This window comes from Haliotis cracherodii, unplaced genomic scaffold (assembly GCF_022045235.1).
Source record: "Haliotis cracherodii isolate W230 unplaced genomic scaffold, xgHalCrac1.p SCAF_6, whole genome shotgun sequence".
Taxonomy (NCBI): domain Eukaryota; kingdom Metazoa; phylum Mollusca; class Gastropoda; order Lepetellida; family Haliotidae; genus Haliotis; species Haliotis cracherodii.
Window position 1 is genome coordinate 3,723,166 of NW_027266319.1, and position 144,179 is coordinate 3,867,344.

Consider the following 144,179-nt stretch of genomic DNA (forward strand, 5'->3'; position numbering starts at 1 on the left):
TCTTCATGCGTCTACGTCCTTCCGTTCTGAAGTTGTTTCGGTGGACAGTGGTCACTTCTCTTGTTCGTTGAATCTGTGAAAATTGGTCTGACATTAGCTGACAATATTTATTATTTCGAATTTCAGTTTTAAGAATTACAGTTTTGAGTGACTGATTGAGCTGGTTAAACTCAGCTTTTGAACTGTAGTCTTGCTTAGCTGTATAACAGCATATTTACAGATTGATATCGGAGCACACCCTGAACTGATGCAGCTCTTCGAGTTTTATCATTTGGGTGAAACCCAAGAGCACGGGTGGTGCTGACAAACCAGAAAACATAGTCAGGGCCAGTCTGGGATTCGACTTCACGATAATCGATTTCTGGTATCCCTGAAGGATGCAACACTGTACAGGGAATTGCGAAGCCTGTTTTGACTCATTACATTCCAAAACCTGAACCAAAATAATGCGTATTTCCTGCATCCTAATGAATGAATTCTCCAATTTTTACAGTTTTGGCACGCTCTAAGCTAGCTGTGTGTGCATGTTGGAGTATCCCAGCTATGATTAAGTTTACACGAAATACTAAAATCTTTTTCATATGCTTAAAGATCTTTTGTCATATACGTTTTTTTCAAAAGAAAATTGATAGTGTGTCATACCTTTTATTTTCCTCCGTATTTATTTCACCAAGAACTTCATTGGCAGTAGGTTTTTGTTTTATCATTTTGCAAAACCTACCATTTACAATTCTGTCAATTCTATTTCAAAGTTACATACGTGACACAATTACGACACAAGCAGTTCGTCGCCTTCACAGCTATGAAGGACATATTATTCGACGCTCAGGTGAGCATCATGTACACGAGTGATTGCTTTGAAAAACAAAGTTTTCAAAGTCCAAATCATCTAAAAAAATATGGTTGACAACAAGTTAAATGATATCAATTTACAATGCTGGAAAGCCACACAAGACAAATCGTCCAAAGGAGCTATGTATAAAAAGTTAAAAATGAATCCCTGAATTTCGAAAACTATTCATATAGGAAAGTAAGTATTTGGCGAGACTTATGAAAATTGAGAACCTCAAATCACAACCTCCCAACTGAAACTGTAAGATGGAAAGAATACCTTTAACTGAAAGAAAATGTCAGTTTTGAATATCATTTGATTGAGGTGACGAGTTCCACTATCTTTTTATCTGACCACTATTCCAAAATGAGCGAACACATCTTCTTCGAAAATATATTTACATTTCACCAAATATGGACAAATTGAATTTGCTTTTGAATAGTAAAAGATAAGGAACACTTAGGAAAATTATCAAACTTTTCTAAAATTATAATGCGGCATGTTTAAACCTATCAATATGTTTCGTAACTGAACCCTTTCCTGTATCTGAAGCCACTGCTCGGTAAATCTGTTGCTATATATTGTATGTTTGTATATAGTGATGTATATGTTGATGTATCAATTCTGTACCTCTAATGCCGCTGATAGCGGCCTGAGTGTATTCAAGTTCAGTTCAGTTCGGAAGAAGAGCGCTGTTGTTTTGGTAGCGTTATGGTAATTGTTGTGTCCTTTCTTCTGTGGCTTCGAATACAGTACAGTTTTCATGCCTTTAGATACGCCAGTGCATTGCATTGAGTCAAAAATTACTTCACGGAAACATTCTTTTGAGTGTATATTAACCATCATTCCACAAACGTAAACAGATTCAAGTTTCAAAAAAAGGAAACTGCACGGTAGCTGAATATGAGGATTTTCGGGGAAGCGACTTCAGTCTACCTACATCTTCCCGAGGTAAGGGAGTTAATTGACTATAAAAGTCCAGTTTCCACCCTTGCCGAAAAAGGCTGGTATTATGGAGTTATATTTTTGCCTGGACTAACGAGTCTATGCATAGTCCAATTAAAATCGCACAATTAAATTCGGTTCTTAAAATGTCATGCAGATTGCGGTCGATTGCAGGATTTGCAAAGCATGTACACCGCCAACTTGTTGTCAACAGATATTTTCCAAATCTTTTCATGTTTTTAATCAAGGTGCTCACGTGATTTGATGCACTTCCCGATGAAAGACCCGTATTATTACAATATAGATCTTGATTATCGATGAAATTGTCTTATTATTATTATTTACAGATTAAAATAAAAATGCAGCAAAACGTTTTTTGGTGATCCGGGATGTAGAGGCTGTTTAGGCTCATCATCAGCTCAGGGCCCTTGCCCCCTCTACATGCAGCCCAGACAGCAAATGGGACTTCTCCATTTCACTTCTTAACGGTTTGTTGAAAGGGACTCCAAAAGCAACACTTCCGGAATGTGATGATGATTTCTCATTGGCAAATGAATTTGCATCATTTTTCAATGACAAGATACAGAAAATCAGGAAGATTTTGGACGAGAAACGTCAGGAATCTTCTGAATCTAGACCATGCCCTGACGACAACTCTTTTTCTGGAAATGAAATAACCTCCTTAAGTCACGTTTCTTTGATAGTCGTATCGGACACTATCAAGCATGCTCCATCCAAGACGTCTTCACTTGACCCAGTTCCTACCTGGCTATTCAAGACCATAATGGATCACGTGACACCTTCTATGTGGGACATAATCAACACGTCTCTGTCTTATGGCAAGTTCCCAAGTGAACTGAAACATGCTCATTTCACTCCCATCATCCAAAAACCTGTTTTGGATCCCGACAATTTCAAAAACTTTAGACCTGTGTCCAATTACTCTTTTGTGTCTAAATGCCTGGAAAAGATTGTCGCTGTGCAGCTACAACATCATCTGAAACAAAACAATCTCGGTGAAAAATTCCAGTCTGCAAACAAGTCAAGTCACAGTACTGAGACAGCACTCGTTCGGGTCCACAACGACATCCTGACATCTTTTGGGCAGCGGAAAACCATTCTTCTTGTTCTCCTTGACTTCTCATCTGCTTTCGATACTATTGATCACGCAATTTTATTACACAGACTCAACACACGACTTGGCATTCGGGGAACAGCTCTCCAGGTGGATGCAGTCCTACCTGTCTGACCGGACCATGTCTGTTAAGATCCATGATCGTCATTCTACAACATGCAAAAGTCACTATGGTGTACCACAGTGTTCAGTCCTTGGACCTCTGCTATTCACAATTTACATCCTGCCAGTTGGAATTATCATCCAGAAACATGCTCTTAACTTCCACCTCTATGCGGACGATAACCAGATCTACATTTCCTTTAAAACTTCTGAACTGTCTCTGAACCTCGCCGCCCTTGAGCGCTGTATTGATGACATACGATCATGGATGAGCTTCAATTATCTCAAACTCAATGAAGAGAAGACTGAGTTTTTAATCCTTGGTTCGTGACAGCAAGTCAGAAAGCTTCACCCTGACTCTGCTTACCTTCATATTGGTGATAACACTTTGTACCCAACTGCCAGTGCCCGTAATCTGGGAATCACCTTTAATTCAAGAATGGCCATGGACACTCATATTTCACTATCCAGCAGAGCATGCTACCATAGCATCTATAACATCAGCAAAGTCCGCCATCTACTTGATACTCCAACAGTTAAATTGTTGATGCAATGTCTTGTGACCTCCTAACTGGATTACTGCTATGCATTGTATGCTAATCTTCCCAGGAAAGCCATATCAAAGCTACAACGCATTCAGAACTCTGCAGCAAGATGCATCTCTAAAGTTCCAAGATCCAATCACATCAGTCCTGTCCTCAAAGCACTACATTGGCTTCCAGCCTCCTTTCGTATAAACTATAAGATATGTATCATCACTCACGACTGCCTAAACAATAGCGACTATCCAGACTATCTCAAAGATGTTATATCCCTGTACTCTCCAGAGCGTGCTCTCCGATCCTCTGGTGGAACTCTACTGTATCAGTCTCTATCTACTTCTGCTATGTCTGACCGTGCCTTCTCCTTTTGCAGTCAACAGTTATGGAACTCTTTGCCTTTGAATCTGAGAAACACTGCTTCTAAGGAAACGTTTAAGTCTCTCCTCAAAACTTCTTCACTTCAGCTTTTCAATAGATCTCCTAATTGTTGGCATATGTACATAGACATTACTTTTTAACTTTGTCACAGCACCAGTGAGCAACTGTCGATGGATATTAGGCGCTTTACAAATCAATTATTAATATTATTATTATACGGAAGCGCTGCCTAGTCAAACCAAATCCAGAACTTTTCCAAGATTGTGAAGACTCCCCAATGCTTCAGCCTTCTGCATTACCCAGATTGTAAGAAGGGCTGTATTCCTGGTAGCAAATCCGGTTATCTCCCAATGTCAGTCAACAGATTGGGAGGTACCAAACCTAAGGCACCGAGAACAAAGGAGAGTCGGACAACTTGGTTCTTGGGATGCAAGCGTGACATTTCGAAAGCGAGGTCCGCATATTGCCATGTTTTTCCTCAGTCCTGTCAATCACATTACTGTCAAAAGGGACAGATATAAATGATTTCATTGGATTTATCAAAAAGAACAAGATCAGGTTTGTTGGTCTGGATACGTCTGAGGCTGTATACGGGCTTATTCTAAAGGATTTTGTATTTATCATTTTCCATGATGCCCTTTACATATTCCGGGTCGTACCATGAATTGACCTCTGTGTCACACATTGACGGTTTCGAGTTGGAAGTGACTGGCCCTGAGCAGCAAACAAAAAGCCTTTTGTATCACTTTTCAGGGAAAGCGATTTCATCCAAGGACTCTGCGGGATTGCTGATCTTCTCAACACACTGCACATCAACTTCTTGCAGTGGTCGTTCTGAAAGCCTCTCCTTGAAAAATTGAGTCTGGGCCGACTTGATATGGCACTTCGCTTAGCTGACATTAATTTCTGTACTGTCCAGCAGTACAGAACCATCAACAAAATCAACACCGACATTGAGATTATGTCCCACATCCTTGGCTCGTTTGTGAAAATTGTGGAATGCCTTGTTTTCATCATGTGTCTTGACATGCTTTACAAGAAGATCGTCAGACAAATAAATGTGTGCAAACGTGCATAAAACAGTTCTATCATGAAGAGTCCCAACTTTAATCAAACCATGTCCTCCCATAATGATTGTTAAATATAAGCGATTGAGGGAAGAGCGAAGGTGGTAGGATCTATTGTCTGACATGATTCTTCTTGTGAGGTTGTCAATACCCTGAATTTCTTATTCCATCCAATCAACAACACCAAAAGAATACGAAAGGACGGGTACAGCATACGTATTTGTGGCTTTGACTTTATTGCGAGCGTTCAGCTCTGAACTCCAGATTTTCTAAAGTCTACATTTGTACTCTGCCCGAAGTTTTTCTTTGATATGGGCATTCTGTAGTTTGTCACTAATCTGCATCCCCATGTACGTATAGGCTTAACCTTCCACGAGATGGTCAATAGCTCCTCCTCCAAGTAAACTGACTGATCCTCCCTCTTCTACCTTGCCACGTTTCAGATGAAGAATGTTGCATTTGTCGAGTCCAAAGGACATACTGATATCATTAGAAAAGGACTCGACAAGGAGAATCTGTTTTTGAGTGTGAATCCTCCATTGGCAATAAGTTCAAGGTCATCCATGTAAAGGAGGTGAGTAAGGGGTGTTGGGGATCTGTGCTGAGGAGGTCCAGGATGATAACCTTCCTCTTTGCTGAGCAAAAAGTTTAAAGAATTAAAGGACAAACAGAAAAGCTAAGGACTGAAAGAATCGCCCTGAAATATTCGTCTTCTAATAGAAATTGGTTCTGAAGTCACCACCTGCCCCTCGAGTTGAGTTGATCAGCAATTCATTAAAGACTTGAGTAAAACAAGGAGTCGCTCGGGGAGGTCAATACATTCCAGTGACATAAAAATCCATTCGTGAGGTACAGAATCATAAGCTTTTCAGTAGTCTATCCAACACATTGAGTGGTTACTGTGGTAAGTTTTAGTCTCTTCAAGGATCATTTTCTGAACCAGCAATTGATCCTTACAACCCCAACATCCCTTTCTGGCTCCTTTCTGCTCCATGTAGATACTGTCATTCGAAGCGCAGCATGATGACACGAGATCTGAAAGACACCCTTGTAAATAGTTTGTACTGTGTGTTCAAACAAGTAATTGGGTGAAAGTTTTAGGGTCGTTCAGATCACCTTTCTTTGGGAGAAGTATTTTTCGCCCTTTGCAGTACCAAGGCGGAACATCCCCTGCAACCACAAGAGAATTAAAACGGTGAAGTAATGGCGTTTGGACACAAGGGAACCGTTTCCAACCGTTTCGAATACCATCAGGCCCTGGCGCCGTATCAGAATTGGACTTTTTAATGACATTTTGTAGGCAATCGGGTGTAATGAAACACACCAATGGTGACTTAATTTTTCATGTACACTATTACTGTAATCCTCTACCCGTGGTTCCTCGAGGTTACTGTTGCCGGGTATAGACCACAACTGTTTCCAAAACCTTTCACTCGAATCCATGGTGGGTCTTTTGTCATCACTCTCTTTCAATGCATTTAATTGCCTGTAAAATTGTTTTTCATTTGATTTAAACAATTTATTTTGTTTTATGAAATTATTTTTCTTATCACAGTTTCTTTTTCTTTCTGTTCAACCCTTAAATTTGCCTTTAGAGAATCAAGAATTTGATTCAGAATTTTCTCCTTTGCTGTCTTGTGTTTTGTTTTAATTTTTTGCCAAATTGATCTCTGGCGTTTTGACATAGATTGTCCCGAAGAAACATATTTTCAAACAAAGTTCTATCCAGGACACATCTTTCCTTGTTTCATTCAATTTAATTTGAAACCGTTTTTTCTTTTGATTTTTTTTGTTTATTTCCGTTTTGTGGTTCATTTCTTTGGAAACCGTATGACGTTCCTCCAGTGTTCGAGCAGCAGCATACACATATTGTTATTATTATTAGTAGTAGTGGTTGTAGTCGTAGTCGTTGTCGTTGTCGTAGTAGTAGTTGAGAATTCAATTTATTAAAGAGAAAAATAATAATATAAACTTAATCTCACAGTTTCCATAACAAACTTACCAGCATTCTGTTCAGCTCGTACGATGAGTTGGCGGCGGCCACCACCACAGCTCTTGCCTTTTGAAACACTTTACATGATAACTCTGTTGCTGAGAATGAACATAGAAGTTCGCTTGATCCTTCACACAGCAGTGCACACATTTTCGGACCGTATGGTTGTTTGTATTTCAGCAAAGCAAGCTCCAGACTCGCCACAGCTGGGACCAGCCACCAGACGCCAACGACAAGTCTCATGTCTCCTTAACAATCATCAAGCATGAAAACAGTTTGTGGCTTTTCACCACGTGACATTACTCAAAACAAAATAGACACATACTTTGTTGCCTTGTGTGGCTTCTCATCACTGTAGTAGAGAAATACCGTAATAATTTCAGTGGATATTTTGCATTTATGATATGACAGACTAAAATCATTATTAACAGGGTCACCGTTCCATTCATACAGAAATCATACAAAAAGTCCACCAGACGCATTCTTCTAAAATATATTCATGGGGAAAACCTTCCCGCCAAGGACCTTAACATGTCCATAATCTAAACTTAAACGTGTCCACTGAAAAGTGGGGAAAACACCCAAATTGGAATTTTAATAGAAACTATGTTTTCAGCCCTACTGTAGCAATAGATTTATTATTATTTATTATTTATTATTAAAAATAAGGGAACTAATGATTTGAAGTGTACATTTATATCCCACATGAACAGCACGTGATGCACGTGCACACAAGCTGAAGTGTGTGTGCCTATATGGTGACTGGCAATAACTAATACATTTGAGATAAGGACACGATTAAAAAAGCCCTCGATACTGTGTCTCAGTGAAGTGACAAAATGACGAATTGTGGGTCCGATATTGGTTTGGTTTGGTTTGTTGTTTAACACTGCACTCAGCAATATTCCAGCTATATGACGGCGGTCTGTAAAATAATCGAGTCTGGACCAGACAATCCAGTGATTGATATCATAAGCATCGATCCACGCAATTGGGATAGGATGACATGCATCATCCAAGTCAGCGAGCTTAACCACCCGGTCTCGTTAATCGCCTTTTACGACAAGCATAGTCGCCTTTTACGGCAAGCATGGGTTGCTGAAGACCTAGTGTACCACGGATCTTCACGAGTCTTATGTCCGATATTGACATCTTGAGATATTGACGTGCCCCCCTAGATTTTTAATAGAAAGCAGTTTTATTTGAATCAGGTTGGGGACAAGTGATACTTGAACAAATATTTGCCCCCTTCCCCCTGTCCACTACGGCCTTGGTTTAGTCTCGGAATCATAGATGACAGAAAATGCTGTTGGCAGCATAACAGTATTAGCCTGATCAGTGTTTTTCGTTATTCAAAAAACGAATACGAATAACGAACCCGCTGCTAAATTCAGCCCCCTGGGTAGCTCTTCGGATGGAATTGCGGGTAATACCAAGGTCAACCACACTCAAGTTAATCAACAGTATGCTTCCAAGATGATTTGTATATATCGCCCAACATAGTGGACACACCAGATTTTGTTCAACACCAAAAAGTAATTTGTCAGAGGTGTATATCAATAACAGGTTTTAGTGGGTTAGAGGGTAGAAGAGTCCAAAGCCAATAATTTGATATACCGTATTGTTGATGATTACTGGGTAGAATAAGACTTCAGTATCCTATGTTTATTTCTAGTATTCTAACTTACGCTTGATGATTAGTGGGTAGAATAAGACTTCAGTGTTCCATGTTAATTTCTAGCATTCTAACTTACACTTGATGACTACTGGGTAGAGTAAAACTTCAGTATTTTATGTTTATTTCTAGTATTCTAACTTTCGCTTGATGATTAGTGGGTAGAATAAGACTTCAGTATTCCATGTTTATTTCTAGCAATCTAACTTACTCTTGATGATTACTGGGTAGAATAAGACTTCAGTATTCCATGTTTATTTCTAGTATTCAAACTTCTTACTCTCGGTGATTACTGGGTAGAATAAGACTTCAGTATTCCATGTTTATTTCTAGCATTCTAACTTACTCTCGATGATTAGTGGGTAGAATAAGACTTCAGTATTCCATGTTTATTTCTAGTAATCAAACTTACTCTTGATGATTACTGGGTAGAATAAGACTTCAGTATTCCATGTTTATTTCTAGTATTCTAACTTACTCTCGGTGATTACTGGGTAGAATAAGACTTCAGTATTCCAAGTTTATTTCTAGTATTCTAACTTACTCTTGATGATTACTGGGTAGAATAAGACTTCAGTATTCCATGTTTATTTCTAGTATTCGAACTTCTTACTCTTGGTGATTAGTGTGTAGAATAAGACTTCAGTATTCCATGTTTATTTCTAGCATTCTAACTTACTCTCGATGATTACTGGGTAGAATAAGACTTCAGTATTCCATGTTTATTTCTAGTATTCTAACTTACTCTCGATGATTACTGGGTAGAATAAGACTTCAGTATTCCATGTTTATTTCTAGTATTCTAACGTACTATCGGTGATTAGTGCGTAGAATAAGACTTCAGTATTCCATGTTTATTTCTAGCATTCTAACTTACTATTGGTGATTAGTGTGTAGAATAAGACTTCAGTATTCCATGTTTATTTCTAGCATTCTAACTTACTCTCGATGATTATTGGGTAGAATAAGACTTTAGTATTCCATGTTTATTTCTAGTATTCTAACTTACTCTCGATGATTAGTGGGTAGAATAAGACTTCAGTATTCCATGTTTATTTCTAGTATTCTAACGTACTATCGGTGATTAGTGCGTAGAATAAGACTTCAGTATTCCATGTTTATTTCTAGCATTCTAACTTACTCTTGGTGATCAGTGGGTAGAATAAGGGTTCAGTATTCCATGTTTATTTCTAGTATTCTAACTTACTCTTTATGATTACTGGGTAGATTGAGACTTCAGTATTCCATGGTTTTTTTTAGTATTCAAACTTACTCTTGGTGATTAGTGCGTAGAATAAGACTTCAGTATTCCATGTTTATTTCTAGCATTCTAACTTACTCTTGGTGATTAGTGAGTAGAATAAGGCTTCAGTATTCCATGTTTATTTCTAGCATTCTAACTTACTCTTGGTGATTAGTGAGTAGAATAAGGCTTCAGTATTCCATGTTTTTTTTTAGTATTCTAACTTACTCTCGATGATTACTGGGTAGAATAAGACTTCAGTATTCCATGTTTATTTCTAGTATTCTAACTTACGCTCGATGATTACTGGATAGAATAAGACTTTAGTATTCCATCTTTATTTCTAGTATTCTAACTTACTCTCGATGATTACTGGGTAGAATAAGACTTCAGTATTCCATGTTTATTTCTAGCATTCTAACTTACTCTTCTTGATTACTGTGAAGAATAAGACTTCAGTATCCCATGTTTATTTCTAGTATTCTAACTTACGCTCGATGATTATTGGGTAGAATAAGACTTCAGTATTCCATGTTTATTTCTAGCATTCTAACTTACTCTCGATGATTACGGGGTAGAATAAGACTTCAGTATTCCATGTTTATTTCTAGTATTCTAACTTACTCTTGATGATTACTGGCTAGAATGAGACTTCAGTATTCCATGTTTATTTCCAACAATCTAACTTGCTCTCGATGATTAGTGCGTAGAATAAGACTTCAGTATTCCATGTTTATTTCTAGTATTCTAACTTACTCTCGATGATTACTGGGTAGAATAAGACTTCAGTATTCCATGTTTATTTCTAGCATTCTAACTTACTCTTGGTGATTAGTGAGTAGAAAAAGGCTTCAGTATTCCATGTTTATTTCTAGTATTCTAACTTACTCTTGATGATTACTGGCTAGAATGAGACTTCAGTATTCCATGTTTATTTCCAACAATCTAACTTGCTCTCGATGATTAGTGCGTAGAATAAGACTTCAGTATTCCATGTTTATTTCTAGTATTCTAACTTACTCTAGATGATTTCTTGGTAGAATAAGACTTCAGTATTCCATGTTTAGTTCTAGTATTCTAACTTACTCTCGGTGATTACTGGGTAGAATACGACTTCAGTATTCCATATTTATTTCTAGTATTCTAACTTACTCCTGGTGATTTCTTGGTAGAATAATACTTTAGTATTCCAAGTTTATTTCTAGTATTCTAACTTACTCCTGGTGATTTCTTGGTAGAATAAGACTTCAGTATTCCAAGTTTATTTCTAGTATTCTAACTTAATCCTGGTGATTACTGGGTAGAATTCGACTTCAGTATTCCATGTTTAGTTCTAGTATTCTAACTTACTCCTGGTGATTACTGGGTAGAATACGACTTCAGTATTCCATATTTATTTCTAGTATTCTAACTTACTCCTGGTGATTTCTTGGTAGAATAATACTTTAGTATTCCAAGTTTATTTCTAGTATTCTAACTTACTCCTGGTGATTTCTTGGTAGAATAAGACTTCAGTATTCCAAGTTTATTTCTAGTATTCTAACTTAATCCTGGTGATTACTGGGTAGAATTCGACTTCAGTATCCCATGTTTATTTCTAGTATTCTAACTTACTCTTGATGATTTCTTGGTAGAATAAGACTTCAGTATTCCATGTTTATTTCTAGTATTCTAACTTACTCCTGGTGATTACTGGGTAGAATACGACTTCAGTATTCCAAGTTTATTTCTAGTATTCTAACTTAATCCTGGTGATTACTGGGTAGAATACGACTTCAGTATTCCATGTTTATTTCTAGTATTCTAACTTACTCTTGATGATTTCTTGGTAGAATAAGACTTCAGTATTCCAAGTTGATTTCTAGTATTCTAACTTACTCTAGATGATTACTGGTTAGAATAGGAGTTACACTACTCCAGATAGACACTGCTATTTTTGTCACTACGCACACCACTCATAACTGTATTGTTGACATGATTACCGGAGTCGCAGGTGCCTGTGATCTGTCACATAACTCGCTAACAAGTACGTTTGCAATATATCATGCGGACACACTCGTATGGTTGGAGTGCAAGTATTGTAATATTATAACCATTATGATTATATGGCTAATAAACTATTAGATCTATGTTGTAAGATCCTCATGACATTCATCGCCGCATCCCAAATGTGTTGGACGAAATTTTATTTTTAAATATTACTTTGCATAAATGACTTACTTGTGAATACATCAACTTGGTCTCGTCGCTATATGGCTGAAATAATGCTGATGCGACGTTAAATTGTAACTCACTCGCTCACTAATCGCCGCGTCTCTTACGACCTTCAACTTAGTAGTAAATGAGAGAAGCGTCAAATGGACAGTAAAAAAATTGTCGTCAAAATGCAATCTCTTGTGGTGAATTATTCAGGCTCCGAAATTGAACAACGGTTATTACAAACAATTTCATAACATGTACATGGGCGGATACGGGGGGTGCGGGGTGGGGGTGCGGGGGTGCGCGTTTTTATTTCGAAAAAAATCTTTATTTCTGTATAAATTACCACCAAAGACAATAAATAGATTTTAATTGTGCACCCCCCTTTTCATAAAAGCTGTATCCGCCCATGATGTCAACCATCTGCTGACGCGTACGGAATCACACAGCTAACATGACATGGCCGGATACCAGGAGGTCCCGTTTCACTCAGTCGCTTCACTGCAAACATTGAACACAGTTTTTAAGCTATTCAACATGATACAGTCATCTTAAAGTTACTTACAATCGTCTCGGAGAAATGAGCTGGGGGAAGAAACAGTCTATGGTAGAATCATCACCTGCTAATGGCGTATTCATTTGCCACCCTTCCAGCTGCTTAAACCAACAAAGTCTTTTTTTCAACGTGGGTTGTAGATAATGTGTAAAGTTAAAGTGAGTAATAAATAAATTACTACACTCGTCTCCGTCTCGAGTTTTTAAAACGTATGTAACGAGGGAAAACTCTCTCGCTTTCACTGGTCGATACGTTTTGAAGAAAACTCGTTGTAATTAAGAAAACGCATCTGACAGGGACGAGCATAGTGAGTTTAAATGAGAATAAATAAATTACTACACTCGTCTCCGTGAGATAGCGTTTCTTTTAATTGCTACTCGTGTTTTTTCAAAACGTATCTAACGAGAGAAAACTCTCTCGTTTTCCCCGAAAAAACGTTTTTAAGTACACTCGTTGCAATTAAGAAAACATATCTGACAGGGACGAGTATAGTATATCAATTACAATGTGTAGACTTTAAAACGTATTTACGAGCGAAAAACACGCACGCACACACACACACCCGTGGTCTAGTGGTAGAGCGTCCGCCCGGAGAGCGGAAGGCCCTGGGTTGGATCCCCGGCCACGTCAAACCAAAAGACGTTAAAAGCTGGTACTTGTTGTTACGCTGTCTGGCGCTCTGCATTAAGGGGCCAAATCAAGGACTGGTCGGCGTGGAGTCAGTATGATGTGTCTCAGTGGGGTATTCATGTTAACCTGCAGCATGGTATCTCAGTAGGCTAGCACTATAAATGGGCATCACTCCGGTACATACAACTACACACACCCATGCACAACGCGATAAAAGTGCAATATTCTTTGACAAGACGTTAAACTCCATTTCATCTCACCTCATCTGGCAGGAAAACCTAAGTAGGTATGTACTGTTTTTGTTTCAATTCATGAAGCCAGCTTACACCTGCTTGGAAGGCCCCTAATAAAGAAATTTAGAAACTGGTTTACAATCGCAGTATTGTTAACCTTAAGGTGAGAATGGTCTGTTTAACACTGATTTCCCTGCCGCACCGGCATCGGCTAACAAATTGTATTGACCAGTTTCCAGGGTTTATATAAGTCGAAAAACGGAAAATAACCATGCGGATCAATTCTAGATATCTTGCTTAGAACCTCTAATAAAGAAAAAAGGAAGATAAAGTGTTATAATATATTGTTTCTGGATACAGCACTGGCATCAACCGTTGAAATGGAACTATTATCCGTTTACAGTTTCGAATATTTTTACAGTTGCACCCACCATCTCGCAACACTCTAGGACCCATCATCATCAATTAGGGGGCGGTCGGATAGCCTGGTGGGTAAACCGTTCACTCGTCACGCCGAAGACCCGGTTTGAGTGATGCCAATTTCTTGTGTCCCCCCCTTGATATTGCTGGAGTTTGGCTAAAAACGGCATAAAACCATACTCACCTACACTTATCAATTAGATCTATTAATTTTATATTTAGTTACCTCATAAGACGGCTCTGCAGGATACGTCTGGGTAATGATTTGTGACAATAGCATCAGCTGATCCCCTCTCCTCTTTCAAGTACTTTGCCGCCACACACATCTTCATGGCCATCAATTATTCATTCAAAACATTATTGGGTAATTCAGAGGGAATTTCACTTGTGGTTGATGTATAATGTTTAACAGCCAAAAAGTGGTGACAATTATATGAGTGGAGTGAAGTCCCGATATTACAACATAAGATCATTTGAAACGTTAATTTCCAAACCTTATTTTTAAAAAAGCCTGCCTTTTTACATGGCCTTATATACAGCTGGATGCCTTTTTTATAATGTAATATTTGTCTACGTCCACAATTGCATGCATCCGTTCTTATGAGGTGTTCGTTATAAATGTAGTTTACTCTATGTTCAATGGTTGTCTGAAGAGTGAGTGAGTGAGTGAGTAAGTTGGGTTTAACGCTGCTTTTAACAGTATTCCAGTTATATCACTGTGTGTCAGCTTATTGTGGGAGGAAAGCCCGAAGTGATGCAGGTCTCTGACGTTTACCACTTTGGTGAAACCCACGAGCATGGGTATGGTGCAGACAAACCTAGAAACATTATCGGGGCGAACCGGGATTCGAACCCACAATCATAGGTTTAGGGCGTATGCAAGGGACGCAAATCTGCACAGCGAATCGAGGCGCCTTAGACGACTGGGCCACCCGTGCCCCCGGTTGTCTGAAGAAGAGAGATGGCAACGGGAAGGTTGTATTCTTAATTAGAAGTGACCCGACCTGTGAAGATCCAGGGTGGAATGGGTCTTCAGCAACCCATGCTTGCCGTGCAAGGCAAGGCAACTAATCGGGTGGTCAAGGTCGCTGACTTGGTTGATGCATGCCATTGTATCCCATTTTCTTGGATCAATGCTCATGACGTCAATCACTGGAATGTCTGGTCCAGACTCAAATTTTTGACAGACCGCCATAATATAGCTGAAATATTGCCGAGTGCCGCGTTAAACAAGAAACAAACAAACAATCCCAATGACAATTTGCGAGATTCTTGTCCACTCCTGCAGTGCCTGGCCCAGTTGGTCTAAGGTAATGGGTGGCCATTGCCTTCAGTTTACAAGTCTTCCCATCATGACCCAGGTGTAGTCTGTGGTGGACAGGTCAGGACCTATGGCTGGACATTGCATTCTGGTGATGTTTTGCTGCTGATATAGTCAGTTACCCAAAGTGCATCAGATGGGTGTCATCGCTATGTGTGAGTTTCCTCCAGCTTTAGAAATGTTCCATATATATCATGTCCGCAGACAACAGAAAGTGTTTCACATGTTCTGCCTGTTGGTAATTGATCTGGGTCTGACAAGCAAACGCTTTAGCCAGGAAGCAACCACAACCTCTACACAAGAAAGGTGTGGTCACTACGAAGTGGTCTGTCATAGAAAAATATGTTCATATGTGTGAAGCTACTGAACTTAAATTTCCACATACACATTTAGTGTAGTTATATTGTAAAAATGAAACAAAAGACACAATAGGGCGTTCAAAACATTTATTTTCAAGGTGTTTCTTGCAAAGGCTCAAACACCTTGAAAACATGAAAGCACATTGACATACTGTTCAAATGCAAATTCAATTCTACATTCAATATGCATAAATAACTGCATGGAAATGACTTATGTGAATATGTGAGTTTGTTGATCTTAGAGATTATGAATCAAGAAAACTGCGATGAATTCATGACATGATAAGTCCATGACTATACAATAGATTTGACAAAACACATGATTCCTTGCTTCCACACTGGTACAAAACTGACATCTCTTTATGAATCTGAAACGCACAAAAACTGTTCATGCACCGGTACAGGAAGGATCCTAGTTCAGCACTCTCTGTGTCAAAGACAAATGTGTCGGTGAGAAGCACTGTGTACTAACAACTTTGTCATAGACAGAATAACGCTCTGATGTGTCATCACTGCTTGAATATGTCCGCCAACTGGGAACTGGTCATCCAGTGTAGATCACAGCATGAAAGAAGATACAGGTACCTGACCAACGGCATCATCATCAGCTGCATCGCCTCCATCATCACATGGCTGCTGATGAACCTAAATCTCCATCACGAATTCAACAAGAATTCCAGCCTCTTTTCAAACAGGTGACTCTCCTGTCTGAAAGCATCCACCTTGTCCTGCAGGCTGCTCATTCTCCCACCGATGGTCATGTCCACATCCTCCTCACATTGTTCCACTTCCGTATCTGAGTTCTGTTCTGGCCCCTTCACACCATTCCTCCCCAGAGCCTGATGAGCTTTCCTCCCAGCAGCAGGGTACCAGTCACAGGTCCCGCCTGATGCAGCAGCCAGGAAGTTCCCTGCAGCCATCCCTGCAGCCATCCCGGCATCCATCCCGGCATCCATCCCGGCATCCATCCCTACATTTCCCTCCTGCAACACAGACTCCAGGTACTTCTCAAACTTGCGATCCTTCTCCTTCTCTGCTGCTATGGAGGTCATCAGAGAGGAACACTTTGACATTAGAGACCGGTGCATGTCTGTCTCGTAGGAGCCCTCCGTCATGGACATGAGGACTGGGGTCTCTTCCTCCTTTGACATGGCTGCACACTTCTCGTGCTTCTTCTCCACAGCTTTCCCTACAGTCTCCAACACTGTCAGACCTTCACAAGAGAGGAATCATGTCAATCAATCAGTGTGTTATCAGCCTTAGTTACCTCCGAACATTTTTATCTTAGGGAATAATTTGGTAACATTAAGAATGGCAGTTAACCAAAGCGTGAAGTATCAAAAGGGCCCTGTTTAGCTCACTGAAAAAAGTAAAATTTATGGAAAATTTTGAAATATTGTTATGAAAATTATGAGACATGTTCATATGACTGATAAAAAGTCTTATTTTCTTTCTTATGCTTGCAAGTTTTGGACCTACAACATGACTGAGTGCATTAATTGCACAAGTCTGAGAGTAGCTGATTGTGGATTGCTCAGGGTCAGCCAACACCATCGCAATTCACTTACAATGAATATTGCTGTCAAACATGGCTTCCTTCCAGGACTCGGGGGCGGCAAAGTCATTGAACTCTTCCTCAGAGTAATACACCACCAGCTCCCGGGGAGGGTGCTGAAACATGGAAAGCATTACATGTGATATAACAGTTGGAGAGGGTGCTGAAACATGTGATATAACAGTTGGAGAGGGTGCTGAAACATGGGAGATACGACAGTTGGAGAGGGTGCTGAAACATGGGTGATATGACAGTTGAAGAGGGTGCTGAAACATTGGAGATACGACAGTTGGAGAGGGTGCTGAAACATGGAAGATATGACAGTTGGAGAGGGTGCTGAAACATGGAAGATATGACAGTTGGAGAGGGTGCTGAAACATGAGAGATACGACCGTTGGAGAGGGTGCTGAAACATGGAAGATATGACAGTTGGAGAGGGTGCTGAAACATGGGAGATACGACCGTTGGAGAGGGTGCTGAAACATGGGAGATACGACCGTTGGAGAGGGTGCTGAAACATGGGAGATACAACAGTTGGAGAGGGTGCTGAAACATGGGAGATACGACAGTTGGAGAGGGTGCTGAAACATGGGAGATACGACAGTTGGAGAGGGTGCTCCAACATGGGAAATACGACCGTTGGAGAGGGTGCTGACACACGGGAGATACCACAGTTGGAGAGGGTGCTGAAACATGGGAGATACGACAGTCGGAGAGGTTGCTGCAACATGGGAAATACGACAGTTGGAGAGGGTGCTGAAACATGGGAGATACAATAGTTGGAGAGGGTGCTGAAACATGGTAGATACGACAGTTGGAGAGGGTGCTGAAACATGGGAGATACAACAGTTGGAGAGGATGCTGAAACACGGGAGATACGACAGTTGGAGAGGGTGCTGAAACATGGGAGATACGACAGTTGGAGAGGGTGCTGAAACATGGGAGATACGACAGTTGGAGAGGGTGCTGAAACATGGGAGATACGAGAGTTGGAGAGGTTGCTGCAACAGGGGAGATACGACAGTTGGATGGGGTGCAGAAAAATATGGCAGATATGACAGTTGGAGAGGGTGCTGAAACATGGGAAATACGACCGTTGGAGAGGTTGCTGCAACAGGGGGGATACAACAGTTGGAGAGGGTGCTGAAACATGGGAGATACGACAGTTGGAGAGGGTGCTGCAACATGGGAGATACGACAGTTGGAGAGGTTGCTGCAACAGGGGAGATACGACAGTTGGAGAGGGTGCTGAAACATGGGAGATACGACAGTTGGAGAGGTTGCTGCAACAGGGGAGATACGACAGTTGGAGAGGGTGCTGAAACACGGGAGATACGACAGTTGGAGAGGGTGCTGAAACATGGGAGATACGACAGTTGGAGAGGGTGCTGAAACATGGGAGATACGACAGTTGGAGAGGGTGCTGAAACATGGGAGATATGACAGTTGGAGAGGTTGCTGCAACAGGGGAGATATGACGTGTTAAACAACAGTTGGAGAGAGTGCTCAAATATTGGTACTTCAATGTACTACAATTGAGCTTTGGACTTGGCAATGCATGGAAAGTTTGACCATGACGCCTCGTGCTCACCTCCAGTGAATGTTTGTCCATGATGGGGAGACAGGTAAGTCTGTAGGTGATGCAGGCGTCGATGACATCCGTCCAGGGCATGTTGACGTAGGTGGGTTCACACCTGTCCTCCCCCTCCACCAGGTAACACACATCGTTAAATTCCTCCTGTACCTTCTGCAGCAAACTCTTGATCCTGAAGACACACAACATCCTACAGGTGAGTCTCAGCAGGTCAAGGTTGAAGGAAACATATGAACCTCGAACCAGTGCTCTATGATTTAATGGTACATTTTCACCAACATTTAAAAAAAATGTTTAAAAAACGCAATATTCTTTTCTGACCAAAAGTGACTTCAGTCTATTATGGCAGTCCTCATACAGCTCAACTTTCGAAAGCGATATGGATTTTCCATCCTATTTGCTTACATATTATCAGCAATCATTGTGAAAAAATAATTAGTATCCTGATAAAAACGTGAGTAGAGTACAAAGAAAGCACAACTACATTTCTGTCACTTATGGCCAGTAGTAGTGTAGTTCTAACATTCCCTGCTTTTCTCTGCCAAATTCCCCATCCATTAAAACAAAATGAAATGGTCATTCTAGTGGATCTACGCAATTGGGATCAATGCCATGCATCAACCAAGTCAGAGAGCCTGACCCCCCGATCCCGTTAGTTGCCTCTTAAGACAAGCATAGTCGCCTTTTACAGCAAGCATGGGTTGCTGAAGACCTATTCTACCCCGGATCTTCACGAGTCATACAGAAAGTACATTATGGACATGAAGACCCCCACCTTGTGGCCAGATGTATGGTGTTCTTTCCCTTGTTCTGCTTGACCACGTCCTGGACGAAGGCCCACACGTCGGAGCACACCTGCTCCCAGGAGTTGCAGTCGTAGTCGTAGTATCGGAAGCGAGGGAGCTGCAGCAGGGAGATCTCCTCGTACAGGTGACTCAGGTGCTCCGACGTGTTCCAGTGGGATGCTGGCAACTCTGCAACACACACATGACTTAGAGGTTCCACATCAACTTGTACTGGTCACATGACTTGGTCAACACAACTCATGGACATAAAAACAAAACACAAAACTTTTTTTTTGAGAAATCTGTTTCTCAGTTTGGAATGAATGAATGAGTATGGTCTTTTGGCGATTTTAGCAAAATTCCAGCAATGTCACGGCAGGGAACATCAGAAATGGGATTCACACATTGTACCCATGTGGGGAATAAAACCCAGGCCTTTGGCATAACGAGCTAACGCTTTAACCACAAGGCAGTTTGGAATTGTCTAATGTCCCCCTTTCACTAAGACCACGAATATTCTAAATCACCCCAAATCGGAAACTTTCAAAAATTCGTGACGATTCGGCCAATAATGCAAACTTTTGTGGCTTATCGGATTGAAAAATTTAGTAAAATCTAAATATTTTTTACATTTGTATACTTATCCTGCATTACTCCTTAATGCATTCACTGCTTACCTTGCGACAAAAAAAAACTGGGACAGCTAACCGGCGATGGTCCTTGGGTGAATGGCTCTGTTCGTAATCCCACTTTTACATCCCCCGTCGCTGTCCCTGTGACCTCACGTGACCAAAGGTCAACTCTTCACATCACTGCCTGTCGCCCGAGCTTAAAAAAACATACTTTTGAGGTTTCTGAAGCCAAAGTGGGGAGGCAAGTCTGCGACGGGTGGGCCTTAAACGTAGTAATGCAGGATAAGTATACAAATGTAAAAAATATTTAGATTTTACTAAATTTTTTACTTATCCTGCATTACTCCTTAATGCATCTGTATCGGACGGTATGGAGGTGGGAAATCCTCAATACAGAAACCTCGATAATTCACACCCTGACAACATGACACAGATTGGTCAGTAAACCGTTAAGCGGAAAAGTTGAGAGAAAACGCTAATACGGTAGGGTATTACAATGTGGCAAACAATTGCACATGGGAATTAAAGAATAGTTCCCTATACATTTTAGTAATAAAGACAATGAGCTGCTCAGCCAAATCTTTACTTACTATATAATTATAGCCCTGCTGACAAAAACTTGTCTTCCCCTGGCGAAATCTGATCGATTACACCAAACATGAAAAGGCTCTGTATAGGGTGCGTACATTATTTGCGTCGAGGGTTGGTAACTTGCTGAGCTACAACCAACGGCCCAAAACTCCGTACACCTTCAATGTCCTCGAGAGTCACATCTCGAAGATAATGACTAGCGAAAACTGTGTCAGACCTCCAAAAACATCCTTCCATGATTGTCTTAATAGTACAATTGCTGTGTAAGGCCATGGTAGAGGCTAATGCCCTGATCTCATGAGGATTATTCGTTCTTGGTGGATCCAAATTGGCGATCGAATAGGCCTGAAGGATGACTGCGCGTAACCATAAGGATATGGTGTTGCGACTGACCTCGGTCGTGGATGTAGTAGATACGGGTATAAATAACCGCTTCCTCGAACCACGCCTAGTCTTGGAACGGCGGATGAAAATTCGCAGTGCCCGTACTGGACATAATAGAAGTTCACCCTCATCCTCACTGCCCACAATCGTCGAGATTGGTGGAATGGTGAAGGAACGATCAGGTTGGCCTGGTAATTGATTTTTGGCAATAAAATCCCAGCACAACCCTAGATGTACCGTTCCGTGCGTCCCATGCTCAAAACGAACCCGGGTAATGTCGATTGCATGTAATTCGCTCACCCGTGCCGCTGTGGCTAATGCCAAGAGAAACATTGTTTTCTTGGTGAGGTCATAAAAGGAGGATGCATTGAGGGGCTCAAATGGGGGTCCTCGCAAACCTCGAAGTACCACGTTCAGATCCCATGCAGGTGGGCGGAACTTGGTCTTCTGATCCTCAAGCCTAAATGAGCGTAATAAGGCCTGTAGTTCCGGGATCTTAGTAATCTTACGATTATCCGGAACGGCCAACACTGAGTTAAGTGCAACCAAGTACGTGGTAATGGTGCTACCTTTCAAGTGTCTCTGGGTACGCAGATGTAGGAGGTATTCAGCTAAAAACTGAGGTGACGCTGTGGTAGGATCTTGACCTTTTGCCTTGCAAAAAGTTTCAAACGATACCCACTTATCATCGTAAAGGCTTCTAGTAGAGGGACGATGAGCTAAGGTTATAGCTTTTGCTGCCCGAGCCGAATAGCCTTTTGCACTTAATGCCTTTTTAAGACGAACCAACCGTGCAGACGAAATCTGTCTGGTGTTGGATGAGGCAATTTGCTGTGAGGGTGGATAAGTAGGTTGGACCACTGTGGAAGGGGTAGTGGGTCGTTTCCTGCTAGCTTCCTGAGCTCGACGAACCACCCTCTCGCTGGCCACCAGGGCGCGACCAAAGTCAGAGCAAGTGTTCTTGTCTCTTGGATCTTTTGTATTACCCTGGGAAGTAGAACTGGTGGCGGAAATGCATACGCCTTTAGTCCTTCCCAAGGAATGCTGAATGCGTCCACCGCCCAAGCCCTCGGATCTGGTAACGGGGAGACATATGTCAAAAGTTGATGGTTTTGGCAAGTTGCAAACAGGTCGATGTTTGGTTGCCCGAACTTCCGAACCAATATTTGGAATGCTTCTGTGTGAAGTTTCCACTCGGTGGGTGCTACCCTGTCTGGTCGTGATAGAGCATCGGCCAGAATGTTTCGACATCCGGGGATGTGCTGAACTATGAACTGTAGTTGCAGCCGATCCACTAAATGGAAAAACCTGAATGTCTGTTGCAGTAGCGAGTTGGAGTGTGTTGTTCCCTGATTGCGCAGGCACCACACCACAGTGCTGTTGTCTGTGGATATGGAGAGTTGGGTTGATTGTAGTTGATTCTGCCAATGGGATATGGCTAGGATTACGGCTTCCAACTCCAGATTGTTTATGTGCCATTTCCGATGAGCGCTTGACCATAGCCCTGAGACTGTCTGGTCTTGTAGATGAGCACCCCACCCCTGAAGGGAGGCGTCTGCGAATAGGTGTAGATTCGGGGACAACCCTGATAAAGAGATTCCTCCTAAGACATTCGACTCTATCGTCCACCAACGGAGATAAGGTCTCAAGTGCGTTGGTAGCATGATGGCCCTGAGTGGATCCTGACTCCTGATGTAGGGATTCAGGAATTGTTGTATTGGGCGTAACTGTAATCGGCCTCTGTTGGTTAGGTCCTGGGCTGAGGTGAGTAACCCTAGCAACACTTGCCATTGGTGAAGTGTGCGTGGTTGACAAAGAGCAGGTGACAGGAGGCGTAAAATCTTGTGCCATCTGTCCCTGGGGACCGACAGGAGGTTCTGATCTGTTTGAAATAGTCCTCCTATGAACTGGAGTCGAAAAGATGGAGTTAACTCCGATTTCGCCTCGTTGACTATCCAACCCAGTTGATATAGTAGTCTTCTGGTGAATTCCCGGTGGCATACTAACATCAGTGTGTGTTGATGACACAGGAGACAGTCGTCTATGTACGACTGGAACCAAATGTTCCTCAGCTGTAGAAACACAGTTATGGGCTTCATTATTCGCGTAAATAGCCACGGGGCCACTGAAATGCCAAATGGGAGTACTGCCCACTGGTAGTGGACCCCATTGAACTGGAACCTGAGGAATCTGCGATCTTTGGGATGAATCGGTATGTGCAGATATGCATCCTGTAGATCGATACTGATCAAGGAATCGAACGCTTTTATGCTGGTTCTGAGTATTCTCAATGTAATGAGGCGGAAATAGGGTGGACGCTTCAGATAGAGCTCGTTGAAAACAGAGAGATTGTGTATCATTCTCATCTTGTCTGAGCCCTTCTTGGGTACCAGGAAGATGTGAGAATAAAATCCCGGAGTTAACGCTGGGCTGTGTATAATCTCTACGGCTCTTTTCTCCAATAGTAAGTCTATGTTGGCCTTTAAAAGGACATGTTGCTTCCTTGGATAATTCCCCGGAATGGGTGCCGTGGTCAACGGAGGAAAAACCTCTATGTCTAGTTGGTAACCGTGGCGTAGAATGTTGAGAACATAATCGTCCCTGAGGATGCTCCAGTTCTTCCAAAACAAATTTAGTCTCCCGCCTACGGGGGTATTGACAATTGGGACGACTGGGGGTAGGAGATCCCAGTCGTGACTGTCTAACATTTCAATGTTTGCCCCTCCTTTCACCTCCCTTACTGTGGTATTTACCACGTCGGGATTGATAAGAACCCTGGGGTTTTCCTCTGCCACGCCCTTTGCCACGAAAAGAATCTTGCACCTGTCCTTCCTTAAGCGACTCACGTCTAGGCCTGTAGTTGCCTGACTTGCCTGATCGCTGGGAGAAATTTTGAGAAACATGCTCCAAAGCCTTGAGTGCTGTTTCATCCCTAGCGTAACTGGAAACCTTGGCGTGTGTGTCTGAAATCTGTTCGTTGAACAGAGATGATGAAGACCAGGGTTGACGTAGCAATCTGCGTTTAAACTCTGAGTCCCAAGTAGATAAGGCTAAATAACCCAATCTCCGAGTGACAGTTATTTCTGCCAACGCAGCTTTAAGATGATTCCTTATATGGTCAATCTGACGCTGTTGAAAATCAACTATAGTTTGGAGGTGATCTAGTCGGTTAGGATTATCCTCTGACAGATCCTGCTCTACCGCCCGAGTAGACGATGCTAATGCTGCTAAAGGTTTTAATACCCTTCGGATTTCTGTTTCAATAAACGCAACTCTGGTATCCTGAACCTTAAGAGTGGTAGGCCTTGACGAGCCTGTCATTCTCTGTATATCCTCATCCAAACTATGTGCCTGGTTTGCTGCCTCAAAGCCATGTATAGGAAATTCATCTTTCCTAAATCTGGGAGGTCTGAATGACGGCGTAAGTGTCAGCCTGGAGAAGTCCTCATCCAAAGATCTAATCATATCTGACATCATAGGGTCAATCGGAATCGACGTGGGATGTGTCCAAATAGTATCTTTTTTATCCACCCCACTACCCGGGGAAGGTACTGAAATGAGGCGGTCAGCTACCCAATCAGGTACTTGAGCCAGGCTAAGGTGAGTATTCCATTCGTTCGCGGAATCTCCCTCCTCATCATTAGAACCATCTGATGAATCAGAACGACGTTGATGTGTACGTCTTGATGGTGAACGACTTCTACTCCGATGTGCAATATTACCTCTGACCGAGGGCTTAGATGAACTGCCTGGTGACAAGGAATCATGAGTTGATGTCCAAGTACGGGCAGGTGTACTGGTACTACTCAACGAAGAATGTACTGTATTATGACTCATAATAGGAGTGTTATACACATTAGTCACTGGAGTAGGCGGTAAAATATGTGCTGTAGATGTATTTGATGCAGGTGTCTGATACATAGGCATAGGCGTAGGCATAGACGTAGACATAGGCGTAGGCGCAGGATACAGTTGTGTCATAGACTGCTGCCACATTGACTGTAGAAAATTTTGCATCCAATTAGTGTTTGGAATTGGCATAGGCGCCTGCGCTGGGAACGTTGGTACAGCGCTAAGCTGATCGTGCGCTGCTTGCGTAATATCATACGCTGATAGCCCTGGGGCTGATGTCCCTGTAGAAGCGCTTGTGTAGTAGGGCTTGGCTGCGCTTGGCGCAGGCATATGAGGCGCAATGCTCAATGGAGACCTGAGTCTAGCTTGGCTTGGCGCTACCCCCGACAACGCATCTTGAGACGCTGGCGCACTGTCTGCAGCCGTAACAGATGTAGAATTCTCCAAAGACTGCAAATTAGGTGCAATTATAATACGCCCAACATTCTCCGGGAGAGAAGATTCCGGTGGCATGTGCACCTCCGCGGTGACAGTTACGGCCGACCTATTATCCCTCATAGATAAAGGTTGCGTCGTAATGATCGAATCCTGTCCATCGCTCATTCGCGATAGCGATAAAGACATTTTCCTTTTCTCACGACGTGATTGCTGTAAAATACGTTTGTGAGTAACTTGCCTATACCTCGCGAAACTCGTTGGAGAGAGGTTTATACAAAAAACACATTTAGAATTTGGTGCACAAATTTGTGTACACGACAAACAACGTGGGTGAGGATCTTGAATAGATTTTTTTCCACGACAATTAGTACAACGCGCAAGCATAAGTTACGCAATAATATACTAGAAGAAAACGGGACTGGAATTTACTGCCGTAGATAATTTCTCGGCAAATTTTGAACGAGTTGAAAGTGTATAAATGCTTGAATATACGCAACTCAATGAACCGCCAAGGCTAGTAGTATTTAAAACAACATATGAAATATGTTATACATACCTAGCCGATAATTGTAAACAATTGACTACCTTCCAAGCAAACAATTGTAACACAATTCAAAATGGCGGGGAACAGATAGCACGTGGCGGGAAAAGCAAAAAAGACACGTCTTTTTTTCCCGCCTCAAAACATCAAATACAACTTCACAACATGTTGAAAGTAATATGAAATGTATACATCACCCATCGCAGAAGAATTTTAGAATGGTAGAAGAATTAGAAGGTCTAAATAAATCCAAAAAACGAGAGCTCCGCTGGAAACGTCCTAGCTATGTCGCGACAGGCAGTGATGTGAAGAGTTGACCTTTGGTCACGTGAGGTCACAGGGACAGCGACGGGGGATGTAAAAGTGGGATTACGAACAGAGCCATTCACCCAAGGACCATCGCCGGTTAGCTGTCCCAGTTTTTTTTTGTCGCAAGGTAAGCAGTGAATGCATTAAGGAGTAATGCAGGATAAGTAAAAAATATGAAGAATGCAAAAGAATTGATTAAGAAGCTGTTACGGAACATAAGAATAAATTATGAATGGATTACGATACAGCCATGAAATTGCAATTCGGGGACCCTTCCACGAAGGTTTTTGACAAACAAAACCTTTCTCGCTGATTTGACGAACTCCTGCGAACTGTACAATCTTTGGGAATCAAATAAGATTCATTTAAGAACTTTAAGAAATGATTGAGATTTATCTAAGGACATGAAAAAATTGATTTGGGATATTCGTGGTCATAGTGAAATGGGGGCATTAGGAACATGTAGGTGGTATTTTATTGCCTTTTGGAAGAAGAAACCTCCTGCATCAACAAACAGGCTTCGGGAAATAAATTAGTGTCGGCTGTCAAAACATAATTGGCATACCAGTTGATGCTTTTAGTGGATGTACTGGTACACAAAGATGAAGGAATCAGATTAAACCAATGTCAAATACTGATGACTAAAACATAACAGAATGTTCTGCCATTCTTTAAACTAATTAAGCTAAGTTGGAAGTGGAACTTTGATTCAAACTCAAGATATAGGATGTATGGGATGAACCCTGCACAGCAACTTGCAGCAAGTTAGAGGACAGAGATACCTGTAACTCATGAACATACAGCAGAGAGTAAATGTTAGATATAGCTTCATACAATCTCGATACTAACAGAAGTCAAAAAGTGTTAAGGACTAAACACAGCGAGCAATGACAACACTGGCCTACCTTTTTTCTTGTAGCACCAAACAAACTCGGGTATCGGACAGGAGAGTGTAGCAAGGGAGGCTGCTGATGCCACCTCGGCCAGATGCTCCACCACACAGTTGTACAGAGTTATCAGGGTGTTGGGAGCCTGTAACATACAGTCAGTCAAACATGGCAGAAGTGTTGGGAGCCTGTAACATACAGTCAGTCAAACAGAACACACGTGTTGGGATCCTGTAACATACAGTCAAACAGGACACACGTGTTGGGAGCCTGTAACATACAGTCAAACAGGACACACGTGTTGGGATCCTGTAACATACAGTCAAACAGGACACACGTGTTGGGAGCCTGTAACATACAGTCAAACAGGACACACGTGTTGGGAGCCTGTAACATACAGTCAAACAGGACACACGTGTTGGGATCCTGTAACACACAGTCAAACATTACACAAGTGTTGGGAGCCTGTAACATACAGTCAAACAGAACACACGTGTTGGGATCCTGTAACATACAGTCAAACAGGACACACGTGTTGGGAGCCTGTAACATACAGTCAAACAGGACACACGCGTTGGGAGTTTGTAACATACAGTCAAACAGGACACAAATGTTGGGAACCTGTAACATACAGTCAAACAGGACACAAGTGTTGGGAGCCTGTAACATACAGTCATTTAGTCAAACATGACACAAGATACAAGTGTCCCCCTCTACACCTGCCGCAGTAACACCCTGCCTGTGTCGAGTCAGTCCTCACCTGGTGCAGTGTGTGTCTCTCCTTGTTGCAACGGAGGTTGTGTAGGACGGGGGTGAAGTACTCCTGCAGTAGTAGTTCCTCCACGTAGTCATCCACCCGTGCCGTCAGCAGCGTTGGCAACTCCGCCATGTGTTCCACCAGCCACACGACACTCTCCGACAACTGCCAACCAAACACAAAATCATACCACATGTAGACAATTCATCCTTAATTTTTCTGAATAGAAGAATATCAACAGAGTTTTATCGAATTGGTATTTGCCAAGAAAACCACATATGAATATTATTTAGCATTTTGAAGTTAACTTTCCCATTATAGAAACAGAAATATCAAAATTGTTGCAATGTTACTGCTCATTCTCAGTGCTGACACATCTACTCCTCTGTGATGTGAATTAAAAACAACCGGTTAACGTCATATGGGGAAATTCATTCCCTGAGGGTTGTAGAATACTTAAAACAATAATCCTCAAAAGGAGTTCATGACCCCCCGACTTGTTCACGTTACCACAATGAATGTGTCACAATGAGACAGAACAACAGTTACACCATCAACAACAATTCATTCTGTGACACTGGACCATATTTCATGGAAAGTTACTTCATGTAAATAATATGAAAAACAGATGAACTGTGATCAAACATAAGACCCTTTTGTTGACATCAAGTACAGAAATACTGAGAAACAATAAGAACTCTATTGCAAGTATATATATACAGGAAACCTTATTGGCTATTCTCACTACAAAAGAATGCGATGTGAAAGGCTTAATTGTACATGTTTGCCACAATATTTAAACAGGTAATATTAATCACAATGTGCACAATTTGAAAAATATCTACAGATACAGTCCTAGTACATGTGTGTGTGTTTGTTGTTTAACGCTGCCCTCTGCAATATTCTAGCTCTATGATGGAGGCCTGTATGTAATTGAGTCTGGACCAGACAAACCCGTGGTATCTTCTGGGTACAATGCCAGCAGGCGACCAAGTCATTGAGCCTTACCATTCGATCGATACATCGCCTCTCACAACAAGCATAGGTTAGGGGACCAGCTCTAACTAGGGATCACCGGAGGGTTTAACAATGTGAATAGTAAGGCCATCAGGAGCTGCTGGTGACCCGTGAAGATCCGGGGTAGAATAGGTGTGTGTTGCAGTGTAGCCGGCATCCCACTGGAACACGTGTACGAGGAGATCTCCCTGCTTCAGCTCTGTCGCTTCCACTACTACGACTACGACTACAGCTGCAACTCCTGGGAGGAGGTGTGCTCCGACGTGTGGGCCTTCGTCCAGTACGTGGTCAAGCAGAACAAGGGAAAGACACCATCCATCTGGCTACAAGGTGGGGGTCTTCCTGTCCATAATGTACTTTCTGTACGACCCATGAAGATCCGGGGTAGAATAGGTCTTTAGCAACCCATGCTTGCTGAACAGGTGACTATGCTTGTCGTAAGAGGCGACTAACGGGATCAGGTGGTCAGACTCGCTGACTTGGTTGATGCATGTCATCGTATCCCAATTGCGTAGATAAATGCTCATGATGTCAATCACAAGATTTGTCTGGTCCAGACTTTTTATTTACAGACCACTATCATATAGATGGAATATTGCTGAGTGTGGTGTTAAACAACAATTAAACAAACTCACACACTCACAAACTCACGCACTCACAAACGGCACTCACCCTGTCAGCAGCTTGAGGAAGGTCGGCCTCCAGCTCCACTACACCTGCAGGGAGAGAGAGTTTGTCCACGACCGACACCAGTCCATCATCCTGGAAACTGTTTAACTCTAGCCTCTGTATCAGCTCACTCACAGAGAAGCTCCCATTGGTTGATTCTGGTAAAACAATGACCAATGGTAGTGCAGGAGACTTGGGCTTGGCGTGTAGAACTCCTGCAAGACGAGCTGTGGCTTGCTTCCAGTAAGCTTGGTTGTCGTCAACCGGAGGAAGGACGAAGAGGATTCCAGCACTGCCAAGCAGGAGGCGCTTGTCTTCCACCTTCTGTACCTCCTTCTTGTTGAGAGTTCCCACCACCGTCCTCACACACACTCCAACCTGCAGGGGTTGTTTCCCTTGTCTCTTTACCATGGAATGGTACAAACTCAAAACCTCGCCCTAAGAGAACAAAATTAAAAATAGTGGACAAAAGAAATCAAAAGACACAAATCAGAGGTTAAGTGAGTGAGATGGGGTTTAATGTCGTTTTTAACAGTATTCTAGTCATATCACGGTGTGTCAGCTTAATGTAGGAGGAAAGCTTGAAGTGATGCAGGTCTCAGATGTTTACCACTTCGGTGAAACCCACAAGCACGGGTATGGTGCTGACAAACCTAGAAACATAATTGGGGCGAACCGGGATTCGAACCCACAATCATAGGTTTCTGGCTTGCCCAAGGGACATAACCCTGCACAGCAAATCGTGGCACCTTAGATGACTGGGCCACCTGTGCCCCCAATCAGAGGTTAAGAATTACTGGGTAAGGTACACCGAGTTGTACTCTCAGGCTGATGAACAGCTCTCAACTTAATAGTTAAAGGAACAAACCTTGTGTTTTGGCACCTAATGATTCGTGAAATAGACAAACAATAATAATTATTTCTTTATGCACGTTTTGTTTGCTTGTTTGTTGATAAATCCACACTCAGCAATATTCCAGCTATATTATGACAGCCTGTACATGCCAAAGTTTGGACCAGATAAACCAGTGATTGATATTATGACAAACTATCAAGCTGAATCCCCACTAGGACTCCTTATGTATGAAATGAATCTTGAATTACCGTATTCGATGTAATGAGTGCCCCGCTCTTATAAGCGCCCACTGCGATATATTTGCTAATATATTGGCTTGTGAACAATCCCAGTTAGCACTCCTTCTGATTGATCAGTGTACACAAGACTTTTTTATTCGTGCATAATACGCACTCGTATTATGAGCAATTAAATTCTGGAAAATATATGTCGTGTATAATATGCACAGACATTTCTTTTGTATCATATGAGACTGTCAGCATAAACCACAATATTCATGATCTTTCCGCTCTGTTTTTTTTCTTACCAATACTATATTATAATAAGAGTCCCCTTTTTCTATTTTTTAGAGAGCCCTTGGTGCTTATTACGTCTAATTCGGTACCCGTACTGTCAGATAGATTTAGAAGTCATAAAGAATGACACCTATCTGTGAGCCAGCAAGTGAGCGAGTGAATGGTGTTTTACGTCCTACTCAGTGCTAATACAGTGCCTATCTATACTGACCCTGTACTTGAGATGCGGGTTGTCAGGTACATCTCGTCTCTGCAACTTTGCACACAGCCACTTGTTGACCAGCTCGCCAACATCCGAGTCCACTGTGGTCACCGCCGCTGTGTCCGGCAGCGACACGGTCAGCTTCCATGTTATCTCTGGGGCTGTCTCTGCAGATCAAGCAGTGAGTGAGTGAGGGAGTGAGGGAGAGAGGGAGGGAGAAAGTAGGCAATATAAAATAAATACCGGAAACTCGTAAATAACTGACAAATCAGCATGAGCACTGGAAAAGTAGAAAAACTTCAAGAAACTATTGAAATCCAAAGAAAGACGCCAGATATTAACAAAGGCCAAGGCATCATCCTACCCAGCATATTTGTTTGTTTGTTTGTTTGTTGTTTAACGCTCCACTCAGCAATATTCCAGCTATATGACGGCGGTCTGTAAATAATCCAGTCTGGACCAGACAATCCACTGATTGACATCATGAGCATCAGTCCACAGAATTGGGATACGATGTCACATATCATTCAAGTCGGCGAGCCTGACCACCCCATCCCCTTAGTCGCCTCTTACAGCACGCATGGGTTGCTGAAGACCTTTTCTTCCCCAGATCTTCAAGGGAAAACCCAGAATGTACTCTACTGTGCTTTCATCACATCATCAACTGAAAATGGACATCTTGATTTCCTTATTGACAGTGTTACCATAGTAAGGTCCTTGTTATAATACCCAGCCCAATCACTATACCTTCATTGTACTTAATTGGCTTCTCCTGTTAATCTCATTTGTGTTGTCATTATATTGTTATCTTTGCACATTAATCCCACCTTGTGTAAACATATCGTCATGTATACATGCATCAATTCTATACGCTTACTCATAGATCCCCTGGTCAAACCCTGGGAAGAGCTCCCCCTGGTCATACCCTGGGAAAGTCTTGTACAAGGTGGCCACAATGAAACTCCCCACAAACCTGCAATACATGTCTCTGGATCCCTCTGTTTGAGGAAGATTTTTTCAAACTCCTTTCCAGCAACAGCAGGAATGTCTAACGGCTGCCAGGCCTTCTCCTTCAATAGCCGATGGGTCAGCATGATCAGCGAGTGTCTCGCAATGAAGAGTTTGTCTCGCTTCTCAATGTCCATAGGCGTCTCTATAGTAACCATTGCCTGTTGGTTGACATACATCCTCCCATTGACCACTCCATCACTGCAACGATCTGGCAACAGCGTCTGCAGCTGTGAGTGAACATCCTGCGTGCTCGGCGCACACGGGAAGGCCAACATCGCCCGCTTCAGTTTGACCCGTTTAGCATGTTCCCTCTTCCAGATCTGCAGGAAGCGACATGAACGCAGGGTTTTCACTTGTCTCTCAATGGCTTCCAGTTTAGCAAGTCTCTGGACAACATCAATGCGATGGACCTCTCCACTGATCTCGTGGATGAGCTCGGCTAGGGTGTCCTCCACAACCTCGTCCGTCACCACCGTCGTACATCGCTCCGCGCGTTCCTTCTTCAGCTGGGCTTGAACCTCCCTGAAGTCAGATGTAAGCATCATGCACACTATAAGCCTCTGTGTCTCACCTGATTTTTATGGGATATTTGCAACATCAGATTAAACAATGTTAAACAGGCATTTTAAAAGTGAGTAAGTGAGGATGTTTTAATGCCATTTTTAGCAATATTCAAGCAGTTTCATGGTAGGGGACACCAAAAATGGGCTTCACACATTGTACCGATGTGAGGATTTGAACCCAAGCCTTTGGTGTTATGAGCAAATGCCTTAACCACTGCCCCATTTAAATATATTTACAAGAATTACAGGAACCATCTTAAAACCAAATACTGCAATCACTGTAACTTTTAAGTTATCATCTCTTATCCTATTTCATCATGGCATAAGAGACTGACCATTTCATATTCTGGGGGGGGTGGGGGCGCCTTGGACTTTACCCCCCGAACTAAGTTGCCCATGAAAATTCTTGGTAACAAGAAAAAAAGATCCTTCAGACCATTGACAAAAAAAGAAATTGCCTGCCGCAAAAATTGCATTGTTGCAAGGCGTATTTCTTAAAAAAATCTAAAAAAGTCTGAAACCAAAGCTGACAAAGTATCTGTTCTTGATAATATAAAAAAGTTCAAAGCCCCCCTCCCCTTCAGCAAATGGTCGGTCCCTTAGCATGACTTGGGAGCAATTAGTAACTGGGTGACAGTAACAGTTGTAGTAACCATCTTGTTGATGTAAAATGAAAGGCCTCTCACCGGACTTGAGCGACTGCGAGGCTGTGAGCTTCCTGCTGTGTGACGTCTTCCACCAAGTCCCGGCAGATGTCCTCTGACACCCGACATCGACGATCCTCCAGCTCCGCAGCCAACACCTGCTGCTGCCGCTCTGTCTCCTCTGTGAACACTTCGTCACACACCTGTCTGTAACATCACAAACACCTGACACACCTGTCTGTAACATCACAAACACCTGACACACCTGTCTGTAACATCACAAACACCTGACTCACCTGTCTGTGACATCACAAACACCTGACACACCTGTCAGTAACATCACAGACACCTGACACACCTGTCAGTAACATAATAAACACCTCTTACACATCTGTCTGTAACATCACAAACACCTGACACACCTGTCTGTGACATCACAAACACCTGGCACACCTGTCAGTAACATCACAGACACCTGACACACCTGTCAGTAACATCATAAACACCTCTTACACATCTGTCTGTAACATCACAAACACCTGACACACCTGTCTGTAACATCACAAACACCTGACTCACCTGTCTGTAACATCACAAACACCTGACACACATGTCTGCAACATCACAAACACCTGCCACACCTGTCTGTAACATCACAAACACCTGCCACACCTGTCTGTAACATCACAAACACCTGACACACCTGTCAGTGACATCACAAACACCTGGCACACCTGTCTGTAACATCATAAACATCTCGATTTCAAGCGCTGACAAAGCAGGCTGTGCGATGTTTCATATTCTTACTCATTTTTCCCAAAACATTAACGCGAAATCCACACAATGTTGGTTGTGAGTGACCTATTTCTTTGGGTGGGGACCATGGTGATGCTGGGATGTGTTCAGGTGATATGTTTTCAGAAGCTGGAAACTTTGATCAAGCACTTTTCCACATAGAATCAAAAGAATAAATGCACAGTGTGAGAGATAATAAGTTTACAAATTGGCCGTGTCAAGCCCTTGGAGTGTATGGACTAGGCACTGATGAAGATGGACTAGACATTGATGAAGATGGACTAGACATTGATGAAGATGGACTAGACACTGATGAAGATGGACTAGACACTGATGAAGATGGACTAGACATTGATGAAGATGGCCTAGACATTGACAAAGATGGACTAGACACTGATGAAGATGGACTAGACACTGATGAAGATGGACTAGACACTGATGAAGATGGACTAGACACTGATGAAGATGGACTAGACACTGATGAAGATGGACTAGACATTGATGAAGATGGACTTGACATTGATGAAGAAGGACTAGGCACTGATGAAGATGGACTAGACACTGACGAAGATGGACTAGACATTGATGAAGATGGACTAGACATTGATGAAGATGGACTAGACACTGATGAAGATGGACTAGACACTGATGAAGATGGACTAGACACTGATGAAGATGGACTAGACATTGATGAAGAAGGACTAGACACTGATGAAGATGGACTAGACATTGATGAAGATGGACTAGACACTGATGAAGATGGACTAGACATAGATGAAGATGGACTAGACATTGATGAAGAAGGACTAGGCACTGATGAAGATGGACTAGGCACTGATGAAGATGGACTAGACACTGATGAAGATGGACTAGACATTGATGAAGATGGACTAGACACTGATGAAGATGGACTAGACACTGATGAAGATGGACTAGACACTGACGAAGATGGACTAGACATTGATGAAGATGGACTAGACACTGATGAAGATGGACTAGACATTGATGAAGATGGACTAGACACTAATGAAGATGGACTAGACATTGATGAAGATGGACTAAACATTGATGAAGATGCTACTGGTACAGTGCAGATTCTCACCTGATGAGCGTGGCCGTCCCGATGACAACAATCTCCTCCACCGTCTTCTTCCCAGCATCCAGGTACAGCTGCACCGCCCGCACGTAGCCTGTAGAGATCTCCTTGACAAACTCATCAATCACCTCCCAGAACAGCTCCCGTGCAATCATCTTCACAGCCTGAAACACCACACATATAGTGTCACACAAGGCCAGTGCAACATTCATCTTCTTATATGCACAGGCAACACAGCAATTACACAATCATCAGGGACAACTTGTACAAAGGTGGGGGAGAGACTGAGGTAGTTTGCGTGAGTGAGTTAGTTTGTGTCTGAATTTGTGATTGTGAGTGTGAGTGTGTGAGTTTGTGAGTGAATGGGTCTGTGTGAGTGAGTGAGTGAGTGAATTTGTGAGTATGTGAGTTAGTTTGTGTGAGTGAGTGAGTGAGTGACAGTTTGTGAGTGAGTCTGTGTGAGTGAGTCTGTGTGAGTGTGTGAGTGTGTTTGTGAGTGTGTTTGTGAGTATGTGAGTAAGTGACAGAGTTTGTGAGTGAGTCTGTGTGAGTGAGTCTGTGTGAGTGTGTTTGTGAGTGTGTTAGTGAGTGTGTTTGTGAGTGTGTTTGTGAGTGAGTGACAGAGTTTGTGAGTGAGTCTGTGAGTGTGTTTGTGAGTGTGTGTGAGTGAGTAAGTGAGTGAGTAAGTGAGTGAGTGAGTAAGTGAGTGTGTGAGTGAGTAAGTGAGTGAGTGAGTAAGTGAGTGTGTGTGAGTGAGTAAGTGAGTGAGTGAGTGAGTGAGTGAGTGAGTGAGTGAGTGAGTGAGTGACAGAGTTTGTGAGTGAGTCTGTGTGAGTGTGTTTGTGAGTATGTGTGTGAGTGAGTGAGTGAGCGTTATTGCTCACTCACTTACCAAGGAAGAAATATTATCAGGGTGATTCTTGATATCAACCCATTATCATAGGTACCTGCAAATCCTGGCCACCCTTGCCCTAGTGCTACCCAGCAATCTCCCCAGAACACTACAGCTAGAAAATCATTGAGATGGATAACACTGTGATCCATGGACTCCATAACTGCCCACCTCATTAGAAAACTGTGCAGTCTCTGATGCTGATGCTGCCGCCGCCGACTCCTCCTGGGTTGTGGTCTCGGCTAGCGGAGACAGCACCGGTGTAGATGGAGAGGCTGGTGTCTGCAACACCACTGCTGACACTGGTGTGGGTTTCTTATCAGGAACAGACTTCTCCACCTGTTTCTTGCCCTTGCCTCCATCTGACACACAAGCAGCAGAATGGACATAAACAGTCAAGAACTGACTTCAATAGTTTTTGCGTTTATTGAGGTATGAACGTAGAAGCTGGTGTACACACTGTGTATCAGTGTTGTGGATGTTTGCAAAGTGTGCACACCGATATTTACTAGTATAACTCCATAATAACAAAAACATTTTGAAATCAATTTTTATGAATAAAGACCTCAATAACTTCACGGACCACTTATCTAATCCTTAACACTAAAGACTGTAGACAACAATATGAAGTCAGTGACATTGTTCAGTGCAGTAAGGAGCGCCCAGCCCATTATATAATCAGCCAATCAGGAAACAGGCAGGGTAACAACAAGTAGCATCTGTTTAACTTCTTTTGGTATAACAAAGCCAGGGATTGAACCACCAACATTCCACTCTCCTGGCAGGCACTCTATCCACTACACCATGGAAGCGGTCATTCCAGGAAAGAGAAAACTCTTGGCCTTATCTACCAGCCCACTTGAAGCATAAAATACATCTCACTACTTCATCCAAAAGGGAGCCCTAACTACAACATTCCACTCTCCGGGCAGTCACTCTATCCACTACACCACGGAGGCGGTCATTCCAGGAAAGAGAAAACTCTTGGCCTTATCTACCAGCCCACTTGAAGCATAAAGTACATCTCACTACTTCATCCAAAAGGGAGCCATAACTACAATACAGAGTATACCAATTATAGTTGAATTCCTGTGTCAACTTACCTCTATTGATTACATTGAGAAAATGACATTAACCTTTCTGCAGAAAATGTCATCAAGCATTTGTTACAATTATAGTCCAGTCAAATATGCAAATAAAATGGAAGACATCAAAATGAATTAATCTGAGTCTTGTCCACCTAATGAGGTGACCCTAAGTCTTCCCCTACAGCACTACACCAGCCATAGAATGGCGACGAGAATCATGGAAAACAAGCATGAAATACTGCTACTCTCTGTCAATATGACATGTCCGGTTGTGTGCAAGGCATTAGTCCTCTGGAAACAAGCAATACCGTCATTTTCAATTCTTAGTCAAAGTTTTTGCCACACAAAAAATAAATTTTCAAAAAATCCCAAACTAACAAAAACCAGTTTACCATTAGATCTATCTATGTGCCAAGTTTGGTTTGGTATTGTACAGTTTTCAAGATCTGCTTTGGAAAGGAGCACAACCGCCATTTTCAGTCTTAATAAAAATTGTTGCTATGGAAACTCGAAAAATAATTTTCCAAAAATTCCAAACTATAAAAAGGCACCAGTTAACCACTCGACCTGTCTATGTGCCAAGTTTGGTTAAGATATCTCTCATGTTTATTTAGTTCTGCTCCGGAAACGATATGTGACAGACGGACAGCGCCAATTCTTACATAATTAGAGGAACAAGCAAGCTGACAATATCACGGCAGTGAGAGAACACAAAGGAACGTACCATACTTGAGGATATCCTGACCAAGTCTGAACCGGCCGTTGTCATCAAAGCTGCAGTGAGGTTCTGGCAGATGGAGAGGAGGTAGGGCCGACCCACTGATCACCTGGACAACCGCACAATGACAGCATGGAGGATGAGTGAGTGAGTGAGTTGGGTTTAACACATCATTTCAGTTATATCATATTGTTGGTTTTTGTTTGCTTTTTTGGCATGTTTGTTGTTATATGTTTTGTGTCTGCATTTATTTCTAACTGATGAAAGACATGTACATGAAAAGTGATTTTGTTTATTGTTGTTTACAGCGGTCTGTAAATAATTGAATCACGTTCAGACAAACCAGTGATAGATATTAATGCATCAATCCATGCAATTGGGATACCATGACATGCATCAACTAAGTCAGTGAGCATGACCACACAATCCTGTCAGTCACCTCTTATGACAAGCATGGGCTTCTGAAGACCTATTCTTACCTGGATCTTCAAGGGTCTGGCAAATGGGTTTCCACATTGCACAGATTGATGCTCATGTTATCAACCACTGGAGCTTGAGTACTTTACAGGTTGTCGTGGTATACCTACAGTATTGCTGGCATGGAATAAACCCACCCACACTTCCACTCACCTCTCCGACAGGAACCGTTCTCTTCGACTCGATCAGTGTTATAGCTCTGCGTGGAGAATAGGCACTTTCTGGAACCATTAAAGAGTTCTTGTCCAATACGACAGCGCCATCGGCAACTCTCAGGCCATAAAACCTACAGAATGCTGCTGCTTCATTGACGTCATCGAAGGAAAGGATCCTCACAAGTTCGGTCAGTGGGAACTGAAAATAAATGCACCACCATCACATGAGATCTGAGCACTGCAGCTATAGGGTAAGATATACACACGGTCAATGTTAGCACTCACAGGCTGAATTATTCCTGACCTCTTATGCATGTTTAAACTTCAAGGCCACTTTTCTTGGCTCGATACTGGCACACGTAGGTCACGAGTTGTGTCCCTTGTAATGAAAACGTGATATCCAATTAAATCGCTGTTCTTATCTCGTATATTGGCTTCACAAAGATGGCAAATACCATAGGCAACAACCAAGTCGATCAGATAACTAAAACAATGGCGATTTCATTCCTGACAGACAGACACAGGCATTCATTGAGGGGTTTAAAAGATAAAAATATTTGCGTCAACAAAGTCAGGCAGCGGTAAATCACTTCATATGAATATGAACCAGTCTTGGATTTTTGTGAAATGTTCTCCGATTGGACTATCGATATGTGCGATAGTCCAATAATTTTTAGCAGGAAAGTGGGCTTGATGTGGCAAAGATGGAAACAAGACTTGGACAAAAACGTTAGTGGATGGTCTTGCCACGGGAAGATGACAATAATGCTGAAACCAACAGCACGAACCGCCAGCCATTAGACCAAGGAACAAACTCAAACATCAGAGTGAGTGAGTGAGTGAGTTAGGTTTAACGCCGCTTTTAACAGTATTCCAGTTATATCGTGGCGTGTCAGCTAAATGTGGGAAGAAAGCCCGAAGTGATGCATGGCTCAGATGTTTACCACTTTGGTGAAACCCACGAGCACGGGTATGGTGCTGACAAACCTAGAAACATAATCAGGGCGAACCGGGATTCGAACCCACAATCATAGGTTTCTGGCATGCCCAAGGGACGCAACTCTGCACAGCGAATCGCGGCGCCTTAGACGACTGGGCTACCCGTGCCACGTGTCACGTTAAAGATTATTGCACTTCTAGCAATGTGCCTCACTTATGCTGATTTTATTGTGAGTGTAGGCTAACTGAGATATCATGCCGCAGCTTAAAATGGCTACTCAACTGAGGAACATTATACTACTCAGAGCTGACCAATTCTTGTTTTACCCCCTTAATGCCGATCACCAGGCAGGGTAACAAGTACCATCTTTTAACATCTTATGGTATGACGCACCCAGGGCAGATGCTCTATCCACTACACCACAGAGGTGTTCACTGTGAGAACCAGCAGCTAGAACACCCCTGATGCGTTACTGTACACACCTGGGATTTCTTCCCTCCAAAAGCTTTGATCATCGTCTGCAGCGCACGACTTCTGACTTGCGTGAAGTACCGATGGATGATGCAAGCATTCAGGAAAGATGACTCCTTCACAAGACGGAAGAACCGCACGTAATTGTTGCTGTTGAGTGCTGTGTACACCTTGATGACAAACTTGATCTCCCTGCTGTTGCGGACCTCTGACCTGAGCGTCTGAACTTCTCTGTGAACAACACAAACAGCTAAAAACATAACATGGAACCAGGGTCCTCTTGGCAAAGTGCAACTAGAAATTATTTAGAAATGATCAAGTTCATAGAATTATAGAAGTTCTTGATTTTCTTACTGTCTTTTTTTTCACTTATAACAATACCAAATGCAGACACAAGGCTAACATGTCTCTAAAAAACATCTACACAAATTTTGTGACATCTTATCATAGCAACAATACAATATGAAATTGCTTTTCAATTCTAACATCTTGACTGTGAGTCTTAACAAGTGGAAATGTTGATCAATATACATGTGTCTGAGAGAAGGAAAGTTTGTGAGACATTTATGTTCTGACCGTTTATGAGCCAGGATGGTTTAAAGCCGCTTTTAGCAATATTCCAGCAACATCATGGAGGGGCACACCAGAAATGGGCTTCACCCATTGTACTCATGTGAGGAATCGACACAGGGCTTTGGTGTGATGAACCAACGCCTTCACCACTAGCTTTAGTCCACAAGTCTTAATAAAGATAACATATAGCAAAACCCTTAAAAAAGGCAAATTTCTACTAGTCCTTTTGATACCTTAACTATTGGGCAGTGACGACTACAGGACAAGTGCCAATTTCTAACGCTGACTAGTCTACAACAGTGCCCCTTTGACTGTTTATGACAACACACAAAAGCAACATTTAGGTGGTGTTTACAAAGATGTTGTACATGTATATTATATGTTTTAGGCTCAAACATTTCAGACGAATGCTCAAGAAAAGCAAACGTGATATTCCCCATCAGTGACCCAACAGTGTTCGGGTGGTCTCAAACATCAATTTGATTTTCACATTAAGAACCTTTGAATGCTTCAGCATAACAAACAAAATTTTGTGAGAATATATGAACATTGGTTAAAATCAACAATTTGTTTCATTTCTTGGTGAGATTCTCAAAATATTCTTAACTTTTTGTCATTATCTAAATTTCATTGTAATGTGTGTCAATGGCCATGAGTGCCATCAAAAACAAACATCAAAACAGCATCCATTCTTATTCCTACTTTGTTGAAACTATTCAGTTTAAGTCTTCATTCAGACTTCAACAGCTGCCATTTTGTTTTTGTCACATGACCATGATGATCCCTACAGCTCCTGAACTCCCAACACCACCACAGTTCCAACAGAGCCCTACCTGAGTGTGTCCCCCTCATTGAGATTCATGAGGACAATGAAAGCGCGGAACTCAGCCTCATTGGGACAGAAGACTTGATGCTTGATATCCAGGTCATGGTACATCTCCTTCAGTGTCTGCAGACACTTGGTCAGGTTCTCGTTGTTGATCTTCTCGTCGAACACGTGCATGTCCTCCTCACACAGGCGCTCGGAGCAGAAGATGTGGAACCGGGCACATTTCTCCAGCAGCTCCACCGCCTCCCGGTTGATGAGCTGCTGCTGGGTGATGTCCTGGAACAGAAGCAGGGGATAGTTGGGTTCGGGGTCCAACGACGCTCTCAGCTATGTGCCAGCTCTTGCCAACAGCCAGTAAATAATGGTGTCAGGACCAGTTGTTGATTAGGAGCAATGATCCATGCTATCGGTATGATGACACACGTCATGGTCTGAAAACTTGGTCAATTAAGTTGACTCTTACGACATTGTTTGCTTTGGGGTAGGATTGAGGGTCATGGAAGTTAGGGAGAAAGGGAAGAAGAGGAAGGGGAAAGGGAGGAGAAGGGAGGGTTATGGAAATAGGGGGAGAAGAGGAAGGGGGAGAAGAAGAAGAAGGGGAAAGGGAGGAGGGTTATTAAATTAGGGGAGAAGAGGAAGGGGGGGGGGGGGGGGGAGGAAGGGAGAAGGGAGGGTTATGGAAATTAGGGGGAGAAGAGGAAGGGGGGGGGAAGAAGAAGGGGAAAGGGAGGAGGGTTATTAAATTAGGGGAGAAGAGGAAGGGGGGGGAAGAAGAAGGGGAAAGGGAGGAGGGTTATTAAATTAGGGGAGAAGAGGAAGGGGGGGGGGGGAGGAAGGGAGAAGGGAGGGTTATGGAAATTAGGGGGAGAAGAGGAAGGGGGAGAAGAAGAAGGGGAAAGGGAGGAGGGTTATTAAATTAGGGGGAGAAGAGGAAGGGGGGGGAAGAAGAAGGGGAAAGGGAGGAGGGTTATTAAATTAGGGGAGAAGAGGATGGGGGGGGGGAAGAGGAAGGGGAAAGGGAGAAGGGAGGGTTATGGAAATTAGGGGGAGAAGAGGAAGGGGGGGAAGAAGTAGGGGAAAGGGAGGAGGGTTATTAAATTAGGGGGAGAAGAGGAAGGGGGGGGAAGAAGAAGGGGAAAGGGAGGAGGGTTATTAAATTAGGGGAGAAGAGGAAGGGGGGGGAAGAAGAAGGGGAAAGGGAGGAGGGTTATTAAATTAGGGGAGAAGAGGAAGGGGGGGGGGGGGGGGAGGAAGGGAGAAGGGAGGGTTATGGAAATTAGGGGGAGAAGAGGAAGGGGGAGAAGAAGAAGGGGAAAGGGAGGAGGGTTATTAAATTAGGGGGAGAAGAGGAAGGGGGGGGAAGAAGAAGGGGAAAGGGAGGAGGGTTATTAAATTAGGGGAGAAGAGGATGGGGGGGGGGAAGAGGAAGGGGAAAGGGAGAAGGGAGGGTTATGGAAATTAGGGGGAGAAGAGGAAGGGGGGGAAGAAGTAGGGGAAAGGGAGGAGGGTTATTAAATTAGGGGGAGAAGAGGAAGGGGGGAAGAAGAAGGGGAAAGGGAGGAGGGTTATTAAATTAGGGGAAAAGAGGAAGGGGAAAGGGAGGAGGGAGGGTTATGGAAATTAGGGGGAGAAGAGGTAAGGGGAGAAGGGAGGGTAATGGAGATTAGAGAGAAGAGGAAATTAAATTAGGGGAGAAGAGGAAGGGGGAGAAGAAGAAGGGGAAAGGGAGGAAGGAGGGTTATGGAAATTAGGGGGAGAAGAGGTAAGGGGAGAAGGGAGGGTAATGGAGATTAGAGAGAAGAGGAAATTAAATTAGGGGAGAAGAGGAAGGGGGGAGAAGAAGAAGGGGAAAGGGAGGAGGGAGGGTTATGGAAATTAGGGGGAGAAGAGGTAAGGGGAGAAGGGAGGGTAATGGAGATTAGAGAGAAGAGGAAATTAAATTAGGGGAGAAGAGGAAGGGGGAGAAGAAGAAGGGGAAAGGGAGGAAGGAGGGTTATGGAAATTAGGGGGAGAAGAGGAAGGGGGAGAAGAGGAAAGGGGAGAAGGGAGGGTAATGGAGATTAGAGAGAAGAGGAATGGGAAAGGGAGAAGGGGAAAGGGCAGGGAGTGGAGGGAGTGGTAAGGCAATGGAAGATTGGGGATGGGGGAACAGAAGGGAGGGAGGGAGGGAGGGGAATGGGAAGAGGAGAACGGAGGAATGGGAGGACGCCACCCTTGGCTGCCCTCTAAGACAGATAAACTAGTGACGTGAGGGCAGGTCGCAGCCTTTAGTTGTACATGAACTATGGATATCATTGTGTTCACATACTGGAAGGAACACAGGCCAGGCAAGGAACAATTACAAAAGACACTGAAGATGACATAGCCAAGAATTAAGATCATGTATGTTGTTACAGTTAACAAATGCATTAACCATGATTACAAAGAAACAAGCAATCGCCACACAACCGTTTGTCTGAAGAACAAATGACTTTCAGTGACTGGTAACCTTCGCCACAAACCTTCCTGATTCCTCGTGTTCTGTCCCACAGGAAGCCATACCAGTCCATCCAGCGTCCGTCCGTCCCCTTGTCCGCGATCTCCGTCAGCAGGTAGTCCATGGTGCGCACCAACACGGGGATCGGGCGCAGCTCGTGGGGCAGGGGCTCGTCCTGAAACACACACAGTCAACACAGGCTCATCCTCCCTTACCCATAATGCTATTTTACAGGACATAATCACGGTTTTCCATGACACACAAATGTGCATCCAGTTAGCACAAATGTAGAAAATAGGAGCTGAAAAATAATATACTGTGTCTTTATGGACGCACAATAATATTCAGAATGCACCTACAGCGTATCAAGAGCAGTTATAGGTGTCTGTCATTTCATCCATCAATCATGACCACTGTCCACTTGATCATTGATTCATTCCAGGTTATAGTATTTATCAAAATGTACATAACACTACACAATTCCACTACTTTACTTGACCCTCACATTGCCTACCAGGGACTCTTAAAGCTATTTAATAGGGGTCACCTGGACCCCCAATTTTGTAAGGCAGGTAAAACCCTGCATTGTCATTTGCAGAAAAACCAAGGTCTGTCACAGCGATTTATCCTGGATTACAAATTAAGTGCCCTTGGGATATGATGACATGCATCAGCCAAGTCAGTGAGCCTGACCACCCCACCCCTTAATCACCTCTTTACAGGCATGGGTCGCTAACCCAGATCTTCACAGGGGTGTAGATATGTAGTGAGTGAGTGCAGTTTTAAGCCGGTTTTAGCAATATTCCAGCAATTTCAAGGCGTGGGACACCAGAAATTGGCTTCGAACCAGGGTGTTAGGGCTGATGAATGAACACTTTAACCACTAGGCTACCCCAACGCCCTGTAAATGAGTAGAGTTCCCTACCTGATCTGCCGACGATCTGCTATACTCTTTCACAACACGGGAGTGATCTGCGCGGGGATTCTGACCGGGCTGTCGGGAAATAGCCAAAAAACACAGCTGTATTCACAAGTGAAAGATCAACCCTAAAACAACATTCTATTATAACAAAACATAGACTTTTATATCATAAAAAAATCATGTTTTGAAATATATATTGCCCCAATGTTGATTAAACATGTGATTTGAAAAGATAATGAAAATCTAAACACTCACGATGTTCTCAGATCCAGGAACATACTCAAACATGGCGAGTCGGCGCTTCTCCTCCCTGTCATACCTCTCCTTCTCCGGACACATGTCCATACACGTCCCCACGAACGCCCGCGCTGTGGCCAGGTTGGACTGCTTCGTGCGTCCTGGAGTGATGGATCAACACACACATTGTAGGTACCAGGGATAGAAAGTTTGCAAGCCTGAGTCAGTTTGTCTAATGTTTAAGGTACCCTGATGGCACAATTTCAGGCTATTAATAGGTTGCCTTTACCTTGATTATCACTATTAGGGCTTTAAAATGTCACAGCTTAATTTCTTCCCAGAGAATTCCCATTATTTTTTTGGCCCATTCATGCTTTCAGCCAGTGATTATTGGATTTTCAAAACACCCCACCTCACTACCATACACCCACCTCACTACCAAACACCCCACCTCACTACCAAACACCCCACCTCACTACCAAACATTCCACTTCACTACCAAACATCCCACCTCACTACCAAACATTCCACCTCACTACCAAACACCCCACCTCACTACCAAACATTCCACCTCACTACCAAACACCCCACCTCACTACCAAACACCCCATCTCATTACCAAACATTCCACCTCACTACCAAACACACCACCTCACTACCAAACATCCCACCTCACTACCAAACACACCACCTCACTACCAAACACCCAACCTCACTACCAAACACACCACCTCACTACCAAACACCCAACCTCACTACCAAACATTCCACCTCACTACCAAACACCCCATCTCATTACCAAACATTCCACCTCACTACCAAACACACCACCTCACTACCAAACATCCCACCTCACTACCAAACACACCACCTCACTACCAAACATCCCACCTCACTACCAAACACACCACCTCACTACCAAACACCCAACCTCACTACCAAACACGCCACCTCATCAGTTGATGGTCCCCAAGTACCTACAGACAAGTACCTTCAGTGTGACGACAGTTAACACACAAAAACAGTAAAATGAGAGACAGTTGGTAACAATGAAATCTGAGTTCCATGCAGGTCGGACCAGAGCTATTAACTACTTATAATATTCTGTTTTCCAACTATTCCATCACAGTTCCTCTCAGTATGAGGGGGCACTGGTGGCCCAGTAGTCTAAGGCGCCACGATTCGCTGTGCAGAGTTGCATCCCTTGGGCACGCCAGAAACCTATGATTGTGGGTTCGAATCTGGGTTCGCCCCGATTATGTTTCTAGGTTTGTCAGCACCATACCCGTGCTCATGGGTTTCACCGAAGTGGTAAACGTCTGCATCACTTCAGGCTTTCCTCCCACATTAAGCTGACATGCCGCGATATAACTGGAATACTGTTAAAAGCGGCGTTAAACCCAACTCACTCACTCACTCACTCACTCACTCACTCTCAGCATGGCGACCCACCTTCCCGGATGAACTTGTCCCGCTGGTCCAGAATCTTGATCATGTCATGGACATTCTTGGCCACAGCGGTGCGGAGGCTGCTCAGCGACACTGCGGACACACAGAGAGAGTGACTCTTCAGCTCTTCATGGGTGCTATCTCGCTGACTTGACCACTGACCTCATAGTATTGGACAAATGAATTCCCCAGGTCACAAGGAATAAGTCCATTGTATTTAATGTCATTAATATTTGCACCAAATTCAAGAGAACGTGTTAGAAAAGTACTTTCCACAATTTACCTCTTAGGTGACCTTGACATTTGTGTGTGTGTGTGTTGTTGTTGTTGTTTTTGTTGTTGTGTGTGTGTTGATTTGGGGTGTTTGTCTGTCTGTGTCTCTGTCTGTCTGTCTGTGTCTTTGTCTGTCCGTCTGTGTCTACGTAGATAATCAACTGGGCAACTACAGGGATTGATAGTGTGAACCACATCCAAGCATTTGCCACCTTCTTATCCATCAGACAGCACAATTGCAATCAAAATACATGTCAACTATTTTCATACTATTTTTGGCTTTTAATGGGTTGCCATAATTTCCTTTGTGTGTGAGACTTTGGTTGAGACGTCAAGCTACAATCACCTGTGTCAGAAATGGTCTTGGTGGGGCTGGGTTTGGGGGAGGTCCGACTTGGGCTGTGGCTTGACGTGGCTCCATGTCTCTCATAGCTTGCTGGTGACGGGTCTCGTGGGAGGGCGACCTTCTTGCTGACCGCTCTCTGTATGTCCCTCGTCCCAGCCATACTGCTCAGTTCATCATCCACCTCATCCTCATCCCACTTGGACTTCTTGACACTCTTACCTTCAACTGCAGAGAGAGCACAGATGTCAATTCCATACTTAATACAAACACCACACACATAGTGTCACACAAGGCTAGAGCAACATTCATGCTCTGTTTGGTTATTGTTTAACGCCGCACTCAGCAATATTCCAGCTCAATGATGGCAGACTGTAAATATTCAAGTCTGGAATAGACAATCCAGTGATTGACATCATGAGCATCAATCATGGCAATAGGGATATGATGTCATGCATCAACCAAGTCAGTGAGCCTGACCACCCGATCCTGTTCGCCTCTTACGACAAATGTGAGTCATTGAGTTTGTGCGTCAATCAGCGTTTGTCCAGCTGTATCACATCAGTCTCTAACATCAAACAATAGTTATCATTGTTAATAATTCAAGGAATACTACCTCTATTACATCATTGCCAAATTCCTGAATTGTGGCTGTCAATCACACGATGAAGATTTTTCAACAGACTGACACACAGCCATGGAGCCATCAACACAGTGAAAATAAAGTGACACCCTCATCTGTGATGTCTCTGATCATAACAGTGAAACCCTCATCTGTGTAATCTCTGATCATAATAGTGAAACCCTCACCAGTGTTGCTGATCATAATAGTGAAACCCTCACCTGTCATGTCTCTGATCATAATAGTGAAACCCTCACCTGTGTTGTCTTTGATCATAATAGTGAAACCCCCACCTGTGATGTCTCTGATCATAATAGTGAAACCCTCACCTGTGTTGTCTCTGATCATAATAGTGAAACCCCCACCTGTGATATCACTGATCGTAATTGTGAAACCCTCACCTGTGTTGCCTCTGATCATAATAGTGAAACCCTCAACTGTGTTGTCTCTGATCATAATAGTGAAACCCTCACCTGTGTTGTCACTGATCGTAATAGTGAAACCCTCACCTGTGTTGTCTCTGATCGTAATAGTGAAACTCTCACCAGTTTCGCTGATGACAGTGAAACCCTCACCAGTGTCGCTGATCATAACAGTGAAACCCTCACCAGTTTCGCTGATCATAATAGTGAAACCCTCACCAGTTTTGCTGATCATAATAGTGAAACCCTAACAAGTGTCACTGATTGTAATAGTGAAACCCTCACCTTTGTCACTGTTTATAACAGTGAAACCCTCACCAGTTTCGCTGATCATAATAGTGAAACCCTCACCAGTTTTGCTGATCATAATAGTGAAACCCTAACAAGTGTCACTGATTGCAATGGTGAAACCCTCACCTTTGTCACTGTTTATAACAGTGAAACCCTCACCAGTTTCGCTGATCATAATAATGAAACCCTCACCAGTGTTGCTGATTGTAATAGTGAAACCCTCACCTTTGTTGTTGCTGATCATAATGAAACCCTCACTTGTGTTGCTGATTGCAACAGTGTAATCCTAACCAGTGGTGTTGATCAAAATAGTGAAACCCTCACCTGTGTTGTCGCTGATCATAACAGGTGATGTCTCAGACCCCTCTGGTGAAGTTGCAGATGTGATTGACGTTGACCTCGCAACACCAGGAGAGTGGGAACTCCAGAAGATCTGCATCGGTGGGATGCCCTTTGCCAGAACTCTTCCACGAGACTTGGCCTCGGCAGCAGTTTTCTGAAATTAAAGAGAAACTTCAGTGTATATTTCAAGGTGACTGAGAAGGGTGTTACGTCACTTCTAGCATTATTCCAAATAGATCGGATCATGAGACACCAGCAACACCACCACACACTTCTAGGTCCCAGAACCTATTACATACCACCACACACTTCTAGGTCCCAGAACTTATTCCATACCATAACAACCCTTCTAGGTCCCAGAACTTATTCCATACCACCACACACTTCTAGGTCCCAGAACCTATTCCATACCACCACACACTTCTAGGTCCCAGAACTTATTCCATACCACCACACACTTTTAGGTCCCGTGAAGATTCCAGGGTAGAATAGGTCTCCAGCAACCCATGCTTGCCGTAACAGGCCACCAACGGGGTTGGGTGGTCAGGCTTGCTGACTTGGTCGATGCATGTCATCGATCCCAATTGCGTGGATCGATGCTCATGATATTAATCACTGAATTGTCTGGTCCAGACCGCCGTCAAATAGCTGGAATATTGCTGAGTGTGGCATTAAACAACCAACCAATCTAGGTCCCAGAACTTAATGAACATGAGCATCGATCCACGCAATTGGGATGCTATGACATGCATCAACCAAGTCAGTGCGCCTGACCACCCAATCCCGTTAGTCGCCTCTTACAACAAGCATAGTCACCTTTTACGGCAAACATTGGTTGCTGAAGACCTATTCTACCACGGATCTTCACGAGTCTAATGTCCGATATTGACATCTTGGGATATTGACGTGCCCCCCTAGATTTTTATTGGAAAACAGTTTTATTTGAATCAGGTTGGGGACAAGTGATACTTGAACACTCTCTCCGGGGCAGGAGAGTTAACTGACAAAAGTCCAGTTTCCAAATCTTCATCTAAATGGGGATGCTTAAAGGTTTTGCTTGAATTTCATCGCTGATGTGTGTTTTACACGGAGCTGTCTAACAGTACAGTGTTTCCCTAGTCAGCACAGTAATACAGTAAACTATGTTTATAACAAACACACTTATAACGAACTGACGGATATGACGGACTTATTGTTTTGTTCCGGCCATTTGCTGTATATATGTTTTATAACAAACTACAGTGTTCCCTCATTATTGCGCCCTTCAATATAGCGTTAAATCGGTTAGAGCGCGACGTAAAGCATGGCTCCCAAAATTTACAAACATTTTCAATGAACTCAAGTTTTCCAACTAACTCACCTTTATAATTAACAGCAACCACGGTCAGATTACCGCTATTGACGCCTTGAAACGAACTTTAGTTGCAAGAGAATGGATACACATATCATAAATGCCGTACCATGACTCACTAAAACTTCTATTTGAGGCAGTTTGACAATTAAATGTCAACATAAGTTTGTTATACCTGTTTATTCATCTGAAGGGATACGATGTGTTGGGGTTTTTTAAAGCGCATATAAATACTTGATAAATCATTTTTCACACTATGAATCATAAACAACTTCTATTCTAATCTTTTTTAAAAAAGAAAACGTGCAACGAAGATCGTGTTAGGTAGGCAGACCATGTATACCAGCCTGTATACTGTTTTGTTGGTCATAAACCACCTACGACTCGACCTTCATTAAACCGCTGATCATCTATAACGCTCATCAATTATTTGGACCCCGAAGGTAGTGTTGTAGCGAGGAATCACTGTACCACTAGGGGTCCCTTTGAGTTTGGTATAACCATAGTTTACTGTACTAGACAACAAATAATCCAAACTACTGAGGTTGATATCCACTTATGGACACACAAACAATCCAAACACCCTGGCAAATTTCCTCAGTCCTCATTATACCTTAACTATTGGGCTGTTTGGCAAGGACTACAGGACTGGTGCCAATTTCTAACTCTGATATGGTTCGCATTTTGTGTGTTCATGTGCTTCGTTCAGTTTCTACATGGAGAGGTTTAGTTTAATTGAAATAGAAAACTTATTTCTGTGTGAACATAATTTGACTGTGTTATTATTAGGGTTGGGAAATGGACCAAAAAGTGTATTGCGATATATTGCAATATTTCAAAAACATATTGCAATATTATTGCAATAATATATTGGGAAACAATTTCTACCAAGGGAAAAGCTTTTTTCATATCCCTTTGACAAATATTAATATGAAAGCTGCAATGTTAACAATTTGGTCAAAATTATGAACCAATTTTAATAAATTGTACTATTATTTTTATCTACAATTAAATAAAGAGTATGAAGCATTTGTTTTGTCTTTGTTTTGATTTAATAAGGTAAGACTATACATCATGGCATATACATGTCAGTCAAAGTCTCCAACCTTTTTCAATCACATTTGAATAATGTTAACTCTCTGAAACAGTTTGAAAAACAATGAAACATTAACATTAACATTAACATTAATTTGATAAGAATTATACATCATGACAAATTCCATGTCAGTCATTGTCTCTCATCAAACATTGTGAAAAAAAATTACACTCAATGTCAAAAGATTTTCCCTTTTTGTTCGGCACGATGTCAAAGGCGTCCGCCATGTTGGATAAACAATCAAGGGAAGTAACTCTAGTTCCAAGTTGTCAGCAACGTTCGTTCCCGATGATTTCCGATTGTAAAATACATATTTTTATCAGGTGGTGTTTGAATATTTAAGGAAAATCTGATACGCCACAAATGTATCGCGATACGTATCGTGATGAATTTGTATTGCAATATACCGGTATACCGATAAAACCGCACATCCCTAGTTATTATGATTTTAACCTTGCCATTGACACTCATATGTCAGAAATCTCAAGCCTGGGAACGTCTGTAAAACTTCAAAACAGAATTCTGAAAGGCAATGACAGACTCTGAACTTACATGGTCATGGAAGTGAATGGTGGCAGATTTCTTGTTGACATTTGGGAACACCTTGGACACGGAGCCGTACTTGGAGAAATGTTTACGCAGAATGGAGCCCTTGTTGAACTTGGTGGGGACGTTCTTACAGATGATGGCAATCTTGGACATCACATCCTCCGCTACTGATGGCAGTCTACGCAGCCTCATTGTGGTGCTGGATCTTGACTCACGACTTCCTTCTACAGCAAGAACTTCCAGTAAATATATGCACTACATGAACAAGGCAATCATTTGCTTATAGCAGAGTAAGTGAGTGAGTATGGTTTTACGCCGCTTTTAGCAATATTCAAGCAACATCACGGTGGGGGACGCCAGAAATGGGCTTCACACATTGTACCCATGTCGGGAATCAAACCTGGGTCTTCAGCGTGACGAACGAACGCTATTCCAGAGTGAGCAGGGAGCGAGTTTCATGTTAGTGGCATTCAGTGATACAATATTCATCCATTGATGTTGTAAGAAAATTAGATCAATACCAATCAAACAATTCTTTTCCAGTTTTATTAAGTCAGGAGAATTTTTTCATAAAAATCAGTGCTATATAGCAGTTGAATGAGTGAGTGAATATTTATTTACAATAATTACAAGAAGACAAAGTCATCAAAATCCCCCGCCCATTGTCCAATCTTAAAGACAATGATATATGCAATCAAATGTGACAAATTCTCAGTTTGTCCACCTGCTTGTGGCAGACATCTTCCCGAGGCAAGGGAGTTAACTGACTATAAAAGTCCAGTTTCCACCCTTGCCGAACAAGGGTAGTATTATGGAGTTACATTTTGGCTGGACTAACGAGTCTATGCATAGTCCAATCAAAATCGCGCACCAAAATCGAAATCCGGTTCGTACACTGTCGTACAGATTTCGGTCAATTGCAGGATTTGCATAGCATGTTCACCGCCAACTTGTTGTCAGCAGATATTTTCCCAATGATTTCATGTTTCTAATCAAGGTGCTCACGTGATTTAATGCATTTAGCGATGTAAGACCCGTTTTATCAGAATATAGATGTTGATTGTCGATCAGATCTAACTGACCGGGCACCATCAATTTTGTTTTTAAGCAAACGCAAGTGATACAAACACGAGGTCAACTACATCACAGTTCAAGTATTATACCGCTCAAACAAAGTTGGCAGGTGATACAGAACTGAAACGGGCTCCGTTCATCATCCATCATGTTTTGTTTCCAGATCAGAACTTAGAAACCATAAGAAATAACTTTACAAAACTTGGTACACACACTCACCATATGGTGTAGATGTGCCTTTTGCAACTTAGTATTCACTTAATTATTATCCCCCGCCCAGTTATCATGGTTATATTACGGCGTGTCAGCTTGATGTCAGCCTGAAGTGATGCAGGTCTCAGATGTTTACCACTTCGTTGAAACCCACAAGCACGGGTATGGTGCTGACAAATCTAGAAACATAATCGGGGCAAACCGGGATTCGAACTCACCATCATAGGTTTCTGGCATGCCCAAGGGACAAAACTCTGCACAGCGAATTGCAGCGCCGCAGACGACTGGGCCACCCGTGCCCCCCAGTCCGATAGTGGGCAACACCTAATTATCTTTTGTTCATAGAAACAAACGAAAATAAATTGCTTGGATAGCCAATGAAATTGCATGAAATTAGTTGCCTAATTAACCTTGAAAAGTACTGGAATATCTCTTATCTTATCAGTGTGGACTGTCAGCGATTGATTCACATACCCTGTCCTGGCTCCACGTCCTGGCCCCTCGATCTGGAAGTGGATGGATGGGGTTCTGTCCTGTCACTCACAGAGGGGCGGGGCTCTGTCCTGTCACTCCTCATGCCCCGCCCGCCCAGACCACCCAAAGCACTGGAAAACAGGCTCCGGCCTCTCTTTGAGGTACCTGAACAAAAAATCAAGTGTTGTTTCTTATCAAGGATGCAATATTGGCAATCAAAAGCACAGATCTGTATCCAAATCAGACTGCAGCCTTGAAACATGACCATAAATCTGACACATCATTCAAGCTGGGACCAGCTGATATTATTTTCTGGTACATTCTGGTACATTCCAGTACATACAGGTACATACAGGTCTGATCAGGTGTTCTGTAATCACAATCACAATTGATGATTCTTGTCCAAGTTTTACAATTTGTGTCATTGATATTACTGACACTGCTTATGGCTAAGTTTTGTGATGGCAACAATGTAAGTTTTTTAATACCAATCCAAATTTGTTACCTTTTTGGATTTGGGTCGACAAAACACAACATCCTATCAAATAACATGCTTCAATGTCTTCACTAGGTTCGTTTGTTTGTTGTTTAACGCCTCACTCACCAATATTCAAGCTATATACATGATATGACAACAGCCGGTGAATAATCGTCTTGACCAGACAATCAAGTGATTGATGTTGTGAGCATCGATCAACGCCTACATATTATCAAGACAATCAAGTCACGGAGTCTGACTACCCTATCTATTTGGTGGCCTGGTGAGACCTGCACAAGTTGCTGGGGACCAAATCTGACCCAGAATCCCTACAGGAGGTCTTCACTTAGGAATAAACATACTTTACTGGACATGCTGGAGCATTCTTATTGCTAAAAGTGACAATTCATCTTGAAATTGGTTGCTTCATTTTATAATTGCGTTTGCTCCTAACCATGCTAACAGGAAAACAACATCAAGAATGAGGTGCCTTTGGAACACAATTCCTACTCCCTGTATCTTTAGCTACGAAATCCTACTTATGTACTGCTTTGATTTTACCATGCTTACTGATATCCAGTGGTCACTGGTATATAATGTAAATCTTGATATTAATGCGAGCGTGAATTAAATGTGGAAAATGCGAGTGGTCTTTGCTCGCATTATTAAACATAACATTCATATCAACAATAAGACATTTTTGATAGCAGAAATACCAACTTAGACATACGCTGAAAACAAACAACTATGTATTCCACATCAATGTTTACTGAGCAGCGCTTGTAACATGTATATAAATAATGTCATTCAAACGCTAATTACATCCTGTGAATTGTCACTGCTGGGGTCAAGACAAGCGTTCTACTCACTTATGTCATCACTGATCATACCCGCAAGTCCAGACAGACACCACCCACGCAACATGGTGTCTTTGTTCTTTGCGACTGCATCAAAGGCCGACACGAGCCAACACGCATGTATTGTTTTAGCGGAAGTACACTACTCAGTGCTAATAAGCGGTGCTATTTGCTGTGTGATTGGATTAATGTAATGTTGGATTAAGGTGAGGATTCAAACCTTCCCTTACAAAATGTCTTAAAAACAGGAAAGGGACACGGCTCCAACTCTGCACAGCGAATTGCGGTATGTTTGACAACAAGGCATGGTGATACTTAGACACACTGTACATTCTTTCATTTTCATGACATCTGTGGCTGTGACATAGTAAACTCTGCCCCAGACAGAAACTATGTCACAGATGTGAGAATCGTTCCTGGTTGTACCAAATACACATATACTTACTCTCGTCATCTCTTCGAATGCTCCTCTTCCTGTTCCTATCTTCCTCCATCACAGTCTCTCGTTCCTCCCCTCCAAACAGACGACTGCTGCCTGTAAACAAGTCCATGTTACCATGGTTACTGCAGACTAGACTGGAGTCTACAAGCCTGGGATTGTCATTTGACAGGATTTGGACTAGACCAGGCAGATCTTAGTGTTATTGTGTGGACTGTTATAAACAACTTGAACCAGGCCAAAGTACATCTTACTAGACTCGGTCTTCGGACTAGTGGCTAAATCCACAGACTGCATCTTCCCGAGGCAAGGGAGTTAACTGACTATGTAGTCCAGTTTCCACATTTGCTGAGCTGGGCTTGAATAATGAAGTAATATTGTTTGGCTGGACTAACGAGTCTAATAAGTCTATCCATAGTCCAATAGAAATCATGTAACGAAATCGACATCTGGTTCGTAAATTGCCAACTGGGTGTTGACAGATATTTTCCAAATCTTTTCATGTTTTTGATCAAGATGCTCACGTGATTTTTCAGGTACTTCGTGAAGTAAGACCCGTTTTGTTACAACATAGATGTTAATTATCGATGAGATCGTCTTGACTGGGTGACAGCATTTTATTGGAAGCGCATGCAAGTGATATGAGAGGTGGAATCTGATTGGTCAATAGGAGGGACATAGAAGGGGCATTACTCGTAATAGCCACCATAGGCGCTACAATCGAGCACCGAAATTTCAGCCTAGTTCAGCAATGGCAGAAACTGGACTTCAATAGTCAGTTTACCCTGCCTCGGGAAGATGACAGATTGTTACTGGCCATGCTCACAGCACCCACAGAGAGAAGCTGAACAAATACGGTACGTCTGTTTGTCAGACATTGTTGCAGCTTTCCAGTGATGGCTAAGTTAGTAAGTTCCAACACAGTACAAGAAAACAGAATTAATCAGGCTGATGAAGAGACAGAAGAGAAACACATACTGATTCTCTAAAATTCACACATTCATCTTCATTATCAATTACCTAAAGCAACCATTCACATCTATCTACATGATGTAAGATATTCTGTATCAATTTAAAGTCAATTGTGTCCAATATACCTACCAACTCATAACCATGACAGTCAGATGAAAACAAAATTATGTTGAAATAATATATCACATGTATAATATGTGATGGATCAAGAATATTTTGGGGGAATATTTCTTTGTTGTGAAGACTTCAAGACTGAGCACATAATATTATAAAAAGCAAAATATTCATCACTGTTCATGATTCCTTAATTCTTTTGTTCGGCAAGCAATAAAGTGATGCTAAAATTTCCAATCAATGACAACCCTACCTGATTCCTTCCTTATCGGAGCACCAAACAGTCCTCCTTCTGATCTCGGTTTCTCAGATTCACGGAACACTGATGCTGTGGACTTGAACGTCGTCTTCCCAAACAATGTCTTGGCTCCAGGCTTTGTTTCCCCTGTTTCATCATCTGGACCGGACTGACCCCCGGACCTTCCCCCCGTGACGGGAGACCCCCCTGTGCTTCCTGCCCCACCCATGAACACCTTACTGCTGCCAAACACACTTGAGATCGGCTTGCTTGAAGTAGCCTGACTTGCACTCGAGGTGTGCGACAGAGGAGCTTGCTCCATTACGAGGTCAGTGGAAGGAAGGTCCGATTTCTTCCCAAACAGTCGACCACTGCTGCTTGAACCTGCAGATTTGAACAGATTCTCAGAGGTCCCTTTAGCACTTGTTTTGGCTCCAAATAAAGTGCCACTCCCTTTCCCGGCGCCACCAAATGTTGGGGATGCCCTGGTGGAGCTTGGAGCTCTGAATACTGAGGAAGAATCTTTCTTCGCACCTCCGAATACACTTCCTGAATCAGAATGGCCGAAGACTGCAGTTGACTCTTTCTTGGCACCAAAGACAGAGGACTGGGTGGCTGCTGAGAAGATGGAAGAGGTGACAGGTGGTCCTCCAAACACAGGCGAAAGAGATTTACCAGTTGTCGTGGCAACACCAAAACCTGATCTGTCGGATGCATTAGTGGTTGCACCAAATACTGCTTTTGAAGAACTTCCACCAAATACAGAACTCTTTCCACCAAAGGCAGATGACGTAGGGGTTGTCGATGTTCCAAATGCTGATGTCTGGAAGGTTGAGGCTGCTGTCACCTTCGAGTCCTTGGCACCAAACATGCCCCCGCTGCTCCCAAACCCTGACCCAGCCACCGCCCCTTGAGCATGCTGTGAAGAAAATCCACCTGATGTGGTTTGAGATGACCCCTGATTCCCACTTTGTCCAAAGACTGATGATGTTGCGAACGGGTTGGACTGGGATGCGGCAGATGCAGCTCCTGAAGTGGCCATGAAAATATTTGACTGAGCTGTGGTGCTTGCTGAGGTCTGCCCAAAGCCAGTTGGTTGGCTTTGACCAAAAACATTTGACTGAGTTTGGCCAAAACCACTTGATTGGCTCTGGCCAAAACCAGAAGCTGGTGGTTGTCCAAAAACTGATGGCGTCTGTGTTTGACTCGGAGTCTGACCGAAACCTGAAGAAGAGCTCTGTCCAAAAACAGATGTCTGAGTAAGTCCTGGATTTTGACCAAAGCCTGTTGATAAGCTCTGTCCGAACACCGCTGTCGTTTGTGTAGGTGCTGGATTTTGACCAAAGCCTGTTGATGAGCTCTGTCCAAACACAGATGTTGTTTGTGTGGGTGCTGGATTTTGGCCAAAACCTGTTGATGCTCTCTGTCCAAACACAGATGTTGTTTGTGTGGGTGCTGGATTTTGACCAAAGCCTGTCGATGAGCTTTCTCCGAAAACGGACGATTGTGTGGAGTTGGATGCCTGAGTCTGTCCAAACATGGAAGACTGTGTCTGGCCAAAGCCTGTCTGCTTCATCTGTCCAAAGGGATTTGTCTGACCAAAGCCAGAACCAGATTGGCCAAATCCACTCATCTTGGAATGGTCTTGACTTACAAGCACTTCCTCTGCAAACACAGATTTATTAACCGTTATAAATCATAGCATTCACATGAACATTCATTATTACATTACATATCATATGGTCATGCTGGTAGGACTGCACCGTATTACCACTATAGCGGTATACAGCAGTACATTTTTAAAACAGTACGTACTCCAATATTTTTTCTGTGTTCCAGTATATGACATTTATCTTTTACAAATTTCATTATTTCTATCGTTTAATCTAAAATCTACCCTGAAATTTATTCACAAATGATGTTTCCCTCCAAACTTGATTGACAAAACAGAGAAAACATTGATGTGATTTTTCCCTCAGATTGTTATCTCCCCTGTATCCATGACAACACAATGACATCTGACCATGCTAACTTTGACATCGTCGTAAACAACACGGGGGAAAACGTGTTCCAGTGTTTATTTATTAAATTGCTAGTAATATTTACTTTGGTACACAAAGAAATTAGAATTTACATGTACAATCAGTGTGAATCACTGTCAAACACTTCAGCTCCAAAAAATATTGCAATACGTATCGCAAAGAAGATACTTGCATTCCATTGCAGTACACACAGACCTATCATCTAGACTGGTCTCCAAACATGTCTCATATATTTGCTATAAAACATCAAAATACCATATCTTAATAGTTCCTCCGGAAAAGACCTGTCTGAAAGAGTGATTAACATAAACTCAGGGCTCGATTTAAGGAACTTGACTTGTACCAAGTACATGTTGACATAAAAGACAAGTTGCACCAGACAAAACCAGGTTGTATCCTGGTCAAATAAGAGGGATAGTATCTAATATAATTTATCACCACCAAATGAACAATACTTTGTGTTTTGGGTTGTTGTCTATAATCTAATGTCCTGTCTATAATCTAATGAAACCTAGTTGAAGTCCACATGGGAGTAATGCACTTTTTCTGACTTCAATTACCGCTGAGTGAAAGATCAATCTCATGTTGCATTCTTGTGAAGCTAAGCTAGGCTGATGAAATAATCTAAATAGCCAACATTTTACCACAGGACGACGGGAACTATCCTAAATTATAAGTGCTTCTTTACCAAGCAATCAGCACCGAAGTGTTTACCAACATGCCATTTTTCTCCTTGACACATGACAAAATTTAGATTTTCCTCAAATTACATTGGATTCAGATTATTTGTCAAAAGACATAGCAAACCCACACCCAAACTAAAAACTAACTCAAAGGATCGAAAAGGTATGCCTAACCTGAAGGATGACAAATTGATGATTGATTGGTTAAGTAGTACGTACCCAACCCTAAGAGACCAGATCAAAAGGTTGATATGGGATGCCTTTTTCAGAACGTTTAACTACAGAAGTTTATTTGCTTGCTGTTGAAAATGATTTGTAGGGGTTTTATAGATAAAAATCTGGGGAGTAGTGCACTTTACCGGGCGCACTTTTTCAGATCCAATTAGCGCTGTGGGGGCTCGAACGCGCTTCGCCGGCTCACCGGCTCTGCTAATTAATGCGTTAATTAGCCGACGCTCTACCACTGGACCACAAGCGCTATCACATGTAATCAGTGCTCGTTTAACAGGTCATTAGAATCCCCATTGACATGCATGTGTAATTCAGTAAACAATGAATTGCGCATGCGTGTGACGTCACTGCCCGCTCTCCCATTCATCTTTTCTTGAAACCACACCCGCAATTGTTTATGTCAACATGACCGACCAATGGGATTAACTGGATTAACGCTTGAAAAGGTAAGAATTTATGGCTAACCCTTGCCCAAAGCCAGCTGACCCTAATGACCGAAAAGGGGTTTTGGATCGTAAAGACGTGTAAGTTTCCCTAAGACCGAAAAACGGGTGTTGGATCGTAAAGTTGTGTAAGTTTCCCTAAGACCGAAAACGGGTGTTGGATTGTGAAGCGAGAGTCACCAGAGCGTGAGGCACGGTAACAGTATAACAAGACAGCTGTGGCACTATAGCGCGGTAATTGAGCGGATGGTAGAGCTCGGGCTGCGCCCGGTAAACTGCATTGTTGCCAAAATCTGTCTTTCAATTTACACACTGCACTAGAACAGGAAGACTATTGCGGGCATTGACAAAACCCTACCTTGCTAAAGGACTGGATATATTTAATGACAACACCTAACAGCATGAAAATAGGATCAGTTAAGTTTAGTTACTAATAATAACTATTTTAAACAAATCAGGAAAGTTGATTTTGTCGGATAGAAAGGTGCAGGGCCATTAACACCCCCACCCCTAAACTTGAATTTTATCCTAAATCGAACTTTTGAACCGGTCCCTAGGGAATGGTGTTTGATCGGAAAGGGGGTTAGGGTGGTAAACTTTCCGGTACGCCCGGTAAACCACACTGTTGTGTAGCTGAAATATTGCCAAAGTAAAGTTCTATTTCCATTTACAATGCCAAGCCGACCTAGAGTCCCATACGACAAATGTTGAATCAGTCACAGAGCAAGATGTTCCCGCTTCTGCGTTAAGCATGGAAGCTGTTATACACAGTTACTGACCAGGGACATCAGGCTTCGAGCGAATTACATCTACTCCGCATATCTTTTCTAGATTTTTCTCTGCGATACCCTACACATGCACATGTAACCAGTTAGAGAGTGAGTTTTCCCAGTGTGATTTTAAATAGACACCTTACGACTCAAAACTTCCGGTCTAAAATAACAGGCTCGCAGAAATGAGTAACATTTCGACTCAACTTGACCAGAATCAACACCTGCATACAGATTTGTACCCGCAATTTTACCAGAGTAATGCGACAACACATGGGCAAACCAAGAACTATTATTGCATGACCCAGAGATATCCCTTCAATATCCTACAAACGCAACTAAACCAGTCTAGCATATTTTAGGAACCAAAGCGGAGCTGTGTACCAAAACGGCTCCGAACAGATAAGGAACAAAGCAAGGTGCGAAAGATCGAATGGCAAAAAGTGTCCAACTAGGTCGAATACATATACATTCCTTGTTGTCTATATTGCTAAAATTAAGCGAGTTAATATAAACCCACATTCACACAATTCATGGTGACGTAACTCAAAGACCATTATTGGCGTAGCTCAGACGTCATTGTTGACACGTGTAACGGACTGCCGGATATGTGTATGCAGATTATAAGTTATCTGTAAGATATTTTATATAGTTTTGACTTTAATTGTACCTCATATGCTGCAGCTAGCCATTCTCTGTATTATGGAGTGTATCATATATCTGCCTATAAAGCGACGAGCATGCATGTGTGTGTGGCTGCGTGTACTAGTCCGGACTAATGCCGATTTCATAGTGCTAGCCCAACGAGATACCATGCCGCAGTTTTACATGAATACCTCTAAGACACAGTATACTGACTCCGAGCCGACTTGTCCTTGTTTTAGCCCCTTAAGAAGGGTCACAGCGAGAACCATCTTTTACCTTTATGGTATTACGCGGCCGGGGATCGAACCCCCGACCTTCCGCTCTCTGGGCGGACGTTCCACCACTAGGCCACGGAGGCGGTCTCAAATATAAAGTGACCATGCAGGTATCCGTCATAAGTGAGTGAGTTAAAACGGCATCGGCACCATTTCAGCCCTATAGCGACGAGACCAAGTTGGTATTTTCACAAGTGAGTCACGAATGCAAAGTTATACATAAAACCAAATTTTATGAAACATATTTGGGCAAAACAAAGCCGATTATACAGTTTAAAACACGGACTATAGGCCACCTCGCTGGGGATCATGGGGACTTACAGTACCTCTGCTTCCTGCACAACACCCTAGCAGGATTTACGTCATCACTTTAGCTACTGGTGGTTGTGCTCAATACTAGCCAATATTAAAAAAGTACTCAGCAGTGAGTTGGCTTAAAACACTGGTTGATGATAGTTACATCGATTATGATGGGGATTACGTGTCACACAGTAGGACAATTATTTTACGGCACTCTTACTTCCTTTTTGATAAAATCGTCACACCAAATGTAAAAACAAGCAATAAATTATTCACATACATATTTATAATTTATTACACAAACCAGTTTCTTTCAAGTAGCTGAGAATGAGATGCGCGCTTCCACAGGAAAAAAGAGATCTTTCAGTTTTACTCTTTGATAATGTGAATCCCTTGCGATTGCAAAGTCCACACACTCAAGCAATAAATGATTGACGGTGAACATTTCATCACAAGTGGTACACTAATGAGGTTCGTCCTCATCTGTTTTAAACAGCTATTCGTGGGTAAACCGACTGTGGCCAATACTACATCGTCGTTCAACGACCTCATCATGTCTAGACTGACAACCCAAATAGGTATGACCGATTGTTGGTTTAAATTAATGAAGCAGTTTTATTCCTACCTGGGTGTCCCACCCCTTTTGTATGAGATCCCGAGCATAACTCTTGATGGTTGGTTTGAAATCACTGTACTGTAACCGGGTTCTTTATCTTGATCTTCACATCCAGGAGACACCACGGCAGTAACGAGACAACTTGATTTCGATGACTAGATAAATTTATTCAAACGGTTTACAGTAAACAGATACCCGCAAACGTACTGGAAGCAATCTGTATTACTTAGGAGCGCAGTAACCTCTGACCTATCTACTGTCGTCCCGTAAACCGTTCCTCGATTGTAGGTTTTCCATCTCTTTTTATCCTTCAAACTTCTCCACTTCAGTCTAATGATAAATTGATATGACGTCACTAGGTTGACTAGCACGTGAGCCCGTTCTGGTTCTCATACTCTAAAACTATTTATTAGTCTGAAGATTGAGTAGTAAATCAGCTTCTTGGTGACTTATACTGGATTCTAACCTCGTACTCCTAGGCTAACCCTATCTATTAATTCCTGGATGTATCTTCTAACTTATATTTATGTGCTTCGGATCGGTTTCCCCCTTGTTCGTTTCATATATTTAATCTAAACTAATAGTTTCTCTTAAATCATCTTGGCTGTTCTGTGACAACCTTAGCTCTCTATACACCTCCGCGAGATTTCGTATTCCTCCCCGTACTCTGCACCATGCCAGTTAATTCAGAAAACCGATTACTTAAATATAATTGGTCGCCACGTGCGCCCCCGTATGATATATACTTTGGGTACATTTAATGGTTGTACACATCAATACATTTACATACATTCAATTTAACACTTTCCACACACACAGATAATTCATGGACAATAAATCACTTTTAAATTATCTTAATTTTATATATTTATAACCGGGAGCACAATCCAGGTTACAGTACGGGATCAGGGGTGAAGATAACGGTTTGTCAAGAGCTGCTTTAGCTGCAGCATCGGCCTTTGAGTTACCTGTTATGCCTACATGACTTGGTAACCAGCAAAAGACGATGTCACATTGACCAGTAGAAAGATCATTGAAAAGTTCTAAAATGTCAAGGATTATGGGATGAGTTGAGGAGACACTTTAAGTGCCTAAAGGCAAGACTGAATCTGAGAAGATCATGAAATCTTTGGTTTGGTTTAAACGGCGTAAACCCATACCCACTCACTCACTCTTTGTCACGAGCTAAAATTATTAAAAAAACGTGGCCAATAGTCAGATCGGGGGGTATTTTCGTCAGATGAATAATTGTCACACTCTATATATCTTCGTTTTGAACCAGGGTGTTGGGAAGCCATGTCAGAAGGAAAATGATTCAGCACCCCTGTTCCTCAATCACCATGGAGTGCAAACAAGCACAATCTTATCCTGCACAGCGGCTCTCCATGCAGCAAAGACCGGGGATAAAGGGGTGGAATATGCTCCAGCAAATTTGACACGAAAAGCTACTATGGCTATCTACCAAATCAAAAGTCGGGCTGGTTCGGCCCATGACAAATCAATTGGAGACGAACAGAATTCAGAGGTCAGCATCACCAGATTGGCCTATGAGCCACCACCTTCTGGACATAGGGTTCTATGTATAGATTGATACATATAAGAGACATTTAGAATAAACATAGTCATAAGTACCAAAAGTGTGTGCGAAATAGTGTATGCACAGGGCATGACATGACTAGCCGATTGATAGAATAGGGCCGGTTCTACCGTCCGTCTGGGGGCACGGGTGGCCCAGTCGTCTCAGGCGCCGCGATTCGCTGTGCAGAGTTGGGTCCCTTGGGCACGCCAGAAACCTATGATTGTGGGTTCGAATCCCGGTTCTCCCCAGTTATGTTTCTAGGTTTGTCAGCACCATACCCGTGCTCGTGGGTTTCACCGAAGTGGTAAACGTCTCTGAGACCTGCATCACTTCGGGCTTTACTCCCACATTAAGCTGACACGCCGTGATATAACTGGAATAGTGTTAAAAGCAGCGTTAAACCCAACTCACTCACTCACTACCGCCCGTCTAGGCAAGTTAGGGTTGAAGTGGTGTGTTGGACTAAGGAACACTATTGCCGGCTCCGTCGCCCTCAACCACCAGACTTCCTTCCTCTGCTAACACAGGGACGCAGCCAACAGCAAACAGGCTGCCCAATCAGGTCGCCTTTTACGGCCAGCAGTGGAGTGGTGGGGACCCGTCAGTAAAGTTATATATATGTGTAGTTTACTCACATATATCAGCACTAATCATTATAATGTGGCAGTTAACAGTTAATCTAATAACACCAGGGGTCTATGAAAAGTTGTCTTATACACAGGATGGCGACCTTTGTGCCTCCCGTGTGCGACCATGAAATTTGCCAGGTCGTCGTTGGAGGCTCAACGTAGGCAGAATGGTTGCCTAGGTCATTCCAAGGTGGTACACGGGAGGTTCAGACATCGCGATGGACGCCATGGTCGCCGTGAATTATTGAACATGATCAAAACAGTCGCACAAAGGTCGCCGAGGAGATTGGTTGCTCAAAGGTCGCTCAAAGGAGTCACAAGCATTGCCGTTGTTGCAGAATGAAGGCACAGTGGTCGCCCAATGGTCGCCAGGTAGAAGATGCGTTCTGCTGCAAATGTATTCCGTCAATCTGGGCGATGCTTCTACCTCCCTTGTGCCTCCTTTGGGCGACCAACAGCTTGCATTGAACGATGACTGTGGCGACCGCCGTGACTCCATTCGGCGACCACGGCAACCCCTTAGACACCATGGCAAGGCTTCTGCCTCTTTTCTGCCTCCTTTGATCTACCTGTAGTGCCTCCTCAGCCTGCCTATAACTAGAGGGCTTGTACCTGCAGTGTTTCATTGTGGTTGCAGACGCTGAACAACTCGAGCAGTTGCTGCTGAACAACTGCTGGAGCAGTTACACAGAAACATGATTTTCTGGGTTTAGGCGACCATTGAGCGTCCTGGCCAGTTTTTGATCGCTCAAAGGTGGCACAAAGGTCGCAGTCCTGTGTAAAAGGGATTTATACACCGACTCTTTGATAACATTATATCTCAGTTTAACACGGGTGCAGGCTAAAATGTCACCTCAGCAAAACGTCACCGATTTCATTTGTCGAAAACAGTCACTGAAGGTCAAGCGAAAACCACACCTTATATTTATAATAACGATGAGAAAAAGTATTTATGTATCAGTATTTGTGCTTTATTTATTGGAAACAATGATTTTGTTAAGATATTTTTATTTACACTCAGCACTCATATCATTATCAATTGTTTATTATCAATTATCAGTCTATTTTTTCACTATATTTCCTCCATATTTCAGCACAACATACAGCATTCTTCAAACGATACAGCATGTTGATTTTTTTTCTCGCATCCGACGCATCGCTATGACAGCACCCTGCCATGCGGGATACAGTTTCAAACATCACGGCGTCAGCCGGTTTGATAAAGTATGTTGTGTCGTTTTGCTGAGAGCCGTTTTGGCTTGAACTTTACAAAGATATGTCTCCTACTGACGAGTAGCTTATTGATATGTTTGTTTAACAAATTAGCAATCGGCGATGCTGACAAGAAAGAAAGATATTACACTCACGACTGCATTTTTAATTCTGCATAAAATATTTATAGTTATTATATTTATGGGAATTCGTTTTAGGGCGAGTTGATTCAAATAAAGAGTCGTTTGAAAATCAGTTGTAAAATGTAAACAGATACGATATAGTATAGCAGACATATCATATTCTTAAATTATACGATCTATGCATTCATTGCGATTTTTTGGATTTATTTAAAACTAAAATGTCATTTGCTCCGATCCGGTCATACGAAACATGGCGGGCTTCCTGTCAAGATTCTTTGACAAGTTTAAGTCTTGGATTGCGTGGTCCTGGACCTATTTGTGGGCAGTGTGGTTCGTTCTTGTTGTGTTTGTCATCTATATTTTGCGTGGACCTCTCAAACTAAACGAGAATTTGTCATATGGTAAGTTATTTAATTACTTTTTAAAAATATTTCCTCGTGTGAACGCAACTGTTGAACTCTGAAATGAAAACTTTGTTCAACCAAGAGAATATTTCTTTCTTTTTTGCAAAATAAAAACCGACACGTTTTTTGTCAGTGATCACTTTGTAAAGATGGGTAATGCCCATTATCCATTTCATTATGTGGTGTGAAGGTGATCTTTACTCTCTTTTATTTACTTCAAGTTCTGAAATATGTTTTGTTAACAAATGTTGCCAGACATACTTTCACGAATATTTAGATACAAAGTATGCCAAATGTCATTTCTGACATTGTGGTGTCATTGTCCTTTAGCATGGTTTGTATATATAATAAGTGAAATGCATATTTTTATATAATACTAAACAGGTCTTAATTTCCTAGGAAGACATCCATCCAGTAGACTTCCACTAAAGCATATATCGACAGATCATAGGTTTTCGGATGGCATACGTTTTCGGACCGCCATGTTTATTGCAATTATTCGTGCTATAACAGGGGGTGGGTGGGGGTGGCATCACACAGAAATTGTAAATAGTCAAATGATGGCTTGTTTTTAAAAGAAAGTTGTCTTTCATGAGTGAATGAGGTGTTACAGTTGTTCATGTGATTAAAGAGAAAACTATGAATGTTTCTTAAGCGTTTCAAAAACCCATAAGGCAACTATGCAGTTTACCGGGCACAGCCCGAGCTCTACCATCCGCTCAATTACCGCGCTATAGTGCCACCGCTGTCTCGTTATACCGTTACCGTGCCTCACACTCTGGTGACTCTCGCTTCACGATCCAACACCCGTTCTCGGTCTTAGGGAAACTTACACATCTTTACGATCCAGCATCCGTTCTTGGTCTTAGGGAAACTTACACATCTTTACGATCCAACACCCGTGATAGCGCCTGTAGTCCAGTGGTAGAGCGTCGGCTAATTAACGCCCCCACAGCGCTAACTGGATCTGAAAAAGTGCGCCCAGTAAAGTGCACTACTCCCACCCATAATATGGAAATGTTATTAAAAGGATTGAGTGGCAATGCATACTACGTAAACTACAGAAGGGATAAAGGCGGAGTCTTTCCGATTTCCTAACATTATTCTTACAGATGCAAGGGTTAAAGGGACAGAACATCTATAGAGACAGTTCTGGTGTTTGTAAATCATGCATGAAATAATTTCAGAGCTTGATGTCGCATCTTAAGTTCGTGTGCAATTCAATTCTCAAACCAAAACAATAGATCTTACAGCAAAGCCGACAGTCCAAGGGCTCAGAGTAATAATTTGCTTTGGTCATGTTTGTTAGAGGCAATTTGAAGAGAAGACTTGTGTGTTTTTCTTATGGATAAGTTACAATATACTAATTGCCAGCTTGATTGATTAAGAAGCCAGTGGGTATCAGAGCCAAGATTACAATATAACTGCCTCAGTTGTATGAAGCTTTCCACAGTGAAGAACACTCTCCTACCAGGCGTTCCTTGCAGCCATCCTAGTACCACAGTCCTTTCAAGATATTGTGTGTGTTTTTCATCTGTTTAATTTTCATTGATTAAATAGCCTAAAATGTGAAAACTCTTTCCATTTGCATATTTATCCTTTGTTTACATTCCCGTTATGGCTCCACATGCTGTCATCTAAGCCCAACAGGGATCAAGCGATACGGTGTCTTTGATGTGTGAGAGCATATCTGGCATATCTATATGATTATGCAAAGCAATATGTAAAGTGCACCGAAAGGCTTACATTAGGTCCAGCATAGCTGCTGACATCTCAAGGCCTTCTTGACTGCGAAATTCAAAATGTTGATTAAGTTCAACAAACATGTCCTCTCATTAATATTTTGCTATATATATCATGATAAATGCTATAACCTTTTTGGTTTCTTAGCATTTTCACTATCCATCCTGTAATCAACCTAAAGATTTCTGATGTGGAAAGATATTTTCCCAGGTGTCACATACCTTCTCCCCTCTCTTAAGTCAGTGGTTGGGTGAATAGTTTCTCAAAATCATATAATTATATTTATCAGTAACTGAAGACCCGGGTTAGCTTCCCGACATGGGTACAATGTGTGAAGCCCATTTCTGGTGTCCCCTGCTGTGATATTGCTAGGATATTTCTAAAACCAAACTCACTCACTCACTTTAGTATGTAGAACATGCGCAATCAGTGTCAGTCACTGTCAGGCGCTTTAGCTTCCTATATTACAATACATTTGGGTTTTTTGCCAACACACAGTCCTAGTTTTAACCCACAAGACTAGTTTCCATCATGGCTTCTTCATAGCTGAAGGGGGGGCATGGGTGGCCGCGATTCACTGTGCAGAGTTGCGTCCCTTGGGCACGTCAGAAACCTATGATTGTGGGTTCGAATCCCGGTTCGGCCCGATTATGTTTCTAGGTTTGTCAGCACCATACCTGTGCTCGTGGGTTTCACTGAAGGGGTAAATGTCTGACACCTGCATCACTTCGGGCTTTCCTCCCACATTAAGCTGACACGCCGCGATGTAACTGTAATACTGTTAAAAGCGGTGTTAAACCCAACTCACTCACTCACTCATAGCCATTCATGGTTACCTCCCTTACATGAACGTGCACAGCTTGTTCCCAATTTGTGCAGTTACCTACCTCTAGCTTTTGATCTTTTTCCCCAATCACAGAACGGATATCATTTGGCGTGTGTTCAATGTCATACCAGCATTATTATATTCCTTAAGCATTTGGGATTCTAAAGATATGAGTGTTTCAAGATAATTCAACACGAGTCTGCAGTTAGTAGATGAAACTGATTTACTTTATTTAAGACTTTGAAAACATTTTCCCTTTCTCGTGAAGATTCAGTGATTTTGACACAAATAGCTGTTGATAGCTCAATGACTTGGACCCAAGGAATGTAATAAGTCAACGGCAAAAGGCAATTAGTCAAATCAACAAAATGGTGGATAAACAATAACATTAATCAATGCAGTATGGTTCGTTGTTTGATGAATATATACCATCTGGCCCTAAGACATCGCAATAAGAAAAGCGCTTGACTAAGTCACTATAGCTGCTGACAGTTTCCCTATGCTACAGAAAGTGATGCAAAGATATGCGCTGCTCCGAATTTCAATTACAAATTTTGACGACTGTGCATTGGTTTATTAAATTGATAATGTAAGTAGGACTCACCCTCACTGTTTAATTATAAAGCGTGATGACTTTTTTAGAATTTCTATCAGTCAAAAGTCCGACTACTTAAACAAACCATCTGTCATATTGGATTTTATGTCTATGGCCGGTGACCTATGGCCATCTGAAACTCTGAGATTACGGTTATTTTTCTTTGAAAATGAAATCAGTGCTGTTACCATGAATATATGTAACTATTTACGCCTTTTTATGGTGAGTCAACACTTCTTTGATAACAAAAAGGGTATAAAATGTTTAACAATAGGTCTGAAATGATCTGATGAAAATGATCTTTTTGTCTCAGTTTGTGGTATTGCATTTGTTCCTGGAATGTTTCACAGTTGCCTCCCTTTGACCACTAGGTCAGCCTGATGGGTACAGTAGCTCATCTAGACCCTGACAGTTGAAAATCTATAACTGACATTAAAATGTGTAACCGTTCACTGAGTCAAAATGCTTGTGGGAGAGAAATGGCTGTTAATATGGTTACATCAATAGTTTTAGTTTGACAGAGTGGGGATATAAGGATTGTCCATTCTGTTTCAGAAACTGTGCTTGTGGGTTTACGGATGAGGTACATGTCTAAGACCTGCATCACTTCGGGCTTTAATCAGACATGAACATGATGAAGATGACAGGCCCTAATATAACTGAAATACTGTGCAAAACAGCATTAATCAAAATCCACTTACTGTTATTTATTACTGTTAGTAAGAATATTTCCAGCCCAGTTTTTTTCAGTAAATTTTAATACAAATGGAATTATGTTCGGTACCAATCTTATTAAAATTATATCTTTTACCATCTTCCTGAGGCAAGAGAGTTAACTGACTTTCAAAGTCCAGTTTCCACCCTTGCCGAACTAGGCTGGAATTCCTGGGCTCGATCGTAGTGCCACCAGTGGCTATTACGAGTTATGTCCTTTCTATGCCTCTCCGATTGACCAATCTCGTATCATTTGCATTTGCTTCAAACAAAACGGTGGCGCCCAGTCAAGACAATCTGATCGATAATCAAGATCTATATTGTGATTTCGATCACCACATTTCGATTTCGGTGCGCGATTTTGATTGGACTATGCATAGACTCGTTAGTCCAGCCAAACTCCATAATACCAACCTAGTTCGGCAAGGGTGGAAACTGGGCTATTATCATGTTTATAGTCAGTTAACTCACTTGCCTCGGGAAGATGATCTTTTACACAAATGTGATACCTCTCTGCATGAACATCTTAACACACTGGGGGACATGAATGCCAGTAGTCTGAGGCACCACAATTCGCTGTGCAGAGTTGCATCCCTTGGGTAAGCCAGAAACCTTGATTATTGGTTCGAATCCCGGTTTGCCCCAGTTATGTTTGTAGTTTTGTCAGCACCATACCCTCGCTTGTGGGTTTCACCAAAGTGCTGAATGTCTGAGACCTGCATCACTTCGAAGCGGGCTTTCCTTCCACATTTGGCGGACCTGCCATGACATAACTGGAATACTGTTCAAAGGTCCGTTACACACTCACACTGAGAACACCTCCATTGAAGGTCACATCAAATGAACTATTTAATTAGCCAATCTGCATCGTGGCTTCTGAATTCTGTGTACGAGTCTGTGAAGCTTTCAAACCAATATTTGTGATTTCTGTATCTCAAAAACGAACTAAAACGACAACTTCCAAATATAGAAATATATGGTGGAGCCATGATTTTATTGTGAATATTTTATAGACTCTGTCGTTTCTGAGCGCCATAGCAGAATTTTCTGTGTGAGTTTCCACTTGTACAATTAAAATTCCCAAAATTTCAAAGTTGTGAAAAAGAGATGCCAAAACATCTACGTCGAGAACCCTTGCATCCTCCATTTGGATTGGTCGATCAAAGTTATCTCTGGGTTCAGATGATGTGACCTTCCATAGAGGTTTCCTCAGATCTTAATTCAGATTTATCATTTCAGGTTAAAGATCTGATTTTTATAAGACTGATTTGGTACCGGAAATCTTGACAGCATGATATAATGATGTAAGACTGCTGGGGAATTTAAATATAGAACTTAATGAGATCATAACTCATGACAATGTGTGGCATTAATTCATTTATTCCGCAGACATTATATATTCATTTTGTTCATTGGTTGATATGATGGTCTAGTTCAGTAAAGTGACAAAGTGTTGAAGTGATTAGTTTAAAAAATATTAAAAACAAAGTTACATGAACTTTAATGATAGTTGGATAGACGCAATCATTTTGTTATCACTCCAATAGTTTGAATATGGGTACTAAATCGTCCCACAGTTCCCCTCCCATAGTTAAACAACAGCGGTCACCCTCCCATAGTATAGCACAGTATAGTGAATATCACTTGAAGATTAGTTGGGGACATTAACTTGATCGAACTTTGTTTTAAGTAGGAGAAAGTCCTCAATCTCGCGATTATTTTTGCATGTGAAACTTGTTCTCGGCCTAACGAAAGCCTCACGAAAATGACCCAGAGAGCAAAATGTCTGGAGTTCGATCTTTTCTTGTACTTCTTTCTCGTACAGAAATGGACAAATTTCATGTAAATAAGCTTAACATTGTTTCACAGGCATTACTTAGAAGTTGACGGATGACAAAGTAGACACAATTTATGGATAACAACTTCTTTAATACTGTTAGGGCGACATTTCGGTTATACCGTTGTCAAGTCTCTATACCGAAACGTCGCCTTTACAGTATTACAGATGTTATTATCCATAAATTGTGTCTACTTTGTAAGTTTAACATCATGCCCTGGGAACTGATTAAACTTTTGAAATTTTCATGTAATGGAAAAACTGATGTACCTTTATTCATTGCAAATGTACTCAAAACACATCAAGTCCCAAAATTATTTTAATATTATTTTCACCTAACAGAGCTAATTTGTCAGCAATAATTATATAAACCATAAAATACAATGTGCCCTGATATGCTTGAGAGTTACATTATTATCATGATTATCATGGTTCTGAAATTCTGCTTCGTTCTTTGAGTAGAAGTTGTTTGTTTCATGTTGTTTCACGCCGCACTCAGCAATATTCCAGCTATATAATGGCGTTCTGTAAATAATTGAGTCTGGACCAGACAACCCAGTGATTGACACCATGAGCATCAATCCACGCAATTGGGATACGATGACATGCATCCACCAAGTCAGCGAGCCTGACCACTCGATCCCGTTAGTCACCCCCCACGACAAGCATAGTCGCCTTTTACGGCAAGCATGGGTTGCTGAAGACCTTTTCTACCCCGGATCTTCACGGGTCCCTTGAGTAGATGTACTAGATTTCTTTTGCAGGGACTTGATGAGACATGTTGTACACAATGGCTGACTACTGGTATCAAAATGAGACATTAGCAAGCGGTATGTCACAGCAGCCCTCATGACTGCTATGTCCTTGCTGGAATACTGAAGCTCTCTGTTCATAGCATGCTTAATAAAGATGCTTGATAACAAATTGATGTCTCTGCAATGATAGCCAGTGCATGTGATCCAATGGTGGGTCGATACACCAATGCATCGGTGGATTGTGTTATTTTTTTTCACGATACAAGTATCGATCACAGTCGCACACTAAGTAAAAAATATTGATTCATTCCTTAAATGTTTACTTTAGCAAACACTAATTAGTAGTGAAAATTAGTGTAGATAAAGTAAATATATTTTATCCATGGCGCCATACTTGAAACTGCCAACTGTAAATCGTCAGTTTGCCAGGTTTATGATACTATCCTGTCTATGAAAAATGGCTTACGCCACAGATAAGAGCACATACAAGTATTGTGATACGTATCGGATCGTGAACAAAGTATCATGATACATATGGGATCGCACAGTTGGTGTATCATGTGAACTCACCTGCCTCTATCGAATGTGTTGCGAAGGCAGGACCTGAGTTATATGACTGCTTAATGACCAGTTTTGTACAGGTTATGGTGAAAGGGATTTGGTTACATTAATGTATTATATTTATGTAAACAGCTTAGCATTGTTGTACTGATTTATTAACCACACTGTCACATAAAATTGCGTCTTGTTGACAATGCTAACATTAGTCTGCAGATTTGCATACGATCAAAGTAGTACTTTATTATGTGGAGGACTAAGAGTGGGCCACTTGTGACCTTTCTGCACTGGCCCCATGAGTGGATTGTTTTGGAGTTGTCTACCCTTTTGATATTTTCTACCTTACTGCTCTTTACAATATAAAGCCTTGGAATATGTTTTCATGAGGTGACATTTAGAATGACATTAAAACAGAGACTGACCAGGCATCTCAGGGGCGATGTTACAGAATCATCAATTCTGTTGTTTCAGCATGTTTAGTAGTCTGAGTAGCTGGTAACGGCATCTTTGCTTACCGTGCAGTCGAGGCTCATGGTTGCTCATTGATTTGATTTCCAGATTTGGGCACAATTATTTTCATTATGATCCTTGGTCTGTCAGCACTACACGGTAATCATAATAATAATCATCATCATCATCATCATCATCATCACCATCGTCATAGTTCCAACCAGTTCCAACTAGGTGTACATGTCTACAGCCTCAGTCACTGTTTCCCTTGTACACCTTGGGTTAGCCTTGCTCCAAGGCTGTACTGAAAGAAAAGTCCATGGATGTGTAGCAATTCTATCCTCCTAATACTAGTAATAGGCAAGTCTTGATATTTTTCTAAGGACTCCAGTCTCTTATAGGGACAACTTGTTCTTATTATTTATATAATCTTGAATTTATGATTTAGACTAATAATTGCTGCCTAAGAGACTTATGCAAGTCTAACCTTTGGTGTATATTACTGATCTACTGTTACAAGCAATTTTAAGACAGAGTTCCAGATAAGCTGCATATTTGTGTAAATCACCAATGAGTTACTGGCATGCAAATACACATGAATATTTACAGATTTCTGTGATTGAATGCAGGCACCACACATATATGAACTTTACTGCAGTGTATAATGCATAAACGTCGCTACATCTTGCTAGTTGTTGACTGGCCATGTATCTCACTGTAATACGACAACTGTGTTAATGTTAAACATTTGGGGCAGCACAGAAGCAAATTAGAAGTCACCCGAAATAGCATTTTAAGCAGAATCATTTTAAAGATTAAATTATTTTACTCATAGGTGAAAAACTACCCAATAACAGGGTTTTCTGCAATGCACAAATACAGAAAAAGAATAAACTGATTCCCGAGGGATGCACAATAATATTTATTGTACCTACAGCGCATCAAGAGCAGTTATGGGTGTCTGTCATTTCATCCATGCATCATGACCACTGTCCACATTACTGATTCAGTCCAGGCTAAAGTAATTATCAAAACATACAGTACACTTCACCATTTCATTACCTCACAGGACCTCATATTGCCTGTAAGGACCCTTGATAATAATTATTGGGGGCCTCTGGACCGGACTTTTGTAAGTCAACGTAATACCCTGCAATAGACTGAACCCAAGGGAGTAAAAGTATATTGAATACCAAACAAAATCTGTCGATACCCAGTGTATACTGTCAATACTCAATATGAATATGTGAGATCAATGGCTCAAAATATTATCTGCAGCCAAGGTTATGAACCAGCTTAGTCGACTCCATGGAGATCCATTGGTCCCTAGCACAGTTGTCTAAGGCGCTGCGATTCACTGCTCTGAGTTGCGTCCCTTGCGCAGGCCAGGAACCTGTGATTGTGGGTTCGAATCCCTGCTCCGATTATGTTTCTAGGTTTGTCAGCACCATACCCATGCTCGTTGGTTTCACCAAGTGGTAAACGTCTGAGACCTGCATCACTTCGGGCTTTCCTCCCACATTAAGCTGACGCGCTGCGATATAACTGGAATACTGTTAAAGGTGGCGTTAAACCCAACTCACTCACTCACCGAGCACTCCACTGGGTTTTGTATTTAGGAGGTGACCAAAGTGGATTGGGTGCTCGGGCTGCTGTGATAAAGGAAGCTGTGTATTGGTTCACACGTAAATCAGATAGTTCAGTGATTTGATAGGTCACAAATTAGAAAAATTTGTTTGTGATAATGCTGAATGTTCACATGTTTTTTTCTGGGGCTGGCAAATAGATTGATAATCAGAATTATCATCAAAAGCAGAAAAATATTAATGATTATCGATATAAAGATTGTATCATCAATAATATCTCACATAAACAATTTTGATGAAAGAAAGTTTAAATTTTCCCAACCACACTTGTGATTGTCAATAATGTCAATTGCTGAAGATGGAAATTAACTTTTTTTGTAATATCTTGAATGTCCACAAAGTAATCCCTGCATTAATGTCACCACTCACCAGTGGAGTGAAATTTGTTGATTTCTTTGGGACTTTTTTTGCGAATTTGCTCAAAGTTACTTCTCCGATATCTATCGATAATTGATTGATATTTACTTAACGATTTCCAATACCTACTCTCTATGATCTGTATCGATAGCCAGTCCTTGTTTTTTCAGTGAAAGTGTTTTGCAGTGTAAAGTTTACACTACCTATTTACTTGTCCAAATTACACTGAGATCAGATCTGAAAGCTATTACTTATGTTAATGGATATGACCTTTGAACTGTCCTGTTTGGCAACGTCAACCGAGACAAAGAAATATTCCTTAATATCGTTGATTCTGTGCCTCATTTCTTCACTTTGAGCAAATATTTATATAACAATAACATATTACATATATCTCACCAAAAACTGTTTACCTTTTTCCATGTTTATCTAGAAAGAACAATTGTCATCAACTTTTGGGAAGATCTGAAATTATTCTAAAGTGATGTACAAGGACATATTGTTAAATTTACAAAGCAATTCTTCTGGGAGGGCTAAATAACAACTTCCTAAATCATATTGTAATACTCAGCAAAACAACAGATGCCTGTTTGTCCATCCTCTTTCACTGTACCAAGGGGAAATGAATATTGTTTAAAAAGAAATATATAGGTAATGAGAATGCTCACTCATTAATTGCAGCATTAAACAAGATACGTGAGCCACCAGGAGACAAGGGACATAACGGGTGCAAGGATACAGTTGTGCTGCCACATCATAAAAGCCTTTCACATCAACTTACTTCAGTAAAAATCGCCCTGTGTGCGCACTGTACAAACATATCTTATTTCTCACTCATTAGGTTAGTTCGTGATGTAATAAAAACATTATTTCAAAACCTTTCAGCATACATGTCTACTTTCAAATCATCAGACATTATGTCTAAAAACTACAATTATTACATAAACAGTTGTACGTCAGAGAATGAGTCCAAATGTTTGATGTCAAGAATCTCTGTAATACTTATGAGTTGAAGCTTGTGAATTGTATTTTTATGTTCCCGAGTTGCTGTAGATTAAGAATATATTGAGAAGTCAAAATGTGATTTTTCACCCATAATGTAACATGTAGCAAGATCACAAGGGATACATTGTATTTTATGCATCCCACGTTTGGTTTTATACCACTTGCCCCCGGCTCGTATAAAGTCTTACAAGGGACGCATGAAACCCCATGTACTCCTCGTGATCCTGCTACAACAAATTTGTCTTGTCGACATATTTTAATTTGTCAGTGTAAAATAATTACCGTATTCGACGTAATAAGAACCCCGCTTCAATAAGTGCCCACGGCGCGTGAACAATCCCAATTAGCTCCCTTTCCGATTGATCAAGGTACACAATACTTATTTGTTCGCGTATAATACGCACTCATGTGTTATATGCACCCTTAATTATGGGCAATAAAATTCTGGAAAAATATATCTCTCGTATATAAACATTTCAGGCTGTCAGCATAAACGACGAACTTTATCTTTCAACTCTTTTTTTTCGACAAAATAATATTCCAATAAGAGCCCCCTATTTCTAATTTTGAGAGCGCCCTGGGCGCTTATTACGTCGAATACGGTAACACAAATTCAAAATTGATAGAAAACAGGTGTTCGGGACTAACTTGTGCTGTTACGTGACTTCCATTGACTTGGAAAAAGCGTGCGATATTTTGCTTTGAAGCGGGGTATAAGGGATTTATTCCTTCTCTCAGACATGCACGTGCAGCCTGTAGTGCTTGTGGCAGGGTGTAAAAGATTTATTCCCCCGCTGAGAAAAATATTACTCTCCAAGGTGGGTTACACAGTATTTTATCAAGATCACATGGACCAATCAGATCTCATCATTCTGGCCTGGAAGTATGATAAGGTTCCTTGTTTAATGGTGGGTCGCATTCGCCAACTCAGTTCATTCACGATTAACGTAAACATTTCCCTAACTGACATGAAATCTTCCAACAATATGGATGCACTTTAAGCGTAATGAATGTAACTGAAACAAGAACGGCCATCTTCCTGAACAAGTGGACGGTGTTACGATATGTAATATTCATCTTGTGCATCCCGTCCCCAAATATGTCAATGGGACATCACGTCACTTCATGTACTGACTTCCGTAGTAAACCAACTTCAAGCAGACGCCTCCTGTGATCTTTGAGTTGTACATCATCTCGAATACAACAAAACACATAACGAAACAGACGGTGTGTCTGCCCAGAAGGTCTGTGGTTTGATACTGTGTCCGCATTGCATCACACCAAAAGACTTTAAAAGATGGTACTTGTTGTTACCCTGCCTGGTGCTTGGCATTAAGGGGCTAAAACAAGGACTGGTTAGCTCGGAGTCAGTATACTGTGGAGGTGGGGTATCCATGTTAAACTGTGTCATGGTGTCTTAGTGGGCTAGCACTGTTAAACAAGCATTATTCTGGGCTGGTACAAGCAGCCACACTCACACCCATGCATGCACATACTGTATGGGTAAAATAATCTTTGAATGCAATGTGAAGCCCCATTTCAACTCACCAAGAATATAATCAGCGTTAGAAATTGGCACTAGTCCTGTAGTCCTTACCAAACTGTCCAATAGTAAAGGTATCCTAAGGACTAGTAGAAATTGGCCCATTTTAAGGGTTTTGCTATATGTTATCATTATAAGGACTAGTGGACAAAAACTGTTAGTTTCTAACCCTGTTAATACAGTAGCAATCAGTTGCAACTTGACAGAATCAGGGTAAACTTATAAAAATAATATGGAAAATTGTTCGTGAGTCCCAAGCGAGACATGGCATGGCCTGTTACAAGAAACACAAGTCTTGGGAATCGTAATTGGGAATGTTACAACATTGCCATATTTCCATTCTAGTATTTCTCAAAGCTGATTGGCCAGTTGAAGAAGCATGATGACATATTACTGTCAACGATATAGAATCTAATCAATCAACATGTCACGTTCAAAACCAAATTATTTTCAATTAACTTGCGTCCAGAAACGCATGCATTAAGTGAAAAACTAAAAATGTATAAAAACAGCTCGCGTAAATACTCAATGAAGCTTTTTTAGCATGCATACAAAGGAGCTAATTTCCGAAACAATTAGGAGATAATTTACTTTCTGATTCAAGCCTATATATTTAAAGCAGTTATAATCATTTAAAACATTATTTCATTTTTTTTTAACTAAAATGTTCACTAATTTCGGGAAAAACCCAATAGAGTGATGAATAGATGAGTGAAAAAATATTGGTTACCCAATGAAAAATGTAAAAACCCAATTAAAATAGAAACCCAAGAGTAAAAACTCAATTGCTCAAAAAGTAATCTGGAGCTCAGGTTTTAGAAAACTCTTGAATTACAGTTAAATTATAGGACTGAGCAAATCATTAGTCGGAAATTGAAACTAAAAGCTAGGCCTTGATTAAACGCCGGAGGACAAGAGTGCCTGAGAGAAATATACACACGGGCATGCAATCAAGGAAATACGGTAAATGGTCATTAAATGACAAGCACTAGCAAGCTAGCATGATCACTGTTACCCAGTACAAAAGATATTAAAGGTATTTTTAGCTGTTCTTATATCATTAGATCATGTATTTGTTATTCTAGTTGTGGTGTTAGAGGCTGAAGGTGGAGTCTGTCACTGGTAATCTGAACAACACAAAGGGATGAGTGATATCACATTGAAATAACTGCAATTCCATTTCTGAACATCAAAGCATTACGAACATCAAGCAGGTGATAATGACGAGGGCAACAGGCCTCAGGTGCAGCTCCGCGAGGGATAATTAAATCCCCTTCAGAAATGCTGCTAAACAATAGCCAAACCTGATACTCCACTATTGATTTTAATGAACAAAGACTACAGTAATATGCATTGTGTGGCATATTCTGGTCATGTCTTTCCAGTAACAATGGAGGCCAGTTCGTGTCCAGTGTCTTGTGTGACAAGGTCTGCAGCAGACTAATCACCCTTCCTGGTGCTGTCCAGCTGCTAATTGCTGACCTCCCACTGTCCACCACTGCAACAATAGGTATCCATCCTAACAATCAACATGCCTGACCTGCCAATCAGTAGCCACGTATGAGGCTGGTGTGAACTCACACTAACAGCTTGTCCAGCTCAGGTATCAAATCAGACTGTGCAAGCTGGCTTACTATAGTTTCATCCTTGTAAATTATGTATGACAGGACTTGGGTGTTACTTCACTTGTTTGTCTGGATTCTGTGTGGAGGGAGAGTCAGTAGTCTGTGGGTAGTATATCCGTTGTCATATTCCCCTGGCCTTATCACCTAGAGAGTGGAATGAGTGTGATATTGTCCTAAACACTACCTGTGGTTGAATGTTGTGTTTTCCTAAACACTACCTTCAGCTGGTTATATTGTCTGAACCACTCAGCACTGGATATTGGTGTGTGATGTTTTCCTAAACACTATCTACAGCTGGTTATATTGTCTGAACCACTCAGCACTGGACGTTGGGACACTACCTACTGTTTTAAGCGAGTACTGAAGCAAGCGCTGTGTGTACTTGTGAATATAACAATCAAATATTTGGTGGCAGTCGTGGATACCTGGCAGTGCAGCCTTCACCTTTGACTCCTGACCTTGGCATGTTCAACCTCCTCATGTGTAAGATATGACAACAGATGTTGCTGTGACATTATTAACTTAAGTTAAAAAGAAACTAACGTATATATTTTTGTCTTTTGTCAGAATGAGATTCCGAAAAAGAGAGGCAGTGTCCAAAGGCAGTACAATTAACTCAGCAATAGAAACTAACATTTTTAGTCCACTAGTCCTAATAATGATAACATATAGCAAAACCCTTAAAAAAGGCAAATTTCTACTCATCCTTATGATACTATAACGTTTGGGCAATTTGGCAAGGACTACAGGACTGGTGCCAATTTCCATCGCTGTTAACTGTGCACTGTTTTGTCCCTTAGCACACCAGGATCCGCTGATCATGTCCTTTTACCTGATTGTGACCCTTGGTCTGTCAGCACTATACCAGTGCTCATGCAAATTCTACCAACTGAATTTTGGATACTCATTCCTTAAAGTTTCAGAAGCATTGCGTCCCCCATGGACTCTGAAATAGTCAATGCCATGAGCAAAATCAACAATTCCGTTTAGTTTGTTTGTTGTTTTCACGATGCTCTCATTTTAGTTCATACACTCAAAGCCCCGAGTGTCACAGCTGCATCATCTATTAGTAATGCAGGAATGATTCATTTACTGGTAGGCATGGTCGTTGCTTATTAAGATTAATTATTATCCCCTTTTTTGAGAAATGAAGGAATGTAGCGATCAGCATCTCTGTTCATGCTTAGTCCGTTTTCCGTTTATGGAGCAAAATACCTAAACCGTTAAATATTTCTTGCTGAAACTTGCTATACAGATAGGTCGAGTGGTGAACTGGTGCCTTTTGATGATTTGGTTACTTTTACTTTTTTATTTTATTTTATGTTTTTATGACAAGTTGGATTTTAACTGAAAATGTGGGTAGTGATCATTTCCGGAGCAGAACTAAAAAACTGTTGAATATTTGTGGATGTAACTTGGTATACAGATAAGTCCAGTGGTGTACTGGTGCTTTTTGATGATTTGGGATATTGAAAACTACTGAACAGTATTAGTATTTTCTTCATGAACTGAAGGCACCAATTTATGGCAATGAACCAAGAGTATTAAAGGGTATAATTAGCCAAATTCCCCTTCTGAATTGCACCATGACGGGGGGATAATGTCATCTCCAGAAGACTCTTGTTTAAACATGACACAAGAGAGTAAAAGTACTATCTAGATATATTGTTCTATTTATCATGTTTATTGAAATCTTGCAAACAAGCCTAATGCAGAGCATGCACAGTCCTATCCTGACTGTTGTATGTGCTGTGATGGGAACATGTGTGCAGGCATGTAGAGTGCCATGGTATTCATTCATGTCCATCGCTGACAGATGCAGCTGTTGCCCTATCTGTGTATCATCTGCTAGCTGATCATCTACGTGTATGGGCCTGCATTATTGGTACATGATCGAAAAATATAGGTTATTTAATATCACATATGTCACTTTTATTTAATTACTTTGAAGTTTAGTACAGATGCAATTATTGTAAAACATAAATTGGTTCATGTTTTGCGACATTATTGCAATATTAATGCTGGATTATCAGAACGTTTCTGCAAATTGAAGTACATTTAATCATTGACAATGACGATGACATACATGTAGTACCAACAAGGGTATTCTTTGTACACAGGACAGTGCTAACAGATGTATCCATGTTTGTTTGTTGTTTAACGCCACACTCGGCAATATTCCTGCTATATGACAGTGGTCTGTAAATAATCAAGTCAGGACCAGACAATCCAATTGTAGACATCTTGAGAATCGATTACGCAATTGGGATATGACGACATGAATCAACCAAGTCAGCGAGCCTGACCACTCTACACTGCTCATTCTGTTAGTCACCTCTCATGACAAGCATAATCACCTTTTATAGAAGGCATGGTTTGCTGAAGACCTGTTCTACCCCGAATCTTCACTGTTCCAGTTTTATATGAAGGTGGGCTGTGAATAATCGAGGCTGGATTAAGAAAGCCAATGGTTGATATCATGAGCAACCTTCAAAGCCATTTGTGTACAGTTATACGCCATCAACCAATGCATTTAATCGTCTATTAAACCAGCTTAGGATGCTTGAGATATATTCTTGCAAAGAATCTCCACGATAAGGGGAGGAGCTGTGGGGTAGCCTAGTGGTTGATGATTTGCTTGTCACGCCGAAGTTCCGGTTTTGATTCCCCACATCGGTACAATGTGTGAAGCCCATTTCTTGTGTCCCCAGCCGTGATATTGCTGGAGACCCGTGAAGTTCCAGGATAAAATAGGTCTTGCCGTAATAGGCCACCATGCTTGTCGTAAGAGGCGACTAACGGGATCGGGTGGTCAGGCTTGCTGACTTCGTTGATGCATATCATCATATCCCAATTGCGTAGATCAATTCTCATGATGTCAATCACTGGATTGTCTGGCACAGACTGGATTATTTACAGACCGCCGTCATATAGCTGGAATATGACTGAGTGCGGCGTTAAACTACAAACAAACAAACAAACAGCTATTGCTGGAATTTTGCTAAAAGCAGCGTTAAGCCATACTCACTCACTCACTCACTCACTCACTCACAGTGAGGGGAGTGTTGGCAAAGAAGGTGTGTACTTATAGTTATGACCGTGATAATATTCTTGTGTTAAGAATATCCCCTCAACACAGTCAGTTATGATGTTCTTATTATTGCAAGGAGTCCTTGATATTCATCCCTTAATTCCAACACAGCCATATGTATATATTGATTTCACTGTAACATTTGATACTGGTTTATGGCCATTAATCATTAAACATTTTTAGCCATGGAAATGTTAATGCCGTATTCGACATAATAAGGGCCTAGGGCTCTCTCAAAATTGTAAATAGGGGCTCTTATTAGAATATCATTTTGGTGAAAAAACAGAGTTGAACAAGATAGTAAATTTCGTGGTTTATGCCAACAGCCTGAAATGTTTATATACAACAGATATATTTTTCCAGAATTTAATTGCCCATAATTAAGGGTGCATATAACAAACGTATTATACACGATTAAATAAGTCTTGTGTACATTTATCAGTCAAAAGGGGTGCTAATTGGGATTGTTCACTAGCCAATATATAAGCAAATATTGCCGTTGGCGCTTATTAGAGCGGGGCGCTTATTACGTCACATACGGTAGATGGTATTGCCAGTAGCTTTATACAGTGTATCACAGTAACACAATGTAGTACAATACAATACTCTACTTTGATAGATTATGAGATGCTTATATGAAAAACATCCATGTATTTGTAAAAGTAACTGTATGGACCAATAATTGCATCCCAAGGATGCGGTAGCAGTCTCAACATTATAAAATAAATGTTGTTAGAACTGGTAACCGTTTCAAACATGTTTGATCATTAAATGTTGCTCTATCTGAAACACATTTAGAATATAACATACATAGAGAAACAGGAAATTAAATTTTGCTCTTTCACAATTTTTCACAATATTGATTGTGGACTACTCATCAACTCATTGGTAATGGGAAAGTTGTAGGAATTATGAAGACATGATGTGAACCTGAAAGTGACAGATTGGACTGTGATTTGTTGACTTCAGTGTGCACAGAACAATGAACTGCGCCAGTGATGATGCCGAGAGATTGTATCTGTCTGGCTCTTGTAATTTGAATCTTGAGGAAAGAGACCATTTTGTGTCATGTCTGATGCAGTCTTTAGTATAACTTGAGGTTCCATTCGGTTCAACTTATTTAGGATTTTGGCATAGTTACATAAACATGAACAATGTACTGTTAGGTTAATCATTTGAAGAATTCCCAGTAGATAAAATATATTAATTGATTTTCATCAATTTCTAAAATATAATAACATTAAACTTGTTAAATGATAAAAACATAATAAATAAGATACTTGAATGATAGACAAAAAATATATATGTTACTGTTTTCTGAATTACATGGGACGTAATTTTGAGCTATTAACATTAAGTATAAATGATATAAATTATATGATAAGGCATGAAAAAGTGCAGCGCCCGTGTGCTATGGGAAAAATGACCGTGGTCCCCTGTCCCCAGTGGGTCGAACTGGCAGATCCGATGGCCGAGTTTGCCACTTCCAAGCTGGTACTATATCTCTATCGGTGAAGTTCTCCCAATTGGATTTACATTGATTTTTCTCCCAGTGATGAATACTGACTGTTTCACTATAGCCGAATGCTGCCGAAATTGCTCACACCCAAGTTGCCTGGCTTGCCTTCTGTAAGCACAGCTAACTGACCCACCAACAACGTTCCGTTCCGCAGGATTTGTGTCACCCATCACCACAGCGTCCATTCTGCAATTTCTTGACATCGCTGCTAGGAGTTGACAGTTGATGTCCCAGGCAATGCCGTTTGTTTGGCTGCAGGTTGACTTTGACGCATGTGGATATTTCTGTGATGCTGTGTGCTAATGGAGGATTGTCTCGACTCGAGAAACTGACCATGTAATTAAGAATTTTGTGATGTGACAGTCATAAGGATACCAGGGCATCAATATCGTTACGGAAGTCGTCTTCAGCAGACGTCTGCCGCTGTAGCTTTCTCCCATCTTGGAAAGACACAGTCCACGAGGGCTGCCTAGCTCTGTGACGTGGGTTGTCATTCAGTCTACAGCTAGTGTGGGATACTGTCAGTCGTTCACTGTATGAGCAGACGTCACAACATGCTAGATTGTGAGTATGGTATGCTATTAGGCATCTGTGTTCTGCCTTGTCTGCATCGAACAGACCTCGTCAATATCACAAATAATCTTGTCTTTGTTACTGTGTGAACCAATATTGATAAAAATTGGTAATGGCTCATGCAGCCATTTCTGTCACTGTGGTCCTTGAATGTGTTAATTAATTTTCATGTGACAAGATAACAACCATGGCAACTAGAACAAAAGTGGATGTTTTTCTGTGTTTGTTTAAATCCCTATGTCATTACGAATACAAGGAATAGTGTGTAAAGCATTGATTGAAGTCATTGCTAACAACATCCATGCAAGGTAGTTCAATGTCGTTCATATTAGTCCTTTCAAACAAAGCTTAAACTGATGTCAAATTCTGCTTCAAAACAAGCCCTTAATGACAAAGCAAATTTCCTAACACATGTTACCATTGATAAATACATGTTTAAGTGCCACCATGTCTGAATATTATCTTTCGAGTGATGTGACTCTCGACTGAAGCAGACCTGATAAAAACTCGGCATGATCAATGTTATGTTTTTTGCAAGTTTTCATTTTGTAAACAATGATATAATTATCTTGATGATGAGTTGGAAACTGCATCAGTGGTTCTTAATTGGGCTTGATATAACTGCCATTGTTATGATAAAGATGTCACTTCAGTGTCACAATAGTCCCAGGTTAACATTACATGCAGTGGGTCTGTCGACCTTTGGCTGAGGATAACTGTAAAGGTCAGATGTTTGTTCCTGACAGAAAAAACAAACGTTTTCTCTCAAAGAGTTGATGATGCTTCCTATTACTATTAGCAGTTGGACGATACACCGATGCATTGGTCGAATGCAATTGTTTACTTCACGATACAAGTATCGATCACAGTCGCACACTAAGTAAAAAATATTAATTCTGACTTTAAATGTTTGCTTTAATATCTTTAATAACTGTTCCACTTAACACTAATCAGTAGTGCAAGTTAATAGTGATTAGATATTTCCGTTTGTTGTGTACCATACTGCACACTGCTAACTGTATATCATCAGCGTGCCAGGTATTTGGCCATCTTCTCTATGAAAAAGATGGGGGCGGTCGGGCAGCCTAGTGGTTAAAGCGTTCGCTCGTCACGCCAAAGACCCGGGTTTGATTCCCGACATGGGTACAATGTGTGAAGCCCATTTCTGGTGTCCCCCGCCGTGATATTGCTGAAATATTGCTAAAAGCGGCGTAAAAACCATACTCAGTCAGTCAGTATGAAAAAGATGGCTTATGCACCACAGATAAGAGCACATGCAAGTATCGTGATACATATCAGTTCGTGAGTAAGGTATCATGAGTAAGGTATCGTGATTTGTATCGGATCGCACAGTTGGTGTATCGTCCCAGCCCTACTTCCTATCAGGATAGTCTGTCTCTGTGGTCTCGTGATAGACTGTCTGGGCAAAGTGCGGAAAGTCCAGGGTTCAATCCTCGGCCATGTCGTACCAAAAGATGTTAAAAGATGTTAAGTGACATTGACTCAGAGTCAGAATACTGTGTCTGAGTGGGTTTTCATGTGAAAGTGCTGCATGATATCTCAGTAGGCTAGCAATATTAAAATCGGCATCAGTCCAGACTAGTACAAGCAGCCATGCTCACACATACACAAACACACATATGCATGCATGTTGCTGCATAAGTGCATTAATCTTGAATGCGATGTTAAACCCTGTTTCACCTGACATCCCTTCAGGATATTGTGACGAGGTAATGGTTGTACTCTGATCAGTTGTAGGCTCAGCGTTAGAAATTGGCACTCGTCCTGTAGTCCTTGCCAAACTGCCTAGTAGTTAAGGCATCATGAGGACTAGTAAAAATTTGCCATTTTAAGGGATTTGCTATATGTTATCGTTATAAAGACTAGTGGACTAAAACTGTTAGTGTCTACTGCTGGGTCAGGTGTTTTCAAAATACCTGCAATCATAACATGTGTAAATGTAAGTAAATATGAAATTGCTTTTTAAGATAAACAAAAATATAGGTTCAAAATTGAGCAAAAATCAAACTAAGCATGAATTATACTGTAATGTGGTCATGGAGGTGCAAAAGAACAGCATCATCTCAAGGCATTTTATTGGAACAATTGTTGTCTCTTTTCTTTATGACAGGTAAATTTACAACTGTTATGGTCAAAGATGTTCTTTTCAAATTTCACTTCAAATTAAGCATTTATATAGCACTACTTATCCAGATATACTGCCTGCTCAAGAGGGCTCAGTCGTATGCTCTTTTGAAGAGGATGGTCTTGAGTTTTGATCTAAAGGTGTTGACATCTTCAGATCCCCTGACATCAATGGGCAGTGCATTCCATTCTTCTTGTGATAAGAAACAATGGTCATTATGTTCCGTATGTTATTTTCTAATCTACCACATGGCAGCTCTTCCTTGATCGTTAGGGGACGGTGGTTAGCTGAAGTGGTTAAAGCGTTTGCTTGTCATACCAAAAGCTCGGGTTCGAATCGCCCCTTTTCTAATCTACCACATGGCAGCTCTTCCTTGATCGTTAGGGGGTGGTGGGTAGCTGAAGTGGCTAAAGCGTTAGCTTGTCATACCAAAAGCTCGGGTTCGAATCCCCCCTTAGTACAATGTGTGAAGCCCATGTTCCCAGTGGTGATAATATCTCAAAAACCAAACTCACTAACTCCTTGAACATTAGGCCTCAGTTTCCAGGGAAGAAAAGGTCTCTAGCAACCCATGTTTGCTGTAAAAGGTGACTATGCTTGTCGTAAGAGGCGACTAACGGCATCGGGTGGTCAGGCTTGCTGACTTGGTTGATGCATGTTATCGTGTCCCGATTGCATGGATCAATGGTCATGATGTCAATCACAGAATATCTGGACTTGATTATTTACAGACGGACGTCACATAGCTGGGATATTGCTGAGTACAGCATTAAACAACAAACAAACAAACATCAAACATGTCAAATTCCACACCCTTGCATGCAACATGCAACTCTCTATGTACTATTAAGACTTATCATCTTATTACAAAGTATGCTGTTTTAATATGAGCAAAATATATAATGAAAAGTGAATATTGATATTACAACTTGATGGGCATATCTGTTCATAACCAAGTGTGATGTTATCAGTCGCCACAGAAATGTCCTTATTTTACACATTTGGTTCTCATCTTAAAGTAATGCTGTGCTCCGTTCCACAAAGTGATTGTAGTGCTATAACTGTCGTAAGTCTACGTTTAAGTATGGGAGTTACGATCATCTTAGAGCTGACCTATCCACTATAGGGTATATATCAAGCCACGACAACCATTTGCCGTAGAAAATTAGAGATTCTACCATGAATTTGGAATTTACTCGATTCTGATTGGTCAATCAGAGGCTATTAAATCACAATAAACCCCCTCTGATTAAAACAGCTGGTTTGACGGCCACATCACCGCGGAAGCTAATATTCATAGGAAAGTACTATTTTCAGTCATTGTCGGTAGGCATATTTAAATAATTATATCTACAATTATAGGTTACAAAATGCACAGATGCGGTTACTACAATATTCAAAGGATGTGTGGCAATACATTTCGCGCAGAAGACATGATAGAAATCTACAAAGGGAATGTATTTACATTTTGGAGACAACAGAGAACTCTGAATTTTGGCGCTTTTCTATATATGACTGTGACGTCATATCTTTTGCGTCACAATGAGCGATATGACATCACAATAATGACGTGCGATATTGAGCGAAAGCCTTGCAAAGCATGCTTTGTTTTCTTTTGGGATGCCCACCTCATGTTAGCTTACCAAGTTGCCGTGTTTATATGCTTTCAATGCCTGTCATATGTTCAAGTGAAGTATTACGGTGTAAACAAACTGCTTGAGTACATACAGAGCCATATTTAGTTCGGTGATTCCGTAAATCAGATCAATAACCCACTCATAACACTGGACTCAACCCATGCCGCTTCACTCAGTATATTTGGTAACACCAAAGAGTTCGCGTTTTATTTAGTCATGGTAGAATGGAGATAAATATACTGTGTTTTCAATGTAGAGCTACGTTACCTGGAGATTTAACTGCGCTAAATTTAACATTTGTAACCTCACGCTGCATGTTCGGTTCCAAATTCAATTTAGCGGGGTTAAATCTCCAGGTAACCTAGCTCTACATTGAAAACACAGTACGTTTATCTCCTGATTGATAACATCAAGATTATTTTTCTAAAGTTGCTTGATCATTTTGTTCCCATCATGTTTAAGTGTATATTGAATTGTGCAACTGTCATGTCCCTTATTATTATCATACTTGGCATCTTTCCAAGTTATTGTGTATTCTCCGTGTCTCCACGTTTGTCACACATGTGTCGGCTTTGACAGCTGGAATTAGCCTCAGGCAATATAAGAATGTATAATTTGAAAGTATTATATAGAGTCTCGGTCATCAAGATTGTTAATCATCCCTCTAAATGTACTAAGTCATAAATATTTATGAAACATGTTCATTTCTTATCTGTTTAATATTAATTTTTATTCTGTATTCATACAGCAGTTTTTTGTACTGAACGCAACAACTACTGAGAAAAATATATGTTGGTTAGTGTGAATGTGCACATATATGAAACTAAAGACCAGATAGTGTATGGTTCAAGGGGCACACAAATGTTGTTTTGGCCTAAACCCAGTTTTGGATCATGTAAAGTCAATAAAATTATTACTTGTATTTGTGTGATTGAGACATGTAATATTTTCAAGCTTTTTTTTAAATGATACAAACACGTTGATCTTTGCAGCTACACTAATTTTGGCGATATTCAACATTGACCTTGAGAAAGTGTTAAGTCATTAGACTTTTAACCATCTACTTAGGTAGATCTGGTCCCAATTTTCATGTCGGTGATGTCAGACTTTTATTAAACATTGACACAATGCATCATCATTTTGTTTGTACAATATGACCGCCTCCATGGTCTAGTGGATAGAGCGTCGGCCCAGAGACCCCAGAGGTGGTTCGATCACCGTCCGTGTAATACCAATAGACATTAAGAATGGTAGTCCTGGAACTCGGCATTAAGGGGACAAAACAAGGTCAAGTCAGCTCGAAGTGTGTATACTGTGTCTGAGTGGGGTTTTCATGTTTAGCTGCAGCATGGTATCTCAGTGGGCAAGCATTTTAAATCAGCATCAGTCAGGACTAACGCACGCACGCACGCACACACTCACCCCGGGTCATGTCAGAATTTCCTTCCATCCCACCAATCAGAGCATCGCTTACCACATCAGAAAAGTGACAGTTAGAATGTGTTTTCTTATCATTTAACATCTTTGAGGTTAAAATGGGGGTATTCTGAATGACAGTTATGGGCTTTATGACTGATTCTGTCAAAATCATCGTCTTTCTCTTGCTTCAGTGGGATAAACATTTGAAACGGAAGAGACTTCCCATAGACACTAGGAAGTACTGCTATACAAAATATCGGACATCTCGTAGACATTCCAGAATGTTTTTTGTGTAGTTTTCAAATTTTGAATCGAGAACTGTCAAAATATTTTTTAAAGCACAGTATGGAATAGAAGTCGCGACAAGTGCTGTATAGCTTGAGAAAGCAGCTTTCTGATTGGCCAATGTCAACTTCTTGTTAGTGATTTCATTGGGAGGGCAAAGTTCGTGAAAGGTCATTCTGACATGATCTGTCTTCAGATCGTTGTTTAGCGAAAGGGAGACATAAGATCTGATTTTAGTGAGATTGCAAGCAACCTAACTCAACCAAAATAGATTGGATGCTCAGACGCTGTGTCTTTGTCGATTGTGTGTCATAATGCACTTTGTTTGAAAAACAGGGGGATATAGCGATCAGCATGTCCATCCTTATATCCACCATCCAGTTCTGAATTGCACCATACCAGTGGGTATGTCATCTCCTGATGACCCTTGTTGATTGTGTGTCATTGTGCACTGTTGGCATGACTTGGTGCTCATGCTTTCAACCACTGCTTTGCTTGGCTTGTCTCGATTTGCAGACTGTTGTGATAGGGTTGGAATACATCTGACTGAGGTATTTGTTATAGTCACTGACTCGCTCATCTTCCTGAGGCAAGGGCGTTTACTGACTATAAAAGTCCAGTTCCCACCCTTAACCAACTAGGCTGGAATTCTGAAGTTACATATTGGCAGGACTAACTAGTTTATCCATAGTGCAATCAAATGTATGCCTCGAACTAGACATCCAGTTTGTAAACAACATGGATTTCAATGTGCAGATTTTGGTCAATTGAAAGATTTGCAAAGCATGTGTACTGCCAACGGGGCCTCTACCGATATGTTGCACATCTTATCATGTTTTTAATCAAGATGCGTATTTTATAAACCATTAGATGAAACAATTGCATATATTACAACTGTAAGATAAAATTGTTGTGTATCAGCCGATCGCCTAATTCACTTACAGATAAGCTTGTGCGACAACCATACTGATAGATGCCAATTTAAAAGCACATCATGCCTAGTCAATATACATGTTGTATCTTTATAAGTCACTGATCATGCTGATTGGTAATTAAAACAATAGTGCCTTTCTTTCAATGCTAGGTTTTGTAAACAAAAAATTGCTTTCCGGAGAGGGAGCCACAAGCAGACGCAGACGGGTATACGACTATTCACATACAATGTCAGTTTAAATGTTTTACAGGGATTGTTACGAAACAGGTTTAAAGTTAAATACCCAAATGTCAAGAAACAGGTGGGTAAAAGAACATTGAATACCCTCTAAAACTTGTGGATACCCAATCAAAATCAACCCCCTGGGTAAAATACCCAAATAACCAACAGTTTAATTATCTATAGCTCTGGGTTGATTATTTAAAGACCACCATCCTGTAGCTGGAATATTGCTAGAGTGCAACGTTAAACAACCCCCCAAAAACACAAAAAAAACAACGGCATATAAATTGGAAGTATGTGTGAAGCCTAGAGGTGTAACGATACGGTGAGGTCGCGATACAATATGTATCCCGATACAGTACTTGTATTTCACAGGTTGACATTCTGTCTTTTTACAGTTAAATCACAACCCTGAATCATTTGTTACTTAATCTCAGAGATCAAAGATGGGATATTGTAGGGCTGAAACACATTGGTAGAAGGCGCTGTGAATGTTCAATCTCATTCAAATCAGATCTTAGTTCTCGCTACGGCTAAACAAAGATCTGAGGAGACCCCATTACGAGTCAGGTCAGACCGACCTTGCCCGAACTTTGACTGACCAATAGAATGACCAATCAGAAGGCAGCTTTACGGCACTAATTTCAAATTGGCGATTACACTAATGGCTAATAGATGGTCTAGGTTGTATGGATTCAGTCGTTAAACCTGTAACTATCGGAATACCTCGTGTTAAGGTTTTCGAAGTTGTATGATCAGAAATCACATTCCGACTGTCACTTTCATGACCTGGTAAGCGACGTTCTCATTGGTCGGAAGAAAGGTCAGTCTGACGTGACCCGTTATGAGATGTCCTCAGATCTTTGTTTAGCGGTTGCGAGAACTAAGGTCTGATTTGAATGAGATTGTGTGAATGTTATGCTCATGTCCTACCATGATATACAAGAGAATCGGCATTAACTGGCACTTGAACAGTTTCTGGTGTTATTCACATGTTTTTACAATTTATATTGTAATGAAATGTATCATATGTATCAGATACAGGGGTCTTAAATTGATGTGTTGTATCGTTGGCTTCATATCGTGATACAATACTGTATCGCTGTATCGTTGCACCACGAGTGATGCCACATCATTGTTACAGATGGGTTTCCTTGTGTATGTAAATACTTAGTGACTGAGTTGAGACAATCTGCCATGGACTGTCTGAACATTTCTGGTTCACTTTAATTAGTTTCAGTCATTCCAACATCTATACTGTTTGGTGAATTTTCCAATACGATGCAGTGATGTACATGGGATGTATAATGTGTGTCTTCTGTTACAGCAACCATGTTTCTCAACACTCTCACCCCCAAGTTCTACGTTGCGCTGACAGGGACGTCCTCTCTAATATCAGGGCTTATATTGGTAAGTTATTGCACATAGCGAAATACATCTACATCATGCCTCATTTTAATCAATATCCCCCCAAAATTAAAAAATATTATTACGCGTGATTCTGAAAAATATTGTCAGACAGGTGAAATTAGAAAAGATGAGGCTTACTGACCGGTCAAAGGATTACATTATTTCCTAAGTTGTCTAGGCAGGGAGTGAAACGTCTTTAATTTATTCCACATGGGGAACAAAATGCCTAACTTTAACCTCTAGTCACTTTGTACTCCACTATTAAGGTCATCTTGGAGTCAAACCCTAAGACCAGAAGGCTCAAGATAATGATAAAAGCTTGTATTTGTTTAAGATACACCAACTTTATTTCCATAACCTGCTTGTGTACAAATACACATGAAGGAATTTGATAACCAACCCATTAGCGTGACTAGGATAACAGCACTGCAAATTATCTAATGTAGCTTGCGCATAGGTATGTCTTGCGTACAGGTATATCTTGCATACAGGTATGTCTTGCGTACAGGTATATCTTGCGTACAGGTATGTCTTGCATACAGGTATGTCTTGCTTACAGGTATGTCTCGCGTACAGGTATATCTTGCGCATAGGTATATCTTGCGCACAGGTATATCTTGCGCACAGGTATGTCTTGCGTACAGGTATGTCTAACGTACAGGTATGTCTTACGTATAGGTATATCTTGCGTACAGGTATATCTTGTGAACAGGTATGTGAATGCTGCAGAGGTCATTGTGAAACCTCCCAGTTACTGCAACTTGTTAAAAGGTTCTACAACATGTGTCTTACTTCTATTCCACGCACGCACGCACGCACGCACGCACGCACGCACGCACGCCATGCACACATGCCGAGCCGGCGTGACGTTACACCCCATGTGACCTCGCCTCACAACCTTGATTGCATGTATGCTATGTCATTCAAGTAAAGCTCCTCTGTTTTGTTATGCAAAGGCCATGCTCAAGACGAGTGATGCTAGTTTCATACATGGGCTGAAAGGCATATATTTGTAGCACTTTAGTCTCGAAATATTAAAACAAGGAGAAAATTGTGACTGAACTTTGTGTGTATGACGTGTAGATCCAACTAAGTTACTCCAGAGATGACATCATTGCATTTAACATGATGTTGAAAGAATTAAAAACATGGTCATTTTTAGAGTTTCCAGTCCAGCAGGACTGGCAGTTTCAAAAGCCAGCGGGAACACTGTATAAATTTATCAGTATATTGATATATTGTAATACTTTTATCAGTATATTGATATATTGTAATACTTTTATCATGTTTAAATATCAGTACATCAATGCTAAAATGTTCAGTCAATGTCACCCCATCTTGGAGAGTCCGTGGTATTGTCCAGTGGTTTGTCATCCAGAATTCATTGTTGTCTGAAGGAGAAAAGCCCCAGGACAACACAATCTGTCAACCGCCACATGTCATCAGCAATTATCAGTGTTCGAAATAGCTGCCTGCCCGCTAGCCAAATGCTGGTGACTTTTACATTGGGCTAGTAACATTTCCATAAGGCTGGCACGACCGGCCAATTGAAAACTAGTCAAGACATTTTTATTTCGTCATTTAGCGTCAAAGTCTGGTATCATTTTGTTTATTGGAATGTTGTAAACTGGCCTTTGCTGCACACTGAGTATGACTGATGCATGTGAAAGTCTTAGGACCACCACAAACATCCAACAAACATATAGTAGCAAGCAGCCAAGCACCTTCCTGTTTGTTAATGTAATGGTCTCAAAACACACAAGATACATCGAGGTTAACACACAATATGTAGGCTGTTGCCAGAAAGTAGGTTAGTACAAAATCACAAGGGCTTGCAGCATTTTTTGTTATTCCAAGCAGGCGACTATGCTTGTCGTAAAGGCGACTATGCTTGTCGTAAAAGGCGACTATGCTTGTCGTAAAAGGCGACTATGCTTGCCATAAAAGGCGACTATGCTTGTCGTAAAAGGCGACTATGCTTGTCGTAAAAGGCGACTATGCTTGTCATAAAAGGTGACAAACGGGATCGGGTGGTCAGGCTCGCTGACTTGGTTGATATATGTCATTGATCCCAATTGCGTGGATCAATGCTCATGCTGTCAATCACTGGATTGTCTGGTCCAGACTCGGTTATTTACAGACCGCCGTCATATAGCTGGAATATTGCTGAGCGCGGCGTTAAACAACAAACAAATAAACAAACAAATGTTATTCCAAGCCCCTCTGGGCAGTGAACTTTAGAAAATATTTCTTACGCTTCATGACATACCATTGTCCCCATTCCTGCTTTAATTCTTGATAATTCTTTAACAATCCAGACCAATATATTGTTTTGGTGTACAGAAGAGTTTATACCACATTTGGCAAGGGAATATCATAAATAAATAAAAATTCCAGTGTTTTAAAATATTCTATTTTTAACATCTTTGTTTTGTTAACTTTTGATGTATGTTTGTTTCAAGGTTAGTGGAGGGATTTAACCTGAAGTCTTTGTTACTTAATTTTTGCCTCTGACTCTTCGACACATTGACCTTAAAAATCTGTTAAACAAAGAATATGTTTGTCCTGGCCTATATGTGTATTTTCAATCTGGTTGAAATTTGGAATTGTTACCATCTGAAGGCAAGTTAAGTATGTTCACAAACTGGTCCCCAAAGTTGTTCATATGTACCTTATTCGACGTAATAAGTGCCCACAGCGATATTTGCTAATATATTGGCTAGTGAACAATCCCAATTAGCACCCCTTCCGATTGATCAATGTACACAAGACCTATTTATTCGTCTATAATACACACTCGTGTGTAATATGCACCCTCAATTATTGGCAATTAAATTCTGGAAAAATATATCTGTCGTATACAAACATTTCAGGCTGTCAGCATAAACCACGAAATTTACCTTTTAACTCTGTTTTTTTTCCACCAAAATAATATTCTAATAAGAGCCTCCTATTTCTAATTTTGAGACTGCCCTGGGCGCTTATTACGTCGAATACGGTAGGTCTATTCAGCCCTTGTGTAAGCCATATAGAAGAAATCCCAGTGAACTATGGCATTATAAAACACTTAGCTTTTTTAGGCTTTATGTTTGTTTTTAGTTGTTTTAGAAGGCCGACTGTCAATAACAACCTGAAATTAGATAAAAAAAATAAGGACTTGACAAAAAAAGCATTTCTCTGATTCTGTTTTACAATTTGGAGAAAGAAAACATAAGATGTTTTCACCGCTGTTTTTAAGAAATGATAAATAATACATATAAAGATCTGTATTCTTGCAACAAAAAAATTTATTATTCGGTATCTTGCCATTTTTATTCATTGGTACCGGCACTTATCTCAAAGTTGAAATTTTAAAGAAATAATTTTACCACCTAAATTGATTTTTGGACCAAAATGTTTTGCAAACCAACTTCTAAATACTAAAAGACTGCATTATTTGAAGCAAAGAGAACCTACTTCCAACAGTTGTTCCATGTAAACTGAAAGCTGGTCATGTTGTTCCTGACACAACCATGATCCATACAAACACGTGGCGGACTGTCCATGCTAATTATCAGCCCTGAATGGGTTAAGACTATTGATTGGATGTCTGAATCCTACGCTGTGGCCAGAGGGAGACAGCAAGATGTGAACTTTAAAGTGTATCTCGCACATTGCAGTGGGGGCATGGTCCGAATCAATAACCTGTCAATCCCTACAAACATTTAAATCTACCACGCTAACTCCTGACTGACTTAATTTGGCCAATTTGAAATCATTATGACTTCACTCACAAGTGTTTTGTGCTGTGGATGCAGGGACTTGGAACAGATTGACGTCATTGATGAGTAATTAGCTTGACAACCATTCTGTTAGGATATGTCCAGTGCTGTTAGGGTATTGTTGAGCTGTAGTGAGGAAGCAAGTTGGTTTTGACACTGCTTTAAGTTTGTTTGTTTGTTTGTTTTATGCCACACTCAGATATATTCCAGCTATATGGCGCCAGTCTGTAAATAATCAAGTCTGGACCAAAAAATCCAGTGATTTATATCATGAGCATCGATCTTCGCAATCGGGATATGATGACATGCATCAAACAAGTCAGATAGTCTGACCACCCGATCCCGTTAGTCGCCTCTTACCACCAGCATAGTTACCTTTTACGGCAAGCCTGGGTTGCTGAAGACCTGTTCTACCCTGAATCTTCATGGGTTCCCCTCTCAGCAGTATTTTGTAAAGTAGTAGTCAAGATCATCAGCTTGATTGGGGGAAAGCTGAAAGTGATGTGTTGTTGATGTTTACTACTTACTGTGGTGTGAAACAAGGTAGTAAGGGTATGGAGTTGGTGAGTAACATAATCAGGACAAATATGGGATTCAAACCCTGGCAAGTGGATCCTTGTGTGTCTAAGGGATGCAACTCTTCAGAATGCAAGGATCACCCATGTGTTCAGGACTGTTCACCTGACAATATGCTGATATCATTCACCATTTGTTGCAGAAGTTGAGCCAGAAAGAATATGAAAACAGTTCCCGTCCTATTGTCTTACCTATCACCACACTGGAGTAAATTTGTCCCCATAACAATAGGTGCCTGACAAGTAGGAAAACCCTTAACAAACCACCAGGCAGACTGGGTGCCGTCCCGATCCTGGAAATAGCGTAGTGGTCAGGCAGCAGGAACTTGTTTTTGTTAGGGGTACGATTTCGTGTGTCGTTTTTTATCGTCTTTTATCGTCTTTTTTGCACCATGTCTGTTTTTCAAATTTAATTTAAGTCGACCACTTGTGATTAAGTATGCCCTAAAGTATTAAAGTCTGCAAATTTGCTATGTTGACTTTACTTGCCTGTTATTTGTAAACAATGGCCAATAACCCCTGAGTTTACTCGGCTGTGCTCGCCTTATTCCGTTTCTGCTCCAGTGACCACACCGCGGGTGTAGGCTTAACATGTGACCGGACTGTCCTCTTGCTTGTAAACAAACACACTACTTCGGAAATCAGAACAAGTGGGCCTAATGCAAGCCTTTTGATGCACTTTACATTTTGTTTTGCATAATTATATAGATATTATCCTACAACTGTGACAGTGAGGTGCATGACAATATACACAATTAAGGGACTAATTAATTTGCTTGCTCTCTGTAGGTCTTCGATGACCGGATAAATACACATACATTTTGGGATATTTCATCAAGGAAACATAAACATTTCATGAAATATGTTTATCAGTGTGTAGACTCGTCCAAATGAAATAGATGAAAACACATGAGTGGACTGTGTAAAATGTGACGATGTGACAGAGGTACCAGGCTGGCCGCAAGGAACCCTGGGTAGGAGAGTTATTGGCTCCATACAACCAAGACATATTTATATTGTAATCTCAGCTTTGATAAACACTGTCCAATGCCTTATCTAATCAAGCTGACAATTAGCATTTTGTATCTCAGCCGTACAAAAAACACGCAAGCTTTCTCTTTAATTTACCTCAATTGAGGAACAAGACTGAAGCCAGTTTACTCTATGCAGCGCTTGTGTTATCGGCTTCACTGTGCGGAGCTCTATTGTCTTGGTTTGAGAATAAATTCGGGCATGTGACGTCACACTCAGAATTATATCATGCATGATTTGATAACACACAATCGTCAACATACCTTCAGCTATGTACAGTCATTTTAATTTGAATCTGAAAAAGAAATCTTTGGTGATCATTAATTCTGGCATAAACGCAGTTATGTAAATAATTCTCTATTTTTTTAAGTTACTATTTCCTTCAATTCAGAAGCATTTTTTGGTAACTTTGCATTGTATAAAATAATGTAAAACTACACGTTATAGCATCTTCCTCTATATGGGACCTAATTATTATCAGTGATCGCCTCCGTGGTCTAGTAGTAGAGCGTCCGCCCGGAGTTCCATCCCCGGCCTCATCATATCAAAATACATTAAGAGATGGTACTTGTTGTTACCCTGTCTGGCGCTTGTCATTAAGGGTTTGAAACAAGGACTGGTCAGCTCGGAGTCTGTATACTGGGTCTGAAATGGGTATTCATGTTAATCCGCATCAGTCCGGACTAGTACAAGCAGCCACACACACGTGGATGCAAGTTGCTATATAACTTAGGACAAGTGCAATAATCCTGGATGCGACATAAAACCCCATTTCACCTCACCTTATCTCCTATTATCAGTGAAATACAAGTCATCTCTGCAAAGCTATCAGTATTCATGGTAATAACTATATGGAAATGAACAGAGAAAAGTTTATATCCGAATTGGGAATTTATACTGACATTTGATATTTGCGTGGGTTGGAATATCAGTCTCTATGTCATGTTCCCCAGGCAAGAGTTTCCAGTAGTCTTTTTATCAAGGTCTTGTTTCCGCCCTTGCCACCTCAAGCCCACTCTCCTGTGCCAAATGTGATAGGACTATTGCACATATCGGTAGTCCAATCAGAGAACATTTCACAAAATCAACATCCACGTCTACATCCATCTACGTCTTCGTATGAAAGTGATTTACCACTGCCTGTCTTTTTTGACATGAATATGTCTTTTTCATCTTTTTAACCACCCAACTTTTGCCTGTTTTTATGTCAGGTAGGAAATCACGAATGTTTTCATTATCTGATCGAGTAGGTTGTCGCATATGGTAGTCGCGGTCTTTGTGAAGCTATATGAGATAATATTGGACATCGCATCTTCATTTCAAAGGGCACAACTCGTGAACTATGCAAGCTTGCACCAGGGTCGAGCCAAGAAAAGTGGCCTTGATGTGGCAAGGGTAGAAACTAAAGTACTCACGGAAATGAAAAAAAACTGTTTTTCTCAATTTAAGAATCGACACAAAGTGTTACGTAGCTGTAAATACGAAATAACAAAACAACTCGAAAAGTACTAGTCTGTATTTGCTAGTTTGATCTCAGTGAACAATACAAAATGTACTTTACAGGAGGTAATTTGTCGGCACTTTCAACATTAAAAAATGAAACTAAGTCCAAATTGACATAGCAGAAACAGACTATAGGCATTACGCACCTGTTCTCACCTGTCGTCAAGGTGTCATAGGTCACCTTGATCTACTTACACCTGGTTATGCCCTGTTTCACAATAGTCTGTTTTATTCACATTTTTACACACTTTTACGTGTAAAAAGGCATAAAAACATTTGATACGCTGTATTTGTGCCATGGCCCAATTAGTACTAATTTAGTTGTTTGAATATTTACATATTTTGTATATTAACTGCAATAATTTAAGATCTGAGGTCGAAAAAGCAGGTTTTTTTCATTTCCGTGAGTACTTTTGGCTTTGATATATTGGCTAGTGGACACGCTTGCCCCAGGAAGATGTAGGTTGTTTCCATCACAAATAGTACATTGTCTGTTTGGTGTCTGCTGATTTGGCTTCAGTGCATTTTAGAAAAAATTGAAACCCACTGAAGGCTCAGCCTTGGATTTGTACCAAAGAAAATCACACACATTATCAATGTTATTGTAGCATTTGAAAAAGAGCCGTCACAGCAGTTGAAGTTAAAAACAGAATTGGCAATATTTTCTAATAATTAACACTTCTGAAAAGGATCATTGCTTATGCTTTCAGTCACTGGTTTGTCTGGTCCTGTCTGGATTATTTACAGGCTCCTGTCAGATAGCTGGATTATTGCTAACAGTGGAATTAAACAACATTCATTCACTAATTTGTCAGGGTTTGCTTCATGTCAAGTGTGCAACTTTAGCCACTTGTCCAAAGCCCGAATCTAGCAAAATTCTGTTCGGTCAAGTAACTGATAATAATCCACATAACAGCACCATATACTAATCACGAGTATGCAATGAGCCATGTTCAGGATGATAGTCGCAAAATGTTTCGGCACAGTGTCAGATGAGGTTCCATCACTGCATATTGTATCCTACCCGTGAAGACCTGGGTCAGAACAGGTCTTCAGCAACCCATGCTTGTCGTAAGAGGCGACTAATGGGATCTGGTGGTCAGGCTTGCTGACTTGGTTGATGCATGTCATCATATCCCAATTGCGTAGATTGATTCTCATGATACTGGATTGTCTGGTCCAGACTTGATTAATTACAGACTGATGTCATACAGCTGCAATATTGCTGAGTGCGGCTTTAAACAACAAACAAACAAACAAACAAAGTATGTTCTATACAGGTTCCATCCTTGGAGCTCTGCAGGGATTCTGCGTTAAGATTAGTTTCCAGCAGCTTATGTTGGTAATAAGCAAATAAAGTGGATTGGGTGGTCAGGCATGGTTAACAGTGTGTCACATTGCCCCCACAGCATGGGTCGTTGTTTGTCATATCAATCAATGGACTGAGTAGTCCAGACTCGATTATCTACAGGCCGCTGTCATACAGCTGGAATATTGCTGAGTGCGGCATTAAACAAACAAACAAACCATATCCATCCATGGAACAAGAAATTCGTCCCTCCGACCATTAAATGACCAGTCCCTAATGGGGTCCTTCGACAAGGACATATTTCACATGAATGAGTGGGAAATGATTATTTCTGCTCCAGGGATTGTGTGCAGAAGGGATCAATGTTGGATTAACTCGCAGTGGGTCAATAAAGTCATACACTTGGCTTCCATGGTGTGGCAGTTGGATTTGGAATTTAAGAGCCGTTTTGTGATATCTCAACTCGGGTAATAAGGACCACCTTCATAGTCTTGTTGATGGAGTGTCTCCTTGGAGAGTTCAAGTTTGGTGGTTCAATCCCCAGCCAGACTGTATGGTACTTGTTGTTACCCTGCCTGGCACTCGGCATTAAGGGGATAAGACAAGGACTGGTTGGCTTGGAGACTGAATAATGTGTCTGAGTTGGTATCTATGTTAAACTTCGAAATGGTATCTCAGTAGGCTAACACACACACACACACACGCACGCACACACACACACACACACACACACACACACACACACACAAACCTATGCACACACACACACCTATGCACACACACACACCTATGCACACACACACACACCTATGCACACACACACACACCTATGCATGCACGCAGGCACACAGTGACAAAACAAAACTAACACAAAAGTTGTGAATTTACACCTACCATGAAAAATTAAAGATCTACTCAACCGTGAAGATCCGGGTTAGTATAGATCTTCAGCAACCAATGCTTGTAGTAAGAGGTGAGCATGCTTGGGATCGGGTGGTCAGACTTGTTTGATGCATGTCATTGTATCCCATTTGCGTGGATCAATGCTCATGATATCAGTCTCTGGATTGTCTGGTCCAGACTCCATCAACAAATTATCATCCATCACACAGATCTACTCCCAACACTAGTTATAACTGTTGGAACATCCTGGGTTCGTTTCACAATACCCTGACATGGAGAGCTGCACCAGCATCTTTTAATGTTAACGTCACTATGATGACGATGGAAATTGTATCTAAACTGTTCACAAAAATATCCCACAAAAATAACCCCAATACATGATCAAATTAAGAGCTGCCCTTGTGAGCCCAATAAGTTATAGCCATTAGAAGCACTTAGACAATATTAAATGAATGTATTTTTGCAAAAAATTTGTATGATATCACTTAGAACGGCATCATACTGTAGCAAGGAATCATTCTCAAATGCTCTAGTACCTACACAATTCTGCCATTCTGAATCCTAAAGGTTCTATTCCTGAACTTGGTCAGCCATTATGTAGTCTATGATGCTTGTTTTTTATCAGGGGCGGTCGGGTAGCCTAGTGGTTAAAGCTTTTGCTCATCACGCCGAAGACCCGGGTTCGATTCCCGACATGGGTACAATGTGTGAAACCCATTTCTGGTGTCCCCGGGGCGCCGTGATAATGCTGGAATATTGCTAAAAGCAGCGTAAAACCATATTCACTCACTCACTGTTTTTTATCTTTTTGTAACCAAGCCAAACCAAAAAAGTCGAAAGTCAAGGGCTCCTTGTCATTACCCAAATGTCAAAAGTAAAGATTTAGCAGATCCCTTTTTTAAAATACCGTAGCTGAAGACCTCAAAGACTTCTCAGAATGTATCTCTACCAGTACTGAGCATATGTAAAACATATCCAGTAAACTACGGTTATAACGAACTCAAAAGGACCACTAAATGTAGTTTGTAATAACCGTAGTTTGTTATAAGCATATGTATACAGCATAAATACAACAAATGTCAGGGACTAAAAACTAGTTAGTTATATCAGCCAGTTTGTTATAAGCGTGTTTTATTTATAAACATAGCTTACTGTATATCCACCAAGGGAAACTGTACCTATGATATTATATTTTATCTTTAATTGTTCACTATCAAACAGTTTCACAAATGGCATCATGTTCAGTATCAGCTGCTGAATCTAAAGAGGAAGATCCCAGAACATGACCGGCATCGTCCTAGATTATTATCTGTATACAGTGTAATAGCCTACTGCAGCCATTGCTCCACAGTGATAGCTATAAAATACACAGATCTTGTAGACAAGCCAAGGATGGTCCAATGTCATCGTATAATGCCGCCATGATGTAACAGGGTCAGTTTTAATAATGCCAGATATCACCATAAAGCATTCTCTCATTACATGGAAGCATGTATAGAATACTGAATCGTTGGCTAAATACCAAACACAGTGCCAGGCTATTTCTAGCTTGTACTGTTACCTCTCCAAATCGGGTATTGATTTTTCGGCCCCGGCGCCAGACAGATGTATGAGTGAGCAGTGCAGGGAGAATGATGGCAGATGATCCAGCATGGCTGCCGCCGATGTATAACTTGGCCTCGGAGTTCACCGCCCAGGACGAGCCGAGATTTCTAAAAGCTCCTTTTGTCACTGCACTTAATAGCGGGGACATCATTAAGAATTTATACTGATTGTGGAAGGGGACAATTATCAATGATTAAGCCATTGAGGCACAAGGATCAGAGGAAAGGACACTGATTGGCGGAGTTTTGTGTTTTGTTTGGTTGTAAAAATTTAGCAGAAATATCGGGTTTACAATTTAGAACAAATAATTGTAATGAGCTTTTTGACATGCGTTTTTGTGTAAATATTTGTTCCATCATCACGATGTATCATCTGTATTTATTCAGCTTAACAAGATTGTGACTGTACTGTTATAAAACGCCACACTTCTTGAACATGTTGAATCCCTGTTTGTATCTAATATATTATAAAATATGAAAATTATATATAAATATGAACATTATCTACTTAAACTCAGTAGAGTGGAATCTGTCCCATTCGGACTCGGTTGGGTACCAAGTACAAAAATGTTGGACTTAACACAAAATGATAAGCAACGATCATTCATCTTTATTCGTGTACATGGGCTCACATTAAATACCGTATGCGACGTAATAAGCGCCCCCCTCTAATAGGCGCCCATGGCGATATTTGCTAATATATTGGCTAGTGAACAATCCCAATTAGCACCCTTTCCAATTGATCAATGTATACAAGACTTATTTATTCACGTAATACACACTCATGTGTTATATGCACCCTTAATTATGGGGAATTTAATTTTGGAAAAATATATCTGTCGTACATAAACATTTCAGGCTGTCAGCATAAACCACGAAATTTATCTTTCAACTCTTTTTTTTACACCAAAATGATATTCTAATAAGAGCCCCCTATTCCTAATTTTGAGAGCGCCCTGGGCGCTTATTACGTCGAATACGGTACACATAAAAACATTCTTTACTTAAATGGTCATGGAGAACAGGCTGCTTATGTTTCTGAAGATTATATTTCAAAATCATTTCCCCAGTCATACTTTCGAGGTGAAGTAAGTAGTTCACCATCGCAGGATCATTCATTTTTCAAAGTGGGAAGTACTGCAGATAGTCTTCGCTACAGTAAAGAATATGCAAGACAGCCTGCTTACTGATGCCAACACTTTTTGAATAAATCTTTATGCTTTGGTTTTTGCTGTGACTTCAATTCCTCAATGAAAGCAACTTTATTACCAAGTGTAAGTTTGATACATTGTTTCTTTGCCGCTCCCTCAGCGTTTGTGATTGATAAGGACAAGCTAGATTACCGTTATTTATTTATTTATTGACATGCTCATGGAGTTAATGTAATTAAGCTGAGTTTCTCATTAACAGTTAATTAAGAAAACAAAGATCGATAGGATTACATGCAGGATTAGCATCATTGTGTTAGCTGACAATGAATGAGTTTACTTGAAAGTGAGAGAACTTTCCGTCCGGTCCGGTCCGGTCCGGTCCGGTCCGGTCTGGTCTGGTCTAGTCCGATTTAAAAGCTTCTTTTCAATAGTAAATTGATTGTTGGGAGCATAATTCTAGTCCGAAGTCCCAAGTGTAAAAAGTCTGAATTAGAGAGTTATAGGTCAGTTTGGGTACCGGTAATGATAATTTATTGAGGTGTTGAAAAAGTCCGGTTTTCACCAAAATCCAAATTTGACTAGAGTCCAATTTGGACAGACTGTATGTGTTCCAATAACCAGGGATCATGTGGCACTTATTGCTTGACCTTCACCTTGGTTGTAAACTGAATCTGCATTGTGCTAAAGAAACAGCGATTCAGCTGCTTATCTCTCTGTAACTAGCAGTGATTTTGCCAGAAACAAGGGGAATGAGGATATTTTCATAAATTTATATATTTAGATTGCACAATTACCAGTTTGGATCCTTACCAATCATGGATCATTACCAAGTTTGAAAGAATCTATAGAACATCATGGATGACAAGAGTCAGTGTCATAATGAACCAATCAAACAAGTTGTTTTCATAATGAACCAATCTGACGAGTCATTGTCAACATGTACTGTCTGAAACCCTGAACATGCTGCAATATTTTATGTCCACAGATGGGCAGAAGTCATCTTGTTTTGTTCCTGTTACAGGATCATGTTGATGAAAAAATAAAGTTGACAAAATAAAAATGTAAAAGATATCATGGCCATGTTAACCAGATAGTTTGGTTTTTTTGTGTCTGTTTTTCAATAAGATAAACACATTTCAAAGGGAAGGCTGGCAAGCTGAGAAAATATGGATGGAAAAAATAACTTTGAGAATAGTCAAGCTCCCCTTGAAACTGAAATGGTTGGTCCCTTTGGCTTAAATACAACGCCCCACACTCCATGCCCCATGCCCCATTCTCAATGGCCCACCCCCCACGTTCCACGCCCCCCACACCCTAGACTCTACGCCCCATCCTCCACACTGCAAACTCCTCACCACCCTCCACAACCCACCCTATCACAATATGTTCAGTCAAACATTTGTGAAAGTTTCAAATGTTTGATAATTCACTAAGGATTTATAACTATATGATCACAATAAAATCTCTGTCAACACTATGATGGAATAAAGGCTCCCCGCTAGTCTTGCAGTACTTACAATTTGACGTATATTTGATTATACTTAATATCTAACTGTGCAAGTCATTATGGCAGCAGAAGTTATTCATTGTTCGTTATCCAGCCTTGGCATTGCCATAAGATTGATAAAAGGGTGAAAAGGGTAAACACAACTCATTCTATCAATAATAGGAATGTTTTGAGAATGTTTTAGAGAAGTCTTCAAAGATTACTGATGATGTGAAACTTTGTCTGGACCCAATGTAACGACAGTGTCAGTTGGATATGACAGGCCAGCACGCACATACAGTAGTTGAAACTTGATGATTTCACTCTATGTGGAAATTATTCTAACAAGGGCTGCCTAAAAAGATTGATAATCAGAATTATAGTTGATGTGAAGAAATATTAACAATTATCGATATGAAAATTGTGTCATCCATAATCTCTTACGTAAACTGTTGTGATGAAATGAAGTTTTAATTTACCCAAGCTGACTTGTTATGTCCATTGAAGATGGAAAGTGACTGATTTTGTTATATCTTAAATATCAACAAAGTAATCCATGCATTAATGTGTCACCACTCAATAGTGATGTGAAATATGTTGTTTTGTCTCTGAGCTTTTAGTATTTTTGATTAATTTACTTCTCAGATATTAGGATTATGGGTTGCCATTGGTTCATTGGACAATTATGGATCTGCTGTTATATTAATGTATCAGTCTTTGACGTCCGTGATGTACCTAAAGCTGTCACTGACGTCATCCTTATTGAAATGTCAATGTCTTCTTCATCTTCTCGTATGAAATAAGTAATTTTTTACAATGACGGTAATTCTTTTATGAATTATTAAAAGTTTTGCTTGTGAATACATGATGTGTACTATGCAAAAGAATTGAAGATCACCGATTCTTTCATATGAATATAGTTTAACTGCCATGACATAGCAAAATGAAAGAATCTGATGTTCTAACTTCTTTTGAGTGCTACCATGTTCTTTCAGTTTGGACAACCGGGCTGAAATATTCAGTGTGTCTTGGTGTTGTACCAAGTACAGCATTAGAAATTGGCACTTGTCCTGTTATCCTCGCCAAACCACCCAATAGTTAGGATATCATAAGGACGAGTAGAAATTTGCCATTTTTGAGCGTTTTGCTATTTGTTTTCATTATACATACTAACAGACTGAAAGTTCGGGGTTTGATCCCCGGTTGTGTCATACCAAAAGACATTAAAAGATGGTACTTGTTGTTACCATGGTGACCCTGTCTGGCGCCCGGCATTAAGGGGTTAAAGCAAGGACTGGTCGGCTCGGAGTCAGTATACTGTGTCTGAGTGGGGTATTCATCTTAAACTGCAGCATGGTATCTCAGTGAGCTAGCAGAGTAAATCAGCATCAGTCCGGACTAGTACAAGCATGTACGTCGCTGTATAAGTGCAATAATCTTGAACACGACGTTAAACCCAATTTTACCTCACCTCACCTCACCTCACCTCACCTCACCTCACCTCACCTCACCTCACCTCACCTCACCTCACCTCACCTCACCTCACCTCACCTCACCTCACCTCACCCCATTCGGTCAAGTGAAGGAACATTTGCATCATAAATATCAAGAGACCATTCAGGGCCTCGTGGCACAATCATTATTCTCAGGTCCTTAGATGTGTCACTAACCCATGTGGATATTGTATGTAATCCAATACTGATATCATCCAGAGTTTATTTATATATTTATTTTCTCTTTTTTCAGATATTTGAGTGGTGGTACTTCAAGAAATATGGAACTTCCTTCATAGAGCAGGTGTCCCTCAACCACATATCCCCCCTCCTGGGCGGCGGGGAGGGGACGACTGAGACCCCTAGCAGCAGCAGCGGCAACACTTCCACAACACAACAACAGACTCTGCCAGGTAGGACTACATCGTTAAACATAAGTTCCACACCACTCTGGACCCCGTGAAGGTCCGGGTTAGAACTGACTTTCAGCAACCCATGCTTGTCGTAAGAGGCAACTGACGGGATCGGGTGGTCAGGCTCGCTGATTTGGTTGATGCTTGTCATGATTTCCAGGTTGTGTACATCGATGCTCATGATGACAATCATTAGATTGTCTGGTCCAGACTTGATTATTTACAGTCAGCGGTCATAAAGCTGGAATATTGCTGAGTGCAGTGTTAACAGGGTTAGAAACTAACAGTTTTGTCCACTAGTCCTTAAAATGATAACATATAGCAAAACCCTTAAAATGGTCCAATTTCTGCTAGTCCTTAGGATACCTTTACTTTCGGGCAGTTTGGTCAGGACTACAGGACTAGTGCCAATATCTAACGCTGTTAAACAACAAACAAATAAATCACATCACTTTGAACAGTATTTCAGTTGTATCTCAGTGTGTCAGCTTGATGAAGAAAGTCCGAAGTGAAACCCACTAGGACAGGTATGGTGCTGACACACCTAGGAATGTTTTGAGGGAGGATCTGGGATTCAAACACGTATTCACTGGTTTCTTCCACGTCTAAGGGACGCAACTCTGCACTGTGAATTGTGCTGCCTTAGAAGAAAGAGCCATCTGTGCCACCATCACATACTAAGGGAGCACACCTAAACAATCTCAATAGTGCCAATACCGCCTCTTAACTTCGAACAATATAGGGACCCTGCCTGGAAATGGGATTAAAAATAAGGGTTGAGTGGGTCCAAACTTAGAATGGAGGGATTTGGGGGTTGTTGTTTTTTCTGTGGTCAACATGCTCCATGACCTTAAATATACAGCTAAATGAATTTGAGAGAGTCCCTGTTCTTATTTTGGCTGGTTTTGCATAGGGGCAATGGTAACAACTTCAGAGGAGGTGGCGGCGGAGGTGCTTCTCAAGGCCCGGTCCTCTGAGGCGCCCCTATTAACTGTGCAGTGTTGCGTCCCATGGGCACACCAGAAACCTATGGTTTGGGGTTTGAATCCCAGTTTGTCAGCACCATACTTGTGCTCATGGGTTTCACCAAATGTCTGAGACTTGCTCACCTCCCACATCAATCTGACACACCGTGATATAACTGGAATACTGTTGTTAAAAGCAACATTAAACCCAACAAACTCACTCAAATTGCATGCGTATATGACATGTGGAAATATAAATAATTATTTCTGTTAGGGAGAAGGTGGCGAGATACAATGAGATCTGGGAATTGTATTGATTAACTCAATTGACATGAATGTGATGCCATTCTTAATGGTTTATTCATTTATTCAGATGTAGATATATGATTGACAAATACAGAATATTTACTTACACACAACCCTCATATGTCTGTTTGACTGCCATTTACTTGAGTTATTGATTATATTGCCATATCCTTGACATTCTAGTGTAAAGACAACAAACTATCATTTCTCATCTACTGATGCCACCATAATTCAATAGAAATATTTAATGCTTTCAATGAATGTTTGGCCAAGCCCATTGCATATTTGTAGCAAGGGTTGCCACTTTATCATAATTGATATTTGGCAGTTTGAAAAATATTCAGGGGTTGATTTAACTGCTGGCCTGCTGGCCCAAAGCCAGTTAAGATTACAAAGGTCAAGCTGAATCATAACGTAGATGGCCCGTCTGGCTATCCTAAATTTCACCCCTTCTCATGTATGTTTAATCATGTAATGTTGATGACAAAGAAAAATATTTAGAGAGATGAGATCGTATGAATGGTTAACTTTTGGAAAGATGTATCAAGATCATCTCGGTAGAATATCACAACCAGGCGGCCATTTTGTAATGTTGTGTACAACATCTTTATTTGCTAATAAATCACCTCGGATTGAGCAGAACGGAAGCCATGATTTAATCTCAAGAGTGCAGGAAAAGGCGTTTCAGGGGTGAAGAGTTTTCAGAGCCCTGCGAGGAGGCTACGTGACCTCAGGTTCGGCCACTTCGTGGCCTCCACCATTTAGTTGTAGGCCACTTAGTTTGGAGAAGGTCCAGTAACTTTTAGAAGGAGCAAGTCCTGCTCGCTACATACAAATTTGGTGTTAAATCTACCCTTGATATTGTTTGTGAGACACTATGTATACTGCTCAACATTTGCTAAAATCGTCTTTTTCAGTCAAAGGTGTGGCCCTTGCAAATGTTGAGTAGTATATGTTCCCTGTTTCCCCCCTGTCATGGAGTGCTTGGGGCCTAGATTTTTAGGCTTCATCAGGGAAGTAAGAAATGTGGACTGTCATGTAATAAGCGGAGACCATGTTATCACTGGCTATCAGATTTGTAATTTTTCGCATTTCATTGTTTCAAGTGTCATATTGTCAAAGCTACTCAGAGAATTTGTGTTTTTGAGTGTCATGGTAAAATACAGTTGCCAGGAAGCTAGCATCAAAGCTGATAATGAAGCAAGAGTAGTTTTCAGGAAATCAATATTTGGTGATGTATCTTGTAACATATGGTTTTACACATCAAGTGATATGCCATTTTGGTTCATCACAACTTCCAGTTTAGATACTGTAGCCAAGACATGAAATGTGGTTTCAAGGGATGTTAGTTGTCTTCATTTGTGATCCTCATCTTTCATTTCCATTATGATTTTGTTTGATGCGATTTACTTTTTTTCATAAATAATTTAAAGAATTACACAACCATGCAGTGCCTTTATTTGTGATTTGATTGCATAACTTAAGAATGATGGTGTGCAATGAAGTATTCTATGTCTATTGGAAAAGTTGAATGTTTAAAATCCATATTTAGCTGATATTTGAATTTTTGAAATTTAAATTAAAAAAGCAGATAAAAAAAATACCTTTTAAATTTTCCTGTTAACTAACAGAAATCAATCCCATGGTAAATAAGAATTAACATTATGGCTTGTCTCTAGCGTGGATATTTTTCTTCTCATCAAACAAACATTGTTATTCTTGAACTTCAGTGTGTGCCTGAATGAAATACATGAATATCTGTTTTATTGATAACAGCAGGTTCCTTTGAAATGTTCCAATATCATCATGAGATGCTTTGATCAACTCTTGAATAATCATTTCGTTCATTCCCTGTCTTTTGTATTTTGGATCGTTATGTTTTGATTTTCCAGACCCTCCCTTGCTCAGCGCTAGATCTAGCTTTCAACATTTTAGCCATGTTTATGAGATTTTTGGCGGCATGTTTCGATAGGGGATGTTAAGTGCCAGGTCACGTAGGTTGATATCAGCCAATATTTACATCAGAATGGCGTAATCAATATTCTGCATGCGATGGCTAACCTTGCCTCTTATTTCCAGAATGCAAAGTTTGGCGGAATCCCCTCAACCTATTCCGTGGATCGGAGTACCAGCGTTTTATTTGGGCAACAAATAAAGATCCGTTGACATATTATGACATGAATCTCTCTGCACAAGATCATCAGACTTTTTTCACGTGTGAATATGATGCTGGGAAACCAGAATATGAAAGTAAGTAAAGTTGAAAAGGATCAGTGGCTACTTGTTTGTGTTAAAATATTAGTATTGAGAAATATGCAAAAGTAACAGTTCATATTGCTTTTTCTCTTACCGTATTCGACGTAATAAGTGCCCAGGGCGCTCCCAAAATTAGAAATAGGGGGCTCTTATTAGAATTTTATGTGAAAAAAAAAACAAGTTGAAAGATAAATTTTGTGGTGTATGCTGACAGCCTGAAATGTTTATATACGACAGATATATTTTTCCAGAATTTAATTCCCCATATTTGAGGGTGCATATTACACACGAGTGCGTATTATAGACGAATAAATAGGTCTTGTGTACATTGATCAATCGGAAGGGGTGCTAATTGGGATTGTTCATTAGCTAATATATTAGCAAATATCGCCGTGGGCGCTTACTAGGTCGAATATGGTACTTGTTTTGGCATGTCTTTCATATACTGATGAAGGAAAATAAAGGAACAGCTATAAAAGATATATGCTGGTCTTAAGAGGCGACTTAATGGGTTTTACTCGGTGGCGTTGATGGCATGTCATTGCATGCAACATGGATGGTTGCTCACAGTATCGGTCGGGGGCACGGGTGGCCCAGTTGTCTTAGGCCCTTCGATTCGCTGTGCAGAATTGCGTCCCTTTGGCACGCCAGAAACCTATGATTGTGGGTTCGAATCCCAGTTCGCCCCGATTATGTTTCTAGATTTGTCAGCACCATACCCGTGCTCGTGGGTTTCACCGTAGTGGTAAACGTCTGAGACCTGCATCACTTCGGGCTTTCATCCCACATTAAGCTAAAACGCCGCGATATAACTGGAATAATGTTAAAAGCGGTGTTAAATCCAACTCACTCACTCACTCACTCACTCTCACAATATCGATCAATGGATTGTTGGTCAGTGGATTAGCTAGAATATTGCTGCTATTATGCAACAAACACATTAAACACACACACACAAACACGCATATCGCTCTATAAATGATGAATAATCTTGAATGCAATGTTAAACCCCATTTCACCTCCCCTCAAGGAAAATAGAGATTTTTGAATAACAGTTCACTATAAAGGTGCAACAATCTTGAATGCAGTTTTATACCCGTTTCACCTCACTAGCTCTCCTTGTTTTGAACACTGGTGACCATCAGCCAACTTGTTCATGTGTGTGTGTGTTTAGTCATGCAGATGGCGTGGAGGGAGCGGAATCCACAGTCCAGGATAAAAGCTGCGCACGAATCTCTGGAGAAAAACTCTGAGTGAGTACATCTACTGATTGCCGTCTCTGATATCTGTTTGGGAAGATGCTCCGTGAAGATGCGGGTTAGAATTGGTCTTCCATTTGCGTAACAGGCGACTAACGGGATCGGGTGGTCAGGCCCACTGACTTGGTTAATGCATGTCATTGTTTCCCAATTGCATCGATTGATGCTCATGATGGCGATCACTGGATTGTCTGGTCCAGACTCGATTATTTAAAGACCACCATTCTGAAACTGGAATTTTGCTGAGTACAGCGTTAAACAAACAAACAAACAATTAAACAAACAAACTAACCTTAGCATGAAGACATGAAGAGACACAAATAAGAAGTCACCTGAAACAGTATTTTATGCAGAATTGTTTAAACGAATATCTAATCAGTGGTGTAACAATACCCGATAGAAGGGTGTAAAAATATATTGAATATCCCAAGAAAACTATCAATCCCCAATGGGAATGGTTAACATGTTCTGGAGGCCTGGTCAGCTGGAATGGGTGGCTTCTGTGAAGCTTTGATGCTATTCAGCTCACTCAGTTAAGTTTTTTACTGGGAGGGAATAGGGGAGAACTATCATTGGACGTGTAATACCTGGCTGCTTGTTATTAGCGTTATTGGCTGGTGTTACTGCAGGAGTGTTACAAAATTGTAGTGTGATTACTTCCTGGTTAATATAACAAGCGTATTCTTGTGTTGCTGTTTTGAAACGATCCCAATTTCAGTTATGCATATTTTGTATTTCATTCTGATTACTTTATTTTCAATGCTAACAGATGTACACCATACATTTATTCACAAGTGCGCCCACCCCCCTTCCCTTAGATTCATTCTCCCTCAAACCCAACCGCCATCCCCCCCACAACCGACTACCTATCCAACCACCAATCCACTCAATCAACTCACTCACTCACTCACTCACTCACTCACTCACTCACCCACTCACTCTTATACACTCACTCACTCACTCACTCAATACTCTTATACACTCACTCAATACTCTTATACTCCAATACTCTATCTAAAAATATTTCCTTGTGTCTTGAAAAGAAGTTTGTTTCCCCAGTTAGCACTTCAAAAATAACAAACTCTGTCTTTATGCACAGAATTCCCCTCAGTCAAATTGATTAATATCAAATATGTACATCTTCATAGGCAAAACATTTTGTAGTGTGTCAAGAAGCACTAGCTCTGACACTAGCTCTGACATTAGCTCTACACTAGCTCCAACATTAGCTCTACACTAGCTCTGACACTAGATCTGACACTAGATCTACACTAGCTCTGACATTAGCTCTACACTAGCTCCAACATTAGCTCTACAGTAGCTCTGACATTAGCTCTGACACTAGATCTGACACTAGATCTACACTAGCTCTGACATTAGCTCAACACTAGCTCCAACATTAGCTCTACACTAGCTCCGACACTAGATCTACACTAGCTCTGACACTAGATCTACACTAGCTCTGACACTAGCTCAACACTAGCTCCAACATTAGCTCTACACTAGCTCCAACATTAGCTCTACACTAGCTCCGACACTAGATCTACACTAGCTCTGACTCTAGATCTACACTAGCTCTGACACTAGCTCTGACACTATGGTTCTCAGTGTTTACCAGACTGGCATATTTATTGTGACCCCGATCTGTATCTTCAGGTCCTAGTTTATACATGGTGACGGTGCCACCAGTCAGTTCCCACTTCGCAGTATCTCACTGTTTGTAGGTGAAGACACAAGCTCACTAAATAATTGCCAAACCACATTCCTCACAAATTGCATCAAGCATTGTGGTATTTTGAGCCCAAAGCACCATCACGATTACTACCCTGTATGAAGGATGTCACTTTCCCTCATTTGTCGTCTAAAATAGATGGCCCTCTGTCCAACCAACAGTGCCGATAACAACTTGGAACTGCGTGTAATTGACAGACAAAAGACTTGTATTGATTCGAAGTCCATGACTTTGAGCTCTCATCAGAACTTTCTAAACTTAATCCTCATGTGTTGACGTCACAAACTTCATCAGACTAAACATACATCAAAGCAGGAAAAGAAAGGAAATATCTCTGTATGTCTGGAATAATCACAGCAGCCTACTTAATTAATGAGTCAGACGAATGGAAATATTTGTCTAGTTGTGACTAAACTCATGAAAGCTATCTGGTGATACGGTGCTGTGTACATTAAAGATGTGACAGGAAAATCAACAGACATGTCTGGGGAGGACGTCAGCAGGAAGCGTGAGTCTGTTGGGAAGATGAATCTATGTGTCTAGGTCTCACTTTGGTGTTTAGCCTCTCACAAACAGAACAGACGAACGTCATGGAATTATTCTTTCTATCCAAGTCAATTCAATTCAGAAGCAGTTGCAATTCGGTGTGGATGACAGACTGGATGGCGTTCTGTTGAATGTGTTTGTAGGACCCATGATAGGCAATGAAGTTCATCATTGCAAGTATGGAGTTGCTTTTTGTATATTTTATGGTTGATTATGAAAGTTGTTAAAAACATATTTATAACTGTCAGTGTACCCAAAAAGCATGGATCGTAGCTAACACTGCTGACTCTGGTCAGAACAAAATAATCCACACCAATGTGGACTATTATCTCCCCATTCAGGTGTCAAATCTTCTCAAATCATAGGTATCAAATAATCCCAAATCGTGGGTATCAAATATTTCAAAAGCTTGGGTATCAATCTTAGGGTAAAGTCTTTCCAACACTTAGGTATGAAATCTCAAATTTCAGGTAGCAAATGTGGGTATCAATTTGGGGTATCAAACCTTCCCAGTTCTGAGATTGTTTGCATGCACTATGCGTACACATACATATACATGGCAATGCAATTGTTATTAGTTGATTATTTCCAATTCACAAGAGACAGTATCCAAATCGACAGCCGGATTGAGTACCAAGTTCCAATCTCCGCATATAACCAGTGATTCGTTTTCAAATTCATCAATATTATTGAATAAAGTATTGTTAAAAACAGGTTCATCTTGATTTGGCCCATAAATATTACTCAGAGTTAACCTTTTGGCCTCTATTGGGATATCTGCTGTTATATAGTTTCCATGAATATCTTGTTTAAATTTATGGATTTTTATTTCTAAAGTATTACAAAACAAAATGGCAACTCCTCTTGCATTTGACGTGTAAGGCGCTATTATACTTTGAAGTCCCCATTCGTTTCTCATTTATGTTTCGTCTTCTTTAGAAACATGAATGACTTGTAGACATATTAAAGAAAATTTCTTCTTTCGACATAGGTTCATTACTTCGTCATGTTTCCTTTTATCTGCGAGGCCCCTGCAATTTGCTCCTATTATTCTGATTTTGATATTCAGTGTTTTCCAAAATAAACAGATTCATATTGTTCTCAAGGTTGTTATTCATATGAAACATTGATTCATCACCTACTGAGTTAAATGCTTATAATGTTTGTGGGAAAACAGATTGTATGAAAACATACAAAAATAATTTTAAAAAACCAGTTACTGTAGTCTTGTGGATTGAGCAGCTCCCCGGAGAGAGTAAGGTCGGTGATTCAACACCCAGAGTGTCATACAAAAACATTTTAAATGATGGTCTTTGTTACCCAGAGACAGCAATAAGCAGATAAAACAAGGACTAGGTAGTCAGCTCAGAGTCAGTATACTAGACTGAGCAGGGTATTCATGTTAAACTGGGGCATTGGTATCTCAGTGGGCTGGCTCAATAAGCTCGCATTAGTATAGACAAATATAAGCAGCCACACTCAACATGTGCATGTCCTTCACTACATTATTTTGAATGCAACGACCACATGTCACCTCACCTGATTACTCAATGTAGTCTCTTCGGCTTGGGTACCATACTTTTTACTGTTAACTCACTGAACATTCATGAATTCTACTGCCGTAAAAAGAGCACAAAAGCACTACCTCTAGCTTCAAATGAGAGTTGGGGTGGTCAGGTAGCCTAGTGGTTAAAGCGTTTGCTTGTCACGCTGAAGATCTGGGTTCGATTCCCCACATGGGCACAATGTGTGAAGCACATTTCTGTTGTCCCCCCACCATGATGTTGCTGGAATATTGCTAAAAGCAGCATAAAACCATACTTACTCACTCATTCACTCAAATGAGGGTCACATGACTTCCAGAAGGAAGTACATACCAAATGACTACCAAACACTGCAAGAGGCAAACATCCGAGCTCCAAATGGCTCAAAACATGCAATATTTTGAAGTCACCTGAAACAGCATTTAAGATGAATTATTACCAATTGTTCGTAAAAGAACTTGTCTACATCCTGATTTAAAAATACTTTGTTTAGAATGGACCCAAAGTAGTCAAAATATTTTGAAGACCCAAAGAAAAAAAATTACAATGCCTAATTTTCCTGAAATAGTCCCAAGTGGACTCCTATGTTTGTGATGGATTGAGACAGTTCTATACTGTTAGATATCGATATCAGGTGCCGACTTCCTTTTCCTGTTTCCAATGACATCACATAGCATCCTGCCACACAGCCTCATTTTCCTGATGGCGCTGTACCAGTATTGTGGGAAGAACAGTTTTCTTGTCATCCTAATGAGAATTATGTGGTTGTCTTCCTGGTGCTGATTTATTGGAAATGTCCCAGAGAAAAATATCAAATATCAATTACTGATACAATAGACACAGTATCTTAAACAAAGTGATTTTAACTGGTTAATGATTCTTATTACTGTAGCATGGTATGTATTTTTGTTATGGGCATGAGGTGTGGGTAGCCAGATACTATTACTTGGACAACTTCTTATTGATAGTTGACAGTGAAGAGGACTTCTGTTGAAAATCTGAAGATTTCATTGTGTGATGAAAGCCAAAATACAAGATAGTCGACTATGATGTGATAGAGATAGTATTCTTTGAATTATTAACTATTTGTTTATGTTTGTCAATTTCTTTAACTATATATATATATGCAGTCTGTTTTTAGTCACATGTCTGAAGCCCGAGTTTAGTAATATTTCTTCTGGTCAGCTGAAACCAGTCCATAAACTAGAACTAAAATAATGCTAAAATACAAGTTTCGTCCAGTAGACTCAAACGTTTTTGGCACAGACTATGTCTTGACAAAGACTTCCTTTAAGTACCAGTGATAACAACGACAATATTTAGATGAAGGTTTTGCAAATATTTTCAAGGTGTAAATATCATTCTTTTGATCTTCCTATTTGGTATCCAACAGTATTCGGAGACACATCGTATCGATTCCCTTGCGGGGGTTCTGGGATGGAGTAGGTCCCCAGCAACACGTTTGTCATGTCAAGGGGCGCCGTGACTTTAGTTGATTGCATACCATTGTACCCGAACTCAATTGTCTGCTCCAGACTCAATTATTTAAAGGCGGCGGTCATATAGCTGGAGTATTGCTGAGTGTGACGTTAAACAAGAAATAAACGAACAATGTTCTCTCTGTACGTTGAAAGGTCTGCTTGTACTGTACAGATATTAAACTCTGATCCCTCACTCACTCACTCCAGGCTAATGAGAACTGTCTCCAGGAAAACAGGTCCCCTTAGCATTGTAGACATCAATCCTTCTCTTCTTCCAACATTGTAAAGGCTCTAGCAAAACACGACAAAGAATGAAAATTGACATTAACATTTAATTGTACAAAAAGTTAACCTCATGATCTCTGAATGTCAAATTCTTTTGAATATTGTTTGTTTGACAAACCATTTGCTCTATTGAAAATATAGATCCTGTTTCTTGTCTATGCACCTCCTACTCAGAAACCTGATGACCTTCTACTGCCCTGACAAGGAAAAACAAGGATAGATCTCTTCCAAATTAAGAAACAATTTCAAAACGTCTCCCAAAAGCTCCAACACAGATGCCGATCTATCAAAAGTCCAACAGACCATTTCACCCAACAAAACCCACTTCTTTATAAATGACTCCAATCTGAATCCTTTTCCTTCAAATGACAAAAAACCTGGTAATTCTATAACTATATAGACCCAAAATAACCTGCCGTCTAATTGTGTAGCAGGACTTATGTAGGACTTCATTGCGTGTATGTGGAGGATCACCTACTTCATCCCTCTACGTCAGACAGGAGTTGGTATGGGTACAGGGAGTATTTATAGCTCCGTATTGATTGACCTGTGTCCCCAGACGCCATTACTAATACAACAGTTGCATCACCAGCCGTGACGTCACGTGTCCGGGTTGCACGTAAATAACTGTACCACGTCTTTGGACCCTAAAACGTGGATCTTGATCGTGATTTAAAGGGAAGCCATCTTCAATGTGACCCTCCAGAATGGGAGTGATTATTGATTTTGGCTATAGCCTGTTTTAATATCTGTAATCAACTCGCCAAGTTGCCTTGTATTTTATGTCAGGAAAACTTGGCCGCCTTCAACTAAGTCTCCGTCTCAAGTGACTGTCTCCATTGTCTGGTGGATAGAGTGTCTGCGGTTTGATTCCTGGTCACATCATAGGAATAGATTTTAAAAGATGGTTGTAGTTGTTACTCTGCTTTGCATTAAGGAGATAAAACAAGGACTGGTTGGCTCAGAGTCAGTTCCCTCTCTGAATGGCGTGTCCATGTTAAAAGTGGGGATTGATCTCTAGGGGCAAGCACTATGAAAAAAGGTACATTAGTCCGGACTAGTATAAAGAATTATTATGCAAAGTCACAACCATGTCTAATAAAGGCGTGTTTTTATGATGTTTACGTTTGTATGATCCAAAGTTTGATTGATACAAGTCAAACAAGATGTTTCAAGATTTCTACCTCAGCATCCTTTGTGACTGAGCTGTTCATGGTATGGTCCTCAGTTCTGCAACGTTTATAAACACAATTCCCCTTACCTGTTTTCCAGTCCTCTTTAGGCCGCCTCCATGGTCTAGTGGTAGAGCGTCTGTGGTAATAATCTTGGACGCAGCGTTAAACCCCATTTCACCTCTCCTCACCTCCACTCCTCTAATTTTCATTTAAAAGAAGTCAAATCACTATTACCATCATTATCAAACCAGATATAAGAATTCATACATACGTGGCCCTCTCTTTTGATGTCTTGCACAACATTTTCACAGGAAATTGGGTTCATGCCCTGGCTGTATTCAAACTACCGTATTCGATGCAATAAGTGCCCAGGGCGCTCTCAAAATTAGAAATAGGAGACTCTTATTAGAATAAAAAAATTGTAAAATAAACAGAGTGGAAAGATTCTTAATTCCATGGTTAATGCTGACAGCCTGAAATGATACAAAAGAAAAGCCTGTGTGTATTGTCCAGAATTAAGGGAGCATATAACACACGAGTGCGTATTATACAAGAATAAATAAGTCTTGTGTACATTGATCAATGGGAAGGGGTGCCAATTGGGATTGTTCACTAGCCAATATATTAGCAAATAGTGTGTTTCAGTCTCATAATATCAACTAAAAAAAACATACGAGATTTAATCAGTGAACTGTCTTCTTGTGCTGTTTGGGGGCGCCGGTGGCGTCCCTTGGGCACACCAGAAACCTAAGATTGTGAGTTCAAATCGCAGTTCGCCCCGATTACGTTTCTAGCTTTGTCAGCACCATACCCATGCTCGTGGGTTTCACCGAAGTGGTAAACGTCTGAGACCTGCATCACTTAGGGCGTTCCTCCCACATTAAGCTGACACACAGCGATATAACTGTAATACTGTTAAAAGCGTTAAACCCAACTCACTCTTATGCTGTTTACCATGTGAATGAATGAAAGAACAGGAAAGTTGATTTTTCAAGGCAAACTAGTTTACAATACTAAGCAAAGTATATAAGCAAGTTATCACGATCTATCTAGCAAATCAGAGTCAACATCATATCGTTGTGAGTGTTTGTTGGGTTCTTTGGGTTGGATGATACACTTCACAGGTCAGATTGTGTTAAGAAACAAAATTTTAAAGCTTCCGTTTAACTTCATTTCATGAATATTGACTGTGATTAAGAATAACAATGGGCATTTAAGCTTATTTATTAACATTATCATTATGTGTGGTTTTTTCCATGATTCCATGTTATTTTTAAAAAGTTCTCAAAACATACACAGAGAGAGAGAGAGAGAGAGAGAGAGAGAGAGAGAGAGACTAACAGGATTGGTTGAAGAATGTCATCGATCCCATATGCGTAGATCGATGACATTGATATCAATCACTGGATTGTCTAGACTCGATTATTTACAGACCGGCTTCATATAGCTGGAATATAGCTGAGTGCGTTGTAAAACAACAAACCAACCAACCATTAGATATGACCATGATAACTGTTATTGATATCAATAATAAGGCCTTAAAAAGGTCATGAAATCGAATATATGGAAAATTTGTCAGTTCCAAGATAACTAAAACAGTGTGCATCAGTGCCCTTAAAAGTTCAGAGATGACGACATATTAGTTTTCATTGCATACATTGATGGAAAAAGGGCATTTTTTGGTGTGTATTGTACTATTTCTAACTAGCATTTCAGTGACTGTTTTGATCTTTGTTTGAATATTTGAAAAAAATAGCCCTTACATTTAAAGGTACCCGTCTGTTTTAGAAAGCTTATCTTCTATTAATTTTCATTAAAAAAAGTCAAATCACCATTTTTGTCATTATAGAAGATAGCAACATGATAAATCACAAAGAAGAATGATTAGTGGTTTATTTCATGATAAAACATTGTTCTATCATGACGTCATTTCTGGAGATTTGAATATGAGCTTGATGACGTCATATATTGGACAACATTATTTTTTAGAGGGATGTGTCTAGTAAGTTGTTCCCCATAGATGTAGCTGGGCTAGGCAGATAAATGCTGTGACCGAATGATCGCATACAAGAGTGAGAGAGATATGACAATCTGTATTAAGAGAAAAGGTACATATAATCGAAGTGATTATTGTGAGAATATATGGGGGAAATACCAAACTTAACTCACCTGTTCGTAAGATGGACTTGTCCGACATTTACGAGGTCAGATTCTTATCAGGGAGTCATCATTATCAAAATTTGGGTGTAAATTAATAATACAGCCTAAAAAAGGTTATGAAATCAAATGTTCAAAAATTTAGTCGGTTCCAAGATAACTAAAACAATGTGCATCAGTGCCCTCAAAAGTTCAGATATGACAACGCGTCAGTTTTCTCATGCAGACATTGACTGAAGAAGGGCATTTTTTGTGTGTTGTACTGTTTCTAACTAGCATTTCAGTGACTGTTTTGATCTTTGTTTGAATATTTAAGAACACAGCCCTTACTATTAAAAGTACCCTTCTGTTTCAGAAAGCTTATCTTGCTATGTTTCATCAAAGGGATTATGGAAGTCTAACTTTGTACCAAAGTGGTCTTTGATTGACATAATATTGTGATTGCATCTTCGTCCAGTAGAGGAATAGCAACCATAAATGTAGGATGCTTAATGAAGTATTATCATATTTATAGCATTTATGTTCAACAATAGAAATCATTTCTTGTGATGTACTGACATCTGAGAGTGGGATGGTATGAGCTCTCTAGTTCAGGCCCTAGAAGGAGATGCCATCACGCTATGCACCCAGAGACCCCAGACTGATTGAGACAAGTTTTTCCCAAAGAAATTAATCATATTATATGAAACATGTAATATGTAACTAATGACTGAAAATACTTCAGATGGAATCACGGGAAGTGGATGGAATTAACCTCACTGTGACAAATTGGTTCCCAAAGTAGGAAACTATTTTTAGAAGTTCCTTATATTTCAGTGTTACAGAGTTTCTGAAATACTAATTGTAATAATAATAATATATTTGTGTTTCAGGTGTCCCACAGCCTTGCTACTTCTAGCAGAAGAAGAATGTCAGACTGTTTTAGAGGTGAGAAACGTCAATTAAGGGAAACAGAGTTTCAACATGCCACAACTTCATGTGCAGAGTTGATCCTACGTTCAAATCCCAGAGTTGGTCATAGGTTCAAATCCCAGATTACCCTAATTATGATCCTTGGTTTGTCAGTGCCAAACTTATGTTTCAACAGTAATTATCATCCAAAATGTTTAGTTTCACTGACATTTAACCAAAGTTTGTTCACTGCCGCTTGATCTCTGAAAACAAGTATGAATACATGGGACCCATGACTTTGTGCTAGCATGGCTTTATTTCGAAATTTCATCACAACTGCCATCCTTCTTATCGCTCACCTAATATCTCTTTTTCATGAGTGTGACAGCGGTGTTAAATATCACTCACCCCTCACCCCTTGGTTCCAGAGTGAGAAGATGTTCAAGCAGGCATACAAGGCAGCAGAGACCTCCTACAGGAAGTCCCAGCAGACTCAGCACCAGAACTCCCAGCTAGAAGCATTACATCGTAAGTCACACATTGTTGCATTATGTGTCAGACATTGTTGCATTATATTTGAGACATTGTTGCATTGTATCAGACATGTTGCATTATTTGTCAGACATTGTTGCATGATATGTGAGACATTGTTGCTATGTGTCAGACATGTTGCATCATGTGTCAGACATGTTGCATTATGTGTCAGACATTGTTGCTATGTGTGTCAGACGTTGCATTATGTGTCAGACATTGTTGCATTATGTGTTGTCAGACATTGTTGCATTATATGTCAGACATTGTTGCATTATGTGTCAGACAAGACTTTTTTCAATATTTGTCAGACATTGTTGCATTAATTGTCAGACATTGTTGCATTATTTGTCAGACATGTTGCATTATTTGTCAGACATTGTTGTATTATGTCAGACATTGTTGCATTTATTTGTCTGACATTGTTGCATTTTGTGTCAGACATTGTTTTAACTTCATGAGTCAGATATTACATTGAAAGTCAGACATTATGACATCATGTTACATTTGTCATGTTCCATAATTATGGTCTCTTTTCATTAGTGAGAAAAACCTGGTTGAGCTTTACTATTAAATTAAGAGATATGACAAGGACTCCTTGAGTTCAATGCATAATTTTAAACAGTGATATGGGAAAGTGTGTATGGCGTCCAGCTATGTGATGTTCCTGAGACAGTAAGAATATGCTTTCGCCTCTATATGTGTCTTCCTCTGTCTGTTGCAGGGCGAGATACCAATGTATTGGTCTATATAAAGAGGAGGCTAGCAATGTGTGCCCGCAAACTTGGGCGGACTAGAGAAGCAGTCAAAATGATGAGAGATGTAAGTAGTTGCACTAACTGTTTTGTTGGTCCGGACATGTTTTCGGGATCTTGTGTCCTTGATGTCTCATGTCTCAATTTTTGTTTCAACTTTGTAATGATTGGAAAACTAGTCCACTTGTCAGCTTTTGTGATTTGTTCAGCAGGAATGATAGATGACAAAAATATTTGTACATTGTAATGACTCCCTGTTGGGGGGGGGAGGGAAGGAGTACAAAAGGAACTCTCAGCTTAAAGAGAGGAGATATTTCAGGATGCGCCTCTCCATGTTGATAATATATTCAAATCTTGCCTTCTCAACAAGTAGCATCTGATGTTATTCAGTACAAAATGATTGAATTGGTGTGGCATGAGAAACATGTTTTTCTGCTCTTAACACATTTGTCCTCTCTTTGTTTCCTCTACAGCTTATGAAGGAGTTCCCTTTGATGAACTTCAACATCCACGAGAACCTAATAGAGCTGCTGTTAGAGCTCCAGGCGTACGCCGATGTTCAGGCAGTGCTGGCCAGATATGATGGTGAGTTGTGCAGTGTGGTGTTAGCTTCTACATCCACGAGAACCTAATAGAGCTGCTGTTATGCTGTTGTTAACCGGACCACCTTGCTGACCGAGCACCTTCTGTGTAGGAGCGGTGAGGTAACCTAGTGGTTAAAGCAGTCACTCTTCACGCCGAATGCTCAGGTTCAATTCCCCAAATGGGTGCAATATAGGGGTGAAACGATACATCGGTGCAGCGGTGCATTGTGAATTTCCATGTGACTATACACGATGCGTTTTTTTCTGTATCCATAGAAGACGATACACTTGCTGAAATATATTACTTACTGCTTGTTTTTGTAGTTGTTTTTGCCAGTCAGATATCGCACAATGTGTTGTAATTAGCGTTTCAAGTTCACTACTTAAATAAGCCACAACGAACATGTGTTTACAGCTAGCTTTTCCTTTTGAACCTGCTCTGAAGTATTTATTGTCAAGAAGTTTCCATGAGATTTGACGTCAATATGTATATCATGATTTATGTATCGTGACAAACCTAGTACAATGAAGCCCTTCACTGGACTAATGCTGAAAGTGGCGTTGAAGCATATTCCCTCACTCACTCACCCACTACATTTGTTGTTGTTTCAGATATCAGCCTCCCCAAGTCAGCTACTATATGTTACACAGCAGCCTTACTTAAAGCAAGAGCTGTAGCAGATAAGTACGTAGCAAGTGTCACGCCAGAAGCATCCCTGCTTGATGCACTCAAAGCAAATTATCTTACAAAAAAAAAAGCGACCTGTGAAGATCCCGGGTAGAATAGGTCTTCAGCAACCCATGCTTATCGTAAAAGGCGACTATGCTTGTCGTAAGAGGCGACTAACGGGATCGGGTGGTCAGGCTCGCTGACTTGGTTGATGCATGTCATCGATCCCAATTACGTAGATCGATGCTCATGATGTCAATCACTGGACTGTCTGGTCCAGACTCAATTACAGACCGCTGTCATATAGCTGGAATATTGCTGAGTGCGGTGTTAAACAACAAACAAACAAACAAACAAATACAAGAAATATTATGTGGCAGACTTCTGTACTTTCTATTGATGGGTACTCAGGGATATTTCAGGGGGTCCTCAGACGTTGATATTTTGCGAGGTCTATGCCAAAAGTTGAACTTAAAATTGTCTGAATTCCGGTTTATGATTTCTTTCCCAATATCCCTGCAAGTGAACTAACTAGAAAGTATGGGTAAACACCCAATTGAGTCATTAACTCTGTGGTGATTCTGGTGTAGATTTTGTCCCCTGCAACGGGTTTAGATTTTGTCCCCAGCAACGGGTTTAGATTTTGTACCCGGGAACGGGTTTAGATTTTGTCCCCAGCAACGGGTTTAGATTTTGTACCCGGCAACGGGTTTAGATTTTGTCCCCAGCAACGTATTCTGGTCTTAAGAAGCAACCAAATAGATCGTGTGGTCCGACTCAATGACATGCTTACCTGTGTGTCATTGTGTGTGAGATGTTGCTCACAATATCAATCACTGGATTGTCTTGTCCAGATTAGATTATTTACAGACTGCGGACATATAGAAGGAATATTGCTGAGTTGGGTGAAACAGGAAAGGAACAAAATAGAACCTGGAGACCATATTGTTGTCCAGATTTACTAGAAAAAGTTAAAATGTTATCATGGCAAACTTCTGTACAATATATTGATGGATACCCGGGGATTGTTAATAGTTTTGAGCTTGAAGCCAGTATGCTGTACACCTGAACTATTTTGGGACACAGAATTGTGTATTGGGATGTATTCATGATTACATTAATCTGTTTGTCCATCTCGCCACAACCTCCACTATGTTGTTCCAGATTTTCCCCTGATATAGCCTCCAAACGAGGTCTCAGCACAGCCGAGATGACAGCAGTGGAAGCTATACACAGGGCAGTAGAGTTCAATCCACATGTTCCTAAGGTAAACATTGCTAGCCTAACAAGAGTTGTGTCCCTTGACAATAACACCATTGCCTGCAATCCAATGACTGTCAAGGTTGATGGAGTTACGTCCCTTCTTTATCTGGATATAGTCCTCTATGTCCTTATAGTGACGTTCATGAGTCATCCTCGGAAGATCCGTAGTACCTTTTCCCTCATGTAAGAAGAGAGGTAAATGGGTATTTGTTGGCTGCTGAGTGTTGTTGAGTTGTTGATAATGCTGATCAATTCGGGGTTGGAATAGGTCTTCAGCAACCCATGCTTGTTGTAAAAGGCAACTATGCTTGTCGAAAGAGGCGACTGATGGGATTGGGTGGTCAGACTCGCTAAATTGGCTGATGCAAGTCATCGTATCCCAGTTGCGTATATCAATTCTCATGATGTCAATCATTGGACTGTCTGGCCCAGACTCTATTATTTACAGACCACCGTCATAGCTTGAATATTGCTGAGTGTGGCGTTCAACAAGAAACAAAGAAACAATCAAAACTTACTGCAGAGTTACTGATGAATCACCTGCCTGTGGAACATTATTTTTTGTTAACAAAAACGCTTGATTATTACTGTGGAAGAAGAAATGATTAGAACAACAACATTGATGAACACACAATCCATTTAGAAAGTGGTCAAATGTAACAAATGTTATATTTGGGATAACACTCTCTTAGTAAAGTACAGATTCTCGTACTTTTGGGGGGTTGAATCCCGTCAGCTACCGAGGCTTCCACAAAAATGTCTGACAACTGGTTGTCTAGATCACATACTTTGTGTACCCCTCTGACAGGTGTAAATTAGCACTTTGTGTGCTGGCGATTAGGTGCCTGACTCTGGCAGTGTTGGTTTGAATCCCGGAGGGACTCAAGCTCCCAAAAGTAAGAGAATCTGTACTTTACTAAGAAAGTCTTTTCCCAAATATAACATTTGTAACAACATTGATGTTCACATTGGATACATTGTTACAGGAGATAAAGAGATGCATGACCCATTTGTTTCAGTACTTATTAGAAATGAAGAGCCTGGTGCTCCCCCCGGAACATATACTGAAGCGAGGGGACAGCGAAGCTCTAGCGTATGCATTTTTCCACCTCCAGCATTGGAAGAGGGTAGAGGGTGCACTTAATCTTCTCCACTGTACGTGGGAGGGCAGTAAGTATTCCTTGCTGCTCAAGTGAAGCATCACTCAGGAGCCAGAAACTGATGAATGTTGTTTCCATTCCTAGATTCACTGTGATTATTTTCCATCATTTGTGACCCTAGGAGAAATGGGACCTTGTGGATGCTTGGAAACAATTGTGCCATGATGTCATATAGAAAAACGTTTGACGTCAACCTTCTTCCGTAAAAATCGCCATGTACAGCTACAGTAAACTATGTTTATAACGAACACACAAACTGACCGATATAACGAACTTATTTTTTAGATAGCCATTTGTTGTGTATATGTTGTATATATACTTATAAAAAACTACGGTTATTACAAACTAAAATAAGTGGTCCCTTTGAGTTCGTTATAACCTTAGTTTACTGTATGCCGACGGTACAAAAATGTCTTATTTTTCTCTTGAAAAGTCGTCATGTAATAATACCATTTTTTCAAAACATTTTAGCCTACATGTCTACTTTGATTAATCAGTCACTATATCTAAATTATTCCAACTGTTATTATTTCAAATCTAAAAATGGGCATTAGCAGAAAATTGGTCAAACTGTTAGCTGAAAAGTATCTCTGTAATACATTAGAATTGAAGCCTGTGTGTTCCTGTGTTACAAAGATACTGTAGTTTTAAAATATAATGTGAAGTCCAAATGTGATTTTTTTCACCCATAACGTCCCTAATCTCATGGTTGGTCACATTTGTCAGAATCATCACCTTCCTCATGGGTCAAAGACCTGCATCACTTTGGGCTTTCCTCCCACACACTGTGTGTGGTATGCTGTGGTATGACTGAAATACTCATCAAAGTGGTGTTTAACTCACTCACTCAAGAAATGAGGAAGACTTTTAGAAGTTGTTATAGAAGTTATCAAATATGAACATTTGAATAAGAATTTGACTTGAAACTCGACTTGAAATGGTAAAATTGTGTCCAACATTTTGAATGTGTTCAGGAAGTTCTTTTAAGTATATTAAGAAAGAAACGGTAGTTATGATCCATTTGAACATGATTGATGAGTTTCATTCCAATATTTCGTTGGCCAAAATATTGATCTATCATACCTTGTCCTTTGTTACAAAAATTGTATCTTGTATTGCAATGTTGAAAATATTTGTATATATTTGCTCTTACGTATTTCAGCATTCCGAATGATTCCCTACCCACTAGAGAAGGGGCACCTGTTTTACCCCTACCCCACATGTACAGAAAGTGCTGACAGAGAACTGCTGCCTTGTGAGTAGACACACTAGGCCTTGGGGACAGGGTGGAGCAGGGCGGGGCAGGGCGGTGAGATCCCAACCATTAGGATTGGGGTGAAATCATTGCCTATTTTTAAACATAATTCTGTAAATATGATGAATGTGAAATATATTACAATTTCTTTTTGAAAACATTGCCAGAAAATTTGGTGAGGTACCTGCAGCCAATGCATTGCTGTTGTATTGTATAAAGAGCATTGTCGTATTGTACATTGTCCTGTGTATGACCCAAATGAAGAACACCCATTGGACCAGAGGTTTCAGCTGGTTCCTTATTGTCTTTTGAGTCGGTGTATTCTTTTCCATCATGATTTGGGGCATGGATGGTCCAGTCATCTAATTTGCTGCACTTGGGTGTGCAGAGTTGTGTCCCTTGGGCATGTCGGGAACCTATGATGGTGGGTTCGAATTCTGGTTTGCCAGATTATGTTTGTAGGTTTATCAGCACCATACCCATCCTTGTGAGTTGCACCAAAATGACTAACATCTGAGACCTGCATCATTTCGGTTTTTCCTCCAAACTTAAGCTGACACCTAATGATGTAACTCTAATACTATTCAAAGCAGTGTTAGACACGTGCAGATCTGGGTTAGAATTGGTCTTCAGCAACCCATGCTTGTCGTAAGAGGCGACTAAGGGGATCGGGTGGTCAGGCTCACTGACTTGGTTGATGCATGTCATCATATCCCAACTGCGTGGATCCATGCTTATGATGTCAATCACTGGATTGTCTGGTCCAGACTCGATTTTTGAACATTGCTGAGTGTGGCGTCAAACAACAGACAAATAAAAACAGAATCAAAGTGGCATTAAATCCAACTCACTCACTCATCCTGACATGGAATTCAGCAGTGGATTTGACGTTATTTCTCTGTCCACAGCTTTTCATGAGGTGTCAGTTTACCCCAAGAAAGAGCTGCCTTTCTTCATCTTGTTCACTGCTGGTCTGTGTTCCTTTACTGCACTGCTGGCGCTGTTAACACATCAGTACCCGGAACCCATGGGTGTTGTTGTCAGAACGGTAAGATTTGCACCATGATTTTACCTAGAATTGCTCGGAGGCAAATATTCAGACTCAAGTCGGTAGCTAATGTAAAACAATTCTCCATTAATGTTAATATTTATGATTTATGTGATGGCTTGGTGAGGTGACTGTAGTTCACTGAAAACTTGACCAATTCATTGCATTGAATTCAATGTTAAGATACTTTTTGAATCCTGGATAAATCCTGTGTCACTCTTGACACACAACTAGGGCTGGGACGAGTCCAGATTTACTACCCAGATACCTGCCCCCCTATTACCCGACCCTACCTGGGTACCCTCTGTAGGTCTCAGGAGGTGTCTCAAAATGTCTGATTGGGATTTTTTTAGCATAGCCCTGGCAAAACATATTTAGATACATGTATTAAACAATCTGGCCATGCATACACTGAAGTTGACTTAAGTTATATCTTTATTCAACCATATGAAAAATCAGAAGGAATGGGTGCATAGTCAGAAAGAAAAGCGAACATTAGTAACTTGTAGTGTAACCATAGAGTTCCAGATCATTTTAGTCATTAGACAATATATCATGTGACTAACCACGGGTCCGGGTAGTCCTATGGGTACCCGGGTCCTCCTCAGTACCCACCCGACCCGGGTACAGGGTGCCCCAACAAGAAGACATACTACACTTTGTCTAAGCTTATTGGAGACATTTATTTGAATCATAACTTGTAATGAATGTATGACAGGCGCTTTATCCCCCGCTACAAAGTGGAATGGGGATATTGGAATGGATGCTGTCCTTCCGTCTGTCTGTCACGTTACATTTCAGAACTAAAAAATCATGAGAGATATCTTAACCAAACTTGGCACATAAAAAGGCTAGTGGTGAACTGGTGCCTTTTGATAGTTTGGGATTTAAAAAAAAAAATATTGTTCGAGTTTCAATGGCAACGACTTTGATTTAGACTGAAAATGGTGGTATTAACAGGGGATATGAGTATTTCATGCTTGTTTATGATAGACATGTAAATATTGTTATTATAAGTTTTGTTGTGAATTAAGTATACTATCACAAGGCAGATCCACAGGGCAGTTAAGGGTTTTATTCTACAAGTGATTCTAGCGCTATCATTATCGTATGCCTTGTTGAAGTATAGGAGTGTTTGTGCTGAGATTGCTTTGTGGAATGAGACCAGTGCTCCTTATACAGATATTTATTGGCATCCATGCTTTAGGTGGAATATTGTTCATTGACAAAATTCATACACTCACAATTGCTCTAAAATTGACACTGGGATGGACAACTTCCGTTTGCAAAGTTATTTCTCTATTTGACATACAAAGCATCTTTCTCCAATAAGCGTTTTGTACGTTTGTTTTGAATACAAAATTTCATGTGACCTTGTTTAAGAATCTTTTTTATAATGACAAGGTGGCAGGTCCTTTCTGGCTGTATTTCTCAAATTGGAACAGGAAAGGTAGTTTTTCATTAACATTTGCCATAAGAAATATGTTCTAGTTGTCCTTTGCACCACGGTTGTGTCCTTTGTAGTGCCAGAAAGCTATCACTGTGGTTCAAAGCCTATATTTGCCCTGATTATGTTTGTTGGTTTGTCAGCACCATACCAGTACTGGTGGAGGTCACCAAAATGGTAAATGCCTGAGACCGAATTAACATTCCTCTCACGTCAAGCTCACAAAATATAACTCAAAGCAACTCTAAACGACACTCCTCACAATATGGAACCGGGGACATTCCTGTTGTATTTGTTACATGTGTATGACACCACATGTGTTGATGTTTGATGTGAGAACTATTTACTGAAGATGTTGTTTACCGATGTACGCGATGCTGTTTCAGATGCTGAGTTGGATGTATCTGCCCTTGAGTTACGTCCTGGAGAAACTCGAAGCCATCCTCCCCTCCAACCTTCTCCATCAGCTGTCACGTATCTAGATGACACCTGTCAATCATACTCATCACTGCCATCACCATGACAACCACCAGGACATATCTGTTGAGACTTCTCGGTGCAACAATGTTATAGACTTGAAATAGTAATATTGAAGTATTGCCGAAGTGCTGTACTTCATTTGGGAGGTGCAGGACATTGCTTTGTCATCATATCAAATTATGGTTATGATGATTATGACACTGATAATGAATACACACGACTGGTTGAATAAGATTGTATTGGGAATTGTATCATGGATGTGAAGTTGAAACAGACACAAAATAGTTTCGATACATACACAGTGTAGTTTCATAGTGCTATAATTAATTGTAATAGTTTCCAAATATTATTTATTGGTAAAGAAAATAATGTAAATCATGCCTGTCCACACGTTTTTTCTTCCTGGCTTTAAATTTTGTTACACAGCACAGAAATGGTACTTGCGAACTTCTTCTGTATCCAGTCAAGGATGAGATGTGATGAGGACTGTCTGTCTGCCCCTCAGAATCTGCATCACTTTCTAGATGAGCAAAACTGTTAGACATTGTTATGAGTGAGTCAAAATCGTTTAATGCCGCATCAGCGTTCTTGCAGCTCTTTTTGCTGAGAAATGTATACTATTGTTCTCTACTGAAAAAAAGGAGTTAGGGGTCATGAATAATGTTTTGGATTTTGTTTTGTAGTGAAAACCAAGGTTCTGCAAATTTGGACGGTATATATAAAAATATTTCCAGATCCCTAAGTTTTTTGTTCAGAATATGTCATTTATAAGACTGAGACATAATGTCAAAGAAATCATTTTAAAGGTTATCAGATGTGTTCATATGAATAAAACTGCAGTTTTTTCCACACAATGCTACAATGTGTCCAAAAAGGCTGGTATAGAGGTTTTCTGTAAATATTCACTCTAGCTCATAACCAAACTTTCTTGTGAATCAACGTTTTGCTCATTTTATCCATTCTTATTTCATTGATGATGTCAGAAGTAAAGAACTGACAAGTGTAAGATGGAAGAATGTGTAATTGTCAACCATTTGAACATGTGCAATTATTTTCATTCTGAATATTTAACGTTTGACATTTCCAATGGGCCTGAAAGGGTCCTTATATACCTGGTCCTCACCCTAATGCAAAGGCAACCTCTATGTAATTCCCGTCAACCAGAGGAGTTTGAAATATGTGGCCTTTTTGTCCATATGGTTAATCTTGGGATTTTAACACAACACTGTCTTTGTTTCATCGTCAATACTTCAAGTGTACACAGTATGTTCCTCCACCACCTGTGAATACATAGGACCTCTTTACAGGTAGTCACTTTTTACCAGCGAATTAAGGGCAATGACCTGGACAATGACCTGGTTCCTGGGAGAGGGAGACGTGCGAGGACTCACACCAATGAGCAACCAGATTATACTGGTAATATCTCTTGTGCAGTATGGTTTGTTGTGTATCGCCGAACTCAGCAATATTCCAGCTATGCGAAAGCAACCTGTCAATAATCGAGTCTGAACTGGACAATCCATTGATCGATGTTGGCAATAACAATCCACGCTGTTGGAGTATGATGACACACAATCAGCCAAGTCACTGAGCCTGACCACCCGATGCATTTGGTCACCACTTACGACCAGCACAGGTTGCTGGGGACAAATTCTAACCCACAATCCCCACGGGCTGCAATATGTGCCATGACCTTGAGGCTATCTACTCCACACATTGCTTCAGTATCAGCCAGTGGAAATCTGTACATAAAAGAATGTATTGTGAAACCAACAAACAACCATCAACTGGTATACAATCAACACATGTTTTTCAAACTTCACAAGGTTTGCAAATCAACACAAATTACTGCACAGAAATGATAATGGCAGTACACAATAGAGTGGTAGTACTATATTCAATGACAGTATATACTATTATGACAGTGGTCAGTATCAAATACAAAAATACACTGGTGATGTGATGAAATGCGTGAGAGATACGAGTGGCACGCTCTTGTCCCCTTGTCTCTCTAACTACTGGAAATTTCCACACGATGCCATCACGACATAGACTGTTCCACATGTTTCTATACAATCTATCACAGTCCACGGTATTCCGGAATCTTACCCATCACACTAGCATCAATATATAGAAACTTCCTCACAACTGCTTACATTAAATAGTACTACATTCCTGACAACTATTCTAGTAAATACAATGCAGTGAGCTTCTACCGAATCTCCACAGAATCAGTGTAATACAGTTACAATCTTTGTTCAACAATAAAATGCACTGCCATATAACAATAAATATTACTCTGTGAATTCACAGATAACGGAGGAACGCAGTGTGTACAAACCTGTGAAGTATTGACAATGTTTTATTGATACGTTGAGTTCCTGTAGTTCAAGTGAATGAGGAGTTTCTGCGCTTTCATTATACATATGAAATTACATCTGTCTTATCAACTCATTGTGGAACTATGTTTTCAACTAATATCCAATTAGTTAATTAAGACTTGATACATTACATACAACAGAGTAAAAGACAAGCATTCAACGACTGTGCAATGCATGCAGCAATTAGGAGTTTTATTCTACACACAACCCTTAATTATTTTGTCTGCTGTCTTAAGGGGTGATAGGGTAGCCCAGTGGTTAAGGTGTCTCCAGGCTCGTGATTGTGTCAGCTAGTTTCTGGTGGGGGTACAAATTTAAACACCTTTTGTTATGTTAAAAGCCCCTCTCTTGAAGATATGGTCAATTTAGTTATTTATTATGGTGTATTATAGTATGATTTGTTGTTTACAAAGCAAGTTAGGCTTTCAAAATGAAAGAATTGGCACTCAGGCAATGACTTTTGAAAATATAGTGCTGTGAGTTTTTTGGGGTTGTTTTTTGTTTGTTCAAACTAGCATGTAACCAAATAAACAGTTGTGTTCCATCAACCTGGAAAAGGGCCTCCCTACATAAACAAGCATACAAATTCCTATTGCTGCCATGTAAAGGGAAGTAACTGCGTGTTATATTGGATCTCATTTTTTTTAAGTATTAGGATTTTTTTATTTTAAAAAAATGGAAATAAAAACGAAACGTGCGGCTGACTTATGATGATGCGTGCTGCCTGAGAACCAAGACTATTATTTTTTTAGCCTTATGTAAGTATGTAAGATCGCTTGTGGAACAGCCCCAGGTTACTAGGGTAAGACTAATTGTCGTTTGTTTTTCTTTACTTCAGTTCAAGCCATTACTTCCTGTATCTGCAACTGTTTCAGCCAAGTCTGTTGTGTTACTGCTGTTAAGTGCTTCTTACCGATGTGTGTGTTGTAAAGTCTGTCTCACAATATGGGTGCATTTCAGTATTGAAGGTGATATAAAAACATATTTTGAAATATCTGCTATTTTTATATACTGATAAATAACATGCATATCTTAATGTATCCGAATTTGACAGCCAAGATGTGACATTTTTTGCTTTCAAGCTTGTTCACTTAGTTCTTCTTTAGACTGCAACCATGCTTCTACTTAGGTTCCAACTACTTGTTAAATGTAAGGATTATTTCCTACATAACTACAGTCAAGTCTTGTTAATCTGACACTTGTTAATCTGACAATCGGCTTTATCTGACACAAATGATGGGAACCGATTAAATCAGTGTTTTTTAGACCCGGCAAACCAACAGTGTCACACTCAACTCCAACACACCTAATTTGCAATGAATTACCAAAATAAGTCATTTACCAATCTCGTTAATACGACCATGATCAGCCTACTCTGTGGTCATCTGCACGTGGTATTACTGAAAGACTAGATTTTGATAAGTTATTAGCTTTGGTCAGTTGGAATACAAGTAATTTTTGTGTGTGTGTAGCTGAATATTGCTTTTTTTAAATTTGAGTTTTGTGGGGGAAAATAAGTGTTGATAGTGTTTACAGTGCAGGACATTTAGTAACTGTGTTTACAGTGACATGTATTGTCTGATATATATTTTTATCGTTAATGCAGGAGTTTTAAAGATATGTTTTCCAAAGATATCAATTAAAGTATTTTAAGTTATTTATTAATATTGATAACACTTGTAAATGAATCTTATTTTGAAACATTTTACTTATTTCTGTTTTTCATTTAACTTATGTTTTCACATTTCAATTGTTTCGAGTCAGCTTATTCAGAATCCAAATTTGGTCAATTCTGGCAGTATTAGAGGTTTGGGATAATGCATTTGATCAAATAATATTTAAAAAGTAGTTACTTTAAGTTTGTATGTTTGTAGTGGTATGCTTTTTTATTATTCAGTCTAAATTGAATAAAAATAAGTAAAAGCTATTTTATTTTATTTTTCTGAGAACGGCTTTTGTCTCTGATAGCTCAAATCCCTAAACTGAGAAATAAACTTGTGCTTGATGGAGGTTTTGGTGTAGTCATATGGAGCATGGTGTAAGATGCATGTTGTCTAGTCTTCTTTTTCTTTTCTTTTTTAAAAAGAAACATTTTCCCCTCAACATGAATATTTTCAGGGTAAATCTGTTTTCTTGCTAAACATGTCACAAACAGGATTTTATGTTCTTTCTTTATCTGCATGTGTTTTTGTCATTTGTGCAAGGTCGGAACTTCTTGATGCATGTGCATACTTCTATAATATGAACTACTGCTGTTCTGTAAAGTGACAGAAAAGGACTTGATCGTTGGTGTGTATTTCAATTTGGAGAGAAGCCCTGGCAAGGTTTATGCTGACAAAGCACTTTGTTTTCATGAATTTCAACAATACTTTGTTGTTGACAGAATGTGTCTATTTGTGAATGCCATCTTGGTATAACAACATTGTGTTCACAACCTCACCCCCCATGATCAAGTATGGTATCACCTGTCATATGTTAAGGATTGTACCATGTTGGTTTGGAGGGGTGTAGGGTAGGTGTTACATCAACATTTATTATACAAATAAATAAAATGTTGAACAGTAAACTGTTGTTGTGTTTTTAGACTGTCCTTCCGGGATTCTTGGAGTTATATCCAAAATTTGTAGTAACAAGATGTAGTTGGAATATAGCAGAATAATGTTTCGACAGCTGCTTCAAGACACACCATATTTTTTCTTAATAAGGAGGAGCCAGGAGCCAATTAACTGTTTGATTGGCATTCTAGAAGTTGGTGAGTAAGTAAGAAAATGTACAACTTTATTATGGATACCAACTTCAATTGCATTTTAGCTGGAGCTTCATAACAGTGTAAGGATCTAAATTGAAACGTCCAGCTTGATAACAATATAAGGATCTACATCGAAATGAGAGCTTGATAACAGTGTAAGGATCTACTTGAAATGTCCAGCTTGATAACAGTGTAAGGATCTACATCGAAATGTCCAGCTTGATAACAATATAAGGATCTACATCGAAACATCCAGCTTGATAACTGTAAGGATCTACATCGAAACATCCAGCTTGATAACAATGTAAGGATCTACATCGAAACATCCAGCTTGATAACTGTAAGGATCTACATCGAAACATCCAGCTTGATAACAATGTAAAGATCTACATCGAAATGTCGAGCTTGATAACAATGTAAGGATCTACATCGAAACATCCAGCTTGATAACAGTGTAAGGATCTACATCGAAACATCCAGCTTGATAACAATGTAAGGATCTACATCAAAACATCCCGCTTTGATAACAATGTAAGGATCTACATCGAAACATCCAGCTTGATAACAATGTAAGGATCTACATTGAAACATCCAGCTTGATAACAGTGTAAAGATTTACATCGAAACATCCAGCTTGATAACAATGTAAGGATCTACATTGAAACATCCAGCTTGCTAACAGTGTAAGGATCTACATCGAAACATCCAGCTTGATAACAATGTAAGGATCTACATCGAAACATCCAGCTTGATAACAGTGTAAGGATCTACATCAAAACATCCAGCTTGATAATAACGTAATGATCTACATCAAAACATCCAGCTTGATAACAGTGTAAGGATCTACATCAAAACATCCAGCTTGATAACAGTGTAAGGATCCACATCGAAACATCCAGCTTGATAACAATGTAAGCATCTACATTGAAACATCCAGCTTGATAACAGTGTAAGGATCTACATCAAAACATCCAGCTTGATAACAGTGTAAGGATCTACATCGAAACATCCATCTTGATAACAGTGTAAGGATCTACATCAAAACATCCAGCTTGATAACAGTGTAAGGATCTACATTGAAACATCCAGCTTGATAACAGTGAAAGGATCTACATCAAAACATCCAGCTTGATAACAATGTAAGGATCTACATCAAAACATCCAGCTTGATAACAATGTAAGGATCTACATCGAAACATCCAGCTTGATAACAGTGTAAGGATCCACATCGAAACATCCAGCTTGATAACAATGTAAGGATCTACATTGAAACATCCAGCTTGATAACAGTGTAAAGATCTACATTGAAACGTCCTGCTTGATAACAATGTAAGGATCTACATTGAAACGTCCTGCTTGATAACAATGTAAGGATCTACATCGAAACATCCCGCTTTGATAACAATGTAAGGATCTACATCAAAACGTCCTGCTTGATAACAATGTAAGGATCTACATCGAAACATCCCGCTTTGATAACAATGTAAGGATCTACATCAAAACGTCCTGCTTGATAACAATGTAAGGATCTACATCGAAACTTCAAGCTTGATATCAGTGTAAAGATCTACATCGAAACTTCAAGCTTGATAACAGTGTAAGGATCTACATCGAAACATCCATCTTGATAACAATGTAAGGATCTACATCGAAACATCTCGCTTTGATAATAATGTAAGGATCTACATCGAAACATCCATCTTGATAACAGTGTAAAGATCTACATCGAAACGTCCTGCTTGATAACAATGTAAGGATCTACATCGAAACATCCCGCTTTGATAACAATGTAAGGATCTACATCAAAACGTCCTGCTTGATAACAATGTAAGGATCTACATCGAAACATCCCGCTTTGATAAAAATGTAAGGATTTACATCGAAACATCCATCTTGATAACAGTGTAAGGATCTACATCAAAATGTCCAGCTTGAGAACAATGTAAGGATCTACATCGAAAAGTCCAGCTTGATAATAATGTAAGGATCTACATGGAAACATCCAGCGTTGATAACAATGTAAGGATCTACATCAAAACATCCCGCTTTGATAACAATGTAAGGATCTACATCGAAACGTCCAGCTTGATAACAATGTAAGGATCTACATCGAAACATCCCGCTTTGATAAAAATGTAAGGATCTACATCGAAACATCCATCTTGATAACAACGTAAGGATCTACATCGAAACGTCCTGCTTGATAACAATGTAAGGATCTACATCGAAACATCCAGCTTGATAACAGTGTAAGGATTTACATAGAAACATCCCGCTTTGATAACAATGTAAGGATCCACATCAAAACGTCGCTTTGTGTAATAAACCAGTAGTTGTTATCAATAAAGTTGTATGTTTTCTTCGGAGCAAATTAGTTTCATAGCGTAACGCATTGGGTTGAGGTCATTAAGTATGAACCTGAGGCTAACATTTCTTTGAGGACAACAATGTTCGGTCTGGGACCGATTTGGAGTCCACATGGTTTTCTAGGAACAAGAAAGTGTGAGGCATTTATTTCTGGCTTTCATGTGCACAAACACATGCCTGAAGCAATATTCCAGCTCTATGACTGCAGACTGTTCATAATAGTTTGAACCAGACAGTCCAGTGATTCACATCATGAGCATCGATCTACGCAATTCGGATACGATGACATGCATCAACCAAGTCTGAGCCTAACCACCCGACCCCGTTGGTCACTTCAGATGGAGCATGGGCTGGTAAAGACCAATTGTAACCCAGATATGTTACATCTGAATTTCAGATGACAATTGGGGGATCTTTGGAGGAATTTTTACTTCAAAGATCTGTTTGAACCCTGATACACTAATGTGCACTGGCACTTGCAACTTACCATCAGAAGTGAATCTTGTTTTATGGCTCAGCAAGCTCCACCTGTATCAAAGCAGCCTGTGAATAATTCCGTGTGGGTTGAGAAAACCGGCAGTCATCCACCTCATCAGGCTAATCTTGCAATCAAGCTGGTCACACCACCAATGAATTTCATTTATGTCAAACATGGGGTGCAAGGATTCTAATCTGCTCAAGAACCTGTGCTCTCTAAACAGATACAAGGTATGAAAATGACATACCTTTGAATTACATTGTTTTAGAGTGAGTGAGTTAAACTTTATAGTCACATTGACAGTATTGCAGCCATGTCATGGCCACTATATGTGAACACCTGTTTGGTTTTGGAGTATCACTGTGCCAAAAGCTTTTGAGGCTACAAGCCCAAAACCCGGACTAGTGTCTGGTTTGGGAGTACATATGTTTAAGAACCACTGTCTGGTTTGGAGTACATGTGTTTAAGAACCACTGTCTGGTTTGGAGTACATATGTTTAAGAACCACTGTCTGGTTTGGAGTACATGTGTTTAAGAACCACTGTCTGGTTTGGAGTACATATGTTTAAGAACCACTGTCTGGTTTGGGAATACATATGTTTAAGAACCACTGTCTGGTTTGGAGTACATGTGTTCAAGAACCACTGTCTGGTTTGGAGTACATGTGTTCAAGAACCACCTACTGGTTTGGAATACATATGTTCAAGAACCACCTACTGGTTTGGAGTACATATGTTCAAGAACCACTGTCTGGTTTGGAGTACATGTGTTCAAGAACCACTGTCTGGTTTGGAGTACATGTGTTCAAGAACCACTGTCTGGTTTGTGAGAAGGAGATGCATATTGCTGGGACGTCCATTTTCCAGCTATGTAAACAATAAAGTCTAGACTGGGCAAACCAGTGACTGAAAGCATGAGCAACAGTCACGCAATCGTAACTAAATTGAACGTCAAGGACAAAATATGAATCCAATATAAATCTAATAAATTAGGTAAACGTTTGTTTTAGTTTTTGAGCCTACAGCGCGCAGGACGTCTTCATCAGGTTTACGTGCGTATGTGTGTAACCAGATCATGGTTGTTTTGATCGTCATTCTGCCAAAAACTACTAAAAAGGCTGGAACATGGACAAAAACAAACCAGAAAACACTCAGCTCTTCCACAAGTTTGTCTAATGGAGTATTCTGATAGTCAAGCACCGCTACGTCAATAAATAATATAACGCTCTTCTCGTCCTCGAGAACACTGAAGTAGCAGACTTAACTGCCGAGACCGGAAGTAAAAGTGAGGGCACATGGCTCTACATCTCGCTTGAACACCGGAGAGAACTCGACAGCAAAGATCTTGACATTTAGGCATTCACGTTTTAACAATTCACCTGACATACCCGTTCTTGACATATTAATGGCTAGTTTCGGAATTGTATTCAAGAAATTAAGAACCATTAAGACCACGAATAGAGCGTTATTTGGATCTGCCATTTGTAAGGTCACCGGGTATTACTTTCTCTTAACCGTGCCAGGATCCGCTGGTCGGTGCGCTCGCGGGATGAATTAGTCACTCTAGTCCACGACCACTGGGATTGCACTGAACTGTGGTACAGGTGTAAATACGTGACAAACATACCCACACATGTAGGGGCACAACAAACACATTGAGAAGAGCCCCTGTTTTACCAATTGTTGTTGACATATGCCTCCACTGATGGAAACAGTCCCGTGAAGATCCGGCTAGAAAAGGTCTTCAGCAACCCATGCTTGCCTTAAAAGGCGACTATGCTGGTCGTAAGAGGCGACAAACGGGATCGGTGGTCACGCTCTCTGACTTGGTTGATGCATGTAGTCGCATCCCATTGCGTGGATCGATGCTCATGACATCAATCACTAGATTGTCTTGTCCAGACATTATTATGACCAGTCATATAGCTTGAATACTGTTCAATGCAGCGTTAACCAACAAACAAACACAATTATTAGAAACAAATAATGTGCTCTTTCCTTGCAGACTATAACTATAGTGTCCAAGGAGTGAGTGAGTGAGTTTGGTTTTACGCCGCTTTTTGCACATTGTACCCATGTCGGGATTCGAACCCGGGTCTTCGGCGTGACGAGTGGACGCTTTAACCACTAGGCTACCCGACCGCCCCTAGTGTCCAAGGAATACAGTTCGTTATATTCATATATTTTCAGGAAACAATAATTGAGCACCTGGTTTTCTTGGGGAAAATAAATAACTGACCTAAAAATAAACGTATGTTGAATTCAAACCCATATCCCGATCGCACCCCCGAAAAATGCTTGTCTCCTTTAGATAACACGGCGTGTTATAGCTGAAATACTGTTCAACGGTCACCATCTTATTTCTAATTCGGTACTTTATACCTGGAGGTGGTGCTGTTGATGGCGTTACAGACAACAGGCATATGCTTAATGTTTAACTTTTTACTCGAGGAAGTTGTAAGGGCGAAATGTTGATTCATATTAACAGGCTTTCCGCAAAAGCGGCAGCAGCGATGTTGAAGGGAGAGCCTAGTGCAAACATGCCTGACTTCGTTAATCACATGCATGGTATGATGAACACCCAGAGCGACTGAAACCCACCACTGCGGTATTTAAACAGAACCGTCGAAGACTAGTGAGTGAGTGAGTGAGTGAGGTAGTTGGGTTTAACGCCGCCTTTAACAGTATTCCAGTCATATCACGGCGTGTCAGCTTAAAGTGGGAGGAAAACCCAAAGTGATGCAGGTCTCAGACGTTTACCACTTCGGTGAAACCCACGGGCACGGGTATGGTGCTGACAAACCTAGAAACATAATCGGGGCGAACCGGGATTCGAACCCACAATCATAGGTTTCTGGCGTGCCTAAGGGACGCAACTCTGCACAGCGAATCGCGGCGCCTAAGACGAGAATACTATGCATGTCTTCGTTGCAATGGGAGGTTATGTGTAAATTGGCTCGTGCTTTTAACCACCGGTCCAGATTATGCTATACAGACGTCGTGATATAACTGGACAAGTGCATGGAACAAACACAGGTCTATCTTACAAGTTGGTCTGATGGAGTATTCTGAAAGTCAAACTCTGCAACGTCAATAAATATTGTAACGCTCTTCTCGTGGAGTCGGTTAGCAGTCATCACAGACGCAATCTCATTAAAATCAGATCTTAGTTCTCGCTACCGCGAAACAAAGATCTGAGAACACCCCACTACGGGTCTCGTCAGACCGACCTTGCGCTAAGTTTGAAGTTTGTCCAATGGAATGACTGACAAGTTGGCATTAGCAGAAGGCAGCTTTCTCGTGCTTCCGACTCTCACTTTCATGATCTGGTAAGCGATGGTCTGATTGGTCGGATGAAAGGTAGTTCTGACGTGACCCCTAATGAATTGTCCTCAGATCTTTGTTTTGCGGTAGCGAGAACTAAGATCTGATTTTAATGAGATTGTCACAGGCGAAACCGGAAGAAAGAGCAGACAGCCGGGTAGCAGCCATCACAAACGAGACCGGAAGTAAGAGCAGAGAGCTGGTTAGCAGCCATCACAGACGAGACAGGAAGTGAGAGCAGAGAGCACAGGGACCTTCATCTCGCTTGAACACATCGGAATGAATTCGTAAGCGAAGAACT

The 144,179-nt window shown here is 40.7% G+C and overlaps 3 protein-coding genes across 5 annotated transcripts; 1 reads left to right on the top strand and 2 right to left on the bottom strand.

The window, feature by feature from the left end:
• Positions 1–15,702: 15,702 nt before the first annotated feature.
• On the bottom strand, positions 15,703–61,007 carry LOC139446798 (germinal-center associated nuclear protein-like). The gene is made up of 27 exons (XM_071228127.1): positions 60,877–61,007; positions 56,714–58,363; positions 55,381–55,470; positions 53,601–53,765; positions 51,843–52,063; positions 48,826–48,997; positions 47,170–47,394; positions 46,554–46,643; positions 45,120–45,262; positions 44,868–44,936; positions 43,968–44,117; positions 41,471–41,742; positions 40,076–40,295; positions 38,652–38,852; positions 38,028–38,130; positions 36,387–36,577; positions 35,330–35,487; positions 33,475–33,639; positions 32,188–32,747; positions 31,224–31,381; positions 29,645–30,079; positions 27,959–28,120; positions 27,217–27,343; positions 19,555–19,753; positions 18,777–18,951; positions 17,199–17,301; positions 15,703–16,843 (listed from the first exon to the last, which is right to left on the bottom strand). Exons 2-27 carry the CDS (start codon positions 58,329–58,331, stop codon positions 16,287–16,289), a joined length of 6,729 nt encoding a protein of 2,242 aa, XP_071084228.1. The 5' UTR covers positions 58,332–58,363; positions 60,877–61,007; the 3' UTR covers positions 15,703–16,286.
• On the bottom strand, positions 20,246–22,961 carry LOC139446799 (uncharacterized). The gene has a single exon (XM_071228128.1). It carries the CDS (start codon positions 22,669–22,671, stop codon positions 20,884–20,886), a length of 1,788 nt encoding a protein of 595 aa, XP_071084229.1. The 5' UTR covers positions 22,672–22,961; the 3' UTR covers positions 20,246–20,883.
• A 5,509-nt stretch (positions 61,008–66,516) lies between the features above and the next one.
• On the top strand, positions 66,517–133,036 carry LOC139444767 (suppressor of tumorigenicity 7 protein homolog). Of its 3 annotated transcripts, none has more exons than XM_071225714.1 (15): positions 66,517–66,667; positions 93,478–93,560; positions 108,631–108,790; positions 112,141–112,311; positions 113,492–113,570; positions 123,369–123,423; positions 123,816–123,915; positions 124,643–124,740; positions 125,147–125,258; positions 125,870–125,942; positions 127,092–127,194; positions 128,210–128,360; positions 129,513–129,605; positions 130,514–130,653; positions 132,487–133,036. In XM_071225714.1, exons 1-15 carry the CDS (start codon positions 66,517–66,519, stop codon positions 132,580–132,582), a joined length of 1,665 nt encoding a protein of 554 aa, XP_071081815.1. In that variant the 3' UTR covers positions 132,583–133,036. The 3 variants fall into 3 exon arrangements, with proteins under 3 accessions (XP_071081815.1, XP_071081817.1, XP_071081816.1); XM_071225715.1 differs by lacking the exon at positions 66,517–66,667 and adding an exon at positions 84,985–85,498; XM_071225716.1 differs by lacking the exon at positions 93,478–93,560 and having other exon boundaries at positions 66,637–66,667.
• The last annotated feature ends 11,143 nt before the right edge of the window (positions 133,037–144,179 follow it).

Excerpts from the sequence above, each read along its gene's own strand:
- LOC139444767 (XM_071225714.1), top strand. The coding sequence starts at position 66,517 with ATGGCGGGCTTCCTGTCAAGATTCTTTGACAAGTTTAAGTCTTGGATT. Across the intron at positions 66,668-93,477 it reads AAACGAGAATTTGTCATATG|CAACCATGTTTCTCAACACT; the intron begins GTAAGTTATTTA and ends CTTCTGTTACAG. Across the intron at positions 112,312-113,491 it reads TGGGAAACCAGAATATGAAA|TCATGCAGATGGCGTGGAGG; the intron begins GTAAGTAAAGTT and ends GTGTGTGTTTAG.
- LOC139446798 (XM_071228127.1), bottom strand. The coding sequence starts at position 58,331 with ATGAGTGGATTTGGCCAATCTGGTTCTGGCTTTGGTCAGACAAATCCC. Across the intron at positions 31,382-32,187 it reads TCCAGAGACATGTATTGCAG|AGACAGCCCCAGAGATAACA; the intron begins GTTTGTGGGGAG and ends CTTGATCTGCAG. Across the intron at positions 19,754-27,216 it reads TTGGTGCTACAAGAAAAAAG|AGTTGCCAGCATCCCACTGG; the intron begins GTAGGCCAGTGT and ends TGTGTGTTGCAG.
- LOC139446799 (XM_071228128.1), bottom strand. The coding sequence starts at position 22,671 with ATGGTCAAGCGCTCATCGGAAATGGCACATAAACAATCTGGAGTTGGA.